The sequence below is a fragment of the Notechis scutatus genome, chromosome 1 (assembly GCF_049901735.1).
Source record: "Notechis scutatus isolate UNSWTSFEM ecotype Mainland chromosome 1, rNotScu1.2, whole genome shotgun sequence".
Classification (NCBI taxonomy): Eukaryota; Metazoa; Chordata; class Lepidosauria; order Squamata; family Elapidae; genus Notechis; species Notechis scutatus.
Genome location: NC_142009.1, coordinates 131347339 through 131491517, shown reverse-complemented (window position 1 = coordinate 131491517; position 144179 = coordinate 131347339). Strand labels below are relative to the sequence as shown.

The 144179-nt window shown below is 39.2% G+C and overlaps 1 long non-coding RNA gene across 1 annotated transcript; it reads left to right on the top strand.

Moving 5' to 3' along the window:
• Positions 1 to 62426: 62426 nt before the first annotated feature.
• LOC148132994 (uncharacterized) lies at positions 62427 to 115923 on the top strand. Its single transcript, XR_015747025.1, has 2 exons — positions 62427 to 62615; positions 115132 to 115923. It is a non-coding gene; the product is annotated as an uncharacterized LOC148132994 (long non-coding RNA).
• Positions 115924 to 144179: the final 28256 nt, after the last annotated feature.

The window sequence follows — 144179 nt, the reverse complement described above, 5'->3', positions numbered from 1 at the left end:
CACTATTTTACCACATAACTCTGGACGATGTCTAAATGAGGCTTGTTGTCCTGATGTTTGATTGCTGTCTTTGTAGATAAAGAAGATTCTCTCCTGTTCACTGGTCCTGAGGATGGAATCTCAATTTATTTCCCCCATAATCCTCTCAGTCTTTAGTATTAGACTCGGTTCTGAGAAGCTTCTGCCCTGGGACTCGTGCAGGCCTCACTGAAGAACATACCACAAAGAGAGTCAGACAGGCAGTCAGACAGCTCTGAAAGAAACAAGCATTGCTACATGCATCAGCAGCGTCTGTGGCAAAAACCAACCACATGTTAAAAGCATCATGTGCGACTTCCACTGCGGAATGCAACCCCTTCCCTCCCAACCCACCCCTTTTCCCCTCCTCCGAAACCCGAAATGGACTATATTACAAATAGCTTATAAAGTGTGAGACTTGAGACTGAGGTCCTCCTTCTCTTCAGTCCTCCACATTTTGCTAATAGACTGGCTAGATACACAAACAGTCTCTTTCAGGCCTTTGGTTTCTATTACACTGGTTCATGTTTCAGCAGGCAAACTGGCCTCTACGTTTATGTTTTCAGCCAGAGCAGTAAGTGGATGCATGCATTTTGCAATTCCAGACATCGTTCCAGACCAGATGTGGGGCCTTTATTATTAGTATGGCAGTGGTGTCTGCTGACCCTTGGTCACCTCATGTCTAGTGAAAGATTGACTGCCTTGCATTTCGTACAATAAATTATATATGAGCGGACAGAAGAATTTCAAAATTAATTCAAGATTCATCTCGGGCTGACTTGCACATAGAGCAATTTGGCTAAGGGATGAAAAACGAGTATGTCACCACAGTCACCGCCACTATCACCACAACAACCAATTCAGGAAGGAAAGAGCCAATGGACACTCATTTTTCAAAAGGACTATCACTAGCCTTTTAATTAACCCATCATCATCATCATCATCAACTTCATCATCATCATTATTATTATTATACACAAAAAACGACAGTGTACACAGCAAACAAGATAACTATGCTGGGTTTCATATCACAAATAACTAGTCGAACACTTCCCAAGCATTTAGGACTGCGTGATGTATTGGCAGATTATGCAAGCAGATCCCAGTAAGGTGGCCTTCTGAAGCTGACCAATGGTGATTTTGTCAGTGCCAACTGTTTTTAAGTGCTTGCCTAGGTCTTTAGGCACAACACCCAGTGTGCCGAGTACCACTGGAACCACCTGCACTGGTTTATGCCAGAGTCTCTGCAGTTTGATTTTCAAGTCCTGATAGCTGGTGACTTTTTCAAGTTGTTTCTCATTAATTCTGCTGTCACCAGGTATGGCAATGTCGATGATCCGCACTTTTTTCTTCTCCACAATTGTGATGTCCGGGGTGTTGTGTTCCAAAACTTTGTCAGTCTGTATTCAGAAGTCCCACAGTAGTTTTGCATGCTTATTTTTGACCACTTTTTCAGGTGTATGATCCTATTATTATCACCATCACCATCATCATCATCATCATCATCATCACATCATCATTTCACACAGCTTCCCCCAAGCTGGACCACTCTCACTAAAGAAAAAAGAAAAAAGGAAAGAAAAGAAAGGCTTTTTTTGTGTGTGTGTGTGTGTGTTCAGTCATCAAATACAAACCTTACTTCTAGGAAGAGGAGAAGGGGAACGAGGCTCCAGTCTTCATGGACTGAATGCAAGAAGTAGAATTAACACAGCAGTCATCAATTTGAATTAGTTGTAGCTTTTTTTAAAAAAAGAACGGTTTAGTTAAATCTCATTAGAAAAGTGAGAAAGTCATGGAAAACTAAGGCAAAACAGCATATTCATTTGAAGATTTGCCCAAACAAAATGACAGCAGAACAATAACAGGCACCGTATGTTCAAAGTATTAAATGCAATTTGAAAAAAAAAATGCAATTCTGGGCATATAACACTTAATTAATCAAAACAACATAAATGTCAGGTTTCCAAGTGATGAAACCCATTCAAAACCAAATAAGCAAAGTCCATCTTCCAAAACAATTTCGGGCTCGACAATAGAGGAGTAGGAAAACCACTTAGCATCTAATAATCTTTACCCACGATAAGTCAAAGTAGAATTCTTCTATGAGAAAGAGCAACAGGCTCTCATGGAACCCAGGATATGGTCAGGATATGTTCAAAGAAGTCAACATTGCCCTAGCAATGTGGTAAAAGCTCTTCCTGTTAAATAAAAATAAAAGGGGGGAGCATCATTTATTTCATCCAGGTGCCTCCAGGTATTCTGAGCTACACATCTCAAAGAATGTGACTCCTGGCTGTGGGAGAAAACAAAATAGGACAGTCAATGACAAACATATAAAGAGAAAGGATATTCAGGAAGCAACTTGCTAGAAAGAGAGGTTATCAGGCAATAGACCAGCTGTCAAACAGGGAAATCTCAGGCATAGATAAAATACCAGTTGAGCTGTTGAAAGCTTCAAGGAAAGAGACACTTAATTTGCTAACAGATCTATATCTATACGTATACAAGAATACAAGAGGTTAGGAAGATGAAAGAAGGGAGATACCCCAAAATGTGTAAATGTTTGAACCATTAACAGGATTCCTTATATTTAGGAGGGTTTTTTTTTCTTTTTGCAAAGACAAATAAAGCCAAAGATAAATAGTCAAATGTTCAATGCACAGCCAGATTTTAGAAAAGGCAGAGGTGTGTTCCTAACCATGATGACACCAGAATGTCAGTCAGGATTTCAGAGGAAGACCTGGCCATTTTCCCAGGCTTTGGGCTAGGTGGCTGCAGCCCCCCTGGCTAGCAAGTCTATCTCCTGTACTGGTTCTTCATTTTACCATCTTGTTCTTCCTCCCTTTCTCACCTTATTCATATTACATTTTATTCTGTCTGATGTATTATACACCCACACCTCTCCTAAATTTAATATTTCACAAGTCCAGAGTAAAAATCTTGATGATCTTGATGACTTTCTTCTTGTCACTTCTGTTCCACCTCAATTGAGGATCATTCTTCTACCTTTTTTCACCAAAGCAAAATTTGATTATCTTTTACTTTCCACTTGTCCCTTTCAATAGGCAACTGGACTTTCTTGTTTTTCTTTGAAGATGTATCACTTCTCATCCTAGAAGCTTCTTCTGCTCTTCAGAAACATCTTTAAAAAACCCCCAGAAAGTTCAGTTGCCTCTTGAAAAAGCACTTCAGTTGCCTCTTGAAAAAGCACTATGACCTGGATGACTGAGAATCTCCACAGACATTTGCTTTCTACTTTTGCTTCCCATTTTGATCCTCTTTATGTTCAATACCCGCTCTCCCTACTAACTATTTCATTTGTTATGAGAAATAAAATATGTATAACTCAGGTTGCACTGACTTCAATATACATTTTCTCCTCACCAAGACTGTTATCCCTGTCAAGGATGACTCACGCATCATTCCACAAAACAGATGCAATCTGGCTAACACTGTAAAATTATTCCTATGAGTCATGTTTTAGCAGCTGAAATCACTGCTATACTCCTACTTGGAGGAGAGGTGCAAGTTAACGTGGTAACATGGTATGCGTAGACTGTCCTTTCAAGACAGTCTAAATTCTACCAGATCTTTCACTAGGATAGTCAAAAATCCATAAATGCTAAACATCAGATCTGGTAAACAAATAGTACAGATTAAACAATCATCGGAAATAATTGAAAGGAGAGCAACTAAGGCATTTGAATGCAGATGGCACAGGAAAAAGGCATATTTATTTACAGGTCTTAAAGGAAAGTCCCAGCCTCTGTGTTAAGGTTACTATCCAACAATCTTATTATGTGAGTTTTTACTTGCTGCCTGTAGTATCTTAGTCTCCAAATCCATAATCCAAATATTTTAGTGTTGTTATAGATTAAAAAGGGAAATTCATTGTCCTTATAGTTATTGACATTTAAATGCCTTTATTATGCATAATCTTGTTTAAGTTTGCCTTCTGTCCTAAGATACATCTCTTCTTTACTCTTCCAACATGCTATTTTTATTCTTAAATTAAAAAACAACAAAACTACTTTTACTTCTTCACTATCACTGATATAATTCACCAAGCATGCAGGGGCATTTTATAGTTGTCTTCTGAATTGCTAATATCAACCTGGGCATTTTATTTTCCAGTAGTACTTTCATAATGAGCACTTTGCATTCTTCTTTATGTTCATCTAATGAAAGAATAGTTGCCTGCATATCTAATTTAATTAGTATTTTAATGTCCAATGCTCATTCCGGTTATCATCTTTTCCAATCTTTCCAATCTCGTAATATACTGTATTTGCCATTTAAGTTAAACAGATGTGGAAATGATATGCTTCATTGTTTCATTCTCTTCCCAATTCTAAATTACTGCTTCTCCTAATTCAGTTTTGGCAGTAGTTGCTTGTTTACTGTAAAGATTCTTCAGAAGAATGATCATATGTTCTAGAACACCCTTTGGTATTAAATATGTTCCATGTTCTAGCGTGAATTACAAGTAGAGGCTTTGCTGTAAGCAATTAAGCAAAAGTAAGGCTCCACCTCTTTATCACATTTACCGGTATTTTTTGGACTATAAAACACACTTTCTCCCTCCAAAAAAGTGGGTGGAAATGTCTGTGCATCTTATAGTGCAAATACAGGCTATTTTTGGCCTCCCAAACCCTCCACGTGTCCCATTTTTGCCCTCCCCAGCATCCAGAAGCACTTGGCAGGCCAAAAATGGGCTTATTTTTGGCCTCCCAAGCCCTCCACACATCCCGTTTTCAGCCTCCCCAACACCAGGGAAAGCAAAAACAGGACCCGCGGAGCAAAAAACTATTTTTTTCCTTGTTTTCCTCCTCTAAACATAGGTGAGTCCGGTGCATCTTATAGTCCAAAAAATACGGTATATGTTCTCTTGCTTGCTTCCATGTTCATTACATACCAGCTATCTGATTATAGTTTTCCTGTCCATAAACTTTAGCAGATTCTATAAACACTGCTCAAAAAAATAAAGGGAACACAAAAATAAGACATCCTAGATCTGAATGAATGAAATATTCTTATTAAATACTTTGTTCATTACATAGTTGAATGTGCTGACAACAAAATCACACAAAGATTATCAGTGGAAATCAAATTTAGCAACCCATGGAGGTCTGGATTTGGAGTTACACTCAAAATTAAAGTGGAAAAAAAAACACTACAGGCTGATCCAACTTTGATGTAATGTCCTTAAAATAAGTCAGAATGGGGCTCAGTAGTGTGTGTGGCCTCCACGTGCCTGTATGACCTCCCTACAATGCCTGGGCATGCTCCTGATAAGGTGGCGGATGGTCTCCTGAGGAATCTCCTCCCACACCTGGACTAAAGCATCCCCCAACTTCTGGACAGTCTGTGGTGCAACATGGCGTTGCTGGATGGAGTGAGACATGATGTCCCAGATGTGCTCAATTGGATTCAGGTCTGGGGAACGGGCGGGCCAGTCCATAGCATCAATGCCTTTGTCTTTGCAGGAACTGCTGGCTCACTCCAGCCACATGAGGTCTAGCATTGTCATGCATTAGGAGGAACCCAGGGCCAACCGCACCAGCATATGGTCTCGCAAGGGGTCTGAGGATCTCATCTTGGTACCTAATGGCAGTCAGGCTACCTCTGGCGAGCACATGGAGGGCTGTGCAGCCCCCTAAAGAAATGCCACCCCACACCATTACTGACTCACTGCCAAACCGGTCATGCTGGAGGATGTTGAAGGCAGCAGAATATTCTCCATGGCGTCTCCAGACCCTGTCACGTCTGTCACATGTGCTCAGTGTGAACCTGCTTTCATCTGTGAAGAGCACAGGGCGCCAGTGGCGAATTTGCCAATCTTGGTGTTCTCTGACAAATGCCAAATGTCCTTCACGGTGTTGGGCTGTAAGCACAACCCCCACCTGTGGATGTCGGGCCCTCATACCACCCTCATGGAGTCTGTTTCTGACCGTTTGAGCAGCCACATGCACATTTGTGGCCTGCTGGAGGTTATTTTGCAGGGCTTTGGCAGTGCTCCTCCTGTCCCTCCTTGCACAAAGGCGGAAGTAGTGGTCCTGATGCTGGGTTGCTGCCCTCCTACGGCCTCCTCCATGTCTCCTGCTGTACCGGCCTGTCTCCTGGTAGTGCCTCCCTTCTCTGGACACTACGCTGACAGACACAGCAGACCTTCTTGCCACAACTCGCATTGATGTGCCATCCTGGATGAGCTGCACTACTTGAGCCACTTGTGTGGGTTGTAGACTCCGTCTCATGCTACCACTAGAGTGAAAGCACCGCCAGCATTCAAAAGTGACCAAACCATCAGCCAGAAAGCATAGGAACTGAGAAGTGGTCTGTGGTCACCACCTGCAGAACCACTCCTTTATTGTGGATGTCTTGCTAACTGCCTATGCTTTCCCCCTGTTGTGTATTCCATTTGCACAACAGCATGTGAAATTGATTGTCAATCAGTGTTGCTACCTAAGTGGACAGTTTGATTTCACAGAAGTGTGATTGACTTGGAGTTACATTGTGTTGTTTAAGTGTTCCCTTTATTTTTTTGAGCAGTGTATTTTACATGTTATATAATACTTTGAAGCCTCCATTTAACAGGTGGTTTGGGTGAAGGGGACAGTTAACAGGGGTGGGATTCAAATTTCTTAACAAATGGTTCTATGGACGTGGCCTAATTTGTGGTTGTGGCTTGGCGGTCATGTGACTTTGTGGGTATGGCTTGCTAACTGGGCGTGGCTTGGTGGTCATGTGACTGGCTGGGCATGGCTTGTATGTAAATATTGTAAATATTTATGTAAATATTGAATATTTTATAAAAAAGAGCAACTTTTACCCAGAATCAGGCAAAGCAGGCAGGCAGATTGAGCTGCTTGCAGAATCACAGATTCACTCCCAGATCTACCTTTCTGCAATCTGCTGCCTGAGTCTGCACTGAAAAATAGAAGCTTCAATCCAAAGGAAGGTTCAGCTCTGCTCTCAGGCCACTTCTCCTCCCCCACAACCCCCTGAATACCACCCCTGACTGGGCCTCAGGGAAGCCTTCTGGGTGAAGGCGAAGCAGCACAACAGCGATTTAGATTAGCTAGAAAGTAAGAAATCTGATGATTTCTTGCTTTCTAGCTAATCTGAATTGTGCAGCACAGCTGATAGTCAGAACAGCTGATTATCAGGGGGGAAAATAGCAACTTACCAAAAATTATGTGAAGGCACAATGCAGCCAAGTTGATGGTGCACATGCGAGATAAGGAATGACTGGGTGGGGTGGGGTGGGGAGGGGCGAGTGGGGAGGGGAGGGGTGAGTGGGGAGGGGAGGGGCCAGCCAGTAGCACAATTTGCCGGTTCTCCGAACTGCACAGAATCGTAACAACTGATTCTATAGACTATTTCATTGATGTCATTTGAGTATTGGTGCAAATTGTCTGAAACCACAATGTTGTATCTCAGTGTCCACCCAAACCAAGGTCTGTTAAACCAAGACTTTACTCAATACAAGTTTTTCTATGCATGTAAATGCTCATGCAGTTATTTGTGTTATAGTCCACTATTTTATAAATTATTTTTTCATGGTCACATTATCTATATTGTACAATGACTTTTGTATGTCCAAAGGTGATCTTGCACTAGCAGAAAGCATTCTATACCTACAAGGAAGGGACTCACTTTTCACCAATCTAATCCCCTGGTGATTTAATATTAAGTTTAACAATTGAAGAGTAATTTCTGCCAGATCCTGCAAAATGATTCCAGAAACAAAAGAGTGTCCTCAAGTCCTGAAATGAATTATACTTATGAAATTAACAATGTCTCCTGAAAAGTTTTCAAGATTGGCCTTCAACAATAATATACATAATAAAGACACTTGCTATACATCTTAATAATAGATCAGCATTCAGTCTGGATTTAGATATATGTGTTTTAGGATTTAAATGCTGCTGTTATTCATCTGGAACTATTGCTTTCTTCTCTGTTGTTCCTTGGATTTCTTTGGTGATTGATTACACTTGTTGCATGTCTTGCTCTTTTTTTATTGTTTAAAAATGTAGAAAGTCAACATATTCAGATGTGGCTCTGTAGAAATGTATCAGGGCTCATTCTGAGTTTTCTGAATTCATTCAGTGGTAACGGCAAGCAGACGATCAAAAACGAACCCATAGTGTTAGCGTGGTGTCAAGACATTATTCTGCATTTTTTTTGAAAAGGTATTATGTAAAACTATTTTTCTTTTGGATTCCCAAGTGTACTGTTTGTGAAGTTCTCACAGCTAAAGACTGAGGTCACCTGGAGAATGAGACAGAAAAATAGGTGCCCCTTTGCAGGACAGGCAACACAATTATTTAGGAATTTAGGGGACAGGTAGCAACAGAAGGAAATATCAGAGTTGAACTGTGGGAATGCTTTGTGCTCTCAGAGCTTGGTTGTTTGCTTACAGACATTTTGTCACCAGACTACATAACTTCACCAGTGCTACTGGGTGTGAGGCTTGCTCCCTGTGTATATAGAGTAGTTTGCCCAGTCAGTATTGGTAGGAGAGTTATTTTCTTGAGAAAGCCATTTTCCACACCAAAACTGAGAGGGCAAGCCATTTGTATATATCAGAAAGCAAACCCCACTCCTTTATAGCACGGAGGATGTTATCTGGTCTGCTAATGAAACATCTGCTAGAAAACAACCAAGCTCAGAGAACTTGAAGGACCCCACAGTTAGTTAGGGGGCAGGCCTTAGCTCAGAAAGACTGCAAATGTTTTACAGATTTCTTTCCTTCCAATTCAATTGTGACCAATTCTTGAACACTGCCTGGCAAGTCCTCAGTTTTCCTGGTAAGGCTTCTCAGAAGTTATTTGCCATTTCCTCTCTCCTAGGGCTGAGAAAGAGAGACTGGCCCAATGTTACCCAACTGGTTTTGCACCTAAGGTTGGAGTAGAACTCACAGTCTCCTGGCTTTTAACCTGATGCTTTAACCCAGGGGTGTTAAACACAAGGCCCACAGGCCAAATCCGGCCCACCACGTGGTCACATCCAGCCTGCGGGGCTGTCCTGGTCTACCCAATGCAAAGATCAGGCCAGCCTAGGTTTGGCCCGATCTATCCAATGCAAAGAGGAAACCTGCCAGCAGTTTGGGGAGTGGCATCAAGCTGGCCACATCCACCCAGTTGGCCACACTTGGCTGGCCTCCCGAGGTCAACCACAGTTTGACACCCCTGCTTTAACCACTATATTAAACTGGCTCTCACAGCCTATTAACAGACTTCCCCCAAAAAAGTTGTGAAAAGACAAGCAAATATTTCATGCAAAACAACAACAACAACAACAACAATAATCCATGTGTTATAGTATAATCATCACTTAGGCAATTATGTACATCTCCTATTTATCTAATTAATGTTATTTAAATGAAAGGCATGATTTTCACGAATGTACAGGAGTGTTTAATGCTATCCAAGAACAGAAACATGCACATGCATGTATATTCATGCACACACACACACACACACACACACACACACACACAATTACCTGGCAAACATATTTTAAAAACTCAGAAAGCTAGCATTATCCTCCAAAAGTGAATAACATTCATGGCACATTAAAGAATACATTATCAGTGCAAGAAGCAAACTGAAGACAGCAGCAGGGAGATTAGGCTGAGATTTACGAGCAGTGCTATCCCGAAACCCAGCCGTGAACCTCTCCAAAGTGTAGACCTACATTAAAGAAAACTCTGGACAGGTGTTGTACTCTCTCTCCTCCTCGACTTATTTATTTCCCAGAAACAAACGCAAAGGAATCCTGGAAAAATGTGATAGCACCAGGACCTTGATGTGGGAATCAGTTCAAGTGAAGAGAGGAACAGAAAAATCTGCTTGTCAGATTGGCCTGGTTAATATGCGGGGGGGTGGGGGTGGGGGGTGAAATTCTAGGTAGCATTTCAAGTGTATCAAAATACAGTTGAAAGACCAGAGGTTAATTGTACAGGCATGGCAGTAGGAGCCCCATTATTCTAATGCTCTTGGAAAGCACCATGAAGCATATGGACTGAATGAAAGACCTCTGTGTGGGTAATAGGTTCTGCATGGGGAAAAGGTGAAGGAGCAAGGGATCTCTTGTGTATGAGAGGCATGAAAAGAGGGGAAGAGGAATGATTTAACTACTTGATGGCTGACTTTATGCAGAACAGCTAACACAAAGTGCCCTGTACATTAAACAGCAAAGTGCCAGACTATCCTTCCCTATGCCTGATTTACAACCATTCATACAGGCAACTATTTTGGTCAATATGGTGGCAAATTATTAATGAGGGGTTTGCCTTTGTACTAGAACAAGTTAAAATCTTTAGTTTCTCCATTTTGATGCCAATTAACCCAATAGACTTGATGTAGATATTTTTAGGCCAGATATCTTTGTACAGAATCTGAGGCTATTTTATCTGGAGGGTTGTCTTAGATACAGGAGGAAGCAGGTAACCAGGCCATGGAGGATGACCTACAGGAAGAGCTCAAGGACAACCTTGAATACAGGCAGCAGCAAAGTACAAAGTAAATAAATTAGAGGTGTCAACTAAGTTTTGTTTGAGACTAAGTTCCCGGTTGTATATCTTTTATATTGAGTAGAATGAACTTATTCCAATGTTTCTTTCTGGATTTGTTTGCTATCTAGTTTCACATTATACACCAAGACATGATTTATTTAACCAGAAGTAGGATTCACTTGTCATACTAAAATTCACATATCAAGATTCGTTTGTGATACTAAGCCAAGTACAAAAAGTCACAGAGTGGTTTGATGGAGCATTTGAACTTGGATAGTTGAAAATGTCTATAGCCTTTCCTTTTTCTTTTGGGTTGATCGCTGAGCAAGAAATTATTTAAAAAGCAAGAAACGCTCAAAAGTCAGGAGAACAGTCCAGGCAGAAGACAAAAGGGTTTCTATTATCCTGTCAGAATTGCCTTCCGTGAGTACAGATGAGCCCAGAATATGAAAACAAAACAGAAGCAAACAAACAAACAAACACCCTGCTGGATCGTGCCATATACCCATCTAGACCAGGATTCTGGGTCACACATATTAATAACTGAGATACATTTGGAAGTTCACCACCTGACTGGAGGACAGTAGATTCCTTCCACCATCATTTACAGCCGTTTAAGAGACTCTAGACTTGCAGTTACTCCTTGTTTGTACAGATTCATCCCATGTGTGACTTGTGCCCATTCCTGGACCCGAAGGTCCTCTTCACAATCACATTCTTTGGTCAGCTTGTTTTGGGACTCTTGCAACACACTGTATTTGAGGCTGTCCACTTGGGAGCCAGATTAGAATGCAGTGGCTTGAACAGTTGTGGGCAAGCTATATTATGCTCATGTGTCACATCTGCTTTGTGAGCAACACTGATTGCTAGTAGGCTTCTGGATAAAATTCAGAATAGCTGAATATCACCTATAAAGCTCTTCACAGCATTGAGCCTGATTCTTTGAGGGACTGCCTGCCCTTCCTATACAAGCAGACAGTTGGCAAGCTTTATTTTCTATTGATAAAATGAGTTACCTCCTGGAACCCAGGAAGAGGTCTCCATTGTCATGGCGCCTGTGTCTGAACACCAACTTCCCAAAGCTTTGAATGGCTACTACTATGGTCTTTGTAAATGAGTCTTTGAAAGCCTTGACTCTTTCCCCAGGTGCTGGATTAGGGAGTGTAGCGAGTCTCTGTGGGGATAATGATGGATTGAGAGTTATATTTTTGTTGTTTGGGAACTTCTGTACTTTTGAGTTGGTTGCAAAGCTTTTATTGAGTTTCATTGTATAGTACCCAGAGTCACAAAGGAATTGAGTGTCTTTCTAAATGTAAATCAATCAATCAATAAATAACCATGCCTCCCTCCTGTGATTCAGAAGGTAGGAAACCATCCATATTAGTAGCCATTGATAGCCTGGTCCTTCACAAATCTCTCCAGGCTCTTTTTAAAATGATCCAGATTGGCTACATTATCACAATAGTTGGCAGCAAATTCCACGGTATATGTGAAATATAAAAAAATATTTAATGTATTTTCTCTCTCCATGTTATGGATACTAATCATAATTTCATATTTCTAACATATATATTAAAGAGCCCCAATTACACTTTCTCCTTCTAGGGGATCTGCTTCATTCCTTTAATTTAGTTTTATTTGCTAAGGTACCGTGACCAATAGTATATACAATACATAGATTTGTATAAGAAAATAATTGGATCAGCAGTTTTATTTTCAGTTCTCTTTCTAATAATTCTGAGCATGGAATTACCCTTTTTATAGCAGCTGCAAATTGATTTGACAGTGTTACACTTACCTCTTAATGCCCAGTATATTACAGGAATTTTTTTCCTGATCAATCACTGCTAAATTAGATCTTATTCATGTATTAGAGAATGATAGATCTGTTTGGGTCAACACATATCAGTTTACACTTGTTTCTATTGTGATTCTGAAGACCAAACTCAATTTTAAAAAATTCCTGACAGAAGTCTTAAAGTCGTTTTCTTTTTATAAAATTCAGGTATCTATAGAATAGAATATATCCCTACTGGGTCTTAAATCTAGGTCATCTATATATAAATTAAAATCCATAAGGATCTCTACCACACAAATCTCACCAATGTGAGAATTGTCCATTTTTTCTCAACTAGTAGCTGATCCATAGAGAATGTTTCCCCCTGTTCCATAGTAGGTGAATTCACTCAGGAGTTTTTGGTGAGTGACTTTCTCCAAGGCTTTGTCCAAGAATATAAAATCTTGTAGATCACCTTTGCCTTCATGCCTATTGAAACATGCAAAAAAAGAAGTCTAGAAGTCTAATCTCATTCTAGACTATTTATATATAGAAAGAGTCTTCTCTCTATAACTAATGTTGAACTACCAGCCTGCAGTTTCCTTTATAGCCTTTTGATCAGAGGTGGCATTCAGCAAGTTCTGACCAGTTCTGGAGAACCAGTAGAGGAAATTTTGAGTAGTCCAGAGAACCAGCAAATACCACCTCTGATTGGAGACTTTACAGTATCCTTTCCCTGCCACATATACCAAGCCATGCCCACAGAATTGGTAGCAAAAAACATTGAATCCCACCACTGCTTTTGATTCTTCTTTTTAAACAGCATATGCAATAGTAGCAATATTGGAAGGTTTGAGATCAGTGGTAGGATTGAATTTTTTTTGCCTACCGGTTCTGTGGGCATGGCTTGGTGGGTGTGGCAGGGGAAGGAGACTGTCAAATCTCCTGTCAGAGGTGGTATTTGCCGGTTCTCCGAACTACTCAAAATTTCTGCTACCGGTTCTCCAAAACTGGCCAGAACCTACTGAATACCCACCTTTGTCTGGGATATTGGAAGGTCTGAGATTTTTTACTTTCACATGGTTACTGAACTAGCAATCACTAAGAGACATCAGAAATGCAATCAAACAGCATCTTTGTGATCTGACAGCACAAGTTGTCCAATGTGCTCTGAAGCTTCTTTACCATTTGAATACAATGGTATTGACATTATTTCAAAGAAAATTGCGTTAGGGAACCCAAATCTCCCATTTCAAGAGTTGTTTCCTATTTTTTAAAAAAATCTGAAAGTATAGTCATTCTTAAGGTGACCAGTACTGATTAATGAACTGGTCAGGCATTCAGTTTTAGAGATCGCTGAAATAAAGTTGAAGACTGATCATTCCCAGAGCTTTTTGTTACCTCTATACTAGCACACAGAGCTAAGAACAAAATCTGAAAATCCAAGAACAGACATTGCCAGGGGATATCTAAGTCAGACTGCTTAGCTGTCAGCATCAAGTCAAAAGAAAGAGCATTAAGGCTACAAAGTGATGCTGTTGATGGCTGGAGGCTGGACCCAGAAGTTTTCAAGCATGCCTTCAGGCTCAAACTGCAACAACAACAAAACAAAACAAGTGAAACACTGGACCTAATTCAGTAAGAATAATCTTACCTTCTGAAGAGGATCTGATCATTGATAAACTCTTCCTCATATTCACAAATGTATCACTGCATGTCATAACAACTGCAACTGGTGGGACATTCCACTTCTGGTAAAATATAGAGCAACCAAGTGCTGCGAGTTACTTAAAGTAAGCCTTCAGATAGCAAAAAATGAGGATAGAGAAATATTATATACATTTTTTAAAATTAGAACAGAGATGGGAAACCCCTAGTTCTCCAGATGTTGCTAAACCCTACTAGCATGGTCAACGGTGAAGCATGCTGATAGTTTGATAAATTTCTGGGGAAGGGGTTGGAGCCCTTACCCCAATATTAGGTACTAGTAGAAATATAAGAAGAAGAAACATTCAACTACTCTTTTCATCAGCAATCATTGCTAGTTCAACTTCTGGTCTATGTTTTCTGTCATTATTAACAAAAACAATCTCAATGGAGGATACAAATATCTCTTTAATTCTACAATAGCATTTCTTATGCTATATGTACTTTATATCCCTTGCAGGAGGAAATGGTTAAAACATTTACATATTTACATGCATAGTTAAAACATATTGTATATTGTTTAAAAGAAACTCATGGAACCTTGCAATAAAAGAGATTATTAAAAGTGCAATGTCCAAGGGAAAACTAGAATAGATCAAATATTCCTCTGGTTAATATGGCTTGCCATGTCACTAGACTTTTTGCAGATTTGAGTTATGGTGGGTTCTATAGAGTCACATAAAGCAATCAATAAAGTAGTCCAATGTTTTTTTAAAGACACCCTTCCTTGAAAATAACTAAAATGAAAATAAGGAAATCAATTCATATTTGAGGTACTCAGTTGTACTCAGTAAGTATGATTGAGTCTATACTATTAAGTGACTATATAAATACCCTGTTTCTCCAACAATATGGCCTCCCCAATAGGAAGTCCCAGCATGTTTTATAGGCATGAAATGAAATTAAGCCACTCCCCCAAATTAAGGCCTATATTAAAACATGCGAAATGGGGGGAATGGTGGGGGGCTTGCCGTTAGGAAGTACTTTTGTTGCACACCCGGATATGGTGCTGCCTGCGTTGACCCCAATATGAAGTGCCCCACAAACACCGAGGTCAACATCCAAACCATCGCTGCCTGCCTGCCCGAAGATGCAAGGGGGATTAAGTCACCCCCAAAAGATGGCCTAGCCATTTTTGGGGGGCTCAAAAAAAAATAAGACCCGGCCTTATTATATGAGAAACACGGTAGAAGTAGGGCTGCAACCATAGTTGTGTATTCTATAGCTAGAATACTCTAGCTATATATACTTGGCAATACTCTAGCTAGAATTATTAACTGGAGAACTCAGATCCCACCTACACAAAGCTTAAGCATGCATTTGAACTATTCAAAAAATTACTTTTCCAAAGAGAAGGAAGAAGACACAACAAATATCTTTTCAAGAGATATATTTATCTTTCAGGAGATATATTTATCTTTCTTTTCATTTAGACTCTCAACAAGCGGAAGGGCTGGTACTTTTCTATCCAACTATACAAATGGCAAATCTACTTTTGAAATTATGACTAGACTGTGGGTGGATGGGAAAATGATCTGACAGGAGGATACAAATTTGAAATTGCTGGGATAGCCACACCCAAGTGTGGTGTTCTCCAAAGATATCAGAAAAAGAATGCACAAAATTTCAGGCTTTGGTGGGATAGGCAATGGGATAAAGGCTGACCCATGATATTGAGCACATATTATTCTGTATCAATTCAGTGAATGGAAAGAAAGGCAACTGGATGGCCTGTTGAATCAACTCTGGGAATAGAGGTAGGAAGGAGACTTAACTACATGTTGGAAACAAACCACATTAGGGGCCTTGGGGAAGCATGTGATTGTGATTCTTTCCCACCCACCTAAGCAATTGCTACATATGGAAGCTTTATTCCACTTGCACCTTGATATTTAGTTTTGTTTTCCTCAATATTCCAGGTAATACCTAATAGAATAGGATAGGATAGGATAGGATAGAATAGAATAGAATAGAATAGAATACTTTATTGGCCAAGTGTGATTGGACACACAAGGAATTTGTCTTGGTGCAAATACTTTCAGTATACATAAAAGAAAAGATACATTCGTCAGGAGTCGAGAATCATAAGGTACGACACTTAATGATAGTCATAGGCAGGGATGGGATTCTACCAGTTCGCACCTATTCTCTAGAACTGGTTGTTAACATTCTAAGCAGTTCGGAGAACTGGTTGTTAGAAGAAATTACTGGCCTAATCCTGTAAGGAAGGCAGGAAGGAAACATTCTGGTGTTGCTTACAGAAACTGCCTCTCCATTAATCCTTATTACATTCTTGGCAGGACTAGACTTCCTGTCTCTGGAACTTCTCTGGAGTCCCCCCCCCTCTTTTGCTGGTACTTTCCTTGTGTGGAGTGACCATTGAAAAAAGTGACTTATGACCGTTTTTCACACTTACGACTGTTGCAGCATCCCCCCAGTCACGAGAGGCCAGGTGAGGAGATGCGTGTCTCGATGTGAGTGATGTTGAGTTGGCAACACCTAGCCAGTAACATGACCGCTAAGCCATGTCCACCCAGTCACATGACCACTAAGCCATGCCCACCAACTAAGCCAAACCCACAGAACCAGTTGTTAAAAAATTTGAATCCCACCCCTGATCATAGGGTACCATAGCAATCAAATTATACTAGGAAACAGTCAATATAGATCGTAGGATACAAGCAAACTTTGTTACAGTCATACAGTCACAAGTGGGAGGGGATGGGTGATAAGGAGTGATGACAAGATTAACAGTAACAGTAGTGCAGACTTTGTAATAGTTGAACAGGGTTGAGGGAATTATTTGTTTAGCAGAGTGATGGCTTTCGGGGGAAAAATGTTCTCGTGTCTAGTTGTTCTGGTGTGCAGTGCTCTCTATATAATGTAATATACCATGTGACATCAGGGCTATGTTCGTAATAACAAATAACTTAGTAATTCCTTCACAAACAATCGGGTTCAAATTATTCCACTTTGGACACTTTATATGAAGATTTAGCTCTCTGGAGAAGCCTCTAATGTTGAGAAAAGTGGAAAGATGGAGAAGAAGAGATGGCAGGAAGGAAAGTGGATGGACTATAGAGTCACTGAGTACATTCCTTGATGGTGATGGGGAGGGGAGGAATGAGGAAAACCTGAAAGATCAGTTTAGAGACAGATCATCATGGAGGAAAAAACATCCATATGGTTGCTAACAGTCAACAATGACTTGCTGAATCAATCCACTAAACAGATTTCTCGGTCAGGCAATGGCTATTTTTTTTTTTTTTTTTTGCCATCCCAATTTTGGGATGGCAAGATTGGGAAGCTGTCATGTCCATTTCCTGCCTTAATAACTTATTTCCCCCTGTGTTAGGGCTAACATAGCTGGACTGCAAAATCTGGACAGCCACTAGACCATGGCAGAGAGATTCAGAAACCTCTTGTTGCCAGCTGGCTGTCATTTGGGTTTTTGTAGCCCAGGTATAGCAGGCAAATTGTATGGAGGAAAATCTATTTTAAACACTTGAAGTGCAGACTCAAAATTGCTACTGTCACACACAGAACTGAAAGCCAGTTGTCTGTCCTTTTTCAACCACAACCTTCATACAAGCTGTATGTGGGCATAAAAACTACCAAGAATACAAAGTCAGAAGTTCCTGGAGAAGTTTAATTTTCACCAATTCTGTCTAGAATGATTCTAGAACATTACCTAAGTCTCGGGAAGAAATTCAACTGACTCCCTGGTAAGTAGTTTACATGTCACAGGGAGTTAGTTTAAATAAACTGGATCTTTTAGTATTACACGTTACTGAGAACATTGTTCTTATAGGAGGTTGAGTGCAGGTTCCATATTCATGACATTTCTTCTGACCAGGAAGTAATGGGGTGTGTCATTTACCAAAAAGAACTGGTTCATTTGCTATTTCAGTCACTCTGCAATGCATTGCAGCTCAGGCAGCAACACTTTATTTTATTGTTTATATATAGCTGCTCAACTCACACACACTGTGATTCCAGCCCACTGTGGCTAACCATGACTAATCTTTAAAAAAATGATAAGCAAGATTTAGATCTGCTTAATATTTGGGTAAGATGACCAGCAGGAATGCCAAGGATACAGGAAGCACTAGGAAGTGGAAGAAGAAGGCAATAGTTAGCCTTCTTCCATTCTCTTGCCACTATGTAGACATCCCATTTAAGCATCAGGAGTCAGGCTCTGCTTGAAGGTACAGAAGAATAAGAGAGAAAAAAGCCCCAGACTGAGAAGTGTGTCAGCCCTTTAACATTTGCCAGGTCACTAAACAAATAGTGCAAATAATATTATTTTGTTATTGTTGTTGTTGTTGTAGGATATAACAGAATCCTGAAAGCCTGACCACATTTCTCCTTGCTTCCCTCTTATACCAAGGAGAATCAAGATGGGGCAATCTTGAGTTATTTTCTCACACTTTTTATTTTCCTGGGCCAAGTCTATTGTATGTTTTACTAATGGTTGCTGTATATTTTATCCAAGATCATTACTGTGCTCCTATCAAAGTGGGCCTTAAAATAAATATTTATGAAGAATGCCTAACAGGCTTCAACCAAAGGGCTTCTTCAGGTAGATGAGCTCTTCTTTATGCAATTCTGGTTGTCATGTCCCAGCATATAACTTTATGCACTGTTGTTGCTCTCTAGCCCCATCTAGTGGCCAGAGAGACAAAATATCAAGTATATTGTTTGAAGCTGACCCAACCCATTTTACCCATCAGCTCGCACTCTCAAACCAAGTGCACACTGGGAAGCCAGACTCCATTTCCTTTAACATTTGGAGAAGGAAGGAGCACAAAGACATATCCATCTTAATCTGTGGCACATGGTCATCCAAGGACAAATCCACATCCCACACAGAGTATCACTGGTGAGATTTAAATTGTTTGTATTTATTAATTGTTACATTCAGCAGTAACTTAATACTAAACAAATAATACTGTCTATCTTGTATTTGGTTCTCATTGTATGTATTCCTATTTTCCTCAGTTTCACCATAACCTGTTCTTTCAATAAAGCATTCAGATCTATGCACACCAGAGGTGGTATTCAGCTGGTTCACACCAGTTTGGGCAAACTGTTAGCAAGGATTTGGCATGGGTCGCTGAACCGGCAATAACTTCTGGCTGGCCATTCCTCCAACCTGGTCACCCAGTCGCCGCTCGCTCACTTGTGTTGTTCCGACGCAAGCCTTGTGTTCCCGTGAAGCCTGGATTGCTTGGGGGGGGGTGCTTTGGGGACGACATTTCTCTGTGGACCACCAAAATATTCTCACGGACCACCAGTGACACCCAGCCCATTGGTTGGTGACCACTGTTCTAAAGCAAGCAAAGATGTTTTGGAAAATACTGTAGAAAGGAAACTGTGCTTGCAGTAACTGATTTTCAGGACATTTTCCCCCTGCCATAAATGTTTCAGACTGATGCTATAAAAATGAAGTGGGGTTTAGAATGCTTGCTATAGTTTGATGGAGCCTTCCAGCTGAAGTAGTTTTATGTACAGTAAAGTATCACCTGCCATCTTGGACTTTCTTCTTCTCACATTTTTGTTTGATTCTATTTTTGCACCTTCACTCCTCAGATGTGTAGAGGTCTCTCCCTGATAGCTCAGCAGAAAAGTAACACCTGTGTCAAAGGCATTTTTGAACTTTTTGAACTTTGCTCTACAGAACAGCAGAAAACATACACTATTCATCATCCGAAAATTGTTTGGAGAAAAATAAAAGCCTAAACTCTGACCCCTGGTAAAACATGGTTATTTTAAAAGTCACTCTTTGTGAACCTTGAGCCAGGACTAAGGTTAAATGATGGGTCTGAATAGACATGCATAGGATTGTGCTACTAAGTTATGAGGAACTACTAAATTATGAGACCTGTATACTGCACGAGTCAAAAAGAGGGCTGTGAAAATATTTACAGACCCCTCACATCCCGGAAATAAACTGTTTCAACTCTTACCCTCAAATCTACGCTATAGAGCACTGCACACCAGAACAACTAGACACAAGGACAGTTTTTCCCCGAATGCCATAATTCCCTCAACACTGTCCAACTATTTACAACTATTTTCTTCTTCTTCTTCTTCTTCTTCTTCTTCTTCTTCTTCTTCTTCTTCTTCTTCTTCTTCTTCTTCTTCTTCTTCTTCTTCTTCTTCTTCTTCTTCTTCTTCTTCTTCTTCTTCTTCTTCTTCTTCTTCTTCTTCTTCTTCTTCTTCTTCTTCCTCCTCCTCCTCCTCCTCCTCCTCCTCCTCCTCCTCCTCCTCCTCCTCCTCCTCCTTAACTAGGGTTCCCTTGACACCCAAGGCGATCTGGGAGTTGAGAGGACAATGTGATCAAAACCCCATGAGCAACATTTGACTTTTTTACACCCCTCCTCCATGCCTCTTTTCTTACCCCAATGACATATTGTTAAATGATGCCAGAACCTGGAAAGTGTGGCTATTACCATTAATAATAGTACTTAATACTTTTATATAAAATAAGGTAAAAGAAGGAGGAAGAAATAATTTCACAGAGCCATCGTCCCACATATCTCAGAGAACACAGCTCCACACTTAATGTGTGCTGTTGAAATATGACCTCCCCTATTGTCACTTCTCCAAGCTATTCAGCAAGAAAACAGCACATAATTGGCTTCTGTCATTTGTTCAGTTTTATTAGAATTAGTATGTGCAGCTATTAACTACCTTCCATGGGTGTTTTCTCTATAAAATTAGAGTTATAAACCTGATTTATACAAACAAGCCAAATGACAGGTAACTGTTGTAAATCAAATACAGTTGACAAAGGAAGTTTATAGTTACTAAAAATCAAATCTATGTGCAATCACAAAGATACATTTTTTATTATATTTGAGTCTTCTGATCCTATAGTTGCACTGATGCTATCTTTGGAGCTAAGGTGTTCAAATAGTACTTAGCCCTATAGATCAGGAAACTTTGGTGTCACAAGCAAGACTAAAAATATGACCTTGATTTTTTCTTAGAAAAAAAATCTCAGGAAACTGTAATTTTTAATTGGAGAAGTAGGGAAATAATTGAAGGGAGGGAGAATTAATAGGCTAACCATATATAAGTTAAATAAAACTTCAGTCTTCTTGGCCACACACTCTTTTTTGTATTGGCTCTTTGTGCGGGAGTGAGAGTCCAAAGAGACCCCTACATTGTGTACCACTTTCATTTAGCACAGTGCAACCTCATTTAGTCAGGTTGTAAGAAACTGGTAGCTGATTTAACAGTCCCAAAGAGCAGTTTATTTCTTTTGGGTCAGACTTTTCCAGATAACTCAACATACTCTTCCTCTTGTACTTCAATTGGACCTAACCAGTCACAACCAGTGGTGGACTGCTGGGTGGTCGGCGAGGTTCGGGCAAACCCCTAGCTGTGATCTCTGGCTGGGCCCACCCACCCGCCCGGGTGCTATGCTTTCCCTAAATAACTAACCTTTCCCCCACTCAAGCTGCCCAGGTGAGTTCTGCGCCCCCCTGCTATACTCACAGGAGCTGCCTGAGTCAATTAGTTGCCTGTTTGTAGCTGTGTTTCAGCTCCAAAGCAGGCACTCATGACCAGCAAATCCCTTGTCAACAAAAGTGCAGCCCACTTCTGGTTACAATCCTACTCCAAGTGGATCTAAAGAACTTTATCTCTCAGATGCTTAGAATATTCCTCACAGTAATTCAGTTTATTATTACAGTCATAGACCTTAGAACAAATAGTCCAGAACAAATAAAAACACTCAGTAAATATACAATTAAAACTTCCAGTATAAAATAATAAATAACATCTAAAATCTATGATAAATTCCAGTCTGTTAATTATACATGGTCTAACTATACTTAAATTACATAAACCGTGTGGACCATTGTCAGTTTAATACTAAAAGGGAAGGGAATTAGCAGTGCAAAGGGTTTGCTACATTTGTTGTATAAAATAGCTATGGTAGATTAGACACGTGTTTCCAATGAATTCTCATACACAGCAATGTCATATATAGGTAGTCCTCACTTAACAATAGTAATTGTGAATGGCAACTCATTCATTAAGCAACATGGTTAATAAAGTGCAACATTATGTGACTCTACCGATTTATCCTAATAGTTCTACTCACTGTTGTTAGGTAATCCTGCATGGTCACAGCGTCCTAAAGTCACAAGATCAATATTTGTGTCCTTTTCCTCTTAACTTTGCTGGTTGGAAGCCGGCAGTGAAGATTGCACATATCAATCACACAAGAGTGGGACGCTGTGATGTCATAATTGCCTAAATTGCAATTGCAAGGCTGTGGGGATGCTGTGATGGCTACAACTATGAGGAATAGGCATAAGACCCCCTTTTCAGTGCTGTCATAACGTTCAATGGTCATTGAATGAGGGATTGCTGAACAAGAACTACCTGCATGTTCTAGTGGCCCATCCCTTCCCAGCAGGGAATGGATCATCTTAAAAAAGGAGTTGGCTATCTGCAGACGTGGTAAGATACATAAGACCTGAAAGATACATTTTGCCATGTCTGATTTTATGTGGTGCCTCTGAAAGCATTGGGGTTTTCTACATGACAAATGCCACCCCAACTTTTCATTCCCAGGATAATAACTGGTGCCCAACTTGAAAACCAAATGGATATATTTTAGAGAAGGACACTTCCACCTTTGGTTGTGCTAAGGTATGTTACACAACCAGATGAGCCACCTCATCCACAAAGGGCCAAAAGTTGCCAAAGGGCAACTTTTTTACTTACCAACTTGAGATTTTTGTAGCAACAACCAGTATTCAGAGCTAAAGTACATCTGATGATCTTGAGCAAATATTGAGAGCTGAATTGCAAGGCTGAGCTTTCCTTATGAGTGGTTTGATTCATGATTACAATGAATTTGATATAATCAGAATCTGAGATTATAGAGTATAATATAAATACCCTTTGATCTAGTCCTCTTTCAGTATATTTTGTTATTCAGTATATTCAATAAGTTTTGTTTTCCTACAGGAAAGCCTATCACACAACCCATTACCCAAGCCGTTAAAACATGGGAGGCTAATGGAAAAAAGATCACTACAAAATAAATGACCCAGGAGATTACAGCACAAGATCCAGGATATCTCCACAACAAAACTCACAAGGCCATCACACAGCCCATTATACCAACATCAACTCCATCAACCAATCAAGAGGCAGCAGCGCAGCCAACCAGCCCAGCCCACCAGCCCCCTCCACCAGTATTTATAGAGAGACAGCAGCTCCGATCACACACTGCTTGCATTGGCATGAAGCCGAAAGCACCAGCCTGAGGATGGCGAGTGGGACCTCACCGAAACGTCGCCAAGATACTCTTAATCTATTTGGTTTCAAAGAGTAAAAGAAAAATCAAAAGAAAAGAATGAAAAAAATGAAAAAGAGAAGAGGGGGAAAAACCCTAAAATTAATAAATATATTGATGCCCGATCTTTTCCACAGATAATTACAATGTTATGGTATCTACTATCTCTTAGATATTATATAAGTCTCTTCAGTGCCTTATTCAATCCTCATTTTTCTTCATCTTTTAAATCATAAAACATCATTTTTCTTATTTCAGAAAAAAAGTCCAAATAAAATTTTCCAGTGTCTCAGAAAAGTTTTTTTTTCTTTGACCCCAGTTTTGCCATTTCTGTGAATTCTGACATTTTCACAATATGGGGGTTTTGTTGTTCTTCTATCCTCGTGCATACAATAATCTAGCTGCAGTTAAGGCTTCAATATTTCCTCAATCATTTTAAAACCGTGCAAGTTTCAAAATCTGAAGAATGCTTCAGATTATGTCAATGTGAGTAGAGCACTGTGATAAATAGATGATAGATAAATTACAGATAGATGACAGAAAGATAGATGATAGATGATGATGGATAGATGACAGATGACTGATAGATGGAGGATTCATAGTTGGATGGATAGACAACAGATCAATGATAGATAGATAGATTATAGATAAATGTCAGATACAAATATAGGATAGTTGATGGAGGATTGAAAGATGATAGATGATTGATAGATGAATGGGTAGATGGATAGATCACAGATACAAAAAGAGAGATAGAGAAATGGATGGACTAGAGATAGACATAGATAGAGATGACAGAGACAGAGATAAAGAGATGCATCAAGGAGTGGATTCGTTGAAGCAGTAGAATTTTGTCCAACTCACATGAAAGCCTAAAGGAAGATGGGTTGACACACACACACACACACACATGCACATTCTATGTTAAAGTATGGACATAATCTATATATTTAATGTCCTGTCTTTTGAGTTTTTGAAACTGAAAAGCACATTTTGTATTTCAGAATAGAATGCAAAAAAGTGTTGCTTCTCATCAGAGACCATTACTATGCTTTTACTAAGACTGAGTACAGTAGTCTCGAATCTTTGTAAGTCAAGTAGGTCATGAGAAACAGAGACTGGATTACACCCAAACCATTTTCTGTCCTTTTAGATGAGGACAAAACTAAAGAGTGAACTGTTTTCCTTATTTAGCTTTCTGTGCCAGCAGAGGGTCAAAATAAATAAAACAGTGGGAGATTCATGACCAAATCCCCCACTTGGTTAAGCTTGAAAGCATTCATGAAAACAGACCAGTCCTTCTTTTCCTCCATATTGTTTTCTTGATCTAAACCCCGTCACAATTCAGATGGTTTATTTGGCTTTAGGGAAATTATACTTCTACCAAACATGCTAAATTTCCTAGTCAGAATTCAGCGTGGGTTTATCTTTTGATCAGACAAGATCTCTAGGTTGGTCCTACATGTGCTGTACAGCTTGTGATCCTGTAGCTCAGGCCTATCAAACTGGCAACCCATTGACTGGATACGTCAAGCACAGGCCATTCCCACCCTGGCTCTGCAAAGGTAAAAAAAAAAAAAGTCACAATATGTCACGATCCAGCAATCGAGTTTGACGCCTGTGCTGTAGCTGATCAGATTTTGCTGAGTCTCTATCATTTTCAATCTGCATGGACAAAAGAGAGGAAAGTTATGAGTTACCATCAGCTGGAAGATCTTTGGCTCACTACTCTTATTGAACAATGTATGCCTAAATCCATTACAAGCATTACTCTTCTGGCTCACAGATGCATTGATCATCTAATTCTGGTCTCTGTGTTCTGAGATTTTTAGCAGAAACACAAGGTAGACCGGGCTTCTTCAATTGTATATACGATTTGAACTGCAATTCCCAGAATTACCAGTGATCATGGCTAATTCCAGCACATTTGGAAAGGAGCAAGGTGAAGAAGGCTGAAACAATTCTCACATGGTTCTGTGTAGGCTTTCAATCAAAGATCGAGAGCTTCATGAACACTTTTTCTGATCAAAGAAGCATCTGCACCCACATTATCATGATTGTGGACTTATACATGTCAACTAATAAACCTTAGATACTACTTCAGCTTCTTTTCCATTAATATAATGAAAAATCAGATTGCTCATTGATGGTTTATATATGTATTTGTAAGCAATGTTGACTCACCTCCTTAAATTATATTTTCTAAATGTCTCACCCTCCCTTTTGTATCCCATAATATAGTTGCCATAATGTCTGTTATAATCATTTTCATCACGCCTGCAATTGTTATCCTTCTGACTTCTTTCAGTCCTTTAATGCTCTTAAACACTTACTGTTGAATCCTCCCAGGGCAAATTTTTATAGTATTACCTCCTCATAACCCCAGGATTGTTTTTACTTGTGAAGGATCTATGAACCACTGTCATACAAGGTTGGTCATGAACTGTACACAGCAAATTCCTAAGGGAAGAAACTCCACCACTGGTCCCATTTGACCAGAAATAATTTTTCAGTGTTTTGTGTCCTAGCTACATTCTGCAGGGGGTCAATTTCTCATGTTTTGTTCTTACTTCATTGTGATAATAGAGTTTGGAGGAGCTTTGATGTTGAGAAACTCTAGAAATATAGTAAGTCAGCAATATAGTGTCAAATAGATGATCAGACTGATGCAATTCTATAAAAAAAGCCAAAAGAAGATTTAATGTTCTTTTCCTGTTTTGTCTTGGTTATTTTTTTTCTTTTGTGCTTTCTATTTTAATTTTTTGAGTAAAATAAAAACATTATAAAAGAAAAAAAATCACTCTTTTTCAAATTGGTTGAATGTTTTGAAAATTTTGCCACTGAATGTTTATGAGGTACATAAAGAACATCTACTGGTACATAAAAAACATCTAAGTAAAGAAATAACTCAGTCTTTGGGCTCTTTTCATTTCTTACTCCAATGTTACTCCAATGCAATGCATACCCTATTATTTCAGTTCATTAGAGGATAACTAGGGATATTGTTGTCAAAACAAAACCCTAAAATATTGTTCTTTTGTTCATTTATCATGTTGTATAAGAAACACCAAAGTTCCTGACTTTCATAGACATGATCGTCTCTTGATCTAAATCTTCACTGCAATGCACACATTTAAAAATCCTTATGAATCTTGCACATAGTATACAAAATGTTCATTGTAATGATGGTTACTGGGGCAAGTAATTCAATCTTCCACTCACTCAACCTGCCACACAACCATCCGTCCCCTAAAGAAACTGGGGGGAAAAATCTTCATCCCACTCCCTGGCGACAATATTCACCAGCGTCTATGATCTCAGATGACCCTCAGAGACTGAAACATAAAGGAATGGAGTGTGTCCTTCCTGCCTGAACAAAGATTGTCCACCTCAGATTCAGAATTAGGGGAAGGGTTGCATGTTTCTCAGGATGAAGTAAAATATCAGGAAACCTTCTTTCACCTACATTGCAGAAAAACCTTTGTTCACAATCCCAAAGCTGCTGTGTTTGCTTGATGACTAACAATTCTTCATCTACTGGGTAAGATTGCTTTCTTTGTTTGTTGCTTTAGGTTAATCTGAATTGGTGTTTTACCCTGGGGCTATGATCTTCCATTGTATGTTCCAAACGCACTTCCTTCCTCAACCTTTCTTTCCCCCAGATTATTCTTCGGTCTACACATTTGGTATATTAAAGATTTATGTGTGTTCTGGTTTTATGAAATTAAAGAGGCTAGGTGGTGAAGAAAGGTGATCTAATATAGGACACTTCTACATTGCCAAAATTCCTCTTCCCAAAACAGTTCTTTGAAAACAGTTTGAAAACAATCCCAATGCTTTTCATTTCTACCAATTCAGAAACCCCAAGAATAATTACTGCCTTCCCTTGTGCTGCTGAAACACCAAAACAGGCAAAAGGGGATGGGAAACAAGCAGCCTGGGACTTTCCAAACTAGCCTTCCATGCTAAAGAGAAAAAGGAAAACTGATAATATCTTGCCAGCTTTACTTCTAATTGGTTCATCTGGACTTCTATAGAATTGGGAAGCTGCTAAACTACCTCTCCCTTTCAGGACTTGCTAAGGCAGCTGAAAGAAGATAAAACTAGCTCCACAAAGCTTCTGTGTTTCCAATTCTAAATAAGCTTCAAAGTAGTTCTTCTTGCACCAAGGAAGAAATGGGGAATGGAAATAAATTGCTACAATCAACAAAGTGGATGAGTAGCATGGGATCAGGAGTGCAGAGCCAATGAAGGAGCAGACCAAATGCCTTGTAGGCAAGTAACTGTGGCCTTTCCTTAAGGGTCTAATGTTTTCTGAGCTTGATAACTGGGTAACATCATCAGTGCTAGTCATCATCATCACTAGCACTGATGATGTTACCTAGTTTGGGTAATGAAACATCTGCATGAAAACAACCAAACTGAGAGCGCATCAAGGACCACTCATTTGAACTCTGAGCTACAAATATTCTCCTTTATTAGACAAGTGTATTTCAGCTTCTCTTACCAAGGCAGAACTGAAGATCTGAAGAAATAATGCCCATTAAGCATTATTGGTTTCATCTTAAAACATATTAATATACTTCTTAAGCATTTCTATAGGCAAAATCTTACAAGGCTCATCTCACCACAGATGGAGCAATTAGGATCCTTCCTCCTCTTCCTCCTCCTTCCCCTCCTCCCCACGTTATAGAAATTTGTAGTGTTAAGGAATGAGGTACTAGTAACCTTTAAAATGAAAATGTTCATATAACCCTGGCAGTTGAACAACAGCTCTTTTGTAGTGTGTCTTTGATGCCATTAAACCTCCCTACACTTCACCATGCCATCGATTAATTAGGATAAAAAAAATCTGTAGCAGGGAATTACTCAAAGGCTTATCTGAATAGAATTGCCCAGATGGAAAGTGCTCCATGAATGCAAAGTCATTATTTTTTCTCTCTCATTATTAAAGCAATGAAAACGCAAGGGGATCCACCAATTTTCCTAATCATCATGGTAATGAAATTATTAGCTTGGACAGTTTCAGAGACTTGTAAGACATTTTGTTCACTCTGATATTACACGGTGTTGATCAGACTTTATTAATCTGTTTGATGTGGGCATTGCTTTCACAGTTAGTAAATTAATCAGGGAAGAAGGATTGCAAGTGCATGTAAACTCTTTCCCCTTCCAGAAACTGCTCTAAAGCATAACTGTCAAAGCTCTGGAGTAATTCAGCTTGAAGATACCTTTGCAGAGAGTAGAGCAGATATGTGGATACTTATGTTCCTGGTTGCTGTTACCGTCCTTCAAATGGTTGAGTTTTTGTTCATCTAATTTTGACAGATTGCCACATAGTTAGCCCCACTTAAATTTCAGTGGAACTGAACATGTAATAAGTAGCCATGCCATCAAGCCTACTCACCATAAGAATGGTAGTTCTCATACAACATTGGCACAGGGCGTAAATAAATACTAAAGCAGTGGACAACTATTTAAGGTACAGAGTACATTTTTCTTCCATTCAATATTCTGGACGGGTCCCTGCAGTTTTCTTGGCAAGGATTTTCAGATGTGGTTGGTCATTTCCTTCTTCTTAGGGCTGAGGAGGAGTGACTTGCCCAAGGTCACCCTGCTGAATTTGTACTTCAGGTGGGACTTGAACTCACCATCTCCCAGTTTTTAGACATTGTTTGCTGCCCAGAGTCACCCATGAGATTGGCAGCTATAGAAACTGATTAAATAATCAAACATACAAACAATATATTCATCCTGAAACCTTCAAACATGGACACTAACCTCGGTCTTTCATGTGTCCCTTTAACTATAACTCCTAGGGCTTGATCCTGCCCCTTCTTCCCTCCCATTAAAATTGTTTCCTTCCCTCAACAAAGACACTCTTCACCTCACAAAAACAAGTTCAACCACTTCAAGTGATTCAACTCTGAAATTTATGACACTGGAAGCACAATGGGGCTGGAAACTGTGTCCAAGCCAAAGATGTCTAATTTTCTGCACTTTCCCCATGAAATGCTGTTTCAACTTGCCACTTTAGTCCTGTTTGTTTGAGGCAAGAGAGGTGACATAAAGCAATCCAGGAGGAAGGCAGAAGTTCCGGCACATCAACCATGATTGAAAGTCCCCAGAGAGCTTCTCAGGTTATTGGCTGATGTTATCTTTAATTGTGGGGTAGGGACAAGAATGGGAATAGCCACAGTTAATTAACATGCAATAAGTGATACTGAAGACGCAAATCTCCTCCTTTCCAACACAATGAACAAGTATGTACCTGACAGGTTTTATAATTAAACATCACAGGAAGCTCAAATGGTGGAAAACAAGGGCACGGATGGGAGAAGGAAGCGGTTGGTTTAATTTCAAATGAGATCAAGGCAAACTTAGTGGGTCACCATTGGCTTCCTCACTAAATTGTTGTCATTTGCCAGCTTTGCTACACTACGGCTGCCTGTGGAAAGACCAGCATGGCGAGCCTTTGGATAGTTGGCTTCTTCTTCTAGCAAGGTTCAAGTTCCCACTGACAGACAGACAGACAGAGAGAGTGAGTGAGCGAATGAGTGAGCTTTATTTTGATCATTGTCCAATAAAAATACAAACAATAAAATAAACAACACAAAAACATCCCCTAACGACAAAAATTATTAGCAACCATTTGTTGGCTGCCTATAAGGTGGCGAAAATTTTGCTCGCTTTAGAGAAATAAATTTATCTTGAAAAGTGCAAATAAAAGCTATCAGAGTGCGCCCCAGAAGTTTAAATAAAAGAGGGGTCAGTAACCAGTGGATTACCTGGCAGGGGAGACATGTTGATCATGAAGTTCCAGTTGGATGTAGATAACAGGTAGTCTGATGTAATTTATCACATTTGGATTGAATTTCCACTTTATTTTTCTGTGAAACAATTACTTCATTGATCATCCTATGAACCTTTTGAATGATTTAAATCAGGTTTCCCTATTACACAGCTAGAGCACTGGTTGTCTTTTCCCAGGTATTGTCCAACCAGCACAGCACACAATCCAGAGAGACAACTGCAACCAGAAATTTGGGTGGATGGATGGATGGATTTTTCAGTAGCATAAATATTAACTCACAATGTTTTCTTGATAAACACAGCTATTAACAGGAAACATTTCTTATTTGTTATACTTATATCTGCATATTCCAGATGACAGTATATTTTGTTTTGTTTTCTCCATGCTTCTTACTAGAGGAACATAAAATAGAAAGCTCTCTCTCTCTCTTGGGAGCAGGGAAAAGCTTTCTTAATGCGTCTAACCCTTTTTGCTTCAGAGGTCAATTTCTATTACTGGAACAGTCTGTAGACCTCAATGAATGGAATTCAACTTTTTAAAAAGTTCACTAGTAGATTATGGCCTAGATATTATTTCAGGAAAAAAGCAAGATTATGAATAGGGAATTTATTACCCTCTGTTCCACTGTGTCCTCCCACTTGGTTCTGTCCTTACCAGATATATAAGATGTTATCTAAGGATCTGGGACATTACAGATCTCAACATGGTGTTTAATAATACATTTAATACAATACAATTAAATTAATGTCATTTAAATTTATTGGCTGCTCAATTCTGGTAGATTTTGGGAGGCATATAAAAGTACAGGAAATATAATAACAGCTAGAAATATGAAGTCAAACAAACAACGCAGGGTAAAATACTTTGCTAACAAAATCCACTAAACAAAACAGAGGTCATTAAACAAGGACAAACATCAATTCAGGCTAGGGACTAGAGCCAGATTTCCAAGGCTTTCTGGAATCCCAGGAGAGAGGGTCCCATCCTTATTTCTTGGAAGGTGTTCTTCATGGTGTGTGTGTGTGTGTTGCAACAGAAAAGGCAAGCTTCCTAGGTCCCAGAAAATGGCAATATTTAATGGATGACACCTAGAGCATACCCACCCTGCTGAAATGCACTGGACAGCCAGAAATGATTAGAGATCAGCAGTCTCTAATGTAAGCAACCAGAGTAGACTATAGTAGAGATCTTCAATCCCTTGTTCACATATCTTCATGTGTGTGGAGTTGTGGACCCTACAGGCTCCCTCTTTGCAGGGTTCTTCAGGCAGAATACAAAGAATGCATTCAAGTTTCATGAAACAGCAACAATGATGGTTAGCTTGCACTTATAGTATTATTTTGGAAAAGCAGTTGTTACCAACAATGACTGGTTGGTTGCTTTTGTTTATAATGGCATTGTTATTTATGATGTGAGTAATTATTTCTATCATTAAAGATGATTAGAGGGTTTCTTAAGGATGCATGAAAATGTCAGTTTTGTTTTTCCCCATATGCAAAGATTTTTAATTCCATTTATCAAGAATTTTAAAAAAAGTGGAAACAAAACTTTCACATATTTGCCCCAGCCAAATTCAATGGCTCCAGCTGTTACGAAGGGGACCATGTTGTACCTAAATGTTCTTCAAGATTTTCCACTTTGGCTCTAGCTATTATAGGTAAGAGGACCATGAAAGAGAAATGACAATTCCATTCAGTGCCACATATTTATTCAAGTCACAGGGATTCCTTCCATCCAAGACTCTAAAACCAACTTAGGTAGGGTAATTTATCATATAATTTTCATCATTTTTTTAAAAAATCGTATTTTTCCTCAGTCTCTTTATGATAAAGAAAACCCTTTCTAGAGTTTTCAAATCTGTCTCATTTGTTGTTCCGCTATGAGTAGCCAAATGTTTAGATCTAATCTTTGGTAGAAGAATGACTATCTAAAATTTGGTTACATTACACATGTTTAAAATTATTTCTCTAAATAGATTTTTGCTAAGTTGGTATACCTCCATTTAAAAAAATAATAATTGGAATCACTGTAACAGCTTGGAGCAATCTCTTTTTAATGATTGTGGTGGAAATATTGTTTGACATTTCATTGTATTTTGCTTCTCCCGTTCCTCAAAGTTATAATACATTGCTTTCCACATACCATGGTCTGTCTTGTTTCTTTTCATCTTTCCTCTCTGGAGATACTTTAAGCAAACCTAAATAAAATAAAAAAATAAATATGAAACACAAAGTGGCTTAAATAGAACCTATGAAATCTTGACAGCTAATTATAAATTCTCCAAATATCACAATGGGAAAAGTTTTTGACAATAAGGCTCAGGAACTTGGGGGTGGGAGAGAAAGAGAGAGAGAGAAAGAAATGGATGTAAAGTCATAGAGAATGCAGTGGGCCTCCATAATAGCCAGGAATGCATACCAACCACACATGCACACACAACTTTAGAAACAAAATACACAGTAAATCTAAAAATCATTTCCACCAGATGAAGGAAATTGTCAGAACTTGGAATAGACTGTTATTCAAAGATGCCTCCCAATGTCTTCAATTGGTTGTTGTTGGAGACTGGATACTGGCCTATAATATTAACAATTGGTTTGGAGTCCCAAAGTCTGCTCTTGTGTTTCATCTTTGTTCCTCTGTCATATGGAGCTGTATGAACTACCTGATGATGTCAAGATATATAGCATTTTAGCGTGGCAAAAACCAGCTATTTCAAGCTGGGTGATTCCATTCACTCTCCTCCATCCTTATTGACTTACTGTATGACTGAAGCATTTTGAATAGTGAATAGTCATTGACAGACACTTTGTTACATGAATAGGATCCCAGGGGATCTCCCCAACTGAACAAAGAAGTTTGTTTTGCTAACAGAGATAATCCATCACTGTGCTGTGTGGTGTTCTTCTTTTTTTTTTTTTTAATACAGCTTCTCAAAGTTCATTTTCTTTTCCTAGGATATCATTTGTTGTGGTTGTTGTTGTTCAAAGATCCCAAGTTGCAGATGGCTGCTTTTCAGTAAATCAAAACAAATATACTTCACAGCTATATTTAGATTTTGATGCATTTTCAGAGGCTGACTCCAAAGTTACACTACTGACTTTTCAAGTAGATGGAGAACTGGGCCTAGTTCTTTGTATAGAAGGCTACTTGGGGGTGCAGGCTACTTGGGGGTGAAGGCTACTTGGGGGTGCAGGTACATCAGGGGCCATTGAGAAATGGCCTTTCTTTGGGTGTTTGGCCTTGGAAAAGGACTTTGGGGGATATTCTATTAAAAATATCTAATTATTTAACCATGGCACATCACAAATTCTCATTGGCTCTACGTATTTGACTTTTAGCTCACAGTTTCTTCCCAAAACACCCTAACTGGTTCCTGCTACTAAACCAGGAAGGGTAGTTACGCTTTGCAGGTTATGCTGAAACATAAACATGTAATAGGGAGTAGTTCTATTTTTAGTTGTAGGCTAAATATTATGTAAAGGTTAGGTTTATATTCACTTTACTGGCTGGACTCTGTTCAGATTTTCATATGGATAAGGAACTGGGGAGGAAAACAATTAAGTTTAAACTGAATTGGAAGATAAGCTTAGATTTTTGAGTTATTTTGGTATAACTCAGGGCATGTACACAATGCTCTGAATGCCTTTTTTCCACACAACAACAATCTTGTGAGGAAGGTACAATCACTGCTAGAATCTCCTTCAATCAAATATAACATTTCAAGGGCTTTGGAGGTGGTTCCAACATGACACTAGCAAAGCAAGTGGCTTCTTCCCTTTTCCCCAGCCTTATAACACAGCAGTGCTTCTTGTGTGGAGAAAGAAATACTGGCACACCTTCCTTCTTGGTAAACTGTTTCCACACAATTAATGAGCCAGTAACAGTGGTCAATCTGTAGCTCTCCAAGGCGCACCTTTTTCCTAGATCAGGAGCTCTCAAATTATGGTCTGGATCTTTTCAGGGGATCTGCAAAATATTGCAAGCTGCCCAGAGTTATCCTATGGTAAAATGGGCGGCCAATAAATTTAATAAATAAATAAACAAACAAACAAATAAACACATTTAATAAATAAAACATTTTTAAAATGTCTCATCTTTAATTTCCAATACAGTAAATATTGATAGAGATATAAGCCACATAAACCAAAGCTCCTCCATCATTTTCAAGAAAGTAAAGGGGTCCTGAGACCAAAATATTTGAGAAGCACTGGTCTAGATCAGGAGTCTCCAACCTTGGCAACTTTAAGACTTGTGGACTTCAACTCTCAGAGTTCTTCAGCCAGCACACCTGGGAGTTGAAGTCCACAAGTCTTAAAGTTGCCAAGATTGAAGACCCCTGATCTAAATAACAATGTGGACATTTTCTTTTTTTTTTTTAAAAAAAAAACAAGTTTTATTAATTTTTAAAACACACAAATTATCATTATTCATTACATGTTTAAACCTTTTTCCATTGTAAATTTAACAAGTCAGATAAATTATGATTCTGTTTTAAACCATTTCCATATAATATACCAAAACCTCTTATTCAATTTCTCTTTACTTCTCTTTACTCTTATTCAATATCATTGTTATTATTTCATCTGATTCTTTCTGACTTAGTTACCATTATTCTCATTCTATATTTCTACAAGTTTTTATCAATTCTCCCCCAATAAAGACATATACACACAACACACAAAACATAAAAAAATCTTTTTGAAAGTAACTTGGACCCAGGTGTCTCTCTCTTCATGGACTTCAATTATATTCATGCTCATCTTACATATCATTACTTATTTTATTTACCATTCTAAGCCTTCTATATTAACTTCTCCACATATTTCACACTTCTTAATTCTACCTTAATTAATCATCTTAGTTTAAATCATTATATTTGTATCTTTTGTCCATTTTTTATCATCCCTTTGTCTCATCGCTTATGAAAAAAAGAAAATCAGTTTCTCCTGAAATCATTAATCAGAGTATGATGCCTTTCTATCTCCCCTAAGTTAATCAAATTAATCTTTAAAATAATATCTAATACCCAATCAGATTTTGCTTGGTACATTCTATCTAACTAATACATCCAACACAATTAAGTGCATAATTAGACAATAAATCCAAATATTAAAAGAAATACTATAATAAAAATTTTATAATAACATCGATACCATAATTTTATTAAACTCTTTAATTAAAACAATATTCTAAACCTCTCCTATTATTAAGTTTTAAAGCCAATCATTTTTAAACATTTTAACATTTTAATCTCTTATCAACTCTTAAACCATTGCAATACTACCATCTCATCTTATGTACCTTGCAAAATCTTTTTTTTAAAAAAAAAAAATATACTTTATCCATTATCCATAAAAATTCCTTTTTCCATTTAATTTCAAAACATTGTAGCTTTTCTCCACCTTTTCCCTTCCTTTCTTCTCCCAACAAACCTTTCTACCCCCTTCTTCTAGCCTCTGCCTTACCGGCTTCCCTTCTCTGTCGTATTTCTTTTCCCCTTTGTTTACAATCATCATATTGGTTTTGCACTTTATTTTTCCCTTTCTTAAATGTTTTTTAGATCTTAAGTCCTTAAGTCCTTTAGTTTTCTTCTTTTCTCTTCTTTTCTTTTCTTTCTCTCTTCCTTTTTCTGGATCAAATTCTGAGATTCATTAAAGATGGCTCCTTCCTTTCTTTCTTGTTCCTCTGCTGTCTTCATCTGTTGTAATTTTTGTTGATAATTAGTAAGCACCATTTCTAAGAAAAGGAAAGCTTCTTCCACACCATCTTTACCATTTTTTTTTGCTTGTTCATATTCTTTTCTTAGTTCCTCAACAGAAAGAGCCATTATAAATCTTTTCTTTTCTTTTCTCCTTCTCTTTCTTCTTACAACAACCAGAATATTCAAAAGAAAATAAAAAAGATAAAACAGTCCCAAAGTTATCAATCAGTCCAAACCAAGGCAGAGTTCTCACTTTCTCCTTCTGGGGTAATATCAATCAAAGAGAAAGAAAGTCCAAATCTGTTTAAAATCTTATTACAATATATTCTAGTCTTCAAATCCTTAAGGCATCTGCTCCAACAAAATCTTAGCATACAAATATTTTCTTTTTAATCCTCTCTCTTCCCACTCATCGCTTAAAACCAATTTCCACCTAAAAATAGGTTTCTTAATATCCAGTTATTTATTCCGTAGGAAAAGAGGGAAAGCTATCCTTTCAGCACCTTCAAGCAGCCGCTTTTTCCTCTTCTGGCAGGTATTATTCAGAAAGTCATACTTTTCAGGAATTTTATTAGATATGTCTTAGAGTCCTAGGAGCCAAGAAAAACTTTCTCCTCTCAATCACTTTCTCCACTTCCTCCTGCGCATTCTTACCCGGCTGCCAGCTTCTTTGTGGCGGCCATTACAGACCGCCGCTGCACCGTCCTGGGAAAAGGAGTTCTGCCGGTCAGGGAGGGAGTCTGCAGCACCCCAAACCCTTCTCCGGATCCCCCTACCTTCAGCTGCCCCTGCAGGCAGCCTAGCTCCGCACCCGGCTGGGTCGGAGCCCCAAAAACGGCTAGCGCGGCAGGGATCGCGCAGCTTCGCAAATCCCTGCCGCTCGCGAAGCCGACAAACCGGAAGTCCCCTAACAAGGTGGACATTTTCTTGTCTGGTGGGTTGCTGTGTCCCCTGATACCATGAAACATTCTCTTAGGGAATTTAATAGTCTTATAATGTGTGGTCTAGCGGTGTGTATATATGTGGCTTTCAGTTTATCCTCATCATCTTTACATTGCCTGATTTTTCCTTTACAACTGCCAGGGGTTCCCAAACTGTGGAATATCAGAGGCACAAATTCTCTTGCGTTAACACCCATATTCTTATCCACAGTCATCACAGAGAATGTGAATGGGGAGGCATTTCTTTTTGTGGTTGTTCCTGAGAACCATAAAGAAGAAAGAAGGAAATGAGGTTTTCGACACTTTGTGTTCCATTTCAGATAAACTATTATCTATTTAATTCCTCTCTGCTAGCTAAAGTATGTTTATGCTGGCAAAGGAAAAGCAAGACAACAGCCGCTAAGGATGGATAAGATCATAGAGATCAAGGGAATAATATCCTTGGAAGAGCAACAGGTTGTATTAGTCATCAACAGTTGAGCCTGGACTAAGGATATCTCACTTTTGTGAGAAAAAGGCTCTTTGGGATTTGAAAAAGAGAGCTTGTAAAACCTCAGAGAGATTTTGTGGAGGGAGAAAGAACATTTGAACAGACCAGCTTGATGAATTAAAGATTAATATTGTCAGAAGCAAAAGAAAGGAATATAAACTTGACTTCTTTGATCTTGGCTGAAACGAAAAATTGTTTCATAAATTTCTGGAAATCCTTTATGGACTTTTGGCTAACATTTGGACAGAAATGGCAAAGATTTGTGAATGGATAAAGGATTCGTGGAAAGAAGTGAATCCTGTATGTTATTTCCTAGAGACTATTAATTTGCCTGTGCTTGTTAAAAGGGCCATCAGGAATCACTTCTTTAAATCATCTTTATTTTCCCTTATCTCCTTTCATTCCTCTTCTTCTTTTTTGCACTTGGCATTTTTCTTTCCTTTTTTCTGATTTCAGTTTGTATTATCTTTGGTATTGTAAAACTCTTTCATAGAAAAATATTTTAAAGAGAGAGAGAATGGTTCTGCAACCCAATAGGACAGACACAGACTTCACAGGATAATTAGGACTGCAGAAAAAACAATTGCTACCAACCTGCCTTCAATCAAGAACCTGTATACTGCACGAGTCAAGAAGAGGGCTGTGAAAATATTTACAGACCCCTCACATCCTGGACATAAACTATTTCAACTCCTACCCTCAAAACGATGCTATAGAGCACTGCACACCAGAACAACTAGACACAAGAACAGTTTTTCCCCGAACGCGCTCATTCTGCTAAACAAATAATTCCCTCAATACTGTCCAACTATTTACAAAATCTGCACTACTATTACTATTAATCTTCTCATCATTCCTTATTACCCATCCCCTCCCACTTCTGACTGTATGACTATAACTTTGTCGCTTGTATCCTTACGATTTATATTGACTGTTTCCTAGTATGATTTGATTGCTTATTGTACCCTATGACTATTATTAAGTGTTGTACCTTATGATTCTTGACTCTTGATGAATGTATCTTTTCTTTTATGTACACTGAGAGCATTTGCACCAAGACAAATTCCTTGTGTATCCAATCACACTTGGCCAATAAAGAATTCTGTTCTGTTCTATTAAAAAAAAAAGAATGTGCAAGAGAAAATCTCTTTAAAAAGCCTTTCAGCCAATGAGTATTTTCTTACATTTGCATCAATGAGCAATGAACCATAGGCAATTTTGGCATTCCATCACCTCTCAAAAGGTGGCTTTACATATATGTTTGGCACTTGTTATGTTTTGCCTAATACAGTATGATGTATGAATATCAGAAGCAGGTATTTAGAAATCTTCATATTATATTAATTCATTGGGAATTTTTTTCTCCCTATTGTCATAATGTGTTTGTAAGAATAGTGGGAACTAGAGATATGAAAATATAGATGTGTTTAGATTTAAATCAGTATAGTTGAATACTGAAAATTGATTTATCAACTTTCCATATATTGTATGTAAGACATACACATATATTTCATGCAAATGGGAACCTCTAGGATTTAAAAAAAAAAAAAAAAGCTTTAAGAAGTAGGGGAAAGGGCTACATAGCATATATGAGCACTTGTCAACCAACTGAGTTTGCTATAGCTCTTTTTTTGGTAAACCCAGATTTCTTTCTGTGTGGTTTTCAAATTTGCTAATCTATTAATAGCGTTAATATAATCCATTGCCTGATTTCTAAGAAAAACCAAGTCCTTGGTCTTTGTTCATTTACTCTGGTTGATATAGAATAGCAACGTGCATTTTCACATTGAGATAGCTATCTTATCCTAGCCTTAAAGTTTTTTTTAGCTATCATTCTTTAAAGGGAAGATAACCTCTCTGTCTCCATTGCCCATTAAAATAGTTTATAATCCTCTCAGTTAGAAAATATTTAAATCAGAGGTGTTTTAACATTCAACAACCTAACTTTGCAGGTTCAGTGATGCTTCTTACATGTAGTATATTTCTCCTTTAGAGTTATTTATTGAATTGAATGCTAGATTTTAAACTCCTGATAATTTAAGTCTGGGAAACAGTAGTACACATAAAGTAGCTACATTACTGTTGTCAGACTGAATTTCAAAACTTGTCTCCTGACCTGAATTTCAGAACTGACACTAGTGAAGCCAACGTTTTGCTACAGGAGTCATTCCAGGTGCAATGGACTCTGTGCAAAGCACTTTATACTGTTTCTTCTAGCATTAAATAATAATGAAAAGTGAAACCATAAATCAACAGATCCACATTTAATGCATTTTGGGTGCAACGAGTTACGTTTACATTCAAACTTCAACCACCATCACCCCATGATAGAATAGTCTGGTATTTCCAAAGACTGTCTAGACCAGGGGTGTCAAACTTAATTTCATTGAGGGCCACATCAGAGTTCTGTTTGACCTCAAGGGGCTGGAGTGGGTGTAGCCAGGGTGGACATGGGCAGTTCGATGTCACTCGTGTCGGGGAGTGCCTGTGGTGACCTGACCACGGGCTCCTGAGCTCCGTTTTCAGCTCTGATGACCTCATGCAACCATCTGCCATAGGTGGCCCCTGTGAGCTCCGCTTTTGGCTGTGACGGCCTCCTGCAACCCCCTGCCAGCAAAAACAGAGCTTGGGGGGCGCACATGGGCTTCTCATGCTCCAATTTTTGCTGGCAGAGGCACCCCAGGCTGGTCCTTCACTATTTCCAGGGCCCCCCCGCAGGCCAGTTTTAAGCACCCTGTGGGCCAGATCCGGCCCCCGGGCCTTGAGTTTGACACCCCTGGTCTAGACAATTGACATAATTTACATCATTTGTGTCAATCTGGGGTATTTGCGTAATTATATAATCAAAGTTTGTGTGTCATTTATGTGAGTTACCTTCATTTGCATAAATGCATAAATGGAATAAATTAAAACAAATGATATAACAATGCAAATTACATAATTAGGCAATATCGGCAATTATGTTAGTTGAATTAATTTGAATTTAATGGACAAATGGATTTAACAGACACTCTTGCTCCCAAGTGGTAGACATTATTTTGCAGCTTTGATCTCGATTAAAATTCAGCAACATCTCCTTCTGCTCCATTTTATTTCAAACAACACACAATTAGCAGTAAGAAACCTATCAGCTTTGCTCTCAAAACAGAGTTAAACATTTGTTTGCTACCTATTCAAATCTCCTTACTGGTGGTTCAGGTCACACATAAACACACTAAATGAAACAAGTGTGACCACTTCAGATTTACAGAATCCTCACTCACTTCCTCCAAGAAGTACCTCTTTTTCCCAAAGCTGGGAGAATACTGATTTCTTTAATCACTAGGCCCTTCCTCATTGGTTAGGCAGTCTGCAGTAGGCATGGCTTTGCTGCTGCAACACAAATCTGGTCACGTTGCCAATTTCAAAAGCCGATACAAAAATTTATGCCACCAGATAAAGACCGAATGCACCAATTATCACATTAAACAAGAGGAAAACCTTCTAAGCACCAATTCCACCCGCGCTCTTTACAATTTTGTAAACAACAAACTAAAAGACTCAAGGTCCATCCCACCCCTGATAGGACCTGATGGTAAAGACTGCAATGACGACACCATTAAAGCCAACATCTTTAACACATTCTTCGGCTCAGTATTTGTAAACAGCAATGGATCATGCCCAGTATTTCCTAGCTGTACCACAGATATCCACAATGATCAAATACATATCGATTTTACAGAAGACAATGTTGAAAAAGCACTACACAATCTAAAACCATCTCTATCTATTGGACTGGATGGAATATGTGCCTACTTCTTAAAAAAGCTATCCACTGCCATAGCCAAACCTCTAAGCATAATCTTTGAAAAATCTTTCAGGACCAGCTCCTTGCCTAATCTATGGTCACAAGCCACTGTCATCCCCATCTTCAAAAAGGGAGACACCAGCCTAGTTGAAAATTACAGACCAATCTCCTTATGCTGCGTCACCTGTAAAGTCATGCAATCAATTATTAACCAATCCATCATCCTCCACTTAGAGACAAACAACCTACTCTCCAATAAACAATTTGGTTTCAGAAAAAAACTATCCTGTAATCTGCAACTGTTACACTGCAAAAACATATGGACGACACAACTCGATCAGGGCAAAGCAATAGACGCAATCTATTCTCGCCAAAATCTCGCCAAAACCAACACCAACCATAAGAACCTCCGTTGCCGCCCTGACCTAACCATACAGCAACGTGCCCGCTCCCGTGTACTCCGCATCAAACTCAAAAACCGTCTAGACAATGGAGAGAAGGACCTGTACATTGACTACCATGCTGACTGTATCAAAAGTAAGCCACGCAACCCAATGCTCAGCTTTTACCCTCAACCACAACCCTACCTCAACCCATCCACCATCACCCAAGACTAGGCACGCATGCCCCCAACTACCTCAATTCCAACTACTGCCGGCCTTAAATGCAAACTACTCAATGCAAGAAGCCTCGTGAATAAAATACCTGAATTTCTCATCCTCCTAAATATGGCTAACTTCGACATTATATTTGTCTGTGAAACATGGCTCAATGCATCTCTCCCGACTCCATTACCACAGTAAGAGACTATCATGTTTACCGATCAGATCGTGAAAATCGTCGAGGAGGTGGTGTTGCTATATTCTATAAAAAATCCTTACATCTAAAAAATATCCAAGTTACCCAGGAGCTTGCCCTTCCTGAAACCATCATCTGTGAACTATCCTTAAATATCACAATTCGATTCTTACTATGTTACAGAGCACCTGATTATGACATCGAACATGTAAACAAGCTAAATACATTACTAACATGGGCTGCATCCTGCCCATACCCTTTTATCCTTCTTGGTGATTTCAATCTGCCTCATATTGACTGGACCCTAAATGATTGTACAACTGAAATCATACACACAACCTTCTACAATGCTATTACAAATCTGGGACTGGAACAACTAGTAACCAACAATACTAGACTAAACAACTGCCTCGATCTCATCTTCTGCAATAGTTTGAATTTAATTTACGAATACAAACTAAAGAACCCTTTTCAGTAGTGACCACAATATGATTGACTTTTGTCTCAACATACGTCCACACAAAAATCACCACAATGATGTAATCCCCAATTGTAACTTCAAAAAAGGCAACTATGATCTTATAGACAACGATCTCTCATCCCTTGATTGGCAATCTCTATTCACTGGATGCAATACCGTTGAAGACCATTACAACATATTTTTACTTGAAGTCAAAAGAGTCATCAAACTATATGTTCCAACAACAACTCCCAAAACAAAACAAAAAAGCAGATTACCCATATCAATAAGGAAACTTCAATCCAAAAGAGATCACTCTGGCAGAAAAACAAATCTGGTCACGTTGCCAATTTCAAAAACCGATACAAAAATTTATGCCACCAGATAAAGACCGAATGCACCAATTATCACATTAAACAAGAGGAAAACCTTCTAAGCACCAATTCCACCGTGCTTTTTACAATTTTGTAAACAACAAACTAAAAGACTCAAGGTCCATCCCTCCTTGATAGGACCTGATGGTAAAGACTGCAACGACGACACCATTAAAGCCAACATCTTTAACACATTCTTCGGCTCAGTATTTGTAAACAGCAATGGATCATGCCCAGTATTTCCTACCGTACCACAGATAACAACAATGATCTAATACATATCGATTTCACTGAAGACAATGTTAAAAAATCACTACGCAATCTAAAACCATCTCTATCTATTGGACCGGATGGAATATGTGCCTACTTCTTAAGAAAGCTATCCACTGCCATAGCCAAACCTCTAAGCATAATCTTTGAAAAATCTTTCAGGACCAGCTCCTTGCCTAACCTATGGTCACAAGCCACAGTCATCCCCATCTTCAAAAGGGAGACCCAAGCCTAGTTGAAAATTACAGGCCAATCTCCTTATGCTGCATCACCTGTAAAGTCATGGAATCAATTATTAACCAATCCATTATCCTCCACTTAGAGACAAACAACCTACTCTCCAATAAACAATTTGGTTTCAGAAAAAACTATCCTGTAATCTGCAACTCTTACACTGCAAAAACATATGGACGACACAACTCGACCAGGACAAAGCAATAGACGCAATCTACATAGACTTCTGTAAAGCCTTTGATTCAGTGGTACACGACAAACTACTCCTAAAAATAAAATCCTATGGTATCTCTGGACAACTGAATAACTGGATAGAAGCATTCCTGTCAAACAGACAACAAATGGTCAAAATCGGGAGCGTCCTATCAAATCCAGTACCTGTCAATAGTGGTGTCCCCCAGGGCAGTGTTCTAGGACCAACTCTCTTCATACTCTACATAAATGACCTCTGCGATCATATTAAGAGCAATTGCGTTCTTTTCGCTGATGATGTAAAGCTGTTCAATACCACAGACAATACTGCTACCCTTCAAAAAGATCTGACTATGTATCTGAATGGTCAAACAAATGGCAACTTCAAATCTCAACAAATAAATGCTCTGTCCTACATATTGGCAAAAAAATCAGAAAATAAAATACAAGCTGAATAGCCAAGATCTTGTTGATGACCCAAGCTCTGTAAAGGACCTTGGAATACTCACCTCTAATGATCTAAGTGCTAGAGCCCACTGCAACTACATAGCCAAAAGGCATTAAGAGTTGTTAACCTAATCCTACGTAGCTTTTTCTCTGGTAATATCACACTACTAACCAGAGCATACAAAACATTTGCTAGACCAATACTCGAATACAGTTCATCAGTCTGGAACCCTCATTACGTATCTGATATTAACACAATTGAGAAAGTCCAGAAATATTTCACAAGAAGAGTTCTCCACTCTTCTACTCGTTGTAGAATACCTTATGCCACCAGACTTGAAATTCTAGAACTAGAAAACCTTGAATTACGCCGTCTTCGGTCTGACTTAAGCATGGTATATAAAATCATACATTGCAATGTCCTACCTGTCAATGAATACTTCAGCTTCAACCATAACAACACAAGAGCACACAATAGATACAAACTCAAAGTAAACCGCACCAAACTTGATTGCAGGAAATACGACTTCAGCAATAGAGTGGTCAATGTCTGGAATACTCTACCCGACTCTGTAGTCTCTTCCCCAAACCCCAAAAACTTTAACCTTAGACTGTCTACTATTGACCTCACCCCTTTCCTAAGAGGTCTGTAGGGGCGTGCATAAGCGCACCAACGTGCCTACCGTCCCTGTCCTATTGTTTCTCTTATTCTTTTATTTTTCTTATATGTACCCATTTCATGTATTCACAACTATGTATACACTTATACTTATTATCTTGTAAACAATTGGCAAATCAAATAAATAAATAAATAAAATAAATCTACATAGACTTCTGTAAAGCCTTTGATTCAGTGGTACACGACAAATTACTCCTAAAAATAAAATCCTATGGTATCTCTGGACAACTGCATAACTGGATAGAAGCATTCCTGTTAAACAGACAACAAATGGTCAAAATTGGGAGCGTCCTATCAAATTCTGTACCTGTCAATAGTGGTGTCCCCCAAGGCAGTGTTCTAGGACCAACTCTCTTCATACTCTACATAAATGACCTCTGTGATCATATTAAGAGCAACTGTGTTCTTTTCGCTGATGATGCAAAGTTGTTCAATACCACAGACTATACTGCTACCCTACAAAAAGATCTTGACTATGTATCAGAATGGTCAAACAAATGGCAACTTCAAATCTCAACAAATAAAAGCTCTGTCTTACATATTGGCAAAAAAAATCAGAAAATAAAATACAAGCTGAATAGTCAAGATCTTGTTGATGACCCAAGCTCTGTAAAGGACCTTGGAATACTCACCTCTAATGATCTAAGTGCTAGAGCCCACTGCAACTACATAATGCCAAAAAGGCATTAAGAGTTGTTAACCTAATCCTACGTAGCTTTTTCTCTGGTAATATCACACTACTAACTAGAGCATACAAAACATTTGCTAGACCAATACTCGAATACAGCTCATCAGTCTGGAACCCACATTACGTATCTGATATTAGCACAATTGAGAAAGTCCAGAAATATTTCACAAGAAGAGTTCTCCACTCTTCTACTCGTTGTAGAATACCTTATGCCACCAGACTTGAAATTCTAGAACTAGAAAACCTTGAATTACGCCGTCTTTGGTCTGATTTAAGCATGGTATATAAAATCATACATTGCAATGTCCTACCTGTCAATGAATACTTCAGCTTCAACCATAACAACACAAGAGCACACAATAGATACAAACTCAAAGTTAACCGCACCAAACTTGATTGCAGGAAATACGACTTCAGCAATAGAGTGGTCAATGTCTGGAATACTCTAACTGACTCTGTGGTTTCTTCCCCAAACCCCAAAAACTTTAACCTTAGACTGTCTACTATTGACCTCATCCCTTTCCTAAGAGGTCTGTAGGGGGCGTGCATAAGCGCACCAACGTGCCTACCGTCCCTGTCCTATTGTTTCTTTTATTCTTCTTTTATTTTTCTTATATGTACCCATTTCATGTATTCACAACTATGTATACACTTATACTTACTATCTTGTAAACAATTGGCAAATCAAATAAATAAATAAAAATAAATAAAATAAAATAAATAAATAAAATAAAATAAAAACAATCAGGCTCTGTGAAGCATGTTCCATGCGTGTTCTATGCTACACAACTTTTCAAATGATTTGAATGATTGAATAGATTCAGTAATTGTAATGGAGAAGCATCCTTTCTCAGCCAGTCTTTCTCTTCCGGTCTTTTTCCTTGAGGAATATTTAAATAAAATGGAGCACGTGGCTGGGTTTTGATATTTCCAAAACAACTGGATGAAGTTTGTTTAATTTTTCAATCCCAGGTCTGTCTACTTCTCTGGAAGTTAATTGGTCAGAGGATTATTGTTTAGTCTTCCCACAATTTATTTATTTATTACATTTATATGCTACCCCATCTTGCAGTTTGAAGCAACTCATTTAAACTAAATTCTGTATATATCATATTTATTAGGAACGATGTAGTACTAGAAAATTGCCAATTATATATAAAGCATATCCACATTTTTGAGAATCTTTAGTCATGCTAATGAAATTTCTGCTTTCATATAAATTTTGATGACACCTTTATGAAGACATCATTTTTTTCTTCCATTTACAAAGAGAAGTCTATTAAAAACAACTGTGGCAATATTTTCTTGTGGCAGTGAGACATGCAGATTTTCTACCTATAAAATTGATTTATCTTACCACTATTACTCTTTTCCCCCAAAACAACATTCCTGATTAATACAGCAGTTAATATACAAATGAAATATGACAATCCTTCCATTGCAAGACAAGTTTCTGAACAAATGCAGTCACATACTATAAGATATTCCAAAATTAGCCCCCCGATCTTTGCAAAGAAGATTTGATTCTTCCCCCCTCCTCGGAAAAACCATGAAACTACATACTTAGAGATGCAGTTCTGTAAATATTTGCATACATACATTTACAGCAGAGCTATCCCAAACATTCTTCTACATGAACCTGAAAGAAACGGAGTGATAACTAGATAAGAATAAGCCTTTCTCATTTCAACACAGCATGCATAGAAAAGCTAAACTGGATTACAAAGTTCAAACTATTTTTACAGAAACATTCTCCCTTCAAAGAAATGTCACCTCACCGTGGGGTGAAACCCAGCAAGACTTCATTTAAAGCTTTTTAAAGATAAATCTCCTAAAAGGGAGAAATAATTTGATTATTTCCTTTATTACGTGTTTTTTTTTCATTCTTTCATTTGAAAAAGCTATTAAAGCTATTAAAAAGTTATATGCTTTCAAAACATGAAGCTAACCCGAATAGGCTGTGTGACATATAACATTTGCCTTATGTTCAAAGGAAGAAATATCACTGATAATATTAACAATAATGAAACTGCTGGCATCACAACAGTCCATAGGTGATAAATGGCTTTATCTGATATTAAAAATTTCCTTTTGCTAAACAGTCCTTCAGATTCTCCAAAGAGAAAAGGCAATTATTTTTGGAGCTTGTTTTGGGCTACAGCAGAAATATATATTCATTTTTATATCTTCTCAAAATTCTGTTTGGGAAATGTTTGAATCAGAGAGTTGCAAATACTCATGAAAGGGGTGAAACAACTTCTGTATTAATAAGAACTATCACACATTCTAATATACCTTATAATGTTTTATACCAGATAAACACAAGTATTTGTAAGTAAAACCTTTTAATAAAAAGTATAAGAAATCAGTAAAAAAGGTAATAGTAGTTATGCCTTAAAAGCTTTTTTTTTCTAAATTCAGGGTTAACATTAAATAGCCTAAGCACATACAAAAATGAACATATTTTTCCTTTGTAATCAGTCATCAAAAACCACCTTTAAATCCCATTTGTGCCTGTAAAGAGATTTCAACAGGCACTTAATTTTTTTTCTATTCAAATAAATGAGAACATTTTATGTTGAATATAATCCAGCCAAAATTTCAGACAGAAGTTGCCATACTATAAAGTACTGGAGGAAAAACTGATCAAGAGTCCAGAAGTGTTTATAACATGCCCCAAATAGAGTTCTATGTTATTGTGAGAAGCAGTGACTAATTATATTTGATAATGTGGTAGATATTTCATATGTGACTCAGTTGTATTTAGTATTTGATAGGAGATATTTTCTGGTATCCAGTGAGTAATTAACATTTATTCAACAGTTGATCTTCCTCATTAGATTTCTTAACTAATGTTTGCAAATCTATACAATCAAGAAATGCCAAAACAGTTGAATCAAGCATAATTTGCTGTTCATTTACAGACATTTTGGCTGTTTTTTATCCACAGCAATTTTCCTTCCTGGATTTATTTATTGTTCATTAGACTTATATCTTATTTTTCTTTCAGGAGGGACAGGGAGTATACAATATAGCACTTCTTTTTTCATTTTTCCCCACAACAGCCACCCAATTAGATAGTTTTTGCTGCAAATGTTTGAATGTAGAATTGTAACACAATAATCGAAAAACATCAGTGCATCTTCAAACCTCAGTTTTCCAATTGCCAAACATTCTCTTTGCATACATAACAATATTTTAAGATGACCCTCTGCAAATTCTTTCCTGCATATGGAGATTACAGGTCTTAAACTTTCAGCTACCATTAAAATGATGGTTGGAGGTTCTGGATCAAGGGTCTTCAAACTTGGCAAGTTTAAGACTTGTGGACTTCAACTCCCAGAATTCCTGAGCTAACATGATTGGAGGAGGAATTCTGGGAGTTGAAGTCCACAAGTCTTAAAGCTGTCAAGTTTGAAAACCCCTGTATAATCTGGATATTTTATTTTTCGGGTCCCAATTGATAGCACCAGTTTGGGAAAAATTGTTTCAAAGATCACATCACATGAGCAATGAAAAACAAAGAAGTAAAGAAGCTATATTATCTGTTCATTATTAAGCTCAATCTGAAAATCTGAAAATTGACCCAGCTTCTAGCTTAAGAATGTCTTTCCTACAACAAAGTTTGTTATTTTTCTTATTGTTGTTGTCATTTGGTCTTAATTATAATCAATAGTTGTGCTCTGTCCTCAGTTTGGGTAAGGTATAGCAAAACAGCTGTGTGGGTTTTTTTTTAACATACTGAAAGAGGGTGAGGCCGATTCCCTCAAGGCAGGAAGTAACTAATAATTTCCAAGTCTGTAGAAGAAAGGAAGGCAATGGGAGAAATATCTACCCTACTATATATAATAGAGTCAAACCAGAAGCTAGAGGAGAACTGAGCTACAATCACAGTCTTTTTAAAGCTGCAGTTAGCAGTTGAAGATGCATCTCCTGTGGCTTGATATACAACTGTACCTGTAGAAAGAGAACCCTACCCTTCCAAAGGATATTTCAAATCTGAATTAGTTATTCTCTTCTCTCCATTTCAAAGAAGGTATATCAAGTTATTATGATAATCAGCTGATAATCAAGGAGAAGGGACAAAGGCACTTTAACCCATATCTAAGTGACTAATCCTTCTATTAATGAAAATTCCAAATCTATAGGAAATATTGCAGTGCACATAAAATAAACATTGAAAGAAGTCTTTCAAGAATTTTGGGTGGAAAATAAACCCCAAACTATTTAGAATACCCTACAAATTGGGCTTTGAGGACTATGAATTTGGGGAGCTGTAGTTCTGTTACCTCTAGAGCAGGGGTCCCTTAATCGCCGGTCCGCGGACCGGCACCGGGTCGCGGAACAAGCCTTACCGGGCCGCTGGTTGCTGGGCGCCGCCATCTTTTTGGTAAAAAAGCAATTTTTCGTCAAAAAGATGGCGGCGCATAGCGCTCGTGAGCTTTTCCGGTAGAAAGCCATTTCTACCCGAAAAAGCTCACCGAGCGCTATGCGCCGCATTGATTTGACGAAAATCACCGTGATGTCACCGAAGTGATTTTCGTCAAAAAAGATGGCGCGCCCAGCTGACGCCGGAACCGGGTCGCGGCGCCAGCTGACGCTGGAACCGGGCGCGGCGTCGAAAAGGTTGGGGATCCCTGCTCTAGAGCAAACCAAGGACTGCTGTAAAAAAATAGCTCCTCTGGCATAGGCATACAGTAATAGGCTAGATCTTTTTATTTATTTATTTTAAAATTATTTGGTTTCCCCATGGATTTCTCTATCTTCGAGTACTCTAAATTTGGAGTCAGAGAAGGCTGTTTATTTACTCTAAAGGATTCTCTTATGCATATAAAGTGTGAGGTGTGACTCCCACCCCAGTGTGAATTGCTCTGATGCACCTGGGCAAGTCTTTATGAAAGCGCAAGCAATGCATAAAGACATGTGATCACATTCCTAGAGTTGATTGCACTTCTCTACGCTGAATTTCATCCACAAGTTCTTTGAAGCCTGATTAGAGATTTAGATAATCTGGCAAACTACCGTGGCAAAACTGTTGCCATTATCCCATTCTACACACAATACTCAGCTATCGGAAGGCCTTGCTTGGAACAAGAACACTAGTGAACATTGTCGGCTTCGCGGCGGCAGGGATTTGCGAAGCTGCGCGATCCCTGCCGCGCTAGCCGTTTTGGGGCTCCGACCCAGCCGGGTACGGAGCTAGGCTGCCCTGCAGGGGCAGCTGAAGGTAGGGGATCCGGAGAAGGGATTGGGGGTGTTGCAGACCCCTCCCTGGCCGGCAGAACCCCCTTTCCCAGGACGGTGCAGCGGCGGTCCGTAATGGCCGCCACAAAGAAGCTGGCAGCCGGGTAAGAATGCGCAGGAGGAAGTGGAGAAAGTGATTGAGAGGAGAAAGTTTTTCTTGGTTCCTAGGACTCTAAGACATATTTAATAAAATTCCTGAAAAGTATGACTTTCTGAATAATACCTGCCAGAAGAGGAAAAAAGCGGCTGCTTGAAGGTGCTGAAAGGATAGCTTTCCCTCTTTTCCTACGGAATAAATAACTGGATATTAAGAAACCTATTTTTTAGGTGGAAATTGGTTTTAAGCGATGAGTGGGAAGAGAGAGGATTAAAAAGAAAATATTTGTATGCTAAGATTTTGTTGGAGCAGATGCCTTAAGGATTTGAAGACTAGAATATATTGTAATAAGATTTTAAACAGATTTGGACTTTCTTTCTCTTTGATTGATATTACCCCAGAAGGAGAAAGTGAGAACTCTGCCTTGGTTTGGACTGATTGATAATTTTGGGACTGTTTTATCTTTTTTATTTTCTTTTGAATATTCTGGTTGTTGTAAGAAGAAAGAAGGAGAAAAGAAAGAAAAGATTTATAATGGCTCTTTCTGTTGAGGAACTTAGAAAAGGTTTAGAATGGTAAATAAAATAAGTAATGATATGTAAGATGAGCATGAATATAATTGAAGTCCATGAAGAGAGAGACACCTGGGTCCAAGTTACTTTCCAAAAAGATTTTTTTATGTTTTGGGTGTTGTGTGTATATGTCTTTTTTGGGGGAGAATTGGTAAAAACTTGTAGAAATATAGAATGAGAATAATGGTAAGTAAGTCAGAAAGAATCAGATGAAATAATAATAATGATATTGAATAAGAGTAAAGAGAAGTAAAGGGAAATTGAATAAGAGGTTTTGGTATATTATATGGAAATGGTTTAAAACAGAATCATAATTTATCTGACTTGTTAAATTTACAATGGAAAAAGGTTTAAACATGTAATGAATAATGATAATTTGTGTGTTTTAAAAATTAATAAAACTTGTTTAAAAAAAAAAAAAAAGAAATCAGAATAGAGCTGGAAGGGACTTTAGAGGTCTTCTAGTCCAACCCCCTGCTCAAGCAAGAGACCCTATACCATTTCAGACAAGTGACTGTCCAGTCTCTTCTTAAAAACCTCAAGTGGTGAAGTGCCCACAACTTCTGAAGGCAAACTGTTCTACTGGTTAATTGTCATCACTGTTAGAAAGTTTCTCTTTAATTCCAGATTGAAGAAAGAAAGAAAGAAGGAAGGAAGGAAGGAAGGAAGGAAGGAAGGAAGGAAGGAAGGAAAGAAAGAAAGAAAGAAAGAAAGAAAGAAAGAAAGAAAGAAAGAAAGAAAGAAAGAAAGAAAGAAAGAAAGAAAGAAAGAAAGAAAGCATCCTAAGAAATGCGGTTCTGGATAATATAACTACATTAATAACATGATTGTAGAATCCTCATCAAATTATAATTCTCAGGATTTTTTTTAAAGTCATGTCAATTAAGGGGTTAGAAATTTTAAAACATTATTATGCTGAGAGGGCAGAAAAGCCCATGAATCCAGCTGACAGGTACAGCTTCCACAAATCATCCTGTTGGAACTGTGTGGGTGTGATTGTCCTATAACTGACACGGTGCCTCCAGGATAGAAGCATGGTCTGCATAGAAGAATTTCTGAGGAAATGGGAAGCAAGCCAGTAACACAAGTAACTTAGAAATGATTTAGTATCACATCAAGCAGGACCACAATGCAAAAGTCTGACTCCTGGCATGGAATTGTGGAACATGTAGATTTTGAGCCAAAAGCAATGACCAAAAGTGAAAGAAATGAAATGTAAACAACATAGGAACTTGGGTAACTTTAGGTAAACTTGAGATGTTGGAGAGTGGAGAAAAAAGTGGCCATAATGGATTATTTTGCATTGCTGCCATTACTAGCCAACCACATGGCCTATTGGCTGTGATGTAGACCTCAAGGTTTAGCCTCCAAATCTCCATTAGGACATATAGACATAGGGCTTACAAGAATTCCTGGCAGCAAACAATATGCCAGAGTTAGAACTTAACTGCTCATAGTCAGTACTGTATACATACATACTATGCTAAAGTGCAAGAAAGAATTTATAAACTGCAACATGATGCCCTTTAACTATAGTAGCTCATTAAATGTTTATAAAAGGCCTTTGCCCTCCCAGCGTGAATACCAATATTCAGAGTCACTCGCATATTGTGTTAATTATGTAGCAGGCTGTTGATCCCTATCTTTTCATTTATCCTGGCCTATGTGCACAGAGCATGACCTGACTTGGAACTACTAAGCACGAGATGGGACATTCTCCTCCAGCCACATTGTTTCTGAAATCCCACATGCACAGTGCACTTTTCTTTTCCTTTACTTCTTCCCATTATTCTTATCCCAGAAGATCTATGTAAGAGGCAATGAAAGGATGCTCCACAATCCTTTTTTTAAAAAAATTGAGTTGCTAGGAACTCACGGTCATGAAAGCCCCCACTCCACACAAGTACCCTCTAGTCAAGGTGAGAATTAATGACTAAAACCAACCCTGTGAAACAACCTACACAAACTAGTTAATGCCAGAGCTGAAGGTGCCCCTACAAATAGCAGTTGCTCTGGTCTAACATTGGTCCAACATGTCTATATTCTCACAATGTTGTTCTCCTGAGAAGCTCAATGATTTTCTCCCAGGTCAGCTGCAATGCAGCTTCAGTCACAAAGTTTCTGTAATTTCCAAGGGTGATGTGGACCATCAGTCTGGAACCCACATTATGTATCTGATATTAACACAGTTGAGAAAGTCCAGAAATATTTCACAAGAAGAGTTCTCCACTCCTCTACTCATTGCAGAATACTTTATGCCAAGAGACTTGAAATTCTAGACCTAGAAAACCTAGAACTATGCCGCCTTCGGTCCGATCTAAGTATAGTATATAAAATCATACATTGCAATGCCTTACCTGTCAATGAATACTTCAGCTTCAACCATAACAACACAAGAGCACACAATAGATACAAACTCAAGGTTAATCGCACCAAACTTGATTGCAGGAAATACAATTTCAGCAACAGAGTGGTCAATGTCAGAAATACTCTACCTGACTCTGTGGTTTCTTCCCCAAACCCCAAAAACTTTAACCTTAGACTGTCTACTATTGACCTCACCCCTTTCCTAAGAGGTCTGTAGGGGGCGTGCATAAGCGCACCAACGTACCTACCGTCCTATTGTTTCTTTTATTTTTTTATTTTTCTTATATGTATCCATGTATTCATAACTATGTTTTTACTTATACCTAATATCTTGTAAGCAATTGACAAAAATAATAAATAAATAAATAAATAAATAATAAATACATAAATAAATAAATACATAAATACAAAAATAAAATAAAATAAAATAAAATAAAATAAAATAAAATAAAATAAAATAAAATAAAATAAAATAAAATAAAATAAAATAAAATAAAATAAAATAAAATAAAATAAAATAAAATAAAATAAAATAAAATAAAATAAAATAAAATAAAATAAAATAAAATAAAATAAAATAAAATAAAATAAAATAAAATAAAATAAAATAAATAAAATAAAATAAAATAAAATAAAACAAAATAAAATAAAATAATAAAAAATAATAAAATAAAATAATAAAATAAAATAAAATAAAAATAAATTTCACCTATGGCAGTCCCCACTCCCTGCATCTAATTGATTTCAAAGGCTATGAACCTAATCAATGAATACATACTTTCATAAACCTGGGGGGAAAAAAACCCTGCTCAGCTTGATTTTCCCTACTTATATGAATACTGTAGGATGCACTGAATATTTGCTGCATCCCACTGATGGCCTCCAGTAGCCATGATTCTCTCCAGGGAACATTACAATCTATAGCCATAGTGTGCAACTGTAGGAAGAAGCACCTGGATGTAAATTATGGTCTTATGCTTCATCACAGCTTTCAGTGGAAATGTATCTATAGGAAGAACGATGTCTTTAAGACTAGGCAGCTTTCTCCTTGCACCATAACTTATACAAGAGTTTTGTTTTGTTCTGTTTTGTTTTGTTTTACAAAACAAACCCATGCATATACGGTAGTATATACTGAAAATAGGGAAAGGCACTGGCATTTTATTTTCCCCCTTCCTGTGGCGAGTGGAAGGGAAGGGAATTTGGCTACTCCAGAAGCCAGGATAGCTCAAGAGGAGGGCAATGCCTGAGGTATGATATTTGCATTCTTTATTGGCCTGATAGAAAGCATAGTGAATGTTCCAAGGAGTTTTCTGCTTGTTTTCAGAGTTCTAAGGCCGTCAGGCATGAACATGAAAGTATTCTAGCTCAAAAATGCTTGGGAAGGATTGGAGAATTTTTAAAAAACGTCTTTTTCTTTTGGGCTCCCAGTTTATTCACTCAGGCTGTCATCCGTGCCTCCCCATATATCTGAGAATAACTCTAATAAAACAATGTACTCTCCTTCAGAGGAGTAGAATCAAAGGATTGTACTTCCCAACCTGTGGATGTGCTGGCAGAAGCCTAAACGTAGGGAATGGTTCCTTTCCTTGTTTTGTTTTACTTCTTCTTCCCTGTCTTCCTCTCTCTGTGCAAAGTGAGAATAGAAATAGCAATAGCACTTAGATTTATATACAGCTTCACAGTGCTTTCACAGGCCTCTCTAAGCGGCTTACAGAGTCAGCTTATTGCCCTAAACAACCCAGGTCCTCATTTTGCTGACTTCAGAAGGACGGAAGGCTGGGTCAACCTTGAGCCGGTCAGAATCGAGCTGCCGAATTGCTGGCAGTCAGCAGAAGTCGCCTGCAATACTGCATTTAAGAATGCTTTGGCTTTGACCGAGAATGCTGTGTATAAATCCAATCCTTTTGTTTATAATGGTTAGTGCCATGATGGTGAACCTGTGGCACACCATGTCATTTTTGGTGACATGCCTAGAGGCCACACGGGGATGTGGTGAGCTCTCATCTGGCCTCTGGAAGTTGAATGAGAGGGCCCTTCTTTTGCGAGATCTCTGGAGCCTCCCAAAATTGTGTGAGAATGGGGTGTGCTTTCCTACTCATTTTGGAGGCTTCAAGGCCACGCAAAGACATTCTCCAGTCCTCAGGTCTCATGTGATCCAGACCTCGCTGGATAGAGGAAGGGGTTTTTCTTCTTCTTTTCCCTGAGAGACAAAGCCAAAAAAACATTTACAACTATATGTTTATTTATTTATTAAATTTTTATGCCGCCCATCTCACTATCCAAAGCAACTCTGTTATGAATTGTCTGGGGTAGAGGAGGCGGGGAGACACCAGCAGACTCAAATTAGGCATTTTCTGGGAACTTTTAACATACTGAACCCAAAAAGCTCAGCACCGCTGGCCTAGCATCATGGGTATGAATCCATGAAAGGGGGGGCTCTTTCATTAGCCATGCTTGAGCAAGCTAAAGTACAATGGGAAATACTTGTAGGATCGTGTGGGGGGTTGAATATTTGTGGCTTCCTTGCTGCTTTTCCTCAGTCCCTCCATTCCACTTGGCAGACGGTTGAGAGACAGATCTTGCCCAAGCTCTGAAGGGCCTAATTACAGATTCACCTCCTACCCGCCACCCCATTTTCTCTGTGACTTGCAGATGACTCTCTTCCACTGCTCTATAGAATTAGCTTCTTCCTTTTTCTTTCTCCCCAACCGCCCCCCTCTGGATTCTTTCCTTCCGTGAATTTCCTCATGAGTTTGATTGTCTACCCCTGCTCCACACTAGGCTGAACCATTCTGGAAATTGGAGCTGTAACCAACTGTAAACCTCACACCTGATCCCAAAGAGGTAAATCAGCCCTTCAAAGGGCAATGCTGGCAGATTTTTTAAAAGGCTTCATTAAGGTTGGAGTTTCCTTTTCAATCTCTTGTTTCTTCGTAAGGTCCAAAAGACCCCATGGAGAGATTCTAATTAATTCTTTACCGATTTTGAAATAGTGTGGGTAGTGTGCAATAATTACTATTTAAAAATAACTGAATTCTTTCAACTTTTTTTTTTTTTTTTTGCACAAGGGAGGGGTAGAGAAAGGAAAAGGGGACCTGTCTGAAATGGCAATTATTCTTGTTAATATTTTTCTTTTTTTTCCAGTGCTGCTTGGCACAAGGTTCTTCCAGGATTGTTGTAAATGGATACTGCAAATGTAATTCTGGAAAGAAAAGAAGACATACTTCCAACTGAGAGTGTTTTACCACTGTTTAATGGGTATATAATTGGATTCTGGGTTCCAACTGGAACATAAACACAGGAAGTGTGACATTTCCCCTTTGGGGATTGTTAAGCAACATTATGCAGAGAAAGAAGAAGGTGAGCATTTGAAATTAATAATAATAATAATAATAATAATAATAATAATAATAATAATGACAACGATAATGCTAGTGGAATGGGAGAGGGGAAGAAGCACAATCAAATATCCAGAGAAATATACTTAAAAGAAGCAATAGTGTATCTACAGCAGATTTGTTGGATGGGGGTGGAATAAACACTGATTTTCTGCCCATTATGGGTCATTCTTGACTCACAATCATGATTGAGCCCAGAATTAGAATAGAATAGAATTCTTTATTGGCCAAGTGTGATTGGACACACAAGCAATTTGTCTGGGTGCAAATGCTCTCAGTGTACATAAAAGAAAAGATACATTCGTGAAGAGTCAAGAATCATAAGGTACAACATTTAATAATAGTCATAGGGTACAATAAGCAATCAAATCATACTAGGAAACGGTCAGTATGAATTGTAAGGATACAAGTGACAAAGTTACAGTCATACAGTCACAAGTGGGAGGGGGTGGGCGATAAGGAGTGATGAGAAGTTAATAGTGATAGTAGTGCAGACTTTGTAAATAGTTGGACAGTGTTGAGGGAATTATTTATTTAGCAGAGTGATGGCATTTTGGAAAAAACTGTTCTTGTGTCTAGTTGTTCTGGTGTGCAGTGCTCTATAGCATCGTTTTGAGGGTAGGAGTTGAAACAGTTTATGTCTGGGATGTGAGGGGTCTGTAAATATTTTCACAGCCCTCTTTTTGACTCGTGCAGTATACAGGTTCTCGATTGAAGGCAGGTTGGTAGTAATTGCTTTTTCTGCAGTCCTAATTATCCTCTGAAGTCTGTGTCTCTCCTGTTGGGTTGCAGAACCAAACCAGACAGTTATAGAGGTGCAGATGACAGACTCAATAATTCCTCTGTATTATGGTTGTAAGTCATTGCAGTTGTTAAGTGAGTCATCCACATAACCCCGGCTGATTTTACTATTCATTTTTCTGGTAATTATTAAACAAATTCAGTGGTCATTAAGCAAATCTGTTTTATACAATGGGTGGGTTCCCCCCCCCCAAAAAAAACTAAAAGTAAATGGCAGGACTCTTTAAAAATGCTGAAAATTGTAGTCACATGTCCACGGGATACTGCAAGTGGTCATAAATGCAAGCCGGTTGCCAAGAAGGGTCCAAAATGTGATCATATGACTATGGAGGTATATGCAGCTGTCGTAACTTTAAAACTGGGTCATCGTCATAATAATAATCTTTATTGTAATTGTACATATATATAGTGAAATTGATTTAGCCTCTACTGGTGTTATCCATAACAAAAATGCAATACAATATGAATAATATAGAAAATGGTCCTTATACAAGTAATTAGGGAGAAACCAGTCATATGTTTCCATGTATGCATGGAGTGATTGTAGTTGTATTTAGGAGTCTTAACAGCCCATGGATAAAAGCTGTTTTTAAACCTGTTCGTCCGGCTGGCTATACTTCTGTCTCTTCTGCCTGGTGGTAAAAGTGAGAAAAGACACTTCTGAGGAGGTCCGTCTTTAACATCAAAGACATTATGTACCTGTACATTTTGTGCTGCTTTCACTTAAGATCAGAGGTGGGTATTCAGTAGGTTCTGACCACTTCTGGAGAACTGATAGAGGAAATTTTGAGTAGTTCAGAGAACAAGCAAATCCCACCTCTGACTGGCCCTGCCCCCATCTATTTTCTGCCTCCCGAGTCCCAGCTCATTGGCTGGGTCTTCTTTGGTTGCCCTGCACAGGAGAATGGAGCTGGAAAGCAGGTTAGTGGGGTGGGGAGGGAATGGGGATTTTACAGTATCCTTCCCCTGCCACGCCCACCAAGCCACGCCCACAGAACTGGTAGTATAAAATATTGAATCTGCTTAAGCCATTAAAGATTATTCATGTCAAAATATAACAAGCAATGTTAATGTTGTTTAGCTAACGCTGCAAAGGGCAGAACAGTGGGACCATATTCCATATAGGAAGGGGCCAAATCCCAATGAAAATAGCTCATATTTTGTGGGTAACTGGAAAATGCACATTTTGGAACAAGATCACCTCTAGTTCTTTTTTTGTTTAAAGGTTCTGTATATATTTCAAAATTTCAATATTAATGTCAAAAATACATAGTATGATTTTACATCGGATTTGTGCTACATTAGAACAGTAAAGACTAACTTCTCTTAAGTGAAATCTTAATTAATTAATTAAGTGAAAAATCACTTAAGTGATCACCTCTAGGTCTAAGGCCAAAATGGGAAAAGACATATTTCAGGAGTGGCATACCAGAGGCAACATTTTCCAAAGAGTTCAGAGCTACCAAGTGGGAGAGGTCAGGTAAAAAATGAAATATGATTTCTTTTACAATTAAATATAATGACATTGATTAATTAATATGACAAATCTCTTCCAGTAACTCCAAAATTACCATTCAATGGCAGCTCTTTAAAAGATGTGGATGAGGAATGCATCCAAGATTTGGGAGGTGGAGCGGGGGGGGGCACAGGTTTGCATCCCTGCTTAAAGAAAAGTAAACAGACCAATTGCCTGGGAGGGGAATTTAGGTTTGTTTAGTACCTTACAAATATTTATAAATAATCCGATAATTTTTTTAGGTAGGATGGCCTGTAATTTGAAGTGTCAGCTTTGAAGTGTCAGCCCTGTCAGCTGGGGAATGCTGGGAATTGAAGTCCCTACCTAGAAAGTGTCCATTTTGGAGAATCACTGCAATATTTAAGAGCACCAAATGCTTAGGGCATAGGCATAGAGCGTTTCACTCACACCACTTTCTACTTATTTATATATCTTTGCATATCCATTACTGGCTTTCTGCTTGCAGCACTAATGCAGCCTAGAAGATTGGGTTGCTATTGCTTTTAACCGTATCTCATGCTCCTGGACATTTGTACCTCAGGATTGAAATGAGGGGTACTTGATGCTCTCTGAACTTGCTTGGTTTTTTTGCGGTCAGGGCAGTAAATGAATGATTCTATTTCCTGAGAAGAAAGATCTGAATTCCGCCGCCTGCCCTTTTAGGCAGAAATATAACCCGGAGAAAGCTTTCAGCGTTGTCATCATTGCACACAGAGTTAGGATAATAGGACAATTCTTGAAAAGATGTGAAGGAAACTGGGCTGACTGTTGCAGTGTTCACAGAGATAGCATTCTATTGCCCACATATCCAGAATAGTTTCCAGTCTAGCTTCATCCCCCCACACACACACCCATGTTCATAATTACAAGGAGGACCTAGGTGGTATAAACCAGTCTCACATCACCAAAGCTCTAAACCAGGCGTCTTCAAACTTGACAGCTTTAACACTTGTGGACTTCAACTCCCAGAATTCAAGCTCCGGTCATGATAGCTCAGGAATTCTGGGAGTTGAAGTCCACAAGTTTTATGTCAACTCATAAAATATTTCTTTTTAGAGTTGCCAACAGAAAGGGAGGGGGGAAAGAGATTTGAAAGAGCAGGGTGGCAGCTTGGAAATCGAAACTGCCGAGCAAATATCTAACTGTTGACCTTTGGCTATGAATGTTTCTCACTGGAGAATATGAATTATGATACACCCAGGGGGAAAACTAGGGTCAACGGTGACAGTGAATTATGTGTCTCAGAGTTGGCTACACCCAGGCAGTGCCAGGCATAACTCCCAATACATTCTTTTGAAGTTTTGGAAGTTTGGCTCAAGACTCATGATTTGATTGGGGTAACTGCCGGAATCCTGACATCTTAAACTTGCCAAGCTTTAAGATCCTTGCTCTAAAATGTGCTGCACTCAACACTGGCTTCTTAGTTAAGGTTAGTGTTGTGTTCTGGAGGATGGGCGTAATAATGGAGACGAGGCATCGAATAGTGACTCCAACTCTTTATTAGTGACTTCAGAACAGAGCGAAATAAGCCTGGCAGCAGCAGCTCCTTTTATAGAGCTGGCTGCTGTCAAAGCGTCCAATGACAATGGTTTAAGCTTGCCGTGCTTGAAGCGTCCAATCGTGGCAGCCCGTTAGCTAGCCAATCGGATCAGCCCGGAGCGACCAATCACGACCCGCTGTTTACGGACCAATCAAGTATGCAGGATTATGAGCCTGCTGTGGATGGGCCAGTCAGGTTTGCAGGCTTACGAGCCTGCTAGTTTGGAACAGTTAGTATATGTTTTCAGGGCTTCTCTCATTATAGTTGCACAGGGGCTCTGAATATTAAGACAGAAAATCCATGCAGGCAAAGAAGGAGGCTTGGGAATTCCTTCCCCAAATTCATTACGGTTTCAACAGAGTTCAATATTTGTAGCTCAGGATTGAAATGAGGGGCCGTTAGTGCTCCCTGAGCTTGCTTGATTTCTCTTCAAACTAGGTAACATCATCAGTAGCACTGTTGATGTTATCTCCTTAGAGTAATGAAACATCTGCAAGAAAACAAGCAAGCTCAAAGAACACCAAGGAACCCCTGTTATGTTTTTTTCAGCTGGATGTCTTTATTAAACGAATCATCTCCTAATATATCCAAATGCATTTCACAGTCATTATTTCAGAAACCTTCCCAATAAATCCAGAAATTCAACCAATTGTATTCTATATCGCAGATGGGCAGAACTTGAAGCCAAGAGTGGGATTAAAAAGAAGAATATGTTCAAGACAAAGATGAGGTATTGGAGGCCCTTTTCCACTCCCTATCCTATCCTTGAGTATTATGCCAACTTTTACACTGCTAGGAAGGAAGGAGGAAAGGAAGGAAGGAAGGAAGGAAGGAAGGAAGGAAGGAAGGAAGGAAGGAAGAAGGAAGGAAAGGAGGAAGGAAGGAAGGAAGGAAAGAAAGGAGGAAGGAAGGAAGGAAGGAAGGAAGGAAAGGAGGAAGGAAGGAAGGAAGGAAGGAAGGAAGGAAGGAAGGAAGGAAGGAAGGAAGGAAGGAAGGAAGGAAAGGAGGAAGGAAGGAAGGAAGGAAGGAAGGAAGGAAGGAAGGAAAGGAGGAAGGAAGGAAGGAAGGAAGGAAGGAAGGAAGGAAGGAAAGGAGGAAGGAAGGAAGGAAGGAAGGAAGGAAGGAAGGAAAGGAGGAAGGAAGGAAGGAAGGAAGGAAGGAAGGAAGGAAGGAAGGAAGGAAGGAAGGAAGGAAGGAAGGAAGGAAGAAAGGAAGGAAGGAAAGGAGGAAGGAAGGAAGGAAGGAAGGAAGGAAGGAAGGAAGGAAGGAAGGAAGGAAGGAAGGAAGGAAGGAAGGAAGGAAGGAAGGAAGGAAGGAAGGGGCCTCAGATTACTAGAAATCTAATTCCAAGGCAAGGGCAAAGAGAAGTACACAATCAACACTGTAAGTGCTTTTGGCAGCGTTTGGGTTTTACAACACTTGTCAAAAGCTCTCTGCAGCTTGCAAGATCAATTGCTACATCACAATACAGCACAAAAGGAGATTAATTATCGCCAGTCCACTGGCTTGGCGATTGGTGCCAGTAAAAAAAAAAAAAAAAGGCAGATTCAGAGAAGGGACTAGGGAGAAACTGTTTCGCAAGTGGGCGAGGGATTGGGGAGACGGTTGGCAGTGGCTCCAGACATGCGGCGGCTGCTTTTGTTTCCCTAGTCATCCATCCGTGCCTCTCTTGTGACATGGCAGGTGCAGAGGGCTTTCTTCTCCTTGGTATCAAGTGTGTGCAGCTGCTTAGGAACAGCCCGAGCTACTGGTAAATATATTCTCTGCCCAGACAAAACAAAACTCCAGAACAGGCTCAGATCTTTCTTGGAGGATGAGAGCTCGCCTAATGTCAGCCATCTGACCTTTTCAAGGTGAGATTTGGGGTAAGAGATCAAGCTAGCCTCTTTGGAGGCTAGACAAGTGGAGAAGCATGTAGTCCATTTGGGGCATCTGAATTTTTCTCCTTGCTACTTTTGTGCAGATTAAAAATATCTTGTGCTTGGGCAGTCTGGGGGGGGGGGTGGGGGGAATCAATGTTTACACTGTATTCTTGACCGTATAAATTTAAGTGTCAGTGCAAACTTCCAGAAAATTCACATAGTGGTTGAGCAGGAATTTCAATAGTCGCTCATAATTGCATCATAGAAAACAGGGCTGAATCACCCCTTGCTGCATTTAAATCAACCATCTCCTGCTGCAATTTGCATAGCTCCTGACAAAATTAGTATCTTTATATGCTTTGTCTTAGCTATGGATTCCTGGTCATTTTTCAGCTTAGGAAATTATCTCTATGCAGGTTGTTCAAACCTTCACTCCATATTATTTAATATATCACTGAGATGGAAAGATATAATAATATAAGATTATACAAGGAAACCTCCTACAGTTATAATGCTTGCTCAATGGCTCCAAGCCAATAAAACCAGACTGAGAGGAAGATGTGTTAGGATCTATCTAAAAGTGTGATTTGAAATGGTCAGTGCAACATCCTTTTCCTTAGCATCAAGTGCAAAATGGTAAAATCATCCAAGGTAGAGAAGTAATTTGAGTTGAAGTACTCATCTGCTTTTCTTCTGTAAGCCATTGAATTGGAAGGAAGCTGATTTTTCCCCCCTGATCTGCCCTTGAGCACTAAGGGGAATTTAGTAATTTTTCAACAAGCTGGAGCTGTCTGTTTTTGTAGGGGAAAGCTAAGTATGCCTGCAGGGTTAACTGTAGCCAACAAATTTCTGCCATGTGGCCTATGCTGCCCTTTGCTTTCTAACATTTAGATGAACAAAAGCCCAAGGATAAAAAGGTACAGAAAAGGAGACAATTGGTTCACCAACAGCCATTATGCAAAGTTTTACCAAGTGGCTGAGTTCACACGCCTGTACACCACACCGTGGCTTTTTGCTTGGTATATTGTATGAACCAGGAATTCTGGTTTAATCATATCAGAGTTCAGCAAACCCCAGCTTGGGTTTCTACCTTTTTTTGTCTACCTTCTTTGATTATCTGCTTCAGGATTTCAAAGACTCACATAGTTGCTAAAAGTTTTGAAAAAGAGAGAAACAAATTATTTCTTATGACTTTGGTACAAATTAATAGAGTAAAGATGTCTTTATAGTTTGAAGCATGCCTGCACATTTTTTAAAAAAATAGTTGATTAACGAGACATTAATCAGATGATATAGTAATCAAATTATTACATCTCCAAATGAGCCCAACATACTACACATGATACTAATCAAAAGATTTGAGATTATTTTGATAATTATTTTATTACAAAATGTATATACATCTTAGCACTGCAGTAGATATGCCCTATCACTCTGTGAATGAACTAGTTCTTTCATTAAAGCATCAATGGATTAGATTTAAATAATTTCCATATCTCTATATTCTCGTGATGGCCATCTTTTTGGAAGAATGGAAAAACTGTAAGGTACAATTATATTGTCAATGTCTTTATGCCTTAGACCAGGAGTGTCAACCTTGTCGTCATGTGATGTATTCTGACTTTTTCCCCCTTTGCTAAACTGGGGGTGGGCTTGGCTAGTGTGTGATGCATCCAGGCCATGGGCTGTGAATTTGACACCCTTGCCTTAGACGATTATTTGGATCCAGTCTATAATGTTCTCTCTATCCTGCACTTGGTTTAGCAAAGCTTCATTGTTATTGGCATTTTCAGTAGAACTTTAATTCTAATAGCAGACCTCTTCATCACTTAAAAACTTCTCAAGCTCCAAGAACAGATCTCTTGCCCAGATTGTTGACTGTATTCTGAAAGTGGAAAGGCTGAAACTATTTGCTACAAATGAAAAATATCTTGAGAATAAACTTATAATAATACTAGGCTATTGGACTTTGCTTCACTTTTTTCCTTTCCTTTTTATATGGAATAAGTAGATTTTTTCTGCTACAACTCAAGGAGGAGGTTGTTTTGCTCCTTGTTCTCAATGTAATAAGTCAGCAGAAAGCAATGGAGAAATAGATCAGCCCAATCCTGTTGGCATTTAGAAAGGCCAATGAGAGCTAGCTAATTCAGAAAGTCTTCAGGAATTATATAAGAGGTGCTTTCTCTAACCACCCTCCCACATATACAGTAAGAATTGCTATGTTGTTGAGAGTGATGTTCTTTGGTATGGGAGAGGTAGAGGTTGGATCCTTCCTTCCTTCCTTCCTTCCTTCCTTCCTTCCTTCCTTCCTTCCTTCCTTCCTTCCTTCCTTCCTTCCTTCCTTCCTTCTACCAAGTGAAACAAAGAGGTCATTGTTCAAGTTTGCCCATTCAGCTTTGTAATGTATCTGCACCATTGCAATACATTTTGAAATACAAAGGCATGTCTTGTTTTCAGAGGGTATGCTAACTGCTGCAGAGCTAATTGATACCGATTTGGAGGATATTAATGGAAATACACGAGTAAACTTGAAATTATCCACTTGTTGTCCAATTCATAATGACAGTATATATGAATGTGCCTATCTCTCAACTCACAAAGTTTTGCTTGTTGCACCAAATAGTACTCTGATGCCCAATGTAAGCTTGGAGCAAATTTAATGACTTATGGGTCAAGAAGTTACTATGGACATTTTAGAATATATTGGCCTGATAAATCTTTGCCTAGATCCAATTTTGGCAATACAGTTCAAATTACAGTTCAAATTATCTTTAGTTAAATCCAGGTTCTGCCCTATTTGTGAAGTAAGGTGCCGCCTATCAGTTCTAATTCTAATTCTAATGCTTTGAATTGAATCCTTTACTCCTATCTTAAATATAGTATTTCCTGCCTACATACTACCCAAACATCACATCAGCTCAGGGACAACTTGTGGCATCGATGACAAGGTATTTATCAGAGCAGGTTAGAGAAATTGGGAGACAAAATATTGATTTCAGAGATTAGCCAATTGGTTCAGGAAATTCAATCTTTGAAGCCTTCAAGTTCAAATTTTCAGTGGTTACACCAAACTCAGGAACCTTATAGATCGTCATATGCCATCAAGATGGATCCATCTCTTAATGAAAATCTAAGAAAAAAACTTGGAGTCTGCTTTGTGATTCTATAGCAAAGAGAATAGCTACATCTGCTGAAATCCAAGAATGGGAAACTGGTGATGAAAAGTCAAAGGAATGACTCAATTTCATTAAGGGCTGCATCACTGATTGTCAAAGGACATCAGAAGCCAAGCCCAAGTTTTCCTGATATTTATTTTATGTTATTTATTTTTTTATGTATTTGTTTATCAAACATGTACAAGATAGCAGGTATAAGTATGAACATGAACAAAGGAAGTAAATACAGATAAATAGGGACAGTAAGACAGGGAAGGTAGGTACACTGGTACGCTTATGCACGCCCCCTTTGTAGATCTCTTATAAATGGGGTGAGGTCCACAGTAGACAGTTCAAGTTTGAAGCTGTGAGGGTTTGAGGCTGCAACAACAGAGTTGGGCAGAACATTCCAGGCATTGACCACTCTGTTGCTGAAATCGTATTTTCTGCAATTGAGTTTGAAATGGTTTACCTTGAGTTTATATCAATTGTTTGCCTGTGTATTATTGTGGTTGAAACTGAAGAAGTCGTTGACAGGTAAGATGTTGTAGCAGACAATTTTATGTACTATGTTTAGATCAGACCACAGGCGGAGCAGTTCCAGATTGTCCAAGCCCAACATTTCAAGCCTGGTGGCATAAGGGATTCTATTGTGAGCAGAGATGTGGAATACTTTTCTCAAGAAATACCTCTGAACTGCTCAATTGTGTTAATATCCGATATACAGTGTGGATTCCAGGCAGACGAGATGTATTCAAGAATTGGTCTGGCAAAGGTTTTGTATGCCCTGGTTAGCAATACAATGTTTAGACTTGTTACTAATGAATGCCGTATACCAGGGGTGCCAAACTCAAGACCTGGGGCCAGATCCGACCCACCAGGTGCTTAGAGCTGGCCCACTGGGCTACCCTGGAAACAGCAAAGGATCATCATGTGGTGCCTCTGCCAGCAAAAATCAGTTTTTGCTGGCAGAGGGTTGCAGGAGGGTGACACAGCCGAAAATGGAGCTTGGGAATCTATTTTCGCTGGCAGAGCGCTTGGGCCACCACTCTTGAAATGGGTGACGTTGAGCTGGCCATGCCCAGCCTGGCCCTGAGGTCAAACACAACCCTGATGCAGTCCTCAAAGAAATTGAGTTTGACACCCCTGTCCTATACCGACAGCCTTCCCTACAACAAATATGAGCAATAGCGTTCTGCATAAATAGCCATTAAAGGCCAGATTCCTGCCACCATTGAAGCTCTTTGCATCAGCTCTCTTTGCCTCTTCATTTACAAAAGGGAGCATTAAAAAAAAAAAGATTTACTGCAAGGTGGCAACACCTACTGGATCTTGGGTGATTTTAAAGATTGGAGCAAATTTGGACCATATTGGTGTTTAGATAGAAGATCCTTGTAAAATGTCAAGGCTAAAGACTAGTCAGGAAAGTGGAAATCAACATCCTGAAGAAACCATGGAAATTTATTTTGGTACTGTTGTCAAGAAAACTAGATGGAGGATTGTGGGTTTTATTTACAAGAGGACAGTCCTGTATCTGAAGTTCATGTTTAAATGTAGCATTGAAACTGTAGATGCATAAGGTACGTGGTCACATTTTCCAAGAAACTGTGGAAAATGGACCACTATATAAATTATAATTACCATTTTGAAATGTGCATGCACCCACATAAATTAACACAGATTTTCTGCAAAGATGCTTTCCCCTTAATCCTTTATCTCCTTTATCTTTTAAACAATGCAAAAGTGGCTGTCTTCAGTTCAGATCCATCAGATCTGTGAGTTAAATAGAGGCCTGTGGAACCAAGTAATGGCTTGACATCAGAGTAGACTATACACTTAGGATTAGAATCATGTGAGTGACAACTTGACTTATAGGTACAAAGAATATAATTCACAAAGGAAAATGTACACTCTGCTTTTCAAGAACCCCAGGGGCTTTTGTAAGTCAAGCTTCTTTCCTGCTCTGTATGCCAGCATTGTTTCAGGAAGATCAATCACATTATCATGTCAGTTTCAACATTCACATGGCAATCCAATCATCAAATTATACTTTCCAAACGTCCTCATTTTCCCTTATTAAATATATTAATTACAGCAATCAGTTCGTGATATAGAGACTTTCTTTAGGTAAAAAAAACACCAATTTGTTTGACATCTGTGAATGGCAGGAAAATGTAATTTCAAACATTTAAAATATTTTTAAGGCGGAAGAGAGAGAAAGACAGAGAGAGACAGACAGACAGATAGAGAGACACGCAGATAGAAATCACAAATACCAACTCTGATCATTTTAACCAGGAAGGAGCAATTTGATATCATCTCTCCTTCATGTTAAAAAAAGTCCTGAAAACTATTTTCTATTTTATTGTTGTTTGAATGTGTTGATAACTTTCAATTTTTATGACTAATGGTTTAAAATTTTTGCATGCAAGGCAAAATTTTAAAAATGGTTAGAAAGGGGAGGGCAAAATCTGTGGAGAAAATGGAGAGGAGAAGGAGAAGGAGGAGGTGGAGGTGGAGGTGGAGGAGGAGGAGGAGAAGGAGAAGGAGAAGAAGTGAAGGAGGAGGAGGAGGAAAAAGAGGAAGAAGATGATGAAGGAGGAGGAGGAGGAGGAGGAGGAGGAGAAGAAGAAGAAGAAGAAGAAGAAGAAGAAGAAGAAGAAGAAGAAGAAGAAGAAGAAGAAGAAGAAGAAGAAGAAGAAGAAGAAGAAGAAGAAGAAGAAGAAGAAGAAGAAGAAGAAGAAGAAGAAGAAGAAGAAGAAGAAGAAGAAGAAGAAGAAGAAGATTGGCTGTCTATATATTTTTTTGATCTATTTGAGAAGCCATTAAAAGCAATGTCTTTTCAAACAAATGTCAAAACACACACACAAACACACACACACAAATGTGGTATGCATGCGGTAAAAAGTTCATACACATATAATGCCTCAAGCCTTTCAGCAAAGCACGTAAGGCATTTCTTTTTTTTGAAAATTTTATTTGGGTTTTCACAAAAAAAACCATAATACAAATAAAACATCTTTTTTTGAAAATAGCATAGTCCCGGGTTGCACTTCTTCATACAGACACAAACTCAATTTCATGCTCATTTTTGTGTTCTATTTCATATCTTATTACTGTTTTACATTTTCTACATAGTTTTTCCCCTCTTTTAATTTTCTCAACTTTATTTTGATTATCTCATCTCAGTTCAAGTCATTATATACCGTATATACTCGAGTATAAGCCGAGTTTTTCAGCCCATTTTTTGTGCTGAAAAAAACCCCCTCGGCTTATACTCGAGTCAGATTCCCCTCTGAAAAAAAAATGGTGTGGAGCTCCGGAGCTGGGCAGCTGCTTCCCTGCTTCCGTGTTTCCTTTGCAACTTTTAAGCATGGGGGTAATCGGAAGCAGAAAAGTTCTTGCATGAGGATATATTGTTTTTTCTTTTTTTAACTGTTTTTAGGGGGGGGAAAGACCCACCGCCATGTGAGAATGCTCAGACACGAAATCTATCCGCCCGAAAATAAGTGTGGGTGTTGGGGGGGATTTTTAACAGAGGGAAGATGTAGGGAGAAGGCAAAAGCGACGGAAGATCCTTCAGGGGAAACTGAGGGGGAGACTCACCCTTGGTCCAGATGAGCCCCCTTCCCAGCCCCTAAGGAAGCAGAGGCAACCAGCAAGGGCAGGCAAGCCCCACTTCACGGACTCCGTCCGTCCTCGCTCCCACCCACCCACCCACCCAAAGCCACGAAGTCCCCCAATCGCGCAGCCCAGAATCGCCCTCCCCTCAGGGGGCAGCGCGAGGACGCCCGGTGTTTCCCGAGACAAGAAGCTCCGCCATGCAATGAAAGCGCCCTGGCTCTAGGCTTGCGGGCTCAGAAAACACGCGAGCCGAGGGTCGCTTCGGCTCCGCTCAACTTCGTTTCCTCAGCCCCAGCTGCTTTCAGTCCGCTCGGGAGGAGGGGAGGAGGTGGTGGCGGCGGCTCGCGTTGTTTTCTGAGCTCTAGGCTAAGAAAACAATGCAAGCCGAGGTCGCCGGCTCCTCTCAGCTTCGTTTCCTCCTCCTCCTCCCGAGCGGACTGAAAGCAACTGGGGCTGGGAAACAAAGTTGAGCTGAGCCGAAGTGACCTCGGCTGCGTTGTTTTCTGAGCCTGCGAGCCTAGAGCCTAGAGCTCAGAAAACAATGCGAGCCACCGCCACCACCTCCTCCCCTCCTCCCGAGCGGACTGAAAGCAGCTGGGGCTGAGGAAACAAAGTTGAGCGGAGCCGGCGACCTCGGCTCGCATTGTTTTCTGAGCCTAGAGCCTAGAGCTCAGAAAACAATGCAAGCCGCCGCCACCACCTCCTCCCCCTCCTCCCGAGCGGACTGAAAGCAGCTAGGGCTGAGGAAACGAAGCTGAGCAGAGCCAAAGCGACCTCGGCTCGGGTTGTTTTCTGAGCCCGCGAGCCTAGAGCCAGGGCGCTTTCATTGCACGGTGGAGCTTCTTGTCTTGGGAAACACCGGGCGTCGTTGCTGCCCCGAGGGGAGGGCGATTCTGGGCTGCGCAATTGGGGGGACTTCATGGCTTTGGGTGAGTGGGTGGGTGGGAGCCAGGACATTGACTTTAAGCGCTGCCGACCAAGTGTTTCACAAATACCAGTGGGACCTCCGTCCACCACCACCCCTCCCTCTTTTGCCTCCTTCCTTCTGATCAATCAGGTTTTCCCAGTATTTGCTCACAGCTGCGTGCTAGGCGTTGAACGCGGGGATTTCTGATTCCCCTTACACGAGCGTGGATATGCCGCGGGCGTTTTCTTCCAAACGCCCCACGGGCAGAGAACACTGACTTTCATGATAGTGAGATCATTTCCCAAATTAATTGATTCACTAACCCAAAAGAAGAAGATGTTGATGACAGTGGGAGGCAGGGGTCACTCTCCCTTGCACAAAAAAAGCAAGAGCCGTTCTTATGATCTCTCTCTCTCCCCGTAATACAGTCAAGCCCTTTCCAGCATGCGCGATCCGCTCCCGCAATTTTGCACCTTGCAAATGCAAAACCCCCGGGATTTTGCATTTGCAAGGTACAAAGCTGCGGCGGCAGATCGCGCGTGCTGGAAAGGGCTTGACTGTATTACGGGGAGAGAGAGAGAGAGAGAGATCATAAGAACGGCTCTTGCTTTTTCTTGCAAGGGAGAGAGTGACTCCTGCCTCCCACTGTCATCATCATCTTCTTTGGGTTAGTGAATCAATTAAACCTTTCATGATAGTGATATCGTTTCCCAAATTTCCCTTAAATCAGGGAAGAAATCACAAAAAAACCTTTGGACTGAGAATAAGCCTGTTCCTACGATGCCATTTTTGTTCACTGCAGTGTGAAAAGTGTGAAAAAACACACTTCTTTTTCTTCATCTTCTTGTTCCCTATTTACTGGTCTCTTTCAAAGAGGAAATTGTGAACATCAAACTTATTCTCAACTGTCCTAGTGAAAGTTTTTATTGGTATCTATTTTTATTTTTGAAATTTACCAGTAGCTGCTGCATTTCCCACCCTCGGCTTATACTCGAGTCAATAAGTTTTCCCAGTTTTTTGTGGTAAAATTAGGTGCCTCAGCTTATATTCGGGTCGACTTATACTCGAGTATATACGGTATATACTTTTGTCTGTCCAGTTTCAATTTCATATTATCTTTACTCATTAAACAAATTATCTCATGTAGTTACTAATTGGAGTATGACACCTTTATATCTTTTAATTTTATCCATTCAACTCTTTTTAAGCTTCAATGTATACCTTCAAGATTATAACATTCAATATAATACATAACTTCCAATCGAATTCTGCTTGGTACATTCTTAAAATATACATATATTCTTAAAAAAAGATTATATATATATATATATATATATATATATATATATATATATATATATATATATATATATATATATATAACACTCATTCCATTCCAATTCAATTCTATCATTAATATTCATTAAAATCTTAACATCTTTAACATTTCTTTTCAATTAAATATCATACTTCCTTGGGAACACTTATAAACTTTCCATAATTAATTTTTTTCCCATATTTTTCTTCACTTATATTTTATAAATCATTAAGAACAATTAAAATGTTCCCATCCTTTCCTAATTTAATTCTCTCATTCACTTTATTTCATTTGTTTATTAACAACCAGATTACAATAAATATTTTATCCATCATTTTAAGCATATTTTCAAAAATTATTTCTGTTTGTAATATAACAATACTATCTTATGTACCTTTGCAGAATCCCTTTTATCATTAAGTTTTCACCCATTATCTCTAAACAGGCTTATACTTTCAATTCTTATACCTTTGCCCTCTTTCTCTATATCTTGTTTCTGTCCTTTATAACTTCTTTTCCTTTCCTTCTTCCCTCTCTTCTTCTCCCTCCCCTTTTTACCCCCTTGTCTCTCTTCTTCTAATTCTCTCTTCTGTAATGCCCTCTTCTGTTGCTTTCTAATACCGTGTTTCTCACAAAATAAGGCCGGGCCTTTTTTTTTTTTTGACCCCTGAAAAAACGGCTAGGCCGTCTTTTCGGGGGTGACTTAATTTCCCCCTCCCTTGCATTCTCGGGTGGGTGGGTGGCGACGGCTTGGATGTTGACCTCGGCGTTGGTGGGGCACTTCGTATCGGGAGACCTTCCACCACCGTTGCTTTCCCTTCTCCCCGTGCTGCCGCAGTGTTTAAAGCAATGCCACAGTGTTTGGCACAGCCACGTGCGGTCAGCCAGGGCTCCTCCCTGCAACCAGAGCCCGGCAGAGACACTTGGCTTCAGGCGCTCCTGTCACCGCCTTCCCTTCGCCTTCGAAGGCAAAGCCAATTCTATTAAAAACAACGCCCTACTACCGGTACAACAAAGACTCCCCTGCCCGAGAGGGCAGCCCAACCCCATGTGGGGAGGTGAATCTCCCAGGGCTGCAGCCCAGGATCGGCCCACCCCAGGAGAAGTGCCCAGCCACCATCCCTGCCGGGCAGAGCGCAAAGAGCTTCGCCTGGGGCACCCAGCGCAGCTGACAGGCAGGCCCTCCTGCCCGGTGGCGGAGCTCTCGCCAAGGCAGAGAGCACCTCCCCGCCAGACCCTCCGCTCATCCTGCCAGGGCCACGCCAGAGCCATGCGGGCTGGGCAGAGCCAGGAAAGAGAGACACGGGTGCGCGCCCGCCTGCCAAGCAAAAGAGCCGGGCCAACCCAAAGGCTTCCTTGGCTTTCTTCCCAAGTCCCTCCAGCCCGAACCTGAAGGGGCCACCAGGAAAGGCTGTCTGAGGCAATGATAGCGCCCACCCGTCCATGGACAGGGAGGTGAGGCAACGGCAGCACTGCTTCCCTGGCAGGCAGGTCCGGCAGAAAGAGCCCGAAGCTGCCCGTCCTTTCCACTCCTCACCCAGCCCATCCCTGTCCCCACGCATCTCCAAACATGCCTGCAGCTCCAAACGCTACAGCGGCACAGGCATCAGGCAGAGGTGCTCACTCGGCGGGGCTCAGCTCGGAGGATGATGCGGCTCAGTCCATCGCCTTGCCTCCCTGTCCATGGATGGGTGGGCACTATCACTGCCTCGGGTCGGCTTGGCTGGCGGGCACACACCCACAGCTCGCTTTCCCAGCTCTGCCCAGCCCACACGGCTCTGGCGCAGCCCTGGTGGGATGAGCAGAGGGTCTGGCAGGGAGGCGCTCGCTGCCTTGGCAAGAGCTCCGCCACCAGGCAGGAGGGCCCGCCTGTCAGCTGTGCTGGGTGCCCCAAGTGAAGCTCTTCACGCTCTGCCCAGTGCCAGGCAGGGATGGTGGCTGGGCGCTTCTCCTGGGGTGGGCTGATCCTGCGCTGCAGCCCTGGGAGATTCACCTCCCCACATGGGGTTGGGCTGCCCTCTCGGGCAGGGGAGGCTTTGTCGTACCGGTAGTCGGGTGTCATTTTTAAAAGAATTGGCTTTGCCTTTGAAGGTGAAGGGAAGGCGGTGACAGGAGTGCATGAAGCCGAGTGTCTCCGCTGGGCTCCGGTTGCAGGGAGGAGCCCTGGCTGGCCACGCGTGGCTGCGCCAAATGCCGCGGTGTTGCTTTAAACACTGCGGCAGCACGGGGAGAAGGGAAAGCAACAGTGGTGGAAGGTCTCCCGATATGAAGTGCCCCACCAACACCGAAGTCAACGCAGGCAGCACCATATCCAGGTATGCAACAAAAGTACTTCTTAACAGCAAGCCCCCCTGCCATTCCTCCCCATTTCACATGTTTAATATGGGCCTTAATTTGGGGGAGGGGCTTAATTTGATTTTATGCCTATAAAGCATGCTTGGACTTCCTATTGGGGGAAGCCGTATTGTTGGAGAAACACGGTATTATGCTTATTTTTTAAACTATTCTTTTTTCCTCCGTTTCTTGTCTCCTCCATTTTTCCAGATCCTGCCCTTTTATTCTTTTTCTCTCCTTTCCTGCTTTTAAAAGCTTTTAAGTATCCAGAAATCTTTATTATCCCTTTGACATTTTATTTTCAGCTTAAATGCCTGTTGATGTCAAAGTGGGTTTTTTTTTCAATTTCTTGCTTAAGTCTCCTAGCTGTCAGTTTATGGAACAAAAGAGAAAAAAAAGAAAAACCTCTCTCCTTCGCTGCTTCAAAATCTTCTTTGGGAACAATGTTATTTTTTTTATAGTTTAAATTCCAGGGTACCTTGCATTGTTGCTTTTGCAGTTTAACCCAGTCAACCAAGACTTTCTCTTCTTATTTTCCTCCTGCACATTCTTTTCCGGTCAAGTTCTTCTTTGAGGTGGCCATTTCTGACCACTGCTGCAACCGCCTTCGGGAAAGGGAGTAATGGCCAGCTGAGGAGGAGAGATGTGGCTCTCCTCAACCCTGCTGGCAGTCTCCCCCCTCTTCACCACCTCTACAGGGTGGCTTAGCCCTGAAACCAGCCGGCTCGGGGTGCTCCGGCGGCAAGCACAGATCGAAACTGCGCACAATCGTGGTTTCAGTCTGTCAGCGAAGGAACTCAAGCCGGAAGTCCTTCAAAACACATAAGGCATTTCTTGAGATGCAGAATGAGCTCCACTAGGAGGAAAAAACTGAAGCAAAAATAAAAGATGGAACACATCATTTCAGCTGCACTATTATCAAGTATGGGATAAGTTTGTGGCTCTGTTTGGGCAGAGCAAGACGGAAGTGGGTGTGTTTGATGCAGCCAGGAGTCATGTCCCAGTAAAAACCACATTTTTCTTAAACCCAATCTATGCATTGTCATGACATCAGTCCTGACTTATCTTATCCTATTTTAAGACTAATGACTCATCTTAGCTTGTTTCAATTAAGTGGCAGCTGAGCAGAGAGTTAAAAGCTGCTCAAAATAATTGGGAAGGATCTTGTACAATTTGAGATACAGATGGCGATCAAAAGAGAAAACGAGCCAACAGAGTTAATAGATATATTCTAGAAAATTGTTACATTGGCTGCACATGTTCTTAGCAAGGCTATTTGGATTTGAAGGACAACATTGTTCCTGCCAGAGAACACAGTAAAGCAATTGCATCTTAGCTGCCTTCTCCAGCTGTCACGTGATCTCAGTAAAAGATACTTGGTTTAATTATTTTTATTTATATAATTATTGGCCTATTCCTGACAGGTCCCATGCCTGTGTAATCTGAATCTCTGCACAGCCTTCAATCCTTGCTTGAACTGTCTGTACACCACTTTTCTTATCATGATATGTTCAGTAAAACACAGTATTCACACCCAACACTATGCTAGAAACGGCGGAATTAGCACTATGCTAAGCCCCAAAACAGCCTAATTCTGACCTAGTGTGATATGTTAATTTTAGTGGCATTGTTCACATATAATATTAAGTCATAAACCAGAGGAGCAAAAAAGGTAAATCTTTATAGCCCCCAAGGCCTCTGTGACTTGTTTGGTCAAATAATTACTTTTTTTTGTAGAACAAAATTGGTACCTAAACTCTGCTTACAGCATCCATTAACACTCCCAAACCCCCATCTCCAAATAGGCTCTGATCCTGGTTTATGACTTAATATTACATGTGAACAATGCCACTAAAATTAACATATCACAACTCAGCATTTGCCAGACCAAAAATAAAAAAATAATAACAGAAAATATAGCTAAATTTCAGTATCGCCTGATGTACCATGTATCTAGTTGTAACACTAAAATGCTGCAACCAAGTTTCTACGGATCTAAAATTTCTAGTACCAAATTTGGAAAAGGGGAAAAATTGTTTTCTTTTGGTAGGACTAAAGAACTGAAAATCGGAGGCTCATATTGATCAGTTTGGCTGAGAATCATGCTATTTTAACTGTGGTTTAATTTCTTTGTCAACCTAGGAAAGATTGTGTGGCTTCATCCAAAATATGGTATTAGAGGCTCTATCATTGAGAAATGTGTCTAGCCTGTGTTGTTAGCAAGTTGCAATCAGTGTTAAAAGTGCAATATGGTCTCTATGACTGTAATAGGCCACTCATTTACTAAGAGTGCAATGTTAAACAAGAGCTGCCCGAATGAGTTTCTTTCATGAAAACACAGAATGCAGCCGATGAACAGATCTTGGGAATGATCTGGTCCAGTGATGTACAGCATAGTATAAAGGTGAAAAGCAACTTGGAATTAAGGAGAAACGTCCTAACAGTGAGGACAATTAACTAGTGGAACAGGTAGCCTTCAGAAGTTGCTTCATCACTGGAGGTTTTTAAGAAAAGACTGGACAGCCACTTGTCTGGAATGGTACACAGTCTCCTGATTGAGCAGGGGCTGGACTAGAAGACCTCCAAGGTCCCTTTTAGCTCTATTCTGATTCAGAATTTCTGTTTCCCTCACTTCAGAAGGCTGAGACACTGTGCTTCCAGTTTTTGGCAGTTGTGGTTGGATGGATTCTCTGTGCAATAAAATAAATAAATAAAAGCAATGGATCCATACATCCACAATACCACTGTCTTCTCTTTGATTCCTCCACAGGCTTTCAGAAAACAAAACATATGCCACCTACTTTTCTGTCTTTTGTTCTTTTTAAAGCTAAATTGCATGGTGACTTTTGGAAAAACTCGAGAGATGCATTTCAGTACCAATGGAAGAGGATATTTGTACCTCAGTGTTGAACTGCGAGGTCCTTGGTGCTCTCTGAGGTTGGTTCTTTTCTTGCAGACATTTCATTACCCAACTATGTAACATCATCAATGCAGATGATGATGATGATGATACTTAGTTGGACAATGAAACATCTATAAAAAACAAAGTCAGCACCAAATTGTTCGTTTGCATTTCAGTTCCAGGTACCACCAGATCTTACTGCAGAACTCAGTTTTGGAATTACACAACAGTGACAAGCAACAATGTGATGTCTCTCAAAAGCAGCATGAAAATCTTGGTTATTCTGCAGAATTTTCACTCTTATTTGGCCAACTTTGTCAAGGCCATTGTCTTATGGCTTTCTATTCTCCAGCTTAAATTCCATTTATTGTAAAAACAAGAAATTATAATTGTGATTTACTTAAACACAATAGAATGAAGAATATATTTTAAAAAAAACTTCCAATGAATGCATTTCTCAATTTTTTTTAAAGTATTCAATGTTGAATGTGTAGGTGAGCTTTGTTCAGTGACCCATATTCTCTACATATGCTTTACCATGGCTATTAATTAACAAGGGCTGCTTACTAATTCAAGTAAGCAGAGCATCGCTGAAGCATGTGTGAAACCAACTTTATATTTCCTGGCAGGCAGGAACATAGTGAGTGGATCTTGCACTGGGATATGATTAAAACTTCCCTCCAGCAATGCAGACAGGAAAACATTGAGTCTAGTGAATAGTAAGGGCTGTCCTGTTGAATTGGGTCATTATAATAACTGTGTCGTTGGCATCGCAAAGAGGTCTTCAGAGAAACCAGCCCTACCCAGAAAGGGAAAAGTTTTCCTCTCTTTCAAAGTGGTGTTTAGATTGTTTTAAATGCTTTTTGTCTGATGAAGTTATTGTTGTTCATTCTTTTTGGTTATCATTTGTATCTCTACATCTACAAGCATGTTCTCCATTATCATGGTGAGAGGCAAGATAACACCACAGACGTCTGTAGCTTGTCATTGCCAATGCTGGGTTTTCTGCCTCAGCATAAGGAGATGCCATAATGTTACATTTTAGTGAGAATGACTGTGGATTTATATCTGTTCTTCTCAAACCTTTGGGGTAAATGGAGGCACCTCAGAAGCAGATCTACTTATTATTTCTAGGGAAACATCGTTTTCCTCAAAGCTGTACTACATTTTAAGTGCTGGCAATTTAGCCTGGAAAGGTTTGGCCTACAAATTTCCTAAATGTTAACCGCATGCTAAATATAGCAACTCTTCATTAGAGAAGGCTTTCTAACTGTCTGACTTTAGCTTTTTTACCATTTTTATGTTAAAAGAATCTCTCCTTCAGGGTTGGGTCATCCCCCACCCCCTATTTTTTTTCTTTGTCACTTTAAATTATAATAACTATTTCTGGAAAGAAACTCTGCACATCTGACAAATGGTTTAGCAAGTGCCAATTCCAAACATCCCGGCTCTAAATCACATGGAAGAGCCACCATAGATCAGAGAAAGCCCCATGCTGTGGGAGTTAATCTTCAGGAGGGGAGGATCTGGGAGGAATGACATTTCTCGGGGGCCAGGGCTGAAGACATGCATCTCTGTCACTCCTTTGCTCCAGCAGCACACGAACCAAGCTATTGATACACGTAAAACTCAGCAAAGCATGTACGCCTAAGTAAATAAGGGCATGTAACCTATGAAAGATAGGCATTATAGCAAAGCAAACAATCCTCAGAAGGATTTAAAACGAGTAATATCCAGAACAGAAAGCAGAGCCATTTGGGGGTGGGGGGGAATGTCTTAAAAGAGATGCTTTCACATTACCTCCTAAAAACCTAGAGCACTGACAGCAAACCTGTGACATGCGTGTCAAAGGGGACACGCCATTAAGTTTTGGGTGACACACCAGAACTCAATAACAGCCACCAACAACTATTCTTGAAAGCACACCCGGTTCTTGTTGTGAATCAATAAAAGTGAATAACCTAAATGCAAATGAGGGGTTGAAAACCTGCACACTTGATTGGTCCTTATACAACAACTTGGGATTGGGCCAGAACCAGTCCCTGATTGGCCACTTTTGGGACTGTCCTTATTGGTCAGTAGTTTGAACCTGTTGCACATTTTCATTGGTTAATAAGGCAGCAGCTAACCCTATAAAAGGGTTACTGCTGCCCATAGCATTGCTCTGTTATGTCTATCACTTTATTAAAGAGTTGAAGTCACTGGTCAGATGTCTGGTCTCCTTATTCTCCATACTTAACACTGGCGACGAGGATGGGATGCGGAGACCAAGAACTGACTAATCTACAGAGCAACTAACAGAGCACGTGGTCGAACACGCACCATCAACGGCAACATGGCCAGCGGTGCGCACTCACCCGCTCCATTCAATCCAGAGACTGAAGACTGGGAGGCCTACATGGATCGGTTCCAGATGTTTCTGGAAACTAACAATTTGAAAGATGCGACAACCGGCAAAAAAGAGCTATCTTTCTAACGCATTGTGGACCAACCGTGTTTAAAATGGCAAAGTCACTTGCCAAGCCAGCAGAGGTAAAAGAAATGGACTGGGACGTCCTCGAGCCGTTACTACGGGCTCACTACGCGCCTCCGTACTCAACCCTGGTAAGAAGACACGAATATTACCAGAGGGATCAACGGAAGGGCGAAAGCCTTGCACAATTACATCGCGGACCTCCGGAACCTAGGAGGCCTCTGCGGGTTCGCCGACTTAGAAGAAGCCCTCCGGGACCGCCTGGTTCTGGGCCTAGAAGACGGCGCTATCCAGAGCAAAATTATGGCTAAGGGGACATCAGCCTCACCGATGCCCTTAAAGAAGCCTCGGCAGCAGAGGCGACAAAGAAGTCGGCAGCCCAAATGCGCCGCACCAACACACCGCCACGTAAACTCGCCACTGATACCGCCGCTCAGAGAGACACCCGGTATCAACTCCCACGAAGACCTAGAGTCCCCGTCCGACAGCGATGAGGAAGAGGTCAACCGACTTCGAACGGAGAGAGACCAGTCCTCACAGCACTCATTTCGACTGTGTGCCGGCTGTGGAGCAAATCACCCACGATCCGGCTGCAAATTCCTTGACACACTTTGCCGCCATTGCGGAGATGCGGTCACATCGCAAAGGTTTGCAGGAGCAAACAGCACTCCAAACCCCGACAGGCCGAATTCCAGTCTTCAGGATTCTTCGGCACACACCGAAAAAATTGAACCACTCCTACAGAAACAAGCCGTCCACCACTTCCACCAGGCGTGAAGAAACCAGGCGGGAAGAGACCCACCAAACAATCACCATAGGCCACGCCACATCCCTTGATGCTGGGAAAATCCGAGTAAAGGTCGCCATCGAAAACAAACCTTGCGTGATGGAGGTAGACTCGGGATCTTCCCTCTCGATGGTGTCGTGGAAAATGCTCCAACAGCTCCTTCCAACGATTCGCCGCCAAGACCTTAACCCTCAGAGGGTTATACTCAAAGACTATCAGGGCAACCCAACCCCGCCGCCGGGTCCCGCAGATTCCAGGTCTCATTCAAGGACCGCACCGTCGCACTACCACTGACTGTCGTGGATCGAGACAGGCCTAGTCTTCTAGGCCTGCAATGGTTCAGGCCGCCGGAATCACTGTAGCCGGAGTCCACAAGGCCGAAAGCGTCGATTGGGAGGAAGCACTGCAAGAATTCCAAGATGTTTTCGCGAACGGACTAGGCAAGTATAAGGGGACCCCAATCTCGTTTAACTTGAACCCTGAAATAGCACCCATCCGCCTTAAGCGCGTCGGGTGCCGTCGCTTTAAAGCCTAAAATCGACGAACAACTCGATAAGCTGATAGCGCAGGGCGTACTGGAACCCACCGACCACGCCCGTTGGGAAACCCCGATAGTGACGCCTATCAAGCCTGATGGGTCTCTAAGAATTTGCGGAGACTACGGCCACATTAAACCACGCACTGCAGCAAAGTGCTTATCCAGTACCGGTAGTGCAACATTTACTCCATTCTCTGGGCAGCGGAAAAGTTTTCGCCAAACTAGATTTAGCCCAGGCATATCAACAATTGCCTGTAGACCCAACCACAGCCGAGGCGCAAACGATCGTAACACATAGGGGCGCATTTAAATGCAACCGGCGCCAATTCGGGTAAGCGTCGCCCTGGAATCTTCCAGAGTTTAATGGAAAGGTTGTTACAAGGGATAAAAGGCGTTGTCCCATATTTCGACGATGTACTCATTGCCGCACCTAACAAAGACATCCTAGAAAAACGACTCAAAGAGGTTTTACGAAGATTCCAAAATGCAGGCATCAGAGTAAAAAAGATAAATGCCAGTTATGTACCAAAAGTAGAATTTTTGGGATACCTCCTGGACAGCCAAGGAATTCATCCCACCGAAGACAAATTACGAGCAATTAAAAAGGCACCCACTCCAAGGAACAAGGCAGACCTACAGGCGTTCCTTGGACTTATCAATTTCTATAATGTGTTTTTACCCCACAAAGCAACAGTAGCTGAACCATTGCATAGACTATTAGACAAAAAGCAACGTGGGTTTGGGGACAACGGAACAACATGCTTTCCAACAAGTAAAGAAATTGCTAACTTCTGATTCAGTACTTATGCAGTACAACGAGACTCTGCCACTCACTATCACGTGTGATGCATCACCTTTGGGGTTGGGGCAATTCTGGCCCATGTGTTACCTAACGGAATGGAGGCTCCCATCGCTTTTTTCGCGAACCTTAGCTAAAGCTGAACGAAATTATAGTCAGCTGGACAAAGAAGCTTTAGCTATTGTTGCTGCAGTTAAAAGATTTCACGAATATGTTTATGGCCGTAGCGCTTACAATAATCACTGATCATAAACCGCTACTGGGGATCATTGCGGGTAATAAACCAACCCCGTATATATTGTCCCCAGAATGACCCGTTGGTCTGAATTCCTGGCGGCCTACAACTACACCTTGCAACACCGCCCGGGAAATCGATTCTCCACGCCGATGCATTGAGCAGAACACCGCTCCCAGACGCTGTTGTGGATCCAGCCCCACCCTCTCAACACTACAGATTGAAGCTCTACAGGCACCACCCTTGACGGCAGAGACATTGCTTTTGAAACGAAACGTGACCCAGTTCTGCAACACATACTACGCTGGGTTGAACGGGGGTGGCCGACGGACCGAATTGCACCTGAATGGGCGCCTTCAAAGCCCACCAAACCGAGCTGTTTTCCCAAAAAGTCTGTATCTTGTGGGGCGATCGAGTCGTAATCCCTGGCAAATTGCAACAGACTGTGTTGGCGGTATTGCATGAGGCACATCCGGCATTGTGCGGATGAAATCACCGCACGCAGCTATGCTTGGTGGCCGGGAATCGACAAAAGAATCGAGGCCTGGGTCGCTACGTGCCAACGTTGCAGGACGCCAGCAACGCCCCACCGAAAGCAAGCCCAACCGAATGGGAACGGCGAGGGGACCGTGGTCCCGTATTCATATTGACTTTGCGGGCCTACCAAAGGTCACACTTTCCTGATTACTGTCGACGCCATTCTAACTGGCTCGAGATTCATCGAATGCAAACAACTACAACAGACTCAGTTATTAATAAATTAAACAGACTATTTGCCACGCACGGTTTCCGGACGTGTTGGTCTCGGACAACGGCCCACAGTTCACTGCATTGCCCTTTGAACAATATCTGGCTGATCGGGCATCCGCCATGTGCTGACCTCGCCCGCGCACTCCTGCGGCGAATGGACGTGCAGAACGCATGGTACAATTTGTGAAAAAGACCCTGCATAAAATGGAATTTGGCAACATCGACGCTAAAATCAATCGAATCCTCTTATTGCAGCACATCACGCCCCACAGCGTGACCAACAAAACACCCGCTGAACTTCTTATGGGGCGGAAAATACGATCGCACCTTGACCGGCTCCACCCCGCTTTCGCACCAGAAAAACCTGTCGGCTCCAGCAGCAAATGCCGGGAATTTAAGGTAGGCGATTTAATCTTTGCCCAAAACTTTTCCGGCGACCCGTTATGGATACCCGCAACCGCTACCCACCTCACCGGGCCTAGATCTTACCGCCTGCTAACAGACGATGGGAGGGTGTGGAACGCCACATAGACCAACTCCGATCGAGATTACCACCCAGCGGCCATGACTTCCCAGTTCACCAACTCAAGGGGGAGGGAGTATCGAGGGAATTGACTTTGATACAACTAATAGCAGGTCAACGGGAGCCCTACAGCCCAGCGAAGCACCGAACGTGAAGCGGGAGGGAGTTGATGTCTTCTGGGAACTTTAATACGGGGAAAACGAACTGCAAAACCTCAAGAAACACGCAGTAGCAGAGACAACCACAGTGAATGCAGCACGGAATCGCCAGGCAGCGAAATAGAACTTAACAATGGTCATCCAAACGCCCACCGAACCGGACATTGGACAAAACCCGTGGAGCCTCGAATCATCCAGGCAGACCAAACGCCTGCCTATCTTGAGGATTTTATCACAGCTCCCTCAAACGGAACCCAAGGGGAGGGGTGTTGTGAATCAATAAAAGTGAATAACCTAAATGCAAACGAGGGTTGAAAACCTGCACACTTGATTGGTCCTTATACAACAACTTGGGATTGGGCCAGAACCAGTCCCTGATTGGCCACTTTGGGACTGTCCTTATTGGTCAGTAGTTTGAACCTGTTGCACATTTTCATTGGTTAATAAGGCAGCAGCTAACCCTATAAAAGGGTTACTGCTGCCCATAGCATTGCTCTGTTATGTCTATCACTTTATTAAAGAGTTGAAGTCACTGGTCAGATGTCTGGTCTCCCTTATTCTCCATACTTAACAGTTCTCATGCAATTTTCCAAGGCTGCTGAAGCCACGTGGCCTCCAGAAATCCAAATCCAAGCTCTCCCATGGCTTCTGCAACCTCTAAAAATTTATGAGAATGGGGCGTGCTTTTACATGGTTTTTGGAGGCTGCAGAAGAGCATTCCCAAAGCCATTCCAGGAATGAAGGCCTTTTACGACCTGGAGCAATGAGGTAGGCCACACAGACCTGTCAACAGAAAAAGAACAGTGCCTGAAGGGAAGCAGTACACAGCAGATCCTGGGGAAATCACACGCCCGATTGGACTATTTTTTATTTTCAAATATATGAATATAAAAAGAATTTGGGGAGCAGGCTGGCTCTGCTGAGCCAGCAGAGTTAAGTTAGGCATTTTCTGAATTTTTCACACCCCGAACCAAAAGGTTGTCCCTCACTGACCGAGATAAACATTGGCTTCATTTTGAAAAGGACACTCAACCTCAACAGGAAAATCTCACCATGGATGATGTTGGAAACAGCATCTGGACAACCCATGCGCAACAATGCAAATGACAGCAGTGGACCCACCAGTGATTGGCTGATACTGCCAGCTGACTGACAGGAGAGTCAGGGCCATTCTTCCCAAATAAATCCTTCTTTATTCCCTGCATAAAATGAGGGCTCAGTTGCTAGAACTGGTTGCCACAACACGGGAAATCCCAATAGTCTTGCTGACCTGAAAGAGGTATCAACTACCAGCAAATACAGGGGTGGGGGTGGGGGGAATGATTGCTGCTGGGGTCCTAGGAGACACTGTTTCTTTTCCATCAATATTGAATGGGTGAGGGGGAGTTTCTGCCACTGGGTAGGAACAACCATTGCAGAGTCCCTATAAAGGAAAGGAAAACAGCATTTCTTTATGTGAGGATCTGCACCCTATGGAGCAGTGGGTCTCCAACATTGGCAATTTTAAGCCTGGCAGACTTCAATTTCCAGAATTCTGGGAGTTGGCTTAAAGGTGCCAAGGTTGGAGACCCCTGCTATGGATTATAATATCAATCAGTGTTCCTTAGGCCCAGATCACAGGCCCATTCTCTAAGAAAGGAGACATTGAGAAAATGAACTACAGAAAAGCTAAAAGTGGCTCCTTTAGGCAGTTGAAAACATTTTTTTTTCTTTTACACCAGGACCTTAGGACCTCCTCAATCTGTCTGAGAGCAGCCTTGCAACCTTGCCATCAATCTTACTTCTGATAATTGCAGCACAGTTTGGCAACATTGCATGGCTTTCACGCAAGTAAGTCTCCATGGCTGAGGGGGAATATACTAGTAAGGCTGGTTTTAACTTTCCCTTGGCAAAACGCCACAAGTAGACTCTCTTGTGTTTGTGATACCTCCAGATGGCAATCGTGGTGTTTTAATTTCCCATGATTCCCTGCAGTGGTGTGGATTTGGCAACATTATGGGAAATGTTTAATGGCGGCCGGTTGCTGGACTCAACAGAAGAAAATTGCTTAAAGGACTTTAATTTAAGAACTTTAATTGCTTAAAATAAGCTATAGCCAAATGTCAAGATTTAAGGCCTTATTTAGAAATATCCTACAGAAAGCAGCCTCATTTTCATATTTGTTACCTGTTTTATAGATAGATTATATCTAATTTAACAGCAAGATAGGTTTGAACAAAATAGTCTGAGCAGTACAATATGTAAAACTCCCCTAACAATGTAATAATATTGATAAATATTGGAAACTCCACTGTGAAATCCTTGTCCATTAGAGAAAATGGTAGCGTATGAACATCTTACCACAAAATGTACACTAGTAAGTTTTATGCTAACTCAAATAATGTAAATAGACAATACATTCAGTGTACAGTTAATTCGTATGACAGTTATTCCGGTAACAGTTTTTCTCTCGCCCGAGGGTTTATTTGTGAACACATACAGAGTGTGACTCTCCATGTGAAATACATTTTGCTGGACTGTTAACTTGACATATCCTGAAACAGCATTTCACTAGGGAAGGATGAACCTTGTTAATATGGATTTTTTTTAAAGTCCATACAAAAGCATGTTCATGAACATTTTCATGGACAACAAATTTTGTAGACTGCTTGTAGGTTCTCTTCCCTGATAGGCACATTTTTGCTGCTGTTTTTCCCTTTCTCCTATTGTGACTGATTTTGTCTTTAATAAAAATCAGAGACTTTAATTGAAGGAATGTGAAAAAGACAAATGTGTTCTGGTTTGCATGTTAATTCAGGAATCGTAAAACCCATCCGTATTTATTAGAAGAAGCACGTTTTGCCCAGTGAAATGTAGTGCTCTGAAAGATGACGAATGAACAGCACATGGTGCTTATGCTGGGTTCCTTGAATAAAACAGACAATAAATTATATGCTTTAGATCTGCTGCCTCCCATGCCAAAAAGTGATGCATGATGAGTGCCAGTAGCATGAGGTCTCTTTATTTTAATTTGCACCTCAGGCCCTGGTGGTGTCCTTGCCAATATAACAAGACTTAATCCAATGGAGCATCATTTGCCTGATAGAGTTTAGCTATGTACTTTGCTGTTTCTGCGTGCTACAAAAATAAACTAAAATAAAATTGCATGTTTGCCACAAAATTATTTAATCTCTTAGGAGATTAATGTCAGGAGCTGTGGTCTAACACATCTAGAGAGTGCTTGGTTGAAAAAATAGTGGCTCAGTGGATTTACACACAGTGGGTGTGGAAGTTGGCAGTTGCTAAATTGTATCACTCTCACCACTGCTCATCAGTTTCACCATTAGCATTGATGGGAGTATTATTTTTTGTTTTGTTGTTATTTTTATTACAAATGAATCTATGCCATTTTAGCTATACATTTCTAAATGGTCTACAGAATTTTTATGCATGTATGTTTTTGTGCTTTCAGGTCAGTGTTGATTTCTGACAATTTCCAGGACTAGTCCCTCAGCTTTCTTGGCAGGATTTCAGAAGTTGATTGCTCTGGCCTATTTCCTAGGGTTGAGAGGGAGTGACATCCAGTTATCTGGCTGATTTCATGCCTAACGTGGGAATAGAGTTTATTGTTTTCCTGTTTCTAGCTTGATGCCTTAAGCACTGCATTATACTGGCTCTCTATACAGGATAACATACAATACCTATGGTATATTATGTTATTATAAATGAGCATTTGTAAAAATTACTACTTGTATCAACATTAATAATCAATAGGTGTGGTGGCTCAGTTATTTAATGAAAATGGAGATGGTCTAAGCTCTGGTGATTTGAGCCCAAGCACTATATGGCAGGGTGAGCTCCTGTCACTTATCTCAACTTCTATCCACCTAACAGTTTGAAAGCATGTTCTATGCAAGTAGGTAGATAGGTACAATTTTGGAGGCGCTCTATGCAGGCAGTCGGATTCCTAATGGTTCTGAGCCTTCCCGGTTGCAGTGCCCATTTGCAAGGTTGCTTTGGGAATGGAGGGGGCTTTAGGTGATGCTGCAAGAAGAGCTGTTTATTTTTCTCTCTGATACAAGTCAGCTTGCCCTCTTGTTGTGCACCTTGGGAAACACATAAGTATGTTCTATAACAGGGCTAGTGACTTGGCAAGCCAAACTAATACTCTATGTTAGTACTATAGTCTTCTGCCTACTGTAACACCATATACTACTACTAATAATAATAACCAATATTGTCAACATTGATTCAAGAAAAATAAATTAAAGTAGAACAATTGAAGGAAAGTATAACTTTCAACTCATCCCAAGTTTAATTTAAAATAATGATCAGCAGATTTTCTAACTAACTTGTCAATTTATCTGAATCCAAATTAAAAATTAAAGGAGATACAGGATATCCTTCTCTGGCTTCATACCCCATTTTAATGGTAGGAGAAATAATCTCACTATTGAGTAAGAAAAATATTTTTACTCAAGAAATAAAGCTTTCAGAAAACATTCTGATGTGACATTTTGGTCACAATTTGTTCCAAAAACTTAATTTGTATCATAATAAAGGTCTTTTCCATATTTAATGAACCCAAATGGGCATTTCTTTGTTATTAGAATACAGTGCTAAAATGTCTACTTGTATTCTAGATTGTCAGAGAGTTGATGTCCTTCCATAAAACTAGATGGTACCAGATGATTTATCTAGCTAATAGCTTCCATTGTCTTTGTGCCAAAGTAGCTGTCAAAATAATTTCATCTGCTTTTAGAAGGATATGAAAATCTGTCCAGTTTATAGAATCCTTTTTTGGCTTTAAAATCAGTTATATAGGGTTCATAGAATGATAAAGGTAAAAACCTTCCAAAAATTCATTATATATTTCCAACAAGAGAGGAGGTAGATACATCTTTTATTTTTGTTCTACTTAGTAGGAACCATCTGGTCTGGAAGCCTTACAAATTTTCATTGTTTCAGTAGTATCAAATATCTCCTTAAAAGTTAAAGGTGCAGCAAAATCTCTAGAATGGTATTCCAAAATCCTAGGAAGATTTATTCCATGTTTAAGGGGAAGAACAAAAAAAGAAATCTGCTTTGCAAATTACAGATATAGCATATAGATTTGGATAAAACTTCCATAAACTGAGAATTAATTGCTTTATAGTCTGTATGAATTATCCCCATGGAATCTCTTATTATAGGTATTATTCTATTTTGTTTTCATTATTTCAAATTTAAATGCAGCTGTTTACCACATTTTTTGTGCCTGTTCCCAACAGATCAGCTTAAAACACTTTAATGAATATTCAGTACTCAATACAATTGTTCCGTTCCAATTTTATGGAACTATATGCATAGTATGATTATAGTATATGGTTTCTAGCATAAATATTCCTACTTTCCATTGTATCTTTTTTAAATTTTTATGATATAATAGATAAATTCTATTATAGAAATGATAATCCTGTCACTTGTTTTACCAAGAGACTTAAACCTTACCACATATAAATGTTTTAAATGCATCCCAGAGAATCTTCACATTATCAGTCATCCCTGTATTTAAAAAATCACATCAATATATATTTTTGTCAGTCAACAGATTGATGATACTCTAGCGGTAACCTATTAAAATCCCACATCCCACTAATTTGAATTTTCCTGTCTAAAAACACTGACATTATTGGTGGAACATGATTAGAAATTATAATTAAAGCAATATGACACTTGTCAACAAAGTTAACAATCAACTAAGATATTAAAAATTAGATCAGTAATATTCAGTGCTGTGTGGTATTGGGGAATAAAGAATATTCCTGTTTAGTTAGATGTAATTGTCTCCAAATATTGCCAAATTAAATTCAATAGTTGCATATAGAGCATACCAGCTCTCAGGTCAGATGTGTGTGTGTGTGTGTTCTTTTTACAATCCTGTAATCCCTTGCTTCAGAATGGGATCAGGGCGATTGAATAGAGCTGAGCATTTATTGGCTGGATGCCCTTCCTGATGCCTACGTGAAGTTCCCAGCAGATATTTTCTCTTTGCACCCTGCAAGAGAAACATCTATCGCTATCTAGGATGCAACTTATGCTTGAGGTCTTCTAATCCAACACTCTGCCCAAAGAAGAATCGTTCAGGAATTATTCTCAGGAATTCTGGGAGTTGATGTCCACAGGTCATAAAGGGGCCATAGTTGCCCATCCCTGTATAAAGAGTTTCATCTGACAGGATCCAGGAAATCTGCCTTTTCTTCTATAGTACTTGCCTTCTGGAATGTCATTTCCCTGAGGTAAGATTAGGCCTGACCTACTGGCATTTAAGAAATCCCTGTGTTTTTTTTTAAACCAGGTGTGGGAATCCCAGGGAACAACCACATATATACCCACCCTGATTAATTTCAGACAGAAAGTGGATAGATGATAGATAGATAGATAGATAGATAGATAGATAGATAGATAGATAGATAGATAGAATATCTCACTTATTTACACTGAAGTAAATGTGTCCATTGCTGGTAACAATTTCTGAATTTCAATGTATCCTCCCTACTTTTGTTTAAAAATCAAAATAATTTTTAAATAAAATCAGGAATGCCATAGAGACTGAGGAGTATGAGGGATCAGCACTTATTTCTTCATTCTTTTTACAAAGCTGAACTAGGCAGCATGGTGCTCTTAATCAAAACAGAATAATTCACTATCGCGGGAAAAGAAGCTTTTAGAAAATAATGAAAAGTGTGTTTTCAGATTTACCCCTCAAGCTCTGAATGAAAAATCAAAGAGAACAGAGAGAGAACAAGCATTTGGTTTCCAAGCCATATTTTTTATGAATATCCCTCAATACCTCTGAATCTTCCTGTGGCATATAAATAACCACCAAGTGAGCCAACCAATTTTCCCTTCTCTTCCCTTCCCTCTTCCCTCTTCCCTCTTTCCTTCATTTCCACATGCACTCTTTCCCTTGGGGAAAGTTTCTCCTCCTAGATCCATTGCATTTGGGGTTCACTTGGCCAAGCACCAAGATACTTCAGGATGTAAACAGGGAATTATCTTTGAGCACTGTTGCTGTCTTTTGACAATATGGGCATACAGGACCTGACTGTGCTATTGTTCACCAAAGTCACTTGTTATTTAAATTAGAGTCTCAGAGCTACCCTGCATTTCTTGCTTACCTCAATAGATTTAAGGGGCTTATCTGCATGTACATAACATTAATTGGAATGACATGCACATATTAGGAAGTGAATATATTTCCAATGTGCAGCTTGAAAATTTTATTTATTTTTTATTAAAGCAGCTTTGCATTCAAATAAAAACAAGCTGTATTAGTGGAGCATATCAAAGCTATACGGTAGTATTACTTTGCTTTTGTCAGCAATCTAACTGCTTTATAAAACCAGGTAAATACCATGATCATGTACTGAAAATTCTTTAATATTGTCCTATTCCACAGTTTCAAGAGAAGTTACAATAATTTAAGAAACAGAAACAGAAATTATGCCATCCAAAACCAAAGGGTAATAAAGAAGCCTACCTCAAATACATTTGATGGTAAACTGGTTGTGATCAACACAAACTGTTCAGTAGCAGATTTATTAAGAGTAACCTAGCCCAGTTAAATTTTATAACAACTATTTTAAATCCTTCAATACCATGTTATCACCATAAACACATTATAGCATATTAATTTGAACAAGTAAACCACTGTTTGAAAATATAATCATGACAGATTTTAATAAGAATTTGTTTATTAATTCACAGACTTCAGGAAAGTTGAATGTTTCTCAATATTGGCAACTTTAAGAAGTCTAGATTTCAACTCCCAGAATTCTCCAGGCAGTTCAGCTAGGAATTCTGAGAGTTGAAGTCCAGACATCTTAAAAAGACCACAACCTACTACTTGATAAGATAGAAAAATGTAGGTTAGACAGCACCACCACCAGATGGATTCATAACTGCACTCCAACTGCACTCCATGTGTAGTCCTGCTGACCAACTCCATTCAATGTGCAGTCCTCAATAGAACTGAATCTATATGGAGGGAAGTATGTAGTGGGGTACCCCAAGGCTCTGTTTTAGGCCCAGTACTCTTCAACATCTTCATCAATGTTTTGGATGAGGGGATAGATGGGAACTCATCAAATTTGCAGACACCAAGCTGGCGGGAATAGCCAACACTCCAGAAGATAGGCTTAAGATACAGAATGATTTTGACAGACTTGAATATTGGGCACTATATAACAAAATGGAAGTCAATGGTGAAAAAGTAAGATTCTACATTTAGGCAAGAAAAACCAAATGCACAGGTATGGTATAGGTGATACCTGACTCAACAGGAATAATTCTGAGAGGGATCTTGGAATCCTAGTGGACAATCACTTAAATATGAGCCACCAGTGTGCTGCAGCTGCCAAAAAAGCCAACACAGTTCTAAGCTGCATTAACAGAGGGATAGAATCAAGATCACCTGAAGTGTTAATACCTTGTTAAGGTATTAACTGATGCCTTGTTAAGACCACACTTGCAATTCTACATCCAGTTTTGATCACCACAATGTAAAAAATATGTTGAGACTCAAATAAGAGTGCAGAGAAGATCAACAAAGATGATTTGAGGTCTGGAGGCTAAACTGTATTAAAATGGTTGTTGGAACTGGGTATGTCTAGTTTAATGAAAAGAAGGACTGGAGGTGACATGATAGCAGCGTTCCGATATCTCAGGAGTTGCAACAATGAAGAATGAGTCAAGCTATTCACCAAACACCTGAAGGCAAGACAAGAAACAATGGATGGAAACTAATCAAAGAGAGAAACAATCTAGAACTATGGAGAAATTTCCTGACATAACAATTAATCAGTGGAACAAATTGCCTCCAGACGTTGTGACTGCTCCAACACTGGAAGTTTTTAAGAAGAGATTGGACAACTATTTGTCTGAATGGTATAAGGGGGTCGGCCTAGAAGACCTCCAAGGTCACTTCCAACTCTATTCTGTTCTGCCCTGTTCTAAAGTTGCAGGGTTTAGCAACACTGGTATAGTCTAAGGCAATTTCCCTGCTTTTTATTTATCATGTGTTATGATGAAATATATTTGGAAATCATTTTCCTTCATCTGTTACAGAACTTGAACCAAAAGTTAGAAGAAACAGTTGAGACTGTGTTGTGCTAATATTTTGTCACCATTTTCCAGGAGAAATATACTTAGTATATTATTAGATTGCACTACTGAATCACATTTCTGACAAACTGGATAAGTACATACATACATGCATACAAATACAAAATTACAAATGTTTCCTAAAATTGTCTCATTCTGTTGTTGTTAAAAAATAAATAAATTTCCTTTATACTGGCTGCCATAGAACTGAATTTGTAAATATCTTCTGGCTTTAATCCTTTTTCCAAAATATATATATGGAGACAACTAAAATAAATTATCACATTGTTAGTGAGTCCTCTGATAAATCACAAAGCTAAACCGTCTACGCTGTACCACAACAGATGACATGAACATATAACAAATTTATCATATACAGAGTCTTTTCCATACTCTGTATTTGTGGAGGGGTTAGGAAAAAGGATATTACTTATTTGATTTCCCCTATCCGTAACTTCATTTGGCACCTACAAATTCTGTAGAAATTGGGTTGTGGTTGGACATTGAGAGTTTAGGAAGCAAATTAACAAACTCATCACAGTAAACAGCCCCTATGATACTATGATCCCAGTGAGAATTTAAGAGGTTATAAGAGCATCCAATAATTCAGAATTTCCATCAAAGGTATACCTGGATAGAAAGCCAATGTAATATGGATAGTGAGAGGGAGGGAAGAGGAGATTAAACTGTCCAACCCTAAAATTCTTTCTAACTGCTCCTCATAATATTTTACTAAACAGTTTCCCTCCTTTCATTACCAATTCAACCTGCTATTCTATTGACAGTTCAGCATGTCAACCAGCTAGCCACATTCCAATTACTACCTCTGCTGCTGCTGCTATTACTATTAGTCCCATGACTTTGCTTTCTGATATTAATTTCATTTGTTGCTATAGTTTTCTGATACGGTCTTTAAATTGGTATTTGTTGCCTTGTTGTGATTACATTGACCAAAGGAAAAGGAGAAAAATCTTTAAAAATTAGTAAGTTTTGGGCACCATTGTTTAGATCAGAGATATATAGATCTCCTTAAATCCACAAAATGCTGAATTTTAACTCTGAATGTGAAAGAAAGAAAAATTGACTGATTGATTGATTATGTGCCCATCAAATCAGTGTTGACTTTTATGGACCACATAGATAGTTTTTCTTCATGACAATCTGTCATTAGTTCAATATTTTCATATTTAATTTATAAAGGAAAAGGAATATTGTTAAAACATGAGGAGTACTTATATTAATTGTACTTAATTTTAGTCAAGAAAAAAAGTAAAGTTTTCCAATGTCCACTGTCTGACTCTAGGGGCCAGTGCTCATCTCCATGTTTTAGCTGAGGGAGCCAATGTTGACATCTCTGCAGTCATGTGGCCAGCATGACTGTATGCTGAGGGGCATGAACACTTTTACCTTCCCATCAAAGTGGTATCTATTTATCTAGTGGCATTTGCATGTTTTGAACTGCTAGGTTTGCAGGGACTGGGGCAATAAGGAGAGCTCACCCCATTGATCAATGCTCATGTCTCAAACCCAGGCTGTCAGCTTTCCCGCTGACAAACCTGATGTCTTTAACTGCTGAGACATCACTCAGTTTTTAGTCAAACTCAGCTACAAAAGAAACCCAGCTTTTGCTCTAATTAAACCTTTTGTTGCTGTTTGTTCTAACACCTTTTTTGGAGTGCAGTTCTAGAATGCCATACAAAGACCTAGGATCAAAGAAGAGACAAAAAAATCAAGTTGCCCCAAAATGTTGTAAATGAAGTACTTCTCCTTTTTATGTCTATCTCCAGTGTGTTCCATTTCAAAACTTTGACTGTACCCTTGTTGCTGCTAACTGTACACATTTTTTCCTGTATCCCTGAAAAAAACAACCAATGTTCCTATTGAACCAAAAATCTTCCTTTGCTTGAGAAATGTCTTATCAGTTCTTTTTTTTTTTTAAACAAGTTTTATTAATTTTCAAAACACACAAGTCATCATTATCCATTACATGTTTAACCTTTTTCCATTATAAATTTAACAAGTCAGATAAACTATAATTCTGTTTTAAACCATTTCCATATAAACATACAAAAACCTCCTATCCAATTTCCCTTTATTTCTCTTTACTCTTATTCAGTTTTATTATTATTATTTCATCTATTTCTTTCTGACTTAGTTACCATTATTCTCATTCTATATTTCTACAAGGTTTTATTAATTCTCCCTAAAAAAAAAAAAAAAAAAAACATATACACACAACACACAAAACATAAAAAAGATCTTTTGGAAAGTAACTTGGACCCAGGTATCTCTCTTTTCATGGACTTCAATTATATTCATGCTCATCTTACATATCATTACTTATTTTATTTATCATTCTAAGTCTTCTATATTAACTTCTCCACATATTTCACTCTTCTTAATTCTATCTTGATTAATCATCTTAATTTGAGTCATTATATTTATATCTTTTGTCCATTCTCTATTGTACCTTTGTCTCATTCCTTTTAAAAAGAAAGAAATTTCTCCTGAAATCACTAATCAGAGTATGATGCCTTTCTATCTCCCCACTAAATTAATCAAATTAACCTTTAAAATACCCAATCCGATTTTGCTTGGTACATTCTAACTGAGTAATACATCCAAAACAATTAAATACATAGTTAAACAATAGATCTAAATATTAAGAACAAAATACTATAATGAAAGTTTTATAATAACATCAATACCATAATCTTATTAAACTCTTTAATTAAAGTTTAATATTCTAAATCTCCCTCATATTATATTTTCAAACCAATCATTATTAACATTTCAACATTTTAATCTCTTATCAACTCTCAAGCCATTTAAATTTTCTATTTCTGATACAATACTACAATATCGTCTTATGTACCTTGCAAAATCTCTTTGAAGAAATTATACTTATCCTTTGTCCCTAAAAAAATTCTTTTTCCCATTTAATTTCAAAACTTTGTAGCTTTTCTCCACCTTTTCCCTTTCTTTCTTCTCCCAACAAACCTTTCTACCCCCTTCTTCTAGCCTCTGCCTTACTGGCTTCCCTTCTCTGTCGTATTCCTCTTCCCTTTTGTTTACCATCCTTATATTGATTTTGCACCTTGTTTTTCCCTTTCTTAAATGTTTTTTTAAATCTTAAGTCCTTTATTTCTCTTCTTTTCCCTCTTCCTTCCCTCTTGGTCGAGTTCTGAGATTTATTAAAGATGGCTTCCTCTCTTTGTTCTTCTTCTGCTGTCTTCATCTGTTGCAATGTTTGTTGATAGTTAATGAACGCCATTTCCAAAAAAGGCAGGCTTCTTTCAAACCAGCTTTACCATTTTGTTTTGCTTGCTCATAATCTTTTCTCAGTTCCTCGATAGAAGAAGCCATTATAAATCTTTTCTTTTCTTTCTCTTACAACAGCCAGAATATTCCAAAGGAAAAATAAGACAATCCCAAAGTTATCAGTCAGTCCAAACCAAGACAGAGTTCCCACTCTCTCCTCCTAGGGTAGTATCAATTAGAAAAAAAGAAAGTCCAAATCTGTTTAAAATCTTATTGCAATATATTTTAGTCTTTCAATCCTTAAGGCATCTCCTCCAACAAAGTCTTAGCATACAAATATTTTTTTTGTTAGTCCTCTCTTTTCCCACTCATCGCTTAAAGCCAGTTTCCACCTAAAAAAATAGGTTTCTTAATATTCACTTTTTATTCCGTAAAAAAGAGGGTAAGCTATCCTTCAGCACCATTAAACTGCCGCTTTTTCCTCTTCTCTCGAAGGTATCATTCAGAAAGTCGTGCTTTTCAGGAATTTTGTTAAATATGTCTTAGAGTCCTAGGAACCAAGAAAAACTTTCTCCTCTCAAGCACTTTCTCCACTTCCTCCTGCGCATTCTTACCCGGCTGCCAGCTTCTTTGTGGCGGCCATTACGGACCGCCGCTGCACCGCCCTGGGAAAAGGGGGTTCTGCCGGCCGGGAGGGGTCTACAACACCCCAAACCCTTCTCCGGATCCCCCTACCTTCAGCTGCCCCTGCAGAGTCAGCCTAGCTCGTCACCCGTCTGGGTGGAGCCCCAAAAACGCTAGCACGGCAGGGATCGCGCAGCCACGCTAAATCCCTGCGCATTTCGTATGCAGAGCCGACAAACCGGAAGACTCTGAAATGTCTTATCAGTTCTTATAGACAAACAGATCCTCAACACAGGTTGACTGTTTGAAAATTATTGCCTTTATACTTTAATTATGTGTGCCAAGTAAGGAATACAACTATAGTCAGGAACTCTGCCACAATAGTTGTGTGATTTCCTCTGTTGGCCATTTATTCAGCACTGTGCAACTATGCAGGAATATACAGATAATGTTGATAAAGAATGTATGAGCTATTAATGGGGTGGGGGAATCAACTCAGTCCTGATAAAACAACCCTGCCTTGATTTTGTTGGGTATAAAAGAAGGCAGAGAGAAGGCTTTCAAGATACTTTTATTATATCCTACAATCTTCCTTTAATGTAGTGTTTCTCAATCTTGCTGATTTTAAGATGGATGAAATTCAACTCTCAATTCAATGAGAAATTCTAGGAATTGAAGTCCATATGTCTTCAAGTTGCCAAGATTGTCATAATTATTGAGTTGTCCATTTCCTGACCTGGCTTACCTCAAAAGGCTGGCAGTAACGAAAGCAGGAGGAACCTAACCCTGTCACATATGCCACATGGGGAAGGTCCTCTTGTTCTCTTGGGGGATCTGGGCTTCATCTGGAAAACTTCACTGAATCTGATTGAATCCAAAAAAGGGAAGACCAAACTTGCTTTAATTTATTGTTTGTTCAGTTTGATTTGGCTTTTTAAAGTTATCTTAGCAGGCATCCTGATTAAAACAATAAAATCTAGAATTAAAAGAAAGTAAACAAAGAAGAAAAACAAGAGCAAATAAGTCAAAAATAGAAACAAGTGTGACTGTGTGGGTGTATATATTTGTATCTTTGTGTTGCATGGCATATACATTAATATATGATTTCTGAGGAGAAACACAAAATTACATAACATCAACTTTCAAGATTTAAACCCAAAACAAAATATATGTAAATATTAGAAAAATGTTAATATATGTAATACATTGCAAACATATTTAAATAAACCTATTAATAATTTTATCCTGTCTTGTAAACATTCAAAGTTTTCGAGGTCTATTTTTTAACAAAACAATTTCTAATATTTTTGAGTACTAATCATCCAAAGTAAGATAATATTTTGCTATCCAGTGTTTTACAATAACAAACCAATTTGTTACATTGCATATATTTCTGTGACATCGAAAAATTGTTCAATAAGCAAACAATAGTCAATTGCTGGGATTGTGTCATGCCTAATTTTATCAACATCATTTGATTTAAAGCAGAATAAGTAACTGCTTTGCCACCTGTAATGGAATTTGAGAATAAGGTTGAGAAAGAAGAACTGTAGCCAAGATAATAGTCAGATAAGAGAAATCTGACTCCAGAGCAGGAATAAAATTTGAGAAAGAGTCTCAGACTTGGCTCTCCTAGTTCTCGTTAGAATAAAGTCAGGAAATGCATTGGCACATTCAGACATGCAAGATTCTGTTATTAAAACCCTAAAAGTAGTTTTAATATTCATGACTTTAATGTTCAAATCTGATAACCAAGAAGTGACCATTCTGTTGCCTTATTGAAACCAACCATCACAGAATACTTACAACCTCCACTTTCTTTACTTTGTGAAATATTTACAAACATGGCAAAGCTGCCCTCACAATACAGTCTTCAGTGATTGACTTATTTGTAGAGGATGATATCCCAGTGAAGAATCAAGGACTCTAGCTGATAAATGCAGACAAATCCAGGGGAAATCTTTCATTGGAATATGAAGTAGACCAGTGGTTCCCAACCTGTGGTCTGCAGACCACTGGGGGGCCATTATGTCATCACAGAGGGTCCGCAAAGGCATGAAGAAATGTTATGATCGAAATCTTGAGTGAAGTCTTGGTGATCCGTGGCCATGGTCCATGGCCACAAAAGGGGGTCCATGGTGAAGAAAAAGTTGAGAACCACTGAAGTAAACAAAATCTCATTCTTGAATTTAATACTGTGATAGATTTAATTTTGGGGAAGAATAATTGGCAAAAAATCTTCCCAGACTTAAATTGTGGTAAGCATGGTTTTAACTCTTCTGCTAAAACCAATAATTGATCAAGAGGTTCACTTTATTTAGATTATGGCTTTAGAGTAAATTAGATAGAGTAGAGAAGGGTAGATACGGTGCTGATGTCTCCATTCCTTGGAATGGCTGACTTAAGTCCCATGGAACTCAATGATTACTAATTCCTAGTAGATGTGTTTCTATAAATGATAACCCATGCCAATACACAGTCCATACTGAAATGGTGTGAGCATCAAAAGGAGATGATAAGAAGTTGCTATTTTTTTCTTCATTTGAAGAACATCAAAATAGGATAAAAATGTTGGTTCTACCTATTGCATCAGTGGTGCCCTTCATGGCCTTTGAGAGACTAAAAAAAAAGTTTAGATCAAGTAATTTTTCATTAAAAACATAGTGAAAATGAAAAATAAAATATTAATTATCAGAAACAGTGTAGGATCAATATATGCAGTTAGAGAGAAATAAGATATAGGTCATCTGTTCTGTTTCTCTGTTATATTTGCCACCTCAAATTATCCTTTGCCTTTGGTTGTTGTCATTTTTTTTTAATCTAGGAGCTTTAAAATGGCTGCCAATACAAGCAATAAAGAAATAAGAAAAACCCGGGCTCCTCCTTCTACAAGCTAGAAACATTTTTCAGGATATGTTCCCTTAAAAAATATCTAATACTGTCTGGTGTGTCTCCCCAAACCACCTGAGTGACACAAATACTATTTACATGCTTGAATATGATGTGATTTTATCCAGATCACTTACACTCAAAGCAGGGCTAACAGAGGCCTGCCTTTCAACAGAAATATTTTTGGGGAATCGATGAATGCCAAGTCAAAGCCATCTAATTTTGAAGGAGTATCCTTTTGGGCCTTTATTACGTCAAAGGCTTAAAGCCCCCAGTGCAAAAACTTAAACAATTCTATAATCGTTATTTTATTAACATTATTCTCCAAGGATATACCCCCCTTCTGATTATGAGTACTTTGCAATTTTTAGACAGTATGATGGATGCGACTCTTCTATGACAAGAATTTTAACAACCCTTCTTCAGCACTCAATGCACACCCAATTATGTGTCTGAGCTAGTAACCTTGAATTTATGTTGCCATGGTGACAAACTGGTCATGCATTATGGATTATCATTGAAATTCTACACCCCTACCTAGCATAATGAGAGTTGGGGACTTAATCAAATCAGCTATTCTGTGTGACACAAAGTGAAGAACTCGCTTGTATTGTTCCACATCGAGAAAGGAAGCAGGCCTGATCAAGTGGCAGCTGCAGTCTGATAGATTGCTCCTATATACATTTGTGAATGTATAGACAGATGGTTTTCAATGCCTGGAATTTCTAGCTTAGGAAGCAGCTGTTCAGATAACCTCTGCCGTCTCACCTTGTTGTCATGGAACATTGAACAGAGACTGAGAATGTGGACAGATACATTGACAATGAACTGCATTTACTCTGCCTGGCAGCCTCCTTTCAGAATATGAGTGGGTTGACTAAAAGGAAGATGGGGTAGAGGTGGGGAGGGGAATTGAAGGAGGAGCATGATGCCCGAGAACTGGAAAATAACACAGCAGCATCTTGCATTTGGGTTTCTGCTTTTTGACAACAGAAAGGGGAGAATCAGCTGCCAAAAACATCCCCTTGGATTATTCTGGTTTTCTTTTCCTTCATTGTTTAAAAGCAGAGTTATGGGTTGGATGCTTGGTCTCCAACAATTTTAGACGTCTTGAAAGGCCTCTATAGTTTTCAGGGCTTGTTGGTATCTTGATGATATCTTTCAGTCTTAGAAGACAACATGCTTCTTGGTTCAAAGTCTTGGACACACAAGACTGACTCTGTAAATCAAACCAAGTCAATTATTGTAGTGCATTGTGGGGTATGAGCCACTTTTGGGTGTTTGTCCCTTACCCCTTTCTCACAAGGAACAATGTAAACTTTTCACTGCCTGCAAAAATGGGTTTCAGGGTAGCAGCCACATTAAGCAGGTTTTATCCTTAAACATCTAAACAGCTGCCTGAGAAATGAGAAAGCTGAATATTGAATTGCAGAATATATTACCGATCCATCTGTTACAATTGTAAACAAAACATATTCATATATAAATCACGGGCTCATTTCCAACATTCACAGCTCAAGTTGTGGGTTGGGTATTTGGGCTCCAAGAAATCCACATGTATAAATTATGTGTGTGTTTGTTTGTGTGTGTGTGTGTATGTATGAGAGAGAGACAGAAAGAGAGAGACAGAGACAGATACAACATTTTTCTTCTTAGATCAAGAAAAATGCCTGATCTCCTCTGTCCCTCCAATTCAGTTGTATTCAAAGATCCCAAGGCTTTCTGAAATAGCATATTTACAGATTTCCAGTTCCTTGGCTATTACTATTTCTGCAGCTATAGAAAGCTTATGTATACAGTAAACTGTTTATCCATTACCTGACAGATACTAGAGGGGAAAAAAGACAGGGAAAAAGAAAACAGACCATCTTCTTCAGCATTTTATAGTCCTAGTTAGGCACCAAACCTCTTGTTTTCAAGGGCTCATACATATCATTCTTCCCAGCCCATGTAATTTCCACCTGACACAACAAGCCCTATGAATTTTAATTCTCATTCATTTGCTATTCATATTAGGTATGTTTGTAGCTTTCAGTTATTTATACAAATCATAAATTAAAATAAATAAAAATCTGTACACATTTTTTTGGGGGGGAAACCCCTCTTCATTCTGAAGCACCAAATTTACATTTCATGCAAAGCCCAATTCAGGAATAAATCTCCTATACTGAGACATGGTCATCCACATAGTTTTGGGTCTAATAAATGCAATAATTAATGAGTATAACTAAGTCACATTTTATATCATCTTGAGCTTTCTGTAAGAAACGTCTATCCTGACAAAACTTCCCCTCCTGTGCTGATTTATTAGGTGGTAACAGTTTTATAGACATCACAGTGAACACAGAATTTCACTTTCTTCTACCAATAGTCATTTTTTCCCAGATCTGCTTTAGAGAATGGCTCTTCCACTCTTCCATCAGTTCAAGCCACCACTGGATCATATGCCTCTTGCAAACAGTTTGACATCTTGGACCAGCAGCAAATTTATTTATGGGAGATACTAATATTTACATATTACTCTGGATTGCTAATTACAAATTTAAAATGATGCAATATAGCAACATAGAATAAAAATTGGGCAAAGGCAGAGTTAAAATTTACATTTCTTCAGAAACAACTGCCTTGCTAAAGAAAAGTTTAAAAAAAAAAAAGATTTATGACTCTTTGATCCTGTGAAACAGAATCCTACATTTTGGATCTGGCCAATGAGAAAGCCCTTTCAAGTATTTTCATTTCAAGCAGCCTAAATTACACAATTGCAAAATGGTTGAGTGAGTTATTCAGCAAGAGAAATAGCTGATAAGTCTCTCTGCCTTCAGAGCCCATATCATACTATGGCTGCATTGCTAGCATAATTATTCACTTCACTCATTATTTATTGTGTGCAACACAACTACCCAAACCTCCAAAAACTTAAGTAAGGTTAACACATGGCATACAAATATTTCTGATTCATGTTATAGCTAAGCACATTGTGTCATCATAACCTTTGTTTAGTAGCTGATACCCAAGGTAGAAAGTAAACTAATTCAGTATAAAGCAGTTCCTTGCATCTTAATAATTTCATATGATATACAAGGAAGTATACCATAATTCTGTAGACCCAAAGCATTACCAAACTCCAGGAAAAGGATTTTTTGAAATGAAAATATTAGTTTACTTTATTAAATCATTCCTTACAATATATGTTACAGAGATAAGTTGGTACTCAACTGTTTTAACATTCATTAAATTTGGCACTCAACACATTTTGACGTGAAAAACTTTGTCCTGACACTCATCATTTGGCTGGTACTCAACACACAAGCTAGAACTTGTCAGTGTTCGCTGCCTTGGGATTCACTACATTGTTCCTAATGGGGAAAAATTACTTATTGGTTTTGGTACTGACTGTGCCTCCAGCAACCAATTAACAATGAGTACTGAGGTACCACTGTATAGAGAAACATATAATTCTATATGTGGAAGATGGAGGGGCAATAAGGGAGGAGGAGGAGGAAGAGGAGGAGGAGGAAGAGGAGGAGGAGGAGATAATATGCTTACAGGTATTAATATTTTGATAATGGTATTTTTGGGCAGAAGAATGGGACTAGATTAGGTAATACATATACAGTACTCAAAATCTAATACTGTAGTATTTTATGAAACTATCACAGTATGTGGGACCTGCCCATTTTGAATACCAAGAAAGTTTTCTATCAAAGTTCATGTGATCCATTTCTTCAGCATGTTTTGGGGTTCTATATTTATTTATTGTAAAAGATTGGGGAAAATGGCCTCTTGTCTTTAAAATGTTTTTATCAATCAATCATTTTTCATTAAAACTGGATGGATGGATAACACTTTTATTTTTATTTATTTGTTAATAAGGTTTGTACTCCCTCTTTACTTTGAAATCTGGCTTTCCCCATTGACTTAACTTGTCAAAAGTCAGCGGGGAAGGTTACAAATGTTTATCATATAACCCTGGGACAGTGCAACAGGCATAAATACATCCCAGTTGCCAAGCACCTGAATTTTGATCACGTGACTATGGAGATGCTGCGACAGTCGTAAGTGTGAAAATTGGTCATAGGTCACTTTTTTCAATGCCATTGTCACTTTGAATGGTCACTAAATAAATGAATGTAAGTTGAGGACTTCCTGTACTTTGATTTCTGTCAGTTTTATACATTTTTAAAACTAATACAATTGCCTGCGCTGGAACCACAACAAAATAAGTGCTGAAAAAGGAAGCCAGGTGGGCCAAGTAAAATATTGTCACATGAGTTGTGAATAAAATCTATGGAAAAATAAAGAAATAAATAAAATAGAACTTGTATCCCAATCTAGAAAAAGCAGATGAATGGACAGATTAATTTTAATTGCTTCCTCCTTGGCATTAAAATCAGATTGGTCTATAGCGAGTCGTGCATGGTCCTTTTATTAATATGCTTCTTTGGTAGCTGGAATAATTGTATTGTTTTATTGGAATTATTTTTGAGATGTATTTCAAGGAGCAGAGTGCTTGAAGAACAGAAAATCCAGAAGCATCTGACAAATAAATGTCTTCAGCAACCAGGAAGATTGGGTTCTTGTAATGTTTTCTTTCCTCCAATCTTTACCTGTATTAAAAAAAAATGTGATTTCTCCTAGATTACAAAAGCATCCCATAATTTAAGATGTCAGAAGGAAGTAGGCTAATTATTATATTTTAAGGTGTGAGGAAACGAGGAAAAGAACTTTATCAGTCTATAATCATCTCCCTGGCAGTCACGTCTGTGATCAAAAACATGGTATTGTAGATTCTTTAGGACAACGTTGCAAACACACCCGTGCAAAAATATTGATCAGCTGATAGGGTTACAAAGATCACAGTAACAAGAAATGGAGGAATATATTTTAAAAAAAAAATACCCAGAAAGGAGTTTAATGATGCAAATATGTCTCTACCTTCACTTCTACCTTCCCTATCAGCTGTCAGCAGGACAAACAATGCTGGGGTCTCCAGGGAAGGTTTTCAATGGCCCTCTTGGTTTCTTCTTCTTTCTTTTGACCTGAAGCTTGGTAATTAGTTATGATAGATTGGTTAAATATTGAAGAAGGAATAATTCTGTGACCTATAAAATTTGACCTATAAAAAAAGCAAAAAAAAAATATGGAAAATTGTTGATGATGTATACAGACAATGCTCTATTTACAATCAATCAGAATAGAGCTGGAAGGGACTTTGGAAGTTTTCTAGTCCAATCTCCTGGTTAAGCAGGATACCCTATACCATTTCAGAAAGGTGCTTGTCCAGTCTTTTCTTAAAAACCTCAAGGGATGAAGCCCCTACAACTTCAGCTGGGCTCCATTACAGATTGAGGCACACACTTCTTCTCAGTTTCAACCCCACAAGCAATGATGGGCAGCCCTGCACTTCTCTTTTCTCCAGGGGGATAATGGGGGAGATGCTTTATGGAGGATTTCCCAGCAGTGGGAGGCCTTCTAGCTCCAGGTCCTGATAGCCATTCTTGTACCATTTTGTTTTTTCCCACTGTGGACCTCTCTGGGGGAAATTCAAGGGAGATATGGGAATTGTCCAGCATGACTGTTTAAGGAATTCTGGGAGTTGAAGTCCACAAGTCTTAAAGTTGCCAGGTTTGGAGACCCCTGGTCTAAACTTCCAGGCAGTATGGTTCAACTTTGTTGTTTCTTCTTCATCCGATTGATGATGGACTCCACAGGCTGGTCCTGCCAGGTTGGCATTCCTCCGGCATGGCGTTCAGCTGTCCACCTCAATGGGAGTGATAATGCTGCCAAGTGTACACATGTGGTGTGCCGTAAACCAATCCTTTCCCACCTTCTCCTGACTTTCAGGACTGTCCAGATTGGAATTGCAGACAGGTTTGTTCATATGGGTGAAAGTTCCTAACTTGAAAGTTCTTGAGAACATTCATAACACCAGACATTCAATGACATTCCCCTTTACAATGTTTGGGGAAAGGAGAGAGAATTAGAAGCAATAAAATATTTTTATTTAGTTACATCCCATCCATTTAATTATAATAGAAATGTTTTATTTCTTATAACACGGTAAACCTTGATTTGAGAACCGGTTTAGTCGTTAAGGCATCAAACTAGAAACAAGGAGGTTGTAATCCTACCTTAGCCAGGTGAATAATCTTAAATCAATTACTCTCTCTCAGCCCCAGGAAGCAAGGAAGGGCAAAGCACTTCTGAAAAAGCTTGCCAAGACAACTGCAGGGACAACACTGACTCAAAGGCACCACGAAACAAAAACAAAAAAAAAGCTCCTTGATTGAATAGATCATTTCAAGATAAAGGATCCCTGTTAAATCTGAATATCTGATGCATCCAAACGTACAATATTAATGTAAATAACATAATTTGCATTTTTATGCAATTTGCATTGGTTGATGGAAATGACATAATAGGGTCAATTATGTAATTACAGAAATGGCATAAATTACATCAGTTGTCTAGTTCAGGGTTTTTTCAAACTGTGTTCTGTAGAATCTTTGGCCTCTTCAAGAGCTTAATAGGATTCTGTGAAAGACTAAGGGCCAAGGGGGAGGGGAGATCATTTGAATGCAGCCAGTCTTCTATGACTAGAGCTTTGCTTGTTGATAAGGGATTCCTTTTCTTTTCTTTTTTTTAACTAGCAGGTCCCACAATTTGAAAAAGTGTAAAAAAAAACAACAACTCACCAACCCTGGTCTAATTACTTCAGAAATAATGGACTTTTCCATTAGTTCAGGATGGATATCTGAATGCAAATTTGGTACATAGCATCTGAATCATATTAAATGGGTTGTGTGTATGTGTGCATGTGTATGTCATAAAACTAAATTTTCATGGTAATATATTTGTAAGTCTTATAAATATATTAATTTTCTATTAAATAGATAAAATATCATTGCAGGTTTTATTCAAAAACACATTTTGCTTTGTATTACTATAGATGATCCACAATTAGAAATTGTCTTCCAAGTGATAATCTGGAGCACATTTCAGGTTGTTAGGTATTTCTAGGTAGCTGGGTCTTTTTTTTCCCTCCAAAAAGTCCTCGTAGGCCCTTGAGCACAATAAATCAAACATTTCTCTGATGTCTGATTCTTGATGTTATCAGACAAGGAGGTATGTTTGCACATGAATGACAGTCAAATTGTTAGCATTTGAAGATAAGAAAATAAGTATCCTAAGAGCTTAAATGTGTTGGGGATAAAAAGAAGTATGCATTTTAGTCATTTTTATATACCAGGCAGAATAAAACAAAAGAGTGATTATTTTAAGTAGATGTCCTAAGAAAGCTGTTCCTGGGCCTAATGAAGAATTTTTGTCAGCTCTGAAGGTCTAAAGGAGATCAAGGCCTTTTTCTTTTTCCCTTCTTTTCTACACTTTTCCCTTCGCTTCCCCTTCCCTTATTTTTCCTATTATTTGTTTTTTTGTATTTTTGTATTATAAACTAACAAAAAAGACAATTAAACAAAATGAAAAATAAAATAAAAATAAAGTAAAATGGAGTTCTACAGGAGGTCATCAGGCGATGGCATTGGAAGAAGAGAAGCTGATTTGGGAACAGAAGTGCTTTTTTTTGAGGATTTTAAAGAGTGACAAGCCGCTCCCAACCTGAAACCTGCAAAAAGGAGATTAAAATCATGTCATCAAAAGTCAGCTATTTTAAGTTTGAATTTTGGCAGAATTGTCTTAGAGCAGGGGTCTCCAACCTTGGCAATTTTAAGACTTGTGGATTTCAACTCCCAGAATTTAACTCGCAGCAAAGCTGTCTGAGGGATTCTGGGAGTTGAAGTCCACACATCTTAAAGTTGCCAAGGTTGGAGACCCTTGCCTTAGAGTGCTTGATGGGAATATGAGAGTGGGGAGTAAGAGCTGAAAGTTGGGGCACAACATTGTGATAAGAACCCTACTTCTTACATTAGGGCTGTCAAACTGCCGGCCCACAGGCCGGATGCATCACATGCTGGCCACGCCCATGCCCTGTTTAGCAAAGGGGGGGGGGAAGTCCTGATACATCACATGACATCGCCGTGATGACATGAGTTTGACACCCCTGTCTTATATCTTTGTGTGAGATGTTGTGATCTAAATAGGTAAGGAAGGAGCTTGCATCAAATTATCACAATGGACATTTGGAATGGAGGCCTATCTCCCTAGTTGAAATGAAGGGCCTTTCTATGCCTGCTGCCCTCAGCTATTCTTTAATTTGCGGAAACCAACTATTCCTGCTTTCTTTTGGGCACAGAAATTCTGTTCACACAACATTAATGTCATTTCAGAAATCTGGTGACTGGTCATGTGCTGATCCAAAGTAGATTTTATTCTACTGGTAAAATGCCAAAAGAATGATAAAGAAGACAGCAGGGAATCTGCTGAGCCAGCCTGTTTGTATCTAAATTCTGACGTCTGCTCAAATCACAATTTTTCTGCTATGTAGATGCAGTTGCTACCGTATTTCTTCTCAAAGCAGAGGGCAGCTTGTCATTATTTTCAGAATGGTTATTGAAATACTCTGACAATGTTAATATCAATACATTGTGACATTTGAGTGACGTGAATTAAGAGCATAGTTGCCTACTTTTAAATTTTGATTTATCTTAGATGTGTTCCTACAATAAGGCCAAAAACATAAAGATAATTCTTTTCCTGACCTAGAGAAATAGCACATGTTTATTTCCTACTATCCTTGATGTTTCAAAAGGTACAAATATTGATGTTCTGCTATTATTAAATTTATTTTTAATCAGTTGATTAATTGACTTAAAACGGGTGATAATTCCGTCTAAAACATTGTAGTTAGTTGACAACTCCTATTTAAAAATTTGCACAGAATTCACACTGATTAGTAACAGGCAGTTGTTGAATTAATCATGTGATTAAGTTATGATGGATGTAATTTAAGTTGCACAGCTTGCAGTACAATTAAACATGAGTAACATAGGCTAGATCAAATCAATTAAGTATTGATTTCAAAATGATATTTTCTGCTTTTTATATTATGCCCCCCTACTTGTAGATTTATCATATATATAACATGACTTTCATTTGAATAGTTAAAGTAACTCATAAAATGGCATTTTAAAATGTTTATCAATCCTTGGAATATGTGCAGCTGATTTAAAAAAAGCATGTGAAAATATCCTTCTGAATAATACTCAAGGAATACAGAAGGATAATTGTTTCACATGAATAGGCAATTAAATACTATGATAGAATTAATGAACACAGATACTCAACTGTCACTTATCTAGTTCCCTTCATCCCCTATATGTAATGTGATATAATAAAAGCTCTTTTTCTGTATACATTTACCATGCCTGAAACAACGAAATGGCTTGTGTGTCTTGACAACTTCCAGAAAAATGTGGACTCACTTCATATCTCAGGGAAGTTACAAGCAAAATGTCCATTGATGTTAATGGATAGGGATTTAGGAGCTGCTATTTAATGGCTGTATTTTAAACAAGGAAATTTACACTCCTGCCCTGACAGGCTGAAGCTCAGCTAAAGGTGAGCACTTTGATCTGAACAAAAGTTAAGCCAATGAAGGGAGAAAATACAACTCTGTGTGTGTTTCTCCAAACAAAGATTCATTGTTTCTCAGAGGACTTACTTATTCCCAAGGAAAAGAAGATATCTGCTGTAAGTGTTTGACTTTGTTTACATCATACCCTTTACTCAGAAGTCATCCCACTGAATTTAATCTATTGTATTGGTAATGACTGAAATGTTTCTCTCACCAGCTTTCTTCAAACAGAGGATCTTCAAAGGGACGAAGGCGAACAGATCAGCCAAGAAATTAACGGCTGAAAAGTACACTGAAATAACACACCGGATTAAAATTGCATAAGGCAACATTGGCAAGGACAAGATCACTCCTATCATACCCTCACCTGCATGAAATACAAGAATTTGTTAAGAAAAAATAATTCTTAGATGTTGAGCCATAAAAACTAAAGAGAAACATTTAATTGCTCGGCAGAGAATAAGAATGTTATACACAGAAGGGTTAACAGATCTGAAGGAGATTAGTCCGTGGATTAGTCCTTTGAGAGTAGAATGCTTCCAAATCAAAGGTAAAGGTTTCCCTGTCCAGTTGTGTCCGTCTCTAGGGCATGATGCTCATCTCTGTTTCTTGGCTGAGGGAGCAGGCATTGTCCGAAGACATTTTCCCTGGTGAGGTGGCCAGCATGGCTATATACGCTAAAGGCTTACGGAACCCTGTTACCTTCCCACTGAAATGGGATCTATTAATCTAATTGCATTTTGCATGCTTTCGAACTGCTAAATGGGCAGGAGCTGAGGCAAGTAACGGGAGCTCACCCGTTGCGCAAAGCTCGGGTCTCGCATCCAGGCTGTCACCTGACAAGTTCAGGCAGCATGTTTAATCACTGAGCCACATGCCTGTATAAGTGCCTCCCAACTAGGAAGACAGTTATTTTCAAGAATGAGGAAAGGTTCACCAGATTACAGTGATGCAATGGTTTCCTCAAAGATTTTTCTTTAGACAACAATAATAATATTAAAGCAAAAGCAGATAGATCTACAGTACTTTCTCTTCTTTTCCAAACAAGAGGTTTGGAAGAGGTATCATCCAGTAAGTCGAAACAACATTTAATCATAAAATTAAAACTTTTCAGGTTAAAAACTTTGTCACAATTTACACATCAGAGAGATGAGCTTTATTACTGAAGCATGCCCAGTGCTCTAACTTCTGACATGAAACACTTGAACAAACCCATGGCGTTAAGAAAGGAGACTAAGTCTACTCCTGTTTATATGAGAATGGTTCATATATTTGAAATTTGTTCCCATATTTCCTTCTGGTTGTGTCTTCTACAGGCAAAAGGTATATGTACCATTCCTCATAGGTTTTTGGTTTTTAGACTTTTCAGCAACTTTCTGGTCCTCCTCTAAATTTACTCCACTACTGCATCACATTGCTGGATCCTGTTTCCCTTGCAATCAACAAGGCCACCCCAAGCTTTTGACACGTGCTACTGCCAAGCCATGAGTATGTGGTCTATTTAACAGTGGCTCCAGCTTTTCCGCTAAGAAGGTGCTACTGTGGAACAGTTTGGAACAGAGAGTCCCTCAGGCTTCTATCATGTGTCCCATGATCTTCAAAGCTTTCTCCAATAGCTGGGAGAAATTAGTGGGAGCTGATGTCATCCAGCCCTGTGTTCATTGATATCTATCTTTTGTTCGCTTAAAATTATCTGAGTTTAATGGGCCAGAGGAGTTCACGTACTTTTGATGAGAGACAGAGGGCAATAGCTTAAGTGTCCTAGTGGCAGCAAAATAAGGTGTACATTGTATAAATTGACCCATAAATAATGGAAATTCTATATTTGTGTGTATGTGTGTATGTGCACACACAGGACTACTAGGAGTTGAAAACAACTTGATATATTTGTATATATTTTATATATATGTACAGCACACAATAATTCAAATCAATAATACAAATATAGGGAAAATATAATAACCATCTAATATAATTGTGCATGAACTCTTATTCACTTTAAGATCTTATGTAAGTAAAATGCACTATTGCTCTCTCTTTTCCCTGTTCATCCTCATTTACACATTTTGCCCAAATAGCACAAAAAGACGTACTTTTAGAGGCATGTGTGAAAGCCCTTTAAAGGACTGGGCTACAGGAATGTAGAAGATGATGCTCCTATGAAAATCCCCTTGCAGCTTTACCACTTTGCTGTACCACACTCACTTGGGTTTGTGATGTCAGCTGATGAGTTCCTCTTTCTTTCTTTCTTTCTTTCTTTCTTTCTTTCTTTCTTTCTTTCTTTCTTTCTTTCTTTCTTTCTTTCTTTCTTTCTTTCTTTCTTTCTTTCTTTCTTTCCTCTCCTTGCAGCCACTAAAAGTATGCCATGGGCTCTTTCTAAAACATTTTAAAAGACCAGCCAATGCAATATTTATGAGTCTCTCAAGCAGTAAAAGAAAGTCTGTGACTCCTGCTTTATGTTATGCGGAGTGTAAGGCTCGTATTCCTGTCAACATCTCATTGGGTGTCCTATTTAGCTGCATTTGTATGTTAGAGTCTCTGATTACAGTAAAAACTGATGCTGCAGTGAAATTCTGTTGAGATCATCTTAGGTGGCTGCAGGACTGCCCGTCTCTCAAGTGCATTAGTTTACAGGCTGTATGACTCAGCATCGTTCGATGCAAATGAATTAATTCTTTCCCCCCCCCAAGAACTCAATCTAGGAGTGGTTCTGGGAAACAGAAGGAAACCGTCTCTAGATGACCTGATTGTTGCATTCATATTGGTGACACCCTACAGCCGTCAGGTTTGTGCTATCTGGTCTTTTAAGTAAATCACAGCTACTCCTCGATTTGCAACCATTTATTTACTGACTGTTTGAAGTTACACTTAGGACCATTTTTTACACTTATGACTGTTGCAGTATCCTCACGGTCACATGATCAAAATTCAAACACTTAGCAGCCGAGTCATATTTATGAAGGTTGCAATGTCCCGGGGTCCCTTTTGTGATCTTCTGACAAGCAAAGTCAATGAGGAAGCCAGATTCTCTTCACAATCGTGTTGCCAACTGAACAACTGTTGTGAGTCACTTCACAACTGTGGTAAGATAAGTGGCAACATGGGCAAAATTCACTTAACAACTGCCTCAGTGTACCCATAAAACGTCACATAGGTTAGCTCTAATCCTAGGGGAAATTGGTCATTATTAACCTGTGTTCACAAATTGAACTAAGATTGATCGTACTGCTATTATAGGCAAGATGATTTTGATAAAAACGGTACTGTCAAAAATCTTCTGTTTTTCCTGAAAGTTTCCTTCCCCAGTAAATGAGCTTCTCCTACTTATCAGGTGTTTTCTGGCCTTCCCTGACTGTTCTTTTTCCTGATCTGAAATCATCACAATAATTGCAACTCTTGGGCTCTAACTGAAGTCTAAGAAGCCATGGAGATTGAATCTCAGTAGAAGGATGATTTCAGCTGGATCATTTTCAAGGATGTATTTTGCCGATTGTCTTCATACCTTGAGCTAAGGAAAACATCTTATTTTGTATGCTTATTGGCCTATAATTTGATGTACAATCTCTCTGTCTCTGTCTGTCTGTCTCTGTCTGTCTCTCTGTCTCTCTCTGTCTCTGTCTCTCTCTCTCTCTCTCTCTCTCTCTCTCTCTGTCTTTCTCAGACACACACATACACACACACACATACTAACTGGATGACTGGACAGTGTGTGCAGAGTGGTGAAAACCTCTTGGTTCCTTTGTTTGTTTACATAGCTGAGCTCTATAGGAAATGTAGCTTTGTATTACTGCTGCTTCTTTGCAGAACTGATAGGATTTATTCATGAGTTGCATCAGCTCCTTTAAAAAAAAGGATCCTTTTCTGAGAGCTCAGCTACTGTAGTCTATTTATCTGACAGCAGCCATGCAACACGCAGACCTCTGGATGGATTACCTGGGAATGAGGCAGTGGGGGGAGGAGGGATGCGGGTAAGAGAGAGGGAGAAGGGAAAACCTTCTGAAGACACAAATACATTTTTTTCCTCTTGCAGGAGGAATCCAGAAATGTACCATGACCAGGAATGCTAATTTTTCTTTATGCATATTTACCACTTGTACTGTGACAAATTGAAATCCTGGAAAAGGAGGCCGGAGTAAACGGAAAAGATTTTCAACATCCGTTCCAGATGAATAAAAATAAAGTCGTTATGCTGCCTTGGCTTGCTTTAAAATGCCTTTTCTCTCTAGGATCTTAGTAAATTAGGTGTTTAAATCTAATTACGCTGCATGAACAAGATACTGTTCAAAGTTATAATATTTATTGCTGTATAATATTTGCTCCCAACCATGTATTCTCAATAACTTTCCTTCCTTCTTCCTCATTTGTAATTCTAAGGGCTGGTCCAAAGGCTGCTTTGTATTCTAAGCAGGGCCAGTATTTCCACTTGCTCAAGAATAATAATAAAATTATAGAAGCAGTAGAAACAGAAGCTTCCAAGTTTCCAGAATTATTCAGCAACCGCTATGTCTGCTGCAGGATAAATCCATAATTATCACCCTAACCTTTTCTAGCCTTCAGTGCCTTCAGATGTGCTGATGTACATTTCCTTTGATCCAGAAAGGGTGGATGGGAAATATAGTCAGACATATTGATCAGATTGGGGAAGCCTAGACTGTTGGACCATCTTATTTTCCTTGAATGTATGTTTGGCAGCTTCTCATGGTTGGGGAATATAATGTTATTTCAGAGGCCCTACAAGCAGCTTGCATTGGTACTATGTGGTACTTGAGAGATCCATTTGGATACATACTGCTCATTGAAAAAAGAAACAGCCTGACACTGGCACCGGTTCATTAGAAACCTGTGCCTCCAGCTTATTTTTGGTTTGATGTTATGATGCTCCTCAGAATGACATGACATTTGGGTCATGCGTTCCAGTCCCAAATGCCAGAGGCTGGTTTACAAAGCCATTTGATCTCTTGGCTTCTCTTTTCTTGGTAGTCATTAAGTGACAAACCCAATCCCCAACAGAATTGATCCCCCTGAAAATAAATATGGAGGACAAGCTATGAAATGAGGAAAATGTTCTTGTTGTGAGGTAAACTCTAAGATAAATAGGTACATTGGAACTGTCTCACTGATAACACAGCTTATGAACATGAACAGGGATGGGTATCTGGATAGATCTGAATCAGTATGGACTTGTATTGGTTGTGTCTTCTTGAAAGATGTAAGCCTTCACTCATCAAGCCAGTTTGGTCTAGAGCAGGGGTGTCAAACTCGCGATGATACGTCATCCCGTGACATATCACAACTTTTTTGGTCTTTGCTAAACCGGAGGTGGGCGTGGCCAGCACATGATATATCTGGGCCGCGGGCCATGAATTTGACACCGCTGGTCTAGAGGGCAAGGCACCAAACTAGAAATTAGAAGTCTGTCAGTTCTAGTCCCACCTTGGGCATGAAAGCTGCTGGGTGACTTTAGACCAATCACTCTCTCTCAGGCCAACCCATCTCACATACCTGGTTGTAAATATGTTGTAAGTGTGTTCACCAGCTTGAGTTATTTATAAAAAAAATAAATAAAGTCTGGAAATTAAATAAATAAGCAAGCAAGCATGCATGCATGCATGCACACACACACACACACACACACACACACGGCTTATGTGTTTTGTCTTAAAAGTGAATATTGGAAAACATGGAATTCAAAAGGCCATGGTGTTTGCTAAACTTGTGCAAATCATTGATGATATATAAATAGGTTTTGGTCCAAAGTCAGTAGTAGTAGTAGTTATAATGTCTACTTTTGTCTTTGTTTGTCTTTCACTAAGACGAGTTGATTACAGTGTTGAATGAAATTAATGCAATGTAATACACATTACATTAATAAAATGAATAAAATATATAATGCTCTTAAGTCTAAACACCAGAGAGGAGGTTTGAATTGCTTGTGGCAATAGCCTGGTATTACGCTATCATTACAACTATCCCACAGAGGCTACAAAGTTTTACAAATTAGTAAGTATCCAGAAGCTTTGGAAATTATATTTCTCAAGGACTGTTGGTTTAGGAAATCCATGCTCATAAAGACCCCAGTGAGGATCTGAATGGTAGTTTGCCTCTTTACAGTTTCCCCCATCAGCCTTATCATTGCTTATAACTACATTTTGGGAAAGTAGACTAGAAATTGCAAGGCAGTTTGGTGTAAAGTGCATTATGTTTGCTGAACTGATCCCTCTTTTCTCCCATTACAAAGTAGGAATAGGGAAAACTGTTTGTAGGAGAGATTGAAAACCACGGAGGATTGCCAGGGCTACTTATTTCTGAATCAGGGAAAATAAAGGAACATAATCCAAGTGAAATCAAGGAGATTTCAGCCATGTTGAAAGATTATCCTAGGATCATATACAGTTGCCAGAGCAGAAATGTATAGTTACTTGTTGGACTTCAGTTATTCACCTTGTCCTATTGGTAGACTTGGGAAGGACATACAGTATTATAATATGCATCTGTCTCATTGCTTACTTACTATTCTTTGACAGATAGTGATATTTGGTTTTGCACTAAAGCAATTTTTCCTGTCATTATTACAGAGAATATACCTATTCTACTATGATAAGATTACCAGATCCATGGACTTCCGGTTTGAGCTTCTTCAGCGACAGACTATAACCTCGTCTCTGCGAGGCTTCGATCCGTGCTCGCCACTGGAGCGCCCTGAGCCAGCTGGTTTTGGGGCTAAGCCACCCTGTAGAGGTGATGGAGAGGGGGGAGACTGCCAGCAGGGTTGAGGAGAGCTGCATCTCTCCTCCCCAGCTGGCCATTACTCCCTTTCCCGAAGGTGGTTGCAGCAGTGGTCAGAAATGGCCACCACAAAGAAGAACTCAACCGGAAAAGAATGTGCAAGAGGCAGATAAGAAGAGAAAATTTTGGTTGACCGGGTCAAACAGCAAAAGCAACAAATAAGGTACCCTGGAATTGAAACTGTTAAAAAACAATAACATTGTTCCCTAAGAAGATTTTTAAGCTGCGAAGGAGAGAGAAAAGGGAAAAGATTTGGTTTTCTCCTTTTCTTATACTGACAGCTAAGAGACTTAAGCAAGAAATTGGAAAAAAATCCACTTTGACATCAATAGGCATTTAATGCTGAAAATAAAAAGTCAAGGGGATAATAAAGATTTCTGGATAATTAAAAGCTTTTGAAAACAGGAAAGGAGAGAAAAAGAATAAAGGGGTAGGATCTGGAAGGGAGGAGACTGCCTGGAATTAAAAAAGAACTTACAGAAAAATCTCAATAAGACTTCCAAAAGATACATTCTAACTGAAATATTGCAACAAAAACCCCAGGAAGAGAAAGTCGAAAAAGAAATAAGAAGATATAACTCGGGACTATCTGGATTACTTGATGATTTCTGGATTCTTGGTTATTGTTTTGAATGACTAAAATCAATCGGGTGGTTGTTTAAAACTGTTTAAAATGGCTCCACTTTTAGAAGAACTGAAAATGGAACTTAAAAAGTACAAAGAAGATGCACAAGAAGGGAGAGGTTCTTTTGGCTTCGTATTTCAGTTTTTAGAAATGGAGATTTGGAATTATGAGAAACAACAAGAAATGCCTGCAGAACAAGAAGATTGCAACAAAGAAGAAGCCATCTTTAATGAACAAGTAATCTTAGATGGGGGGGGGAAGGAAAGGGGGAAAAAGAGAATGGAAAGTTTAAGATTGGGAAAAACAACTCCAAAAAAAAATAGAGTGAAAAATAAGTATAAAATCAGAAAGCAACAGAAGAGGGAAATGCAGAAGAGAGAATTAGAAGTAGAGAGACAAGAGGGTAAAAAGAGGAGGGAGAAGATGAGAGGGAAGAAAGAAAGGAAAAGAAGTTATAAAGGACAGAAGCAAAATATAGAGAAACAGGGCCTATTTAGAGATAATGGGTGAAAACTTAATGGAAAAAGGGATTCTGCAAAGGTACATAAGATAGTATGTTTATATTAGAAGCAGAAATAATTTTAGAAAATATGAAACAATGTATGATTAAAATGTCTGATAAAATAGCTATCGTAATACAGTGGAATGCTTGTCAATAAATAAATGTAACAAAAGGTATATTTAATGATTTATAAAACATATGTGAAGAGAAATAAGGGAAAAATTAATTATGGAGATTATATGTGTTTTTAAGGAAGTATGATATTTAATTGAAAAGAAGTGTTAAAGATGTTAAGATTTTAATGATTATTAATGATAGAACTGAACTGGAATGGAATGAGGGTTTATAATTACATATATTTACAATCTTTCTTCTTTTTTTTTTAAAGAATATAGTGTGTATTATAAGAATGTGCCAAGCAGAATTCGATTGGAAGTTATGTATTATGTATTATATTGAAGGTCATAACCTTAAGGTATATATTGAAGTTTAAATAGAGTTGAATGGATGTAATTAAAAGATATAAAGGTGTCATACTCCAATTTGTAACTACAGGAGAAAATTAGTTTAATGAGAAAAGATAATATGAAATTGAAACAGAACAGACAAAAGTATAAATATAATGATTTGAATTGAGATGAGATAATCAAAATAAAATTGAGAAAATTAAAAGAGGGGAAAAACTATACAGAAAATGTAAAATAGTATAAGATATGGAATAGAATACAAAAAGGAGCATGAAATTGAGTTTTGTGTCTGTATAAAGAAGTTCAACCTGGGACCATGCTATTTTCAAAAAAGATTGTATTTTGTGTGTGAAAACCCAAATAAAACTTTATTTAAAAAAAAAGATCCATACTGACTTCAGTGGGAAAGCCCCAATGTGATATTAAGCAGATCATCTGACAACTTGAAAATAAGTGAGAATGGGAAAACACTTGTTGCATAATAATGCATTCATATTATAAACTGCCCAACCTTACTTAGGTGAAATGGGTGGGTAGAAATGTAATAAATGTATGTATGTATGTATGTATGTATGTATGTATGTATGTATGTATGTATGTATGTATAAACATATGTATATTGTGCTCTTCATTTGGCTGGCTTAGTTCTCTGATCATTATGCCTGAATCTAACATGATCAATCTATACACTATTATAAATTGTGCTGAACACCTCCTCTTTCCAATGTAGTGAATCCTGAAGATGAATATTTGGATTTCCCACTCTTCCATTCCTCTTGGTCCTTCATGGAACCTCAAAAGATCTCCCAGTCCCTTTTGGGGTACTTGCACTAGCCAGATCACTGAGGGTTTTGTCTACTTTCCACTGGATCAGAACAACCTTTCAGATATCTTCCTAAGATGTCACCTGTGTCACCTCCAGAGATTCTAGACGTCCATCTTTTAACTCCAACCAAACTCCTTGAAATATTTGTCCCAGATGATTTGCAATTGGGACAAATCACTTTTTCTGGCCTATGTTTCCTTAATAGGCTTCAGAACTCCCTAAATTATTCAGCTAGTCAGAACTCTGCAATGGAATTACAGCTGAAAAGTCATTTTGCATCTTCACTCTTAACTCCACAGAATAGGTGGGAAGTTTTATTTGTACCATAGCCACCTCCTCTCACTATTCTTTTCCTCTATCTTTCTTCTTCATTTCCTTCTTCCAGATGTCCATTGCTTTTTATTCATTGCCAATCTCACTCCCTTCACCATCTTCATTTCCTCAAATTCATCATAGAACCAAAGAGGTGGTCAGGCCCAGCAGGCAAGGAAAGACTGCTCTAGAATGATGAATTCTGTCCAGTGCCTTGGTCCTCTGTGTCCCAGTAGCTAACAAGTTATCCTACAAAGCTGCCCAATCCCAAGCATCAATTGCTGTTTGGAGTAATACAGAGGTCAGCTTTGGGAATGAGGGAGTCATTTGCTGTCCTTCAGAAAACAAAATGACTTCAGTCAGTCCTGCTAAGCTTAGCTTGCTAGGCATAAAATACAAAAATATGAAAGAGGGTGGGTCAGAGAGAATTCTTCCTATTGTATTCCTTCATATTTTCCATCTACAAGTAGTCCTCAACTTGCAACCATTCATTTAGTGACCATTTGAAGTTACAACAGTGCTTATGACCTTGCACTTATGACTATCAGTAGTGGTATTTTACCGGTTCAGCCGGGTTCTGCAGAGCCGGTAGCAGCAATGAGCAGCGTAGACCTAACCAGTTCTCTCCGTCACTTTGCTGTTGGGCCCGCCCGCCCACCTGGGCTCCCATACTCACCTTTATCCTCTGAATTTGAAGTGCAGCTGCTTTGCGTGGCACAGAAGAGTGCCACGCGGCAGCTGCTGAAGCAACCGGGATCATGCAGGCTTGCAGGAGGTGAGTTAGAACGCCTCTGCGCCTGCACAAAGTGTGTGTTTGGTGTGCGCGTGCACACAAGGTGTGTGCACACGCGCAAAGCGCGCCCACCAAGCCACACCCACCGAACCGGTGGTAAAAATATTTGAATCCCACCACTGATGACTATCATAGCCTTCCAGAGGTTACATCAGCGGTGTCAAACCTGATTGTACCGTGGGCCATATCGTGACATATTGGGATTGCTTTTGCCCTTGTGGAGCTGGGGTGGGTGTGGCCTGTGTGGGCCATATCTGGCCCTCGGGCCTCATGTTTTACACCCCCTGGGTTACATGGTCATAATTCTGGCATATGTATTTATGATGGTTGCAGCATCCCAGGGTCACCTGATCATCATTTGTGATTTTCCCAGCTTGTTTCTCACAAGCAAAGCAAATGGAGTAAGCTGGATTCATGTAGAGACCATGTGACTTATTTAATAACAACATCAAAAAGGTAAGAAGATTGGGTGCAGCTCACTTACCACCTCACTTAGCGATGAAAGTGCTGGTCCCCAATGTTTGTCATATATTGAGGATTATCTGCACTAATTACCCCATCTAGGACCCTGCATCACAAATGGCAAAGATGGACTTGCTTTGGTCAGCAATTAAACAAAAAGAGAGATGGCTGTGTGGCATGATTTCTCCGTGCCTGTGTCTGTGGGTTTGCATACGTGTATATATTTCACCAGTTTTAAATGATTCCGTTCTTAATACTGAAATAATATGCAGCACACCATCTGCCAGCTGTGAACAGAAACAAATTGCAGCTACATGTACATGTAGTACAACGTACAATCTGATTAGTGTTCTAAATCTTAATATATCTGAGATATTGGAAATATAAAAATAGTGTGTCATTACTGCAACTCCAGGTTCTCATCATAATTAGAAGAATTGCATGAGCATGATTATTTCCAATCAAGGCTTAAAAAAACCCTTAGTTTTAGAAGTATAAGGACTATTTAAAGCATTAGACGTGAAATATATTTTAATTACAATATTCTGTATAACTTCGGTAATATCTTTGGATGTATGCACTTGAGTGGGAATCATCAGATTATTGCTATGACATTTAGGAGGGCCTTTGCTCAACTTTGTGTTGTGCACCTGTTATGTCCCTTTCTGGATCTGGAGACTCTTTTCTTCTGCCACAGGAGATGTTGTTATTGTAGTGGTGGTCTTTCTGTAATAAAGGTAAAGGAGTCCCTGAGGATTTTACTCCTTTAGTTATTGTTGACTCATCTCCATTTCAAGGCCATTGAGCCAGCACTGTCTAAAGACATTTCCGCGGTCATGTGGCCAGCATTATGACATGGAGTGCTGTTCCGTTCCCACCAGTGGTACCTATTTATCTATTCACATTTGAATGCTTTTGAACTGCTGGGTTGACAGGAATTGGGGTGAGGACAGGAGCTCACTTTATTGCATGGCATTTGGGTGTCAAACCTGGGCTGCTAGCTTTTCAGCAGACAAGCCCAACATCTTAACCACTGACCACCATACCGCCCTATCTTTCTGTAATAGCAGTCACAATCTCTAAGTGGCCACAAAATGTGGAAACAAATGATAGAGGTTTAGAGCCAAGAAATATTTGACTTAGAGAGATCTTTGGTGGTGGGTTTGTTTAAAATAGCATTTTGGATGCAAAGGTTTTGACTAAGACCTTTGAGCATTGGAAAGGGGTTAACCTTCCCTTCCTCTAGCTGGTTCCTTTTGGAACAATTTTTATCACTTCAGAGAGGATTATTATTCAGAGGCAAACAACTGCATGGAGAACAAGGAAAAACAAGAGGGCATGAGTCCTTCCAGTAATTAGAGAGAGAAAAAAAATAAAACCCAGAACCTCAATCATGGCATTCTCAAATCTTGCAAAATTTGGTCTCCAATTTGCAACACAGAGATCAAATTATTTATGTGAAGAGAACAAAGACTGTTGGTGCTTTTATAGTTATGAAAAGAAAAAAAAGTGATGTATTATGTGGTGTGAGGATGTTACACTGAGTGTGGGCGTGTTATATTTACTATAAAATGCCCCACCTCTTATATATGCGTCCTACATCAGCCAGCTGTGAACAGAAATAAAATTGCAAATTCAGGTACTATAACATACAATCTAATTAGGGTACCAAACTTTAATACACCTGAGACTTGATAAATATAAAAATAGTTGTAGCGGACGGACCCAGTCAGTGACATAGTAATGATGGAGGTTCCTAGGCTACCATAATGAGGGGCTTTATTATATGCAATTTCCATTGTTTCACAGTGTGCCTTAATTAATGTGTTATATTGCCGCATGTAAAATAATCAAAACAATAATATACTCAAACAATCCAGAAAAATATGAAAATAAGCACAGGATTGGATTTGTAGGGTGATCCACAGATTTTATGTCAGATTCCGTTCAGTATTGCTGTTTAAAGATTTCGACACATTTTGACACATCTATGATTTATCCACATTCAGTTCAGGTTAGTCTACTGCCTTTCAGGTGTTTTCACCACTAACACAAAAAAATTCTCTACTCCAGGGGTCTCTTTAAGTCTGGCGGACTTCAACTCCCAGAATTCTTCAGCAAGCAAAGCTAGCTGGGGAATTCTGGGAGTTGAAGTCCGCCAGGCTTAAAGTGGCCAAGGTCGGAGAGCTCTGCTCTACTCAGTGTTAGTTATGAGATTCCTCAGGACTGAGCATTAGAGTCTTTAGGGCACTGTCAGTTTTGCCAGGGCATCAGTTTCCTATAGAAGATATTCAAAAGGGATGTGTAGTATTTACAAACAAAAGTAAATACATGAATTATATAAATATTTCAAGCAAGCCCAAGGCTAATGTTAAGAAATAAAGATTTAAAACCTTAAGAAGATCCTTGCTGAATTAGGCCATAGGCTCATTTAGACCAACATCTGTTTTTCTTTTTCCCACCTAGTACCCAACTGGCCATTTCCAGGAAACTAATAGGTATGGATTGGAGGGGAATTGTCTTCTTCTGCTTTGGCTCCATAGCAATATAAATCAGCTTATATAAATCAGCTTATAACTATGATACCAGAAGAGATGAAAAGGCAGCCAACTACTAGCCACTGACAGCCCAATCCACTATGATTATTTTCAAAACCTGTTTAAATTCATCCAGATTAGTGGCTCTTATTATATTTGATGGCAATGAATTTCATTTTTTTTATTAGTTATAAATTTTCCCATTTATTTTATAGATAATCCTGAATTCCAATAATGTGTGACAAGGGAAGGAAACATCACTATCTACATTTCCTCAGTTATAAATAATTTTATGAAATTCCATGATGAAAAAAGTAAGGTTCTATATTTAAGCAGAAAAACTCCATGCACAGGTATAGGATAGGTAGTACCTGGCTGAACAGTAGTAACTGTGAGAGGGATCTTGGAGTCCTAGTGGACGATCACTTAAATATGATTCAGCAATATGTTGCAGCTGCCAAAAAAGCCAACACAGTCCTTTAGAGGGACTAAAGAAGAACAACATCCAGAATCAGAAATAACAGACACAGACTAACAGATCAACAATTGATTTATAACACAAAATAAAGCATTCACAGAAGCAGAATTGGAAGAACAGCAAAGATCTACTGAAGCAAAGAAATCAAAGCCATGCCAGAAGTAGTTCATACTGCATAGACAAAGCAGGCGGAGCTGGCATCGCGACGACACGGCATGCGATCTTAGAGGTCTATGATCACTGCTGATATCTTTTCTCCTGGACAGTCCAAACAGAGATAAACCATCCCAAAGAGATGGTGAATGTAAAGAGCACATCCTGTCAATCCCAGGGATACTCCAAAGTCCCTGGTAGATCCAGGAGAAGCTCTTTTTGCCAGTGGCAAAGAGGTAGCCATTAAAGCTGCTGAAGTTGGGACAGCTACAAAACGGAAGAGGATAGAAAGAGAAAATGTGCCGGTTGGGTGAGAATTTTTTCTTTCCTTTAAGATTTAAAAGAACACCCTAAGGAAAAGAAAGAATCTGTAAAATTTTAGACAGAAGTAATTAAGCGGCGATTTTAAAAAGGAAGTCAAATTAATTTTTTCTTTTTTTTTTTTGTTGGACTCTTTGTATACAATTTTTTACTTTGAACTGGACTGGTCTTTTTTTCTATCTTATTTTTCTTTTTTGTCTCTTCTCCTTTTTGTTTGTACAATATTTTAGGCTAGAGATCCCCTTTTAGCCTTTTTTTCCCCCTAAACCCTTTTTCCTTTTTAATTATTTTTTTTATAATAATTTGTTTGGAAAAGGAGGGGGAAAGTGAAAATAGAGGAAATTTTGTAACACTGCCAACTAGAGGCTTAGAAATATTGTTTCTCTCTCTCTTTTTTTTCTCGACCAGACAAAGAATTCAGACTTCTTTTCAAGGACTCTGAGTCTGTCTGATAAGATAGAGGGAAGAGCATGGGAGAGTGTTATTGCAGGTGCTCTTCTGGGTTTCTATCAGTAGCTGGAGTCTGGTGTTGAAGTATACAGAAAAAAATGATAAGATTCTAGAGAAGAGAGCTATAAAATTAACAAAAGCTTTGGATAACTAAATAGGTGCAGTGTGTTCTTTTTCTCTTTCTAAAGTTGGGCTATTCCTCACACCCCCTCCTTAACAGCTTATTATTTGTAATAGTTATTTGGATCTCTGAATTTTTGGAACCTGCTTTTGTCTTTCTTTTTGCTTTTGGAGCCTTATTTTTACTTTTGCATTTTATTTTAAAGGAAAAATCTTAGTATTAATGTTTTCCTTCTTTTTTTTTTTTTCAAGGAAGTAGGCTTTTTTTTTTTCTCTCTCCCTCTCCTGCATTTTTTATTTACCTTCCATATTGGGTTTTTTTTTTTTTTTGCTTCCTTTTTTTTGTATACTTTTTCATACCTGAGACTTTTTAATTCGATTAAGGTGTTGAAGAACCTGAAGAAATTCCTTTTTCTTTTTCTTTTTTTTTACTTTTTATTTTTCTACCTTCTGCAAGATTTAACAATTTTTTCCTTTCTCTGTTTATGTTTTTTTTTCTTCCTTTTTTGAGCTTTTATTGCTATTTAACTAATTGATTGGATGAAGGTATACAAGAACCTGAAGAAATCTTTTTTTTTTCTATTTTGCTTCTTTTTTTCCACTATTTTTACTTGGATTTACAATTGGTTATTTCACAAGTGGATTAAGGTCCAGAAGAACCTGAAGATTTTGAATGGTCCGAAATGAGCAGGAAACTAACAGCGGCTGGTTCTTCAATTCCTACTTCTTCCTCTTCACCATCTGGAGGACAACGCTCAATACAGATGATGTTACAACAAGAAAAAGAACAGGAAAAGGTGACATTGCAGATGATAATGCAAGGAATTCAAAGCATACAAGCAAGAACACACAATATTGAAAGGAGAATAGAAAAAACTGATGAAAAGGTGGAGAATATTCAACAAATGATGATGAAGTATGATGAGAAATTCAAAAAAATTGAAGAAGAAGATAAACAAAGAGATAAGAAGATTGGAGATATTGATGGCAGATTAACAGTGGTTGAACAAGATAAAAGTGGGATGCTGAGATGGGAGATGAATAGATCAGAATTTTATCTCAGATTTCAAAACATAGAGGAAGAAAAGGAACAAAACTTATCTGAGATAATGATAGAAATCTTGGCTGAAGCTCTGGAAATAACCAAGAGAAGATGATGGATGGAATAGATGAGGTTTTTCGAGTCTTCATAAGATATGCAATGAGAAATAGCTTACCAAGAGAAGTTCACATCAGATTTACAAAGAAAGCCATTAAAACACAAATATTGCAGGTGGCAAGAGAGAAAACATTGAAATATAAAGATAAGGAGATTGTGGTCCTGAAACAAGTGCCCAGAAGAGTGAGAAAGATGAGAAGAGAATACCGATTCCTGACTAAAATCCTACTTAAAAAAGAGGTGAATTATAGATGTCTGATTCCAGAAGGTTTAATGTTCACATGGCAAGAACAGAGACACAGAATTGACTCAACTGAGAAAGTTGAATTGTTTTATACTGAATACTTTGGAGGGAGAGAGGAGGAGACAGAAAAAGAAATGTCACTAATTGAATTCCAAGAGGATTGCCAAATAGCGACTGAAAAAGAAGAAGGTGCAGTAGGCGGAAAGGTGGAAGTTAAGTAACAATGTGAACCAAGATCTACAAGAGCTGCTAAACCTACTTATAAAGTATAAACATGGAAGAGAAAAAAACTGATTATAATTAACATAAACGGACTTAATTCAGCTGTTAAAAGAAGGAAAACTTTCCATAAATTAGAGAAATTAAAGTTTGATATAATCTTCCTACAAGAAGTACATATTAAAAAGCAACATGAACAACTGTTGATACAGCCAAAGTTAGGCAAAATATTTACTTCTTTGACACAATGCAAGAAAAGAGGAGTGGTTTTATACTTTAAAGATATTATCCCAGCGAAATTGATCTATACAGATGACGATGGAAGATTATTAATGGTGGAAATAATGGACAATAATATGAAAACACTCCTGATCGCAATCTATGCCCTGAATTACAATCAAGAAGAATTTTATAGAAAACTATATATGAAAATAATTGAACTGGACTATGCTAATATCATTATGATGGGAGACTTCAATGGAATTGTAGACAATAAATTGGACTATACAACACAGAAAACAAAGCAAAATAGAAAGACCCTCCCTAAATCCTTTTTTAAAATGACAGATGAAATAAACTTAAAAGATGCATGGAGAGAAAGAAATGCTAAGACTAAACAATACAACTTCTATTCAAACAGACATTCATCATGGTCCAGATTAGATATGATATAAATGTCAACAGAATTGTTAGCCAATATGCAAGAAATAAATATTGAAACAAGTATTTGGGCAGATCATAATCCAATGACAATTAAATGGAAAGGACAAAGAAGAAGATCTAGATGGACGTTAAATAATACTATACTAAAAGAAAAAGACTTCACGCAGAGGATGGAAAAAAACTGGTTTTTTTCTTTAAAGAAAATAAAAAAGAAGACACATCAATGCAGAATGTATGAGATACAATGAAGGCATATGCCAGAGGCTTGATAATAGACTATACAAGGAAAAGAAATACCACGAAAAGACTACCCTCTAAGACAGTGGCCCCCGCCCTTTTTTGTGCCGCGGCCCGGTACCAGCATCACAAAATAATCCGTGGCCCGGTACCGGCATCACAAAATCATCAGTGGCCCAGTACCGGCATCAGCACGCATGGCAAGGTGAGCCGAGCGACCGGCCAGCCAGCCGTCCCCCGCTTCTCCCCGCCACCTTCAACTCCTCCTTTGTACCTGTGTCGATGGGCTTCGCGACAACTTCGGGACGGTCGCTCGGCTCGCCTTGCCATGCGTGCTGAAAGAATCCTCGCACCTTAGTTTTGTTCGAAGCCGCCCCCCCCTCGATGAAACTAAGGCACGAGGATTCTTTCAGCACCCAAAAGCTGCTTTCTACCCGGAAAAGCTCACTGGAAGCACTTTTTCATCAAAACAAGATGGCGGCGCCCAGCAAACCGGCGGCCCGGTAGAAATTGTTCCACGGACCGGTACCGGTCCGGGGACCAGTGGTTGGGGACCCCTGCTCTAAGACATTAGAGGATGAGTATAAAGAACTTGAAAAAGAGTTACAGAAAATGCCACAGAAAAAGGACATTAAGTTAAAAATGGATATAATTAAACATAAAATGGGATTAATGGAAAAAGAAGAATTAGCACAGAAAATCAGAGGTGTGAAACAGAACTATTTTGAAGATGCAAATAAACCAGGTAGATGGTTAGCATATAAACTGAGACAGGAGAAAGAATCAAGGAAAATATTACAATTAATAGATGATCAAGGCCAAGTTTGCTATGGAAGTAAAGAGAAGAAGGAAATTATACAAGATTACTATGGGAAACTATACATACAAGAGAATATTGATGATGAAAGAGTTAAACAGTACTTACAGAATGCTAACCTACCCCAGATACCTAAAGAGATTGAAATAATGTTAGAAAGCAATATAACAATGATGGAGTTAACTGAAGCACTTAAGAAGCAAAACAATGGAAAGGCACCAGGCCTAGAAGGACTTCCGGCGGAATTTTATAAAACACTACAAGAATCGTTGAATCCTCCATTGTTAGAAGTTATGAATGAAGTTATGTCAAAGAAGAAGATAACTAAATCATGGTCAGAAGCTTATATTACACTTATCCCGAAAGAGGAGGCCGACCCATTACAAATCAAGAATTACAGACCTATTTCCCTACAAAACGCAGATTATAAAATTTTTGCTTCAATATTGGCAGAAAGACTTTAAAAATACCTAAATAATTTTATTCACTCTGACCAAAATGGATTTCTGCCAAAGAGACAAAAAAAAAAAAAAAAAGACAAAGCAGAGGTACTCACCAATAGAGGAAGCCAGCATTGTTATTGAATCATTTCCATTTCTCAACCAGGCACCCTCTCCTCGGCCTTTTCTTCAGAAATAACAAAGCCCTCAAAACTCAAAAGCACGTGTAATTAAAAGAATTGGTTGGACCACAAAATAGGTAAAGTAATAGAAAATGAAGCAGGGGTAGGATCCCACAGGATTAACTACCAGTTCGGGTGATTTACGAGGTCCGGTGATTTACAATGTGCTTCCCTGCACACTGCCAGCCACACGCCTGTAAATCGTCATCAGCATGCTGCGTGCATAGAAGCAGCCTTTCAAAAAGCCATTTTTCCTGCTTTTTTAACTGCAGCTGTGCCTCACAAGGCAGCTGAAGTTGAAAAAAATCAGGAAATAAAGGTCAGGTAAGAGCCCAGGTGGGTGGGTGGGCAAAAACATCAGCAGACATAGAACCAGTTCTATGTCTGCTGCTCTTCAGAGCTACCGGTTCTACAGAGGTGGACAGAACTGGTAGAAACCCACCCCTGAAATGAAGAAGCTAAGGGGTTCTGGGAATTTTAGAATTCAAATGGACAAGTACCTGCCACATAAAAGTCCAGGCTTAACAACTGTCAACAAAAAGTCTGGATAGTGGACATTGCAGTACCTGAGAACAACAGGAAAAAAAGAGAAAAAGAACTGGAAAAAAACGCAAAATACGAAGACCTGAAAATACAAGTAGAATGACTGTGGCAAAAAAAAGGAAAGATGGTACCAATAATAATAAGTGCCTTGAGTGTAATTCCAAAACATCTAGAAGAGAGGTGGTATTCAGCAGGTTCTGACCAGTTCTGGAGAACTGGTAGTAGAAATTTTGAGTAGTTCGGAGAACCGCTCAAAATACCACCTCTGACTGGAGATTTTGCAGTATCCTTCCCCTGCCACGCCCACCAAACTGCACCCACAGAACTGGTAGTAAAAAAAAATTGAATCCCACCACTGATCTAGAACATCACTTTTGTATCACACCATCGGCATTGACAAAATCACCATCAGTCAATTGCTAAAGGCAATTGGAACAGGTACTTGGAACAGCTTGCATCATATGTCAATATCTTTAACTCTATCAGACAACACCTGCCTATCGCAAATCCTTGGGAAGGACTCAGCAGATGGGTAAAATTTCAGATCCAGTCTGGCTACTGATAAATATATAATAATTAAAAATTTCCACCTGTCAATTAGAGTTACGAAAGGCCACACTACTTGGATCCGCACATATACTATGCCAATTCATTGTGACAACCTAGGTTAAAGTTCAGGGCCTTGAGAAGAATTTGCTGCATGTATAGGCCAACACCAGCTGAAGAACTGGTGACCTATGACTTCATATTGTTGTGTAATAATAATAGCAGCAGCAGCAACAATCTGCACTGGCTTTTCCAGTTCTTAGACTTCAATATTATTGAAAATATATGGGAAGCTCTCAAACATGCAATACATGTAAGGAGACCTAAGAATACATCTAAACTAATAGTATAGTATCATATAATATGATATGATATGATATAATATGATATATTATAAAGCCAAAGATAAAATCCAGTCATGTCCAATTCTAGGGGTCGGTGCTCTTCTCCATTTCCTAGCCAAAGGAGCCAGCATTGTCCAGACATTTCTGTAGTCATGTGGCCAGCATGACTATATTGTACATCAAGGTGCATGGAAGATTGTTATCTTCCCACCAAAGTGGTTATCTACTCTCATTTGTATGCTTTCAAACTGGTTAAGTGGGCAGGAGGTGGGACAAGTAAAGGGAATTTAACCCACTGTGCAGCATTTGGATCGCAAACTCTGGCTGTCAGTTTTTCATCTGACAAGCTCAGTGTCTTTAACCACTGAGCCATTGCATCTGATATGTTATGTTATGTTATGTTATGTTATGTTATGTTATGTTATGTTATGTTATGTTATGTTATGTTATGTTATGTTATGTTATGCTATGCTATGCTATGCTATGCTATGCTATGCTATGTTGGCTATGCTATGCTATGCTATGCTATGCTATGCTATGCTATGCTATGCTATGCTATGCTATTATTTTTATTACCTAGTGGTTAATAACTGCAAGGGTGAGTCAAACAAGAGTTCTCAAAGGTAGAACAGAAAAATACTTAGCTAACTACAGGAAATGTTTGAAAGTCAGTATTCCTGCTAAAGAAGGTCACAGAGTACTATCTGAAATGGTATATAATTTCTGCGTGCACACACACATGCACACACACATTCATTGTTTTTATATTCTGCATCCTGAAGCATTTGCACATAAAAAAAATAGGTATGCATTCACATTTGCAGAATGATATTGCCTTTAACTTTGTGTCATGCAGAGATTGCATCTGTTTCTATTCACTTAGGGATTCATTAAAACATCACCAGGGGTGCCTAAAGTTTTGCATACAAGTTAACATATGCTTTGGCTTTCAGAAGACTGAAATTGGGTGAAATCATGAGGACCGAACCTCAGGTAAGGATGTAAAAGACAAAAAAATCAACATCACACATATACCTGGTTGACAGTTCAGCCGTATATGGGCTGACATTTATTTATTTAGAAACTTGGGATAACATACATAAAATGCTTACGTTTCATCTCAAGAATATCGATGCCACGTAATGAGGCAAACTCAGAGTGACATTCATATTTTGAGACTTTTTTTTTTAATACATGAAATCCCATTTCTAAGGGAAGTTGAGTCTTGTACATAAGGAGAAGCTTAAGCACAATCTTGAAACTCACCCCTTGTAGATGTTGACAGAATTAGCTTCTACTAATGGAAATAGGTTTCCCCAAGCAGAGATCTTTACATAAAACAGATTACTTCTTTGCACCAAGTAATGCAAATATCAAATTCACACAAAAACCCTGGACTTGGTACTGAATTTTATAAAGACACACATGGTATCACTGGTAATGTAACTTAACATGAACTTGGATTCCTGTCATGGTTGAAAACTAATCTGAAGTTTAAGTATTATAGATTTAAGCCTTATTTCATCTGTGCTATGCTGCATGGTCTTTTCTTATGCCCACGATAAACAATAATTATAGCACATAAGTTTCACTACACCCACATTTCTATGGGTAACAACTATTACACTGGACTAATTTGACTCTGAGCCAGATTCTGTCATATGAAAAACCTGTGACTGGATTTCCCAAATATTTTTCAAAGATGAAGTACAGCAGGTGGCTGCCAATTTTATTTCTGAGGTGGAGCCAAGGGGCTGTTTAATTCTTTCTTTTAAAGTTTTTTTTTTCTTAATCAAATCAAATTCCCAGAACTTTTGGAGGAATGACGGGAAAGGATTAGACTGCTCATTTGAATTTTTGCTTTATGCAAATGTATTACAGAATATGCAGAAATACAACTAGTCCTCAACTTATGACCACAATTGAGCCCAAATTTTTTGTTGCTAAGTGAGACATTTGTTAAGTGAATTTTGCCCCATTTTACGACCTTTCTTGCCACAGTTGTTAAGTGAATCAATGTTGATGAGTTAGTAACCCGGTTGTTAAGTGAATCTGGCTTCCCCATTGACTTTGCTTGTCAGGAGGTCGCAAAAAGTGATCACATGACCTTGAGACCCAGCAATGGTCATAAACATGAACCAGTTTTGCCAAGCATCTGAATTTTGATCACATGATCATGGGGAGGCTGCAATGGTCATAAGTGTGAAAAATAGTCATAAGTCACATTTTCAGTGTCATTGTAACTTTGAACAGTCATTAAGTGAACTGTTGTAAGTTGAGGACTACTTGTAGTATCAAAGGCTCATCAAGGGCTTTTGTAAGCCAGGAGTGACCAATGGTTTCCCAGCCAAGGGTTAGAGCTGGCCTTTGAGTCGTAGGCTATTTGATATTATTTCAGTTACACTGAAATATAATTATAATTTAAATGATATTTTTGTGTGCCTGAGTCAATGTGGACTCCCAGAGACTGCCTGGATTAGTCCCTGCAAAGGTTTCAGAAGTGGTTTGCTTTTGCCTGCTTCCTGGGACTGAGAGAGAAAGGGCAACAGATCCAAGGTCATTCACCTGGCTTTGGGCCTAAGGCAGGGACTAGAACTCACCACCTCCCAGTTTCTACTCTGGTCCCTTAACCATTACAACAAACTGGCTATAACCTAGAACTTGGCAAGTTTGAGACTTGTGGACTTCAATTCCCAGAATTTCTGAGCTAACATGACTGGAGGAGGAAGAGGTCCACAAGTCTTAAAGCTGTCAAGTTTGAAGGCCCCTGATTTAGATGATTACTCTTTTATTAGGAGAAGCCCTCCTATTCCACCACTCCTTACAATACTTGACAACACAGTATCAATAGTAGAGACCTTCAAGTTTGTAGGTTCTATCATACATCAAGACTAAAAATGGAGACCTAAAATCAAAATGTCATCAAAAAAACACATCAAAGAATGTTCTTCACGTGCCAACTCAAGCCCGAAGACCTGCTAATCCAGTTCTACAGAGGAATGATTGAGTCTGTCGTTTGCACCTCTATAACTGTCTGGTTTGGCACTGCAACCAAACAAGACAGACACAGACTTCAACCGATAGTTGGAACTGCAGAAAAAACAATTGTTAACAGTGTGCCTTCCATTGAGGATCTGTATACTACACAAGCGACCAAAAAAACAAAAAAAAAAAAAAAAAAAAACAACAACCCCCCCCCCCAACCCACCCCCAAAAAAAAAACCCCCCCCCCCCCCAAAGAGGGCTGTGAAAATATCTACAGACCCCCCACCTCCTGGACATAAATACTTTCAACTTCTTCTCTCAAGACAACACTATAGGACATTGCACAAAATTTTGGGGCTGCATGTGGCTGCCATGCCCAAGACTGTATGGGGAGGAGGAGATATTCAAAGTGAATACACATACCCTGTTAGGCTGCCAAATTCAAGTTTTAAGCTCTTAGGAAGTTGACTCAAACCAAAAATTGCATGGGATTTTTTTTTCTGGGAATAGGTCTTCCTGGACACATACATTTTACACTATGTGTGTGGGCGTGCACACACACACTGCCAAGAACACAATCTCTTGTGCAGGTCCACAGGATTCTTCCCATTGTCATGGAGAAACGGTGCTGAACTTTTGATACCTGATTTCCTTCATCTTCTTATTCCTACATGTCCACAGGTGCTCCATCTCCCAGCTTGCAGCGCAAGAAGACAAGATGTGGTGATGCATCCAACATGTTTAGGCAGTCAACTGTCTGTCAGATAGGCAAAAGCTCACTTTACATTCCACATACCATCTGCTAAGGCTCCTTTTATGACAAACTGGCAAGGCAGGCAGCTCTTGATGATGTGGAATTAGCAAACGCCCCTCTCCACTGAAAGTAGCTGTTATCTAATTTTGTTTCACAGTGATGGATACATGCTACCAGAGGGAAAATAAGGATTTGAAATTATTTTCAAGACAATTCAATACTCCTGCAAATAGTTAAATTTCTAATTCTGGGAATAATGTACAATTTAGACAGATGTGGAAGAATGCTTACATCCCAAAATAAGGTTTCTTGCACTCTGATTGGCAATAGTTCTGGCTGAATTTAGGCACCAGTCATGGTACATGTCAGCATAGCAGACATAGAACATAGTTCTTGCCAGGAAATTATGGACATGTTAGATGAATGAGAAAGTTGGGTAAACTTCATCACATTGGGTCAATACTATTTCTTTTAATGGGACCATAGATGTATAACGAATGTAACTGGATAGGACTATTTCGCACTCATTGTTGACATGCCAATCCTTTGCTTCTCTAAACCTAAAGTTTCTCACTTGTCAATTTGTTCTTATAACATGTACCATTTTGACATTAGTTAGCTCACATGAGAATAGGAAAATCTCAGTGTGAATTTATTTTAGTTTCTCTTCTTTCCAGTTTTAAATTTGGTTCATCTGCATTGTTTCTCCCTTATTAGTTTTTTTTAAGTTACCACGACAAATTTCACATGTTCTATTATGTGCCTTTCTCTCAAGACACATTTGAAAAGCAATTTTCTACCATTTTCTGCAATATTTGCAATATTTTGCATCTCACTATCCCTATGATGTCACTGTGGTAAATTTTTGAAAAAGTTTGATTAAAACCTTACAAAATTCAGAAATGGCTACTGTACATTTCAAAGGATAATTGTTTGCCCTTCAGAGCTGTTAATGATCCCAAATGTTTTTAACATTATTTAATAGAAGAAGTTCATTAAATGAACTCACCCCAAAACTTTCAGTGTCACCAAGCTCACTGGCAGATGAGTTTGTCAAAATGAATGTTTATCCCTTGCCAGCTGGCTATTTAGAGGTCATTCAGTTTTACTACCAACAAATAAAGAGCCCCTCCTTTGGCAAAAAAAAAAAAAAAAAAGGAGAAGAGAGATTAAACCTGTGAAATTCCACCATGGATCAAGCCTAGAAAACTTTCAAAATCCTGTATTTGACCAGTCTCTTCCTCAACATTTTCCACTAGACACATTTTTGGAACTTCCTGAATTTGAGGTTCTCCGCTTTTGGAGAGGCTTGGGCTTGGAAGCAAATCTGCTCTGTGAGTTCAGAGTTTTGTCTTCATTCCTGAGAGGAAGGAGTGACCCAAAAAGCCTCTGGGTTGTGTGACAATTTTCCTCAGAACTGCCTTCCTGAGGGATTTAAAAATCCTTACTCTAACAGACTTGTAACTAAACATTCAGTTCATTCTTTCCACTAATGAAAAGATACAGGAGTTAACATCCAGGATGGCTCTAGATATTTTGGTGTTCTGGGCAAAGTCATCTTCTGGGGGTCCCCTGTGGTTTGGCTCCTCTTCCTCTTCTAAGTTTGTTAGGCACTCTTTTGCTTCTTTTATTTATCTTTTCTTTGAATTTTTGCACTTTATACTTATGATTTTCAGCCACAATCTTTTTCTCTCTCCTTTCCTCAAACTTGTTCACCCTATTTACACAATATGTAATTTCAATTATCTGAGCACACTTTGTTCTCCTATGCAATGCAAGATTAGACACAGACATAGACATGCTGACATATATCTCTGTCTGTACCTATCGTCTATATCATGTGTGTGTGTGTTTTCGTAGGTACATTTTCATGGGTACAGGTATGTAGGTTTTGGTGTGTTTGGGTCTTTTCCCATGTAAGATTAAGAGTATCTTGGTGACGTTTCGACGAGGTCCCACTCGCCATCTTCAGGCTGGTGCTTTCGGCTTTGTGCTTGTACAAGTAAAGCGTGATCGGAGCTGCTGTCTCTCTATAAATACTGGTGGGGAGGTGTGGTGTGCTGGCTCTGTTGTAAGCGGGCTGGTGGGCTGTGTTATTATTTCTTGAATGGTTGATGGAGTTTATATTTGCAGATTGGTTGGCTTTTTCATAAGAACCTGTGTGGCTGAGGTACTGGCTGTGTGTCTATCAGCCTCCTGTGTTGTAACGAACTGGGTAATGGGCTGTGTGATGATCTTCTGAGTTCTATTGTTGTGACATCCTGGGTCTTGTGCTTTAATCTCCTGGGTCGTTGGATGTGTTGCAACATCCTGAGGTTTTGTGGTGTAACCTCCTGAATTCCATGATGTGATGTCCTGAGCAGATAGCTGTGATGTAACATTCCAGTTTTGGTTTGGCTCCAAGTTTGAGGTCTGGCTATATGTTCATGGCATGTATCAGTTTGCTTAGTTTGGGGGTTGGGGTGTATGGCAGCTGGTGATGCAGCTGTGGTCTGGTTTCTGGACAGTGGTTGCTTTTTGTCTATGGGATGGGTTTGGGTTTGAGTCTGGTGAGGGAGATTGGTGGTGGTGTCATGTGTTGTTTTGGGTCCAGTGTTGGTTTTCATGGCTGGGACTCATTTGTTGATAAGGGCTAGTTTCCAGATGTGTAGTAGGCGGGAGGAATTGTCCCGTTCATGTTATGGGGGTGTTTCTCTATTTCTGTGGCTTCCCTAATTATTCTCTTGTTGAAGTGTTCAGTATTGGAGATTAATTTGGTTCCCTCAAAATTAATTTCATGTCCTGTGGCTTTAAGGTGCTGGAAAAGGGAGGAAGTATTTTTTTTCTTTTCTGACTGCGTTCTTGTGTTCTGCAATGCATGCATTTATTCTCCTGTTGGTTTGTCCAATGTATGTGGCTGGGCAATTGTTGCATGATATTTCATAAACTCCTTGGTTTTCTAGCTGGATCTTGTCCTTGGGATTTCTTAGGATGTTGGCTATTTTTTGGTTGGTGCCAAAGGCTGTCCTGATATTGTGTTTGTGGAGAATTTTTCTGATTTTATCTGGGGAGGAGGGTGATGCCGTTGTCCTGTTCTGTCTCTTGGATTTGGGGGTTTGTCTCCCTTAGGATTAGGTTGGTAATTGTGTTTCTTTGGAATCCATTGGAAATTAATACGTTAGTGAGGGTGTGTAATTCTGTTCTCAGGTGGTCTTTGTTGGCTAGATATTTGATTCTGGACAAACCAACAGGAGAATAAATGCACGCATCACAGAAATGTCGCAGAAATGAAGAAAATATTTCCTCCCTTTTCCAGCACCTTAAGGCCACAGGACATAAAATTAATTTTGAGGGAACCAAATTAATCTCCAATAATGAACACTTCAACAAGAGAATAAGAATAAGAAGCACCCCCATAACATGAATAAACGGGAGGATACCTCCCACCTCCCAGACATCTGGAAACTAGCCCTTATCAACAAATGAGTCCCAGACACGAAAACCAACACCAGACCCAAAACAACACATGACACCACCACCAATCTCTTTCACCAGATTCAAACCCAAACCCATCCCGTAGACGAAAGGCAACCACTGCCCAGAAACCAGACCACAACTGCATTACCAGTTGCCACATCTCTCAACCCCCAAACTAAGCAAACTGACACACGCCATGAACACACAGCCAGACCTCAAACTTGGAGCCAAACCAAAACCCAGAACATTACATCACAGCTATCCACTCAGGACATCACATCACGGAACTCAAGAGGTTACACCACAAAACCTCAGGATGTTACAACACAGCCAACAACCCAGGAGATTACAGCACAAGATCTAGGATGTCCCAACAATAGAACTCAGAAGGTCATCACACAGCCCATTACCCAGGTCGTTACAACACAGGAGGCTGATAGACACAGACAGTACCTCAGCCACACAGGTTCTTATGAAAAAGCCAACCAATCTGCAAACACCAACTCCATCAACCAATCAAGAAATAGGAACAACAGAACCAGCACACCACACCTCCCCACCAATATTTATAGAGAGACGGCAGCTCCCATCATGCTTTGCTCGCACAAGCACAAAGCCGAAAGCACCAGCCTGAAGATGGTGAGTGGGATCTCATCAAAACATTGCCAAGATACTCTCAATCTTACATGGAAAAAGACTCGAACATGCCAAGACCTGCATAAGTGCACGCATTGAAGAACACAAGAACTCAATCAAAAAAGAACCAACCTCTTCCCTGGTCCAACACCTCAAAGCCACAGGACATGAGATTGACTTTAAAAATACCAGAACTATCGCCCAAACTGAACACTTCAACAACAGAATAATCAGAGAAGCCATAGAGATAGAAAAACGCTCACACAGCATGAATAAATGAGATGATACCTCCCACCTACCAGCCATTTGGAAACCCTCCCTCACTAACAAATAAGTACCTAACATGAAGAATGACACCAGACCCACACCCATGAGGGCCACACAAGATGCTACCACCATACCTCCACGTAGAAAGCAGACTCACACCCACACCGATGATGAGACACGACCATGGACCAGAAGCCATACCACAGCTGCATCACTACCCGCTTCAAACACCTCTGACCCATACATGAAGCGAACGGACGCCCACCATGAAGATGTGGCATGACCATGAACACGAAACCAAACAGCAGGATCACAGCTCACCAGCTCAAATCCCCCGGCAACTAAGACTAACCTGAGCACAACCAAGCCCCACCTGAACAGAGCACACCCCCAGCCAATCAGAACACAGCCAACCCCCAACCAATAAGAACACAGCCAAACCCCCAACCAATGAGAACACACCCCCACCCAATCAGAACACAGCCAAGCCCCCACCCAATCAAGTCACACCCCACTAGCAGTTAAAAGGAAAAAGCAGCTGCAAGCTCACATTACTCCGAGAAGCACAAAGCCGAAGACATAAGCCTGAAGATGACGAATGAGATTTCGTCGAAACTTTGCCAAGATACTTCCAATTTTACGCGGGAGAAAACCAAAATAACCAAAGATCCATATATTTATATATATTCCAAATTATACATAAATCTTGAGTGGACGTGATTACTCATGGGACTGAGCTCTTTCTGCTTTTTGCCTTTTTTAATTGTTTTTTTTTCAGAAGTCTTTTCAATTTTGTCACCCCTTAAAATTTGGTGCCTATTTGACCTTTGTCTAGAGTTGGCCCTGGCTAGCATTTAGATGCTCTCTTTATCATTCATAACACTATCATGTCTATTAGTTTAATGATTGAATCATCTCAAGAAGGTTGGAGAGGACCATCACCTTATCCTTGAGGAAAAATGAGTAAAGCTGAGGGAATGCAGCTCAATTAAGGCCATTCGAGTCCCCATACAAATATTTCCTGGCAGAGCTGAGGCTTTTAAACCAACATTGCACTTTGTCGATCTTAAAAATAGGCATTACACAGAAGGAGAGTGGTGGGGGGGGAGAGAGAAAAGGCTTGGCATGATGCACAGATCGAAAATAGAACTGCTAGATGAAGATGTATGGATGTGAATTCTCTTGTTGAACCTGACTATTGTTGTGCTTGTTATTTCAGGCTTCTAGCTCAACAGCTCTGTAATATTATTCAGTTCCAATTAAAGGAGACATATGCAGATATCACAAAACGTAGAGTTATTTAGCCTTTTTTGTATTCAGATGTTTGAGGTGCAAACAAAGACCAGATGGAGGCAGGATGTTTAAATGAGACCTATTATGCATAGACATCTGAATATGAACATAAACTGCTCATCTGTGTCACACAAATGTAATCGATCTGTCACATAATGAATGACATTGACTCTTCCCTTTGATCGAAATGACTTTGCTCAAATCATGCTTTCATGCAATTTTCCAAATGAAAAATAATGATAGTTGTTCATGCATGCTTGCATACTTCCTGGTAGGCAGGCACTTTGAATGCCATAATCAGAATGAAGCCCTTGGAAAGGGTGTAGTAGTGGACAATATTTTACTGTGAGCAGTAACAGTTTCTCTCCACACCTATGAGCAAGTGGGACATGCCTAGATTTCTCTGCCATTCTTAAAAGTACAAATTTATTGCCCTTTGCTATGCAAGCTCATGGCTTTTTCAAAATTATGCTCCCGAATGGTTTCTATTTGGTTGTATGCTTTACTTGGAGGTTGTCCAGTTCAGAGACTTCATGGGGATTGTTTGTATTTAGGGATAAGTCAAATTTAAGAAAATAATCTTAAATCTTTTCCATGTCAAGTCTGTTACAAGCAAAGTTTGATACACTGGGTTAAACACAGTACAAATTTACACAAATAGAACAGTCCTATCAATCTTTATTTTATTTTTTATTTTATTTATTTATTTATTTATGTCAATTGCTTATAATAGATAATAGGTATAAGTAAAAACATAGTTATGAATACATGGATACATATAAGAAAAATAAAAAAAAATAAAAGGAACAATAGGACAGGGACAGTAGGCACGTTGGTGCACTTATGCATGCCCCCTACAGACCACTTAGGAAAGGGGTGAGGTCAATAGTAGACAGTCTAAGGTTAAAGTTTTGGGGGTTTGGAGAAGAAACCACAGACTCAGGTAGAGTATTCCAGACATTGACCACTCTGTTGCTGAAGTCGTATTTCCTGCAATCAAGTTTGGTGCGATTAACCTTGAGTTTGTATCAATTGTTTGCTCTTGTGTTGTTATGGTTGAAGCTGAAGTATTCATTGACAGGTAGGACATTGCAATGTATGATTTTATATACTATACTTAGATTGGACCGAAGGCGGCGTAGTTCTAGATTTTCTAGGTCTAGAATTTCGAGTCTGGTGGCATAAGGTATTCTGCAATGAGTAAAGGAGTGTAGAACTCTTCTTGTGAAATATTTCTGGACTTTCTCAACTGTATTAAAATCAGATATGTAATGTGGGTTCCAGACTGATGAGTATTGGTCTAGCAAATGTTTTGTATGCTTTAGTTATTAGTGTAATATTACCAGAGAAAAAGCTACGTAAGATTGGGTTAACAACTCTTAACACCTTTTTTGCTATGTAGTTACAGTGGGCTCTAGCACTTAGGTCATTAGAGATGAGTACTCCAAGATCTTTGACAGAGTTTGGATCATCAACAAGGTCTTGACTATTCAGCCTGTATTTTATTTTCTGATTTTTTTTGCCAATATGTAGGACAGAACATTTATTTGTTGAGATTTGAAGTTGCCATTTGTTTGACCATTCTGATACATAGTCGAGGCCTTTTTGAAGGGTAGCAGTATTGTCTGTGGTGTTGAATAGCTTTACATCATCAGTGAAGAGAATGCAGTTGCTCTTAATGTGATCACAGAGGTCATTTATGTAGAGTATGAAAAGAGTTGGTCCTAGAACACTGCCTTGGGGGACACCACTGTTGACAGGTACAGAATTTGATAGGACACTCCCAATTTTGACCATTTCTTGTCTGTTTGACAGGAATGCTTCTATCCAGTTATGCAGGTGTCCAGAGATACCGTAAGATTTTAGTTTTAGGAGTAGTTTGTCATGTACTACTGAATCAAAGCCTTTACAGAAGTCTATGTAGATTGCGTCTATTGCTTTGCCCTGATCGAGTTGTGTAGTCCATATGTTTTTGCAATGTAAGAGTTGCAGATTACATGATAGTTTTTCCTGAAACCAAATTGTTTATTAGAGAGTAAGTTGTTTGTCTCTAAGTGGAGGATAATGGATTGGTTAATAATTGATTCCATGACTTTGCAGGTGATGCAGCATAAAGAGATTGGTCTGTAATTTTCAACTAGGCTGGGGTCTCTCTTTTTGAAGATGGGGATGACCGTGGCTTGTGACCATAGTTTTGGCAAGGAGCTGGTCCTGAAAGATTTTTCAAAGATTATGCTTAGAGGTTTGGCTATGGCAGTGGATAGCTTTTTTAAGAAGTAGGCACATATTCCGTCCGGTCCAATAGATAGAGATGGTTTTAGATTGTGTAGTGCTTTTTCAACATTGTCTTCTGTAAAATCAATATGTATCAGATCATTGTAGTTGTCTGTGGTTTGACTAGGATATACTGGGCATGAGCCATTGCTGTTTACAAATACTGAGCCAAAGAATGTGTTAAAGAGGTTGGCTTTAATAGTGTCATCATTGCAGTCTTTACCATTAGGTCCTTTCAGGGGTGGGATGGACCTTGAGTCTTTTAGTTTGTTGTTTACAAAATTGTAGAAAGCACCGGTGGAATTGGTGTGCAGAAGGTTAATTAATCTTAGTTAATTAGCTGGCTTCTGCTTTTCTGCTATCTTCCTTTTCCCACACACCCCTGATGATCAACTAAAGGAGGGATGTGGTTTGTTAAGAGAGAAAGAAAAGAGGATGGGAGAGAGAGAGAGAGAAAAAAAAAGCAAATCTCCTTGCCACTTCTCTTCGCCTGGTTCCAGCAAACCATTCCTTAAATGGGGAGCATTTTGGTCATTAAGTGAAGATGTGTGTGTATGTGTGTGTGTGAGAGAGAGAGACAGAGAGACAGAGAGAGAGAGAGAGAGAGAGAGAGAGAGAGAGAGAGAGAGAGAGAGAGAGAGAGATGGCAATGATCAATGGTTGCTGCCTTCTCATTCAGATAGTTTTCTTGGGCATCAAATTTTATTAAATAAATGCATTATTAAATGAGGTAACTATTAAACAAGGAGGGACTGCAGTGCATTTAAAGAATCTGAAGGTGCAATAACACAGTACTGAAAAATTTACAACATGGTATTTTCCCTAGTATGTCTAACCATAGTTGCATGATGACACTGGTTGGAGCAGTGCAGAAAAACACATTTGCTTTAAACAATGTATGATGGTTTCATCCAGGTTTATTTTGATAGGAGTGAAATCAACAAGACTCCTCCTACTTCTTCTTCCTCTTCTTCCTCCTCTTCCTCTTCTTCCTCTTCCTCTTTCCCTCCTCCTCTTCCTCCCTTTCACAGAGCAACTATTTTGAAATAAAATGGCTTGCTTGTATTTAAAAGCTGCAGTGGAAAGCAATACTTTCTGCCAAAGAGAAATTAGACCACCACAAGCTGTATGTTGCAAAAGATTTCTTGGCCCAGTACCAAGAAAAAAGCTGAGTCAAGTGTTGGAACAGCCCAGTACTGTCAGACCAGACAGGCCCAAGATTGATTTCTCTCCATAACAACCTTCTCATATGGAAGTGCCTATAGATTGCTTCTTAAGTGCGATTCCACATGTGGATGGTCCCACGGAGGAAAGAAAAACTCTGACTCTGAACTAATATATAATATAGTTCTGAGCCCAAACTAATATACTTCCAACAGCTGTGATTCTGAAACAGTAAAAGGGCACTCATGGATGGATGTATCTGAATCATCTGAAACTAATTTAAAGCAGTATTTGAGTCTAATATAATCTGATGAATACAATCAGATTTTGTTTGAGACTGCAAAAGCTGAAGTGAATTCATTGTGACATAAAATATATCTAACATCATTATTACAAAGGGAAATGTAAACTAAAAAAGAAATGGGGGAATTCCTAGTAGCAGATAGAAAGTTTATTGTTATTTATTTCATTCATTCATTCTCTCACAAGAACACTCAGGAAATGCTAATAATCCAAGTTTTATCCCACCTTCTATTAATTGTCCCAATACCACTATAATATCAACCTATCTGTAAGCAAAATTGATCTTTATAAATTGAATGTGATAAATTGAAGTAATTCTAATTGTTCCAGCTGTTTTGACAGTTCCATTGTGATAGCTCCCAATGCTCCAATAATTATAGGGAAAACTTAATCTCTGTATTTTACTTATTGCCTTCCAATATTTTATTATATTTTCTAGTTTCTTCTGAGCAAATCTAGTGTGGCATTGCCCCAATTATAAGTAAAACTTGCTTTTCTTCAATTACATATATGCAATGGGATACCCACTCTGTTTTAGGCCCAGTACTTTTCAATATCTTCACTGATGATTTAAATGAGGGGATAGAAAGGGAACTCATCAAATTTGCAGATGACACCCAGCTGGAAGGAATAGCCAACACTCCAAAAGATAGGCTCAACATACAGAAGGATCTTCACAGACTTGAACACTTGGCCTTATTTAACAAAATGAAATTCAATGGTGAGAAAAGTAAGGTTCTACGTTTAGGCAAGAAAATCCAAACGCACAGATATAGAATAGGCAGTACATGACTCAATAGTAGTAACTGCAAGAGGAATCTTGGAGTTCCAGTGGACAATTACTTAAATATGAGCCACCAGTGTGCTGCAGCTGCCAAAAAAGTCAATGCAATCCTAGGCTGCATTAACAGAAGGATAGAATCAAGGTCGTGATAAGTGTTAGTACCACTTTATAATGCCTTGGTAAGATCACATTTGGAATATTGCATCCAGTTTTGGCCACCATGATATAAAAAAAGACTCTGAATTACCTGGCATTCAAAAATGGCAAGTGTTTGGGGTTTGGGGCAGTCACTGAGAAGGTGTGTCAATGGATTTCCATTCCTCTCATTTCATCCAGAATGGGAAGTTTCAGAAAACTCTGGTTGGCTGAATCTACAGGAAAGTCCATAAAATAAGTGATGGAGATGGCACCATGCTTGGTTATGCTTACAATCCTGCCACAACTGGCTTTCTTGTAGGAAGTAGAATAATTTTTCATCTGGATAGGGTTACTTGTATTAAAAAGGAGCTTTGAGGAATGAAACTTCTCCCAAAATCCACATTGTTGGAGCGAATGGCATCATCTCCACAGTGCTTTGAATAATCCAGATAGTAGGAACTACAGGAATGCCTGAATGCCGTATCAAATATGTAAATACTCAAATATACAACAGTTTGGCTTTCTCCAAACTGGTGCTTTCAATCTTTTGAGTGTTTCCAACATTCCTAGTTAGGATGCCTATTGGAATTAGGTTATGCCAGGCCCAACAGGAATGTAAGGAATGTGGATGGAAAACAGTGCATTAGGGCAGGGGTCTCCAACCTTGGCAACTTTAAGCCTGGCGGACTTCAACTCCCAGAATTCCCCAGCCAGCTTTGCATTAGGGGATAGGGGGAAAAAGAACTAGGGGATAGCAGTGGTGAGATTCAATTTTTTAAAATACTGGTTCTATGGGCGTGGCTTGGTGGGCGTGGCAGGGGAAGGATACTGTAAAATCTCCAGTCAGTGGTGGCATTTGCCGGTACTCCGAACTACTCAAAATTTCTGCTACCAGTTCTCCAGAACTGCTCAGAACCTGCTGAATACCATCTCTGGGGGATAGGGGAAAAAACCCAGGTCCCCTCTTTGAGCTAAAGACACAGAGTGATTCTTCAGGCTTCATCTGATGACCGAGTCTTCTCTCACTACTCTAGGCAAGTTCAGCATACTAGAGAAGTCAGCAGATAGACAAACCTAGGTTTGTTAAAGAGGAATCCCTGATGGCAAACTTCCAGTGTCACCAGTTTCCCCAAAGACATGTTACAATCACATTTCAAAAATCCTGATGTGCCTATTTAATCTTCCTTGAAATTGGGTGATTATGCCTATATGGTGTGCCTGGGAAAGTCCTTGCCCTGGAGGAGCTTTTAAACATAAACATTTCATGTCGGTTTGCTATAAGTCAAAATACATGCAGCTTTTCTCCCTTCCCCCTCACAGTTCTTCTTTCCAGATTTATTTAG